General features: G+C 41.6%; 3 protein-coding genes across 4 annotated transcripts; 2 read left to right on the forward strand and 1 right to left on the reverse strand.

Moving 5' to 3' along the window:
- Positions 1 to 1,560: 1,560 nt before the first annotated feature.
- Positions 1,561 to 7,868, reverse strand: LOC306779721 (uncharacterized protein). Its single transcript, XM_079271703.1, has 2 exons — positions 7,671 to 7,868; positions 1,561 to 2,668 (listed from the first exon to the last, which is right to left on the reverse strand). The coding sequence occupies exons 1-2, from the start codon at positions 7,861 to 7,863 to the stop codon at positions 2,253 to 2,255; spliced, it is 609 nt and encodes a 202-aa protein (XP_079127829.1). The 5' UTR covers positions 7,864 to 7,868; the 3' UTR covers positions 1,561 to 2,252.
- Positions 7,869 to 10,017: 2,149 nt separating this feature from the next.
- wdr95 (WD40 repeat domain 95) lies at positions 10,018 to 30,300 on the forward strand (the record flags this gene model as incomplete). The annotated part of the gene is given in 30 exon segments (XM_079271665.1): positions 10,018 to 10,085; positions 10,513 to 10,768; positions 11,912 to 11,965; positions 12,054 to 12,137; positions 12,255 to 12,320; positions 13,310 to 13,540; positions 14,109 to 14,194; positions 14,307 to 14,399; positions 14,495 to 14,540; positions 14,632 to 14,678; positions 15,769 to 15,886; positions 16,059 to 16,128; positions 16,557 to 16,797; positions 16,887 to 16,992; positions 20,353 to 20,504; positions 20,784 to 20,886; positions 21,005 to 21,111; positions 21,199 to 21,278; positions 21,387 to 21,441; positions 21,529 to 21,574; positions 21,962 to 22,021; positions 26,638 to 26,800; positions 26,898 to 26,993; positions 27,089 to 27,147; positions 27,735 to 27,867; positions 28,006 to 28,045; positions 28,446 to 28,534; positions 29,839 to 30,023; positions 30,147 to 30,208; positions 30,210 to 30,300. Coding segments are annotated over 30 exon segments (3,087 nt in total).
- Positions 30,301 to 34,285: 3,985 nt separating this feature from the next.
- Positions 34,286 to 88,323, forward strand: b3glcta (beta 3-glucosyltransferase a). Of its 2 annotated transcripts, XM_079271992.1 has the most exons (15): positions 34,286 to 34,491; positions 41,928 to 41,971; positions 53,493 to 53,532; positions 62,960 to 63,069; positions 68,451 to 68,527; positions 69,205 to 69,316; positions 74,241 to 74,377; positions 74,493 to 74,556; positions 74,694 to 74,825; positions 76,966 to 77,035; positions 79,073 to 79,186; positions 84,442 to 84,541; positions 85,008 to 85,127; positions 86,007 to 86,151; positions 87,809 to 88,323. In XM_079271992.1, the coding sequence occupies exons 1-15, from the start codon at positions 34,428 to 34,430 to the stop codon at positions 87,974 to 87,976; spliced, it is 1,497 nt and encodes a 498-aa protein (XP_079128118.1). In that variant the 5' UTR covers positions 34,286 to 34,427; the 3' UTR covers positions 87,977 to 88,323. The 2 variants fall into 2 exon arrangements, with proteins under 2 accessions (XP_079128118.1, XP_079128119.1); XM_079271993.1 differs by lacking the exons at positions 34,286 to 34,491; positions 41,928 to 41,971; positions 53,493 to 53,532 and adding an exon at positions 59,042 to 59,175.
- The last annotated feature ends 22,018 nt before the right edge of the window (positions 88,324 to 110,341 follow it).

Genomic DNA, 110,341 nt, shown 5'->3' on the forward strand with positions numbered 1-110,341 from the left:
CCAGTAATGGAAGATTCACAAACACATGTAAACATCATTGGTGCGGTTTCCCAAGACATTAAAATGTCATTTTTCAGGAAAGTGTGAGAGGAAGGCCAAGACTATTGGATCAACTAGATCAGCGGTTCCCAAAATTTTTAGGCCGCGCACCCCCTTCTACATCCCGACCTGGTTCGCGCACCCCCCCGCCCCCCCTTAATAAAAAAAAAAGAAGCAACAGAGCCTTTTAAGGCTTTATAGCCGCATAAGAATCGGACCAGTTTGATCAGTTTGATCGCGCGTGGCATTTGGTTACAATATTTAGTCCGCTGTTAAATGTTGCAGTGTGAACACAAACCGAACAAAGGGGCAACTGCAACATTGTATCATATTAATCCCTGAATCAGAACAAAGCAAACGAACTGAAGGTGTGAAAACGCCCTGAAACACTGCAACAAAGTTTCAATAACTTTCAGTTACACAAGGCGTCACTTTTAAAGAGCAATAAGGATGGCGAGCACACACGCACAGGCTCAGAGGCAGATTGCGTCACATTTAATTTACAATTAATGAGCGACTAATGTAGCCAGGATGTCTTCGGACAAAGCATCGATGCGGCGCGACACAGTGTTGTTGGACACCGGGATCATGTCCAACTGTTTTGCGTCTTTCTCCCCAATCATACATTCCACCATCTCTCTGGCAGCTGGCAAGCTCACGTCTTCGGCGATTGTGTGCGGTAGCCCCTTTCTCGCTATTCTGTAACCAGATATGAAGCCCGTAGTGCGTCATTTATAGACCCAACACATGAATGAGACTGCAGTTGTTTTTGGCTGTTTTGTAACTCCTCCAATTTCGATATAAACAATGTAAGGGGCTTTTGACTTGCACTGGCATGCTTGGTGTTCAGGTGGCGACGTAAATAAGAGCTTCAGACTGTTAGCCAGAACCTCACTGCACACCACGCACTGTGGCTTTGGGGAATCTGCGTTGCCAATCCAAGTGAAGCCCAGACACAGATACTTCTCATAATTTTCAATCTTTTTTTTTCCAGTCTGTGCAATCCCTTCCTCCTTTTCGGTCTCCTCCGTCTCATCTTCCTCTGACTCTGGCTCGATTTCTTCTCCCGGTCTCTCCCCAACGCACCTCTCCGATTCCTCTCTCTCTCTCTGTCCCGCTCCTCTTTTACGACTGATAGCTTCAGATGTCCCACCTGACAGTTTCCCCGATTTCAGCCAGTTTAGCATATTTAAATTAATGTTGCTGAATGCATGAAGTTCGCTGTTAGCTGACGTTAGCTGCACAAGCTAGGCTGGCTAGTGTGTACGACTGGCGGCAGGCGGAAAGACTGCCGGAAGGAGCTCAAGTGCATTTATTAAATTGTACGTTTTTAATTTTAAATCTTACAAAGGGAATTTTTATAATTCATGTTTTTATTTTGTGAAAAATACCACTTTTTAAATTAAAATTACATTTTTTTTAAATATTTTATATTATTACACCATCAGACCGCCATTACACTTTTCCTCTCGCGCACCCCCTAGAGGCAGCTCGTGCACCCCCAGGGGTGCGCGCACCACACTTTGGGAATCCCTGGTCTAGATGATATATATACATATACACACGTTTAAATTCATGATTAATCTTTGATTTCTTCCAATTCATTAATTCAAATTTTTCAATTAAATCATGTAAAAACATTGTTTCATGCAGCTTGTAGGCTCACAGTATCATATGAGTTATTCAAATATGACATAACGTAAAGAAAGACTGTCCTTACAGAAAGATGTATTACCATATATATTTATATTATAACGTGTTTTAAGGTTTAATCTATAGCCCCATGTGTCAGTTTGAAGTGCAGGCTGCACTAGTTCCCCATTAGGGGCTGGTGACATCAGAGGGTGAAGTGAATAATCAGACAACCTACTTTTATGATAAGATGACAGTCTTTGGTATCAATGACTTTCTTTTGTGATCAGTATCAGTCTCCTTACTATGATAATGTGGAGAAACATGGCTTTTGGATTTTTAGTTTCCTATTCACTTTCCACTTCTAGTTAATGTTTGTTTAACTGTACATTTCAAAAATGAACAAAGGTGTTGATGAAACATTTGCTTTATTTAATGCAATAACTGGCTCTGAACATCCAGTTCAAATTTGTTGACATTCTGATCATTATTTCCAGAGCTACATATCACTCTTCACAGGAGTGAATGAGAACTTGACATCCTCCAGCCCTTGGAGCTCCTGACTGGTGCAGAGTTCCACTTTAACATGTGGGGGCTGGATCCTCATGTTCCACTTTAATGTGTGGGGGTTGGGTCCTCCTGTTCTCCTTTAACGTGTGGGGGCTCTGGGTCCTCCTGTTCTCCTGTAACGTGTGGGGGCTCTGGGTCCTCCTGTTCTCCTGTAACGTGTGGGGGCTCTGGGTCCTCCTGTTCTCCTGTAACGTGGGGGCTCTGGGTCCTCCTGTTCTCCTGTAACGTGTGGGCTCTGGGTCCTCCTGTTCTCCTTTAACGTGTGGGGGCTCTGGGTCCTCCTGTTCTCCTTTAACGTGTGGGGGCTCTGGGTCCTCCTGTTCTCCTTTAACGTGTGGGGGCTCTGGGTCCTCCTGTTTCAGACTGGAGCTCCACTGCTGCTGCTGAGGGGGAACCGCTTCTTTAACGACCAACAGCTGATGGACGTCTGCAGGAAAACAGTAAACACACACAGAGACGTTACAAAGACATTTTAGTATTGAGCAAATAGTCTCCTTTACATCCTTTTTTTCCTGCCATCATTCCCTCTTACATGTGCACAGTTACCAAACAGATATGCCGACACAACGCACCAGCAGCAATGAGGTCATCAATAGTTTACACGGCAAAAAAGTGTGGCACTATCCAACATTGTTAAGAAGTATTCCTCCATAAAGTCCGGCTGAGATTTGATCATGTGGGCAGTTATAGTTGACTAATGTACATAAACCTGCCACTGTAGAAACTGTGGATATAACCTTCAGAAACAGCCACAACGTAACTGCGGACGTGCAAAACCACCAACTCCTTAATCTCAGCAAGAAGAACGAGAGTCTCTCACAGAAGCTCAAAACCTGCTCATCACCAAAGAAGCTGAACTTGTCCAGAACGATGAGGCCTGGAAGGAAGTCTACGACTAATCAGGTAGCCTTGAGAGACCTTAGTCTGCAAGTATTTCTTTATGAAAATATGTACGAAGATATATTATATTCGCTAATGCTAATCGCGGTTAGCATTTCCCCATTGGCGGTAATGTTAAAATGAGCTTAGAAGCTAGCGAGTCGGAGCTGTTGCATGATGTTGTGCCCTAAAAGATGGAGCAAATGCCCTAAAGAATTGATAGAGGGTGAAGATGATGTCCCTGTTTTTTCTGCTGCATGACCCAGCTTATCCCCTGATGCCGTATCTCATGAAGAAATACCCCAATGGCGGAGCTAACGTTACATTCATCAGCCCCCACGGCAACAACAGACAACAACACAGAGGAAGCGAGTGATCGACGTGTGTTGACCACATTTACACACAGAGAGAGAGAGAGAGAGAGAGAGAGAGAGAGAGAGAGAGAGAGAGAGAGAGAGAGAGAGAGAGAGAGAGAGAGAGAGAGAGAGAGAGAGAGAGAGAGAGAGAGAGAGAGAGAGAGAGAGAGAGAGAGAGAGAGAGAGAGCAGACATGTCCAAAGTCCGGCCCGCGGGCCAATCACGGCCCGAGGTCAGATTTTATACGGCCCGCGCCTTCTGTCTTAAAATGCATTATTTATGGCCCGCCAGCACAGTCAAAACGGAATGAATAAATCATACAAATTCAACATGCAATTCCTATTTTTACCTCATGTGGCAGCACCACTCTGTAACTGGCTGGCTGTTTGAAATTGGCTCTGACCCTTGAACTGTCATGGCTACGGCAAGTAAAAAAAGGAAAGTCGATAATGAGGGCCGCCGCTTCCAGGAGAGGTGGAGATCGCAATATTTTTTTCACCGAAAACCGAAACAACTGTGTCTCCCTAATTTGTCATGAGACTGTTGCCTTGTTTAAGGAATATAATGTAAAGAGACACTACGAGACCAAACGTGCTAATGCTACAACAAGCTATCAGAGAGCGTCCGTGCTAGAAAAGTGAAGCAACTCCAAGATAACTTGGCCACACAGCAGCGGTCCCTTTCACATGAAAACATCATCAAAGTAAGCTGCGGAGTGGCCGTGGTAATTGCTAAACATGACAAACCTTTTACGGAATGTGAGGTTATCAAAGACTGTGTTATGAAAATAGCAGAAAACATATTTGCCCCGAGAAGAAGACAGAGTTTGCTAATGTTTGCCTGGCTCGTAACACTGAAGAGCTATCATCAGATACGAAGAGACAACTTGATTTTTTTCGTGAGCCTGTTTCATGTGTGTTGAATTTAAATGTTAGACAACTTTTCATCACCCTCACTAAGTCATATTTAAGATTGTCTTGAGGTGAGAATATTGATCGGTTCCTATGTAATTCGCTTTTAGATGGCTTGATCTTTGTTATCTGACTTTCAAGATGTGAAAGAAAGGCAGAATAGTTGTTGAGATGTGTTCACACATGAATGCTTACATTTGGTTACATTGCTATTTGCTGTCATTGAAAATAAAATGATATAACAATGTATGTATAGGCTACTTGTATTGTTTAAAATAATGTCAGCAGGGACTGTTGGCCCTTGGGCATTTTCACATTATCAAATTTGGCCCTCTTTGAAAAAAGTTTGGACACCCCTGATATAGACAGACAGACCCGCAGCGCTGTAACTACGTCTGAAAAATAAAACTTCTAAAACTTTCCACCAACTGTCTGTTTGAGTTTATACAGGAAGATCTTAAGTATCAAATACGACCTTTCATTATTAAAGACTACTTTATTACTCTGTCATATATTTTTTGAACTAAGCATGCAATCCACTTCCTGTTTACACCATCACGCGCATGCCCAGTGTACGTTAATGGTCACGTGCTGTCCGCCTTGAAGGCTGCCGTGTGGATGCTCCAATAATGCTGAAAACTCCCGCGTGGACGGAGATCGGTTCTATTTGAGAACTCTGCATACAACGAGACACGGCCTAGTGTGGATATGGCCTTACCCTCACTCGTGAACAAGACCCCGAGATACTTTAACTCCTTCGCTTGCAGTAGGCAGTCCGTCCCCACCTGGACGGAGCAATCCACCGGTTTCCGGCGGAGCACCATGGCCTCAGATTTGGAGGTGCTAACTCTCATCCCCGCTGCTTCACACTCGGCTGCAAACCGCCCCATGCTGGAGGTCACGATCCGAGGCCAACAGGACCACGCCATCTGCAAACAGCAGAGGCGATCCCGAGACCTTATTACAAACTTTATTATTTAAAAGGATTTAAAGGAAGAGCAACATGCTCTCTTCCTGTTTCAACAGCTGCTACGACAACAGACGCATTCGACTGAAGGTCGCCAGTTAACAGGTACCTGGTTAAACCGTAACACCGGCCCTCCAACTGCTCTCAGGAACCTATAGAGTGGTCTCGTGTGACGTCACAGTTTTAGCTGTCGGCCATGTTGGAGTACACACAAAGCCACTGGCATGCACGACTGAGTCGCATAACCGATCATGGTGAACTTTTGTGCTGTCTTTGGTTGTGGCAGCAGAGCTGATAGAGACAAGAAATCATTCTTTCGTTTGCCAGCGGTCATTACACATCAAGGAAATGACACGAAGGAGCTATCAAAGCGACGTCGCGAGAAATGGCTGTCACGCATCTCTCGAGATATAAAGGAATGGAATTTGGCGTACACTAGAGTATGTGCGGATCACTTTATAAGTGGTAAGTCATTTTATTTACAAATTTGTTTGTGAACAGTATTTAATAAAGGAAATATAAATGAATCCGATAAGACTACTTCGGTAAACTTGTATTTCAATGATTATTACAAACTGTTTCAGGTAAACCCTCTACTCTCCAAAATGCCGATAATCCAGACTGGTCTCCGTCTCTAAAACTTGGACATGAGAAGGTTACCGAAGCTTCATCGGCCCGTGACAGCAGTCGGTACCAGAGACGTGTCGAGCGTGTACAACAGGCGAAACACAGAGATGCAGCCTCAGCATTGCTTGATATGAGTTTAACGTCGGATCATGCATATGACAGCCCACCAGCAGCAGAGGATGAGGACGAGGATAAGAATAACCAAGCCAACCAGACAGACCTCGGTGGGGCCACGATTGCAGCAATGCAAGCTGAGATACAGCGCCTACTCTCGGAAAATCAGAATTTGAAAAAGGAACTTTCCGATGAATGATCCATGTTTGATTCAGAAGTTTTCGAAAATAATGATGAAAAAGTGAGATATTATACTGGACTGTCGGACTTCTCAACCCTGCAAATTCTATACCATTTTATAGAACCACACATCCCATATTCTAACGTAACGATGGCCTGCCTCGGTCGGCGCTAGCTGCTCTTGGCCTGTCTCGAACGATTCCGTCGTGACGCCCTTTCCGGTCATTACGCTGTCATTTTCTTCGGCGATCGCCAACCAAACGTAAATAATATTAATTCATACATATCAAATAATCTGTGTGTCAAATTTCATGAACATATATATGGACGTTTATATGTCTAAATACTATAGGAAAGTGACTTTGATGAGAGAAAGCAGAAAGAACGCTCGGGCGACGCTTAAACAGCTCGAACGGAAATTAAGGAGCTTTTATTGCATCATTTGGAGTTGTTGAAGCGTGATATCTTATTGTGAAGGACAGAACTACGGTCCCGGATGTGTTGACAGCATTGATGGTCATTTTTGCGACCCTGGAACAAGCGAATATCCCCGAAAAACCAGCAGCAGCCAGTGTTTACAACGAGGATAGAAGTCCGTACGGATTAGGCCAAGAGCAGTGCACGGCTAATTCACCCGTGTTAGCATCGTTTTAACGACTCTGGTAAAGGCAAAGCTAACTGTAATAATTACAACAATATTTCGTTTGAAAGGTACGAAGTTTAACTTCAGTTTAACACCATTAAATCAACTGAAAACATTACACGATCATTTTTATCAACATTGTAAGTGAATTGTATTGAAACATTAGCTAAAAACTGTCCGGTTTGGGGTACAATTCCGTTACTTGTGTAAGGACTGGGGGTGTTCACGAGATACGTGTAGATGTTGACGTAGTTTACCGATGGAAGATAAGTAGGATCGGCACTGAAACGATCTGCACTCATCGTATAGGGATCCAAATTACCAATAACCTTCAATTTGGCCAGGTAGCGAACCTTTGATGCACTATCCAGTGATTCAAAGTATGGTATTTTCGCCGCACTTCCTTGTTTACTCGCCGCCATGTAGGATCTGTATGTACTCCAACATGGCGGACAGACCTCGTATCTAAGGAGATCGTGACGTCGGTGAGACCACTCTATAGGTCAAGGTTGACTTATGTCCATGAACATATGAACCTTTTTAGAATTCAATAAGCTGCTAAATCCACGTGGTGTTATCAAAGAGAACAAACTACTTAAGTTCAACTATTATCAGTCATATAGAAGCTGAGAGAACAGGTCGGAAGAAGAAGATTGATTGCAACCGAATCTCACTCCAACCTACATTAAAAAGTTAGCAGCTGGAGCATTAACAGTGTTTGAAAACTGAGAGACGAAACATAGTGAACCAACCTAATCTTTGTATCCGGACTTCAGGCTTGAAAACAGCGTCCAGTAGTTTCCGTTGTCGCGCGTGTACCTCTTTAGTACGAGAAAGTTCCTCTTCGAGCTCTGCTATCTTTCCTTCAAACATACCAAATACGTCTTCACCAGCCGCAGTTAGTCGCTGGCCGACTACAGATCTCAGTATTTGGTCTTTAGACATTTTTACTAAACCACAGAATTGATCCAGATAAACTCCGTTAAAAACGTTTTGCTCACTCTGACCTGCGCTGTGTTGCTAAGTCACGTTCGGGTACATCTACTTCCTGTTAGCATGCTAACTTCATTAGCTCCATAGGACAACTGCGGTCACGTGAACCGTCACCCGCAGATTAGTTCCACGTGTAGATACAGAAAATATCTGGTAACCGTAACAGTTGTACTACTTGTATAATATAATTGATAAATATATACTATTATAACGAAGCATAAGAACTATTTAAAAATGAACATACCGTTTGTCTTTTCCAGATATTCTGATTGTATGTGTATTTAATGTTCAACACCATGATATTAAACTGTATATCACAGACAATTGTATTATTTGCACAGAAGACAAGCTATATTTTTTCTTTCCAAGTATAAATTAACTGAAACTAAATGTCATCTTTATAAGAGCCAGTGTAAAACAAACAAAACTCCAACACATCTCTCTACAGTAAATTGCACTTTCACTTGGATGTACTGTATTTTTGTTTATGTTTATGTTTATTAAGGGTTGTTGACACCGGCGTCTGTTTTTTCCCCCACTACTTTTTTTTCATTTTGGCTATATATATTTTATATTAATTTAATTAAAAACTGTTGCCTGACAGTTTAGAATCATTGTTTATAGAAGACTCCAACTCGGAGACTAGATGTTTACAAATGGTCACTGTTAATGTAGAGGTCAGAACAGCACAGACAAAGGGGAGCACACAGACTAAATAATTCAGGGAGGAGGAGGAGGAGGGTGATTGGGACAGGTGAAGCTGATCAGGGTGGGGAAAGGTGATCACACTGGCTGGAAACACACAAGGTTCACAAGTGAAGATATCTGAAACAAGAGGGAGAGGTGAGGGACCAAATAAAACAGGGAACCTGAGAAAGATATGAATTCAAACTGACTCTTTAATATAACATATCAAAATAAACACCATAAAACAGATAACAAATATCCACAATCAGAAAAAAAGCTGCCTCTACGAACAACTCATGAAGGGCAGCAGATTGTCTGAACTTCAAACTGCATAATAGATAGAAAGATAAGTCAATATATTGTGAACATAAATTAACATATTGTCAGCAGAAGATAGAATATCTCAGCACATTCATGAAAATGTATGTGTGTTGAATGGAAGATGAGAGATCCTGATTCTGATGCTACAACTAACGGGTATCTACCGTATCCTTCCTCGTGCTGTATCTCTCCCCCTCACTCTCCACGTCGAGGCCTGTAAAGCAGCACCAGATACAGGACCACAGTCCAACCTGGACTATATCATTAGAAAAGTAAAATTGTTAAAAGGGTTTTAGATTGAGCACAGCAGTGTGTAACTGGTTCAAACACAATCAGATCGTATGAATCATGTGTGTGCCATATGGTGACAAAAATGTGTTTTAGTGTTTCTAATTTTGCAAAATATCTGAGGTGTTCTGCTGCTGGTGCGTGGGGTTGTGTGAATTGTGTGTAGTGTCTTGACAAAATGAGCCCTTTTTTTAAATGGTGCCAAAGCAGTCAAGATACAAAAGGCTTTATGTTTCCTTGTCCCCATAGTCTGCTATCTGATGTTATGCAGTCTGTTTGCGGCCTGATAACGAGACAGAATCAAAATGTGTTGCGTTGATCAAATGTGTTGATCCATCGCCACAGAATATCACAAGCCCTGTTTGATTCTTCTGTTTTGCATTGTGAAACACTGTTTTATGAGTCTTTCCAGAATAAATTTCACTATTTCTTTTTATTTAATTCATTCTTTCCCTTGGTAGTTGCATTGAAAATGTAAAAAAAACCTGTGCCTGGACCTGAAATTACATAACAGCTGACTGATTACAATAACAAAATAAATTGCAATATATAGTTTGTAAACTAGATTTATCAAAGCAGTTTCTCTCCCTGTGAGTGTGCAGCTTCTTGTGTTTAGTTTTTGCAGTCTCAGTTGTCACTCTTGGTTTCTTAGTTACCGTGGGGCCACCTGCTCTGCTCAGGTGTAATGTTAGAGTGAGTGTCAGGTAGACTAATGTCAGATCTGTCCGATCAACATCTGTTTGGAGTTCTGACTGTGGAAATGTGCTGCAAGCAAGTCTACTTTTTACATTGCGTCACCATCTAACAAGGATGCCATTGGGGAAAAAGGTCCGCTCTTCTTCTGCTTCAGGAAGATTAGAAACCCAGCATGTGACCAGGTAATCTGCTGTCCTGTTCTCCTCCTCACCACCATTGTACATCACATGAATTTGATAAGTTGTGTTCCTATTTCATTTTATCTTCATATGAGGAGTATTATGTCGGGTACCAACGGTTTAGGCCTTGCCTTGTCTATCTGTCATCTTCAGGAAATGTTTACTGTTGTCATGGTGCATGAGTTGCCATGTGTGGCACCCCTGAGCAGTTACCATGTAATACAGGAAGTCTGGTCACCTGGCACCTACAATCACTCTCCTCCGATTAAATAGATCTATGAGCACTTGCACTTAAGTAAAAGTCAAGTAAAAGATACAACACTGACCTTTCTGATATGCTTCTAATGAGTGCCCAAGCAATATCTTTACATAATAGCAATGTAATGTTTAGGGCATGCAATTACTCAAAACTATATCTCAAATCCTCCAGCATGCTCTCTGAACTGGGGAGTACAGGGAACAGGGCGACGGGACCAAGTTGTCGGGGTGAGAAAGTCACAGATAACTTCTCAGCACCAAGACAAAGGGACGTCGGCGAGGACAGACAAGAGCAGCCGCACTGGTTGGTTCGACAGCTGCTGAGACAGAACGGCCGAAGGCACTCTGTCACACTGGGAGATGAGGCTGAAATCATGAGACGACAACACCGCAGTATTGATTCAACTCGCAGCCTCTGCAGCCTCAAGGTGTAGTTTTCAAAACCTCTAACAAAGTGAAATCGGATGAGTAAATGGGATCAATGCACATCTGAAAAGTAAATCTAGATTGCTTTAGTGCCATGATAGATTTTCACCCTCTCCCAGTCTGACTGCTTTGTTAGAGTTACTGCTTATAGCCTCAAGGTGTCACTATAGTGTTACATTGTTACACTGGCCAGTTTGCAGACTCTTTCTGGAGTGCTTCAACTCAACTACAGCAGCAGCAGCATATCTCACTCACAAGGTGAGCAGCAGGATGAATGTGAGGTAATACCAAAAGGGCCACATTCAATCAAGATGATGATCAATTTGTACTCGCAGCATGACAGCACATCGGGCAGGACGATCTGTCCCAGAGCCAGGGATGGACATTTTTCAGGCCAAAGTAAAACAAACATAGTTACCGAGCCAACTGCTTAAAAGGTCCCAAGTAGATTCAAATTCTAGCTTTCAAGCCGACAGGAATGATGGACTGATGTAGAAAGTTGCATTCGCAGATGTCAGTCCCACTCTCCTGCTTAATGTTGTGAGCAATGTGCCGTGACGGATTAGACGGAATAGGCTCAGGAGTTCAACGTTATACAGCTCTAATAAAGGGGTTTGGAAAGCAGTCCAGGTTGCGTGAACACTTTCAGCACTTTCCATCACGCTGACTGATAAAAACAATTATCTCTGCAGTTGAGGAGATACCGTAGGGGAAACCTCGACTCTAGTTACATCCTTGAGGAATTAAGCTGTTTATCCCTTTTTATTTATTAATGATGGATCAAAGAGGTTGATGGATCAAGGACCAGTTGCTAGGAAACCGTGGCCAATTAGCGGGGAGCATGACCTGTCATCTGGCCTTCTGCAAGCATCTTAGAGACGATTGTAGCCGGTGATGGCCTGTGGTGGCCTTTACAGATAGTCATTAATACTCAGAGGTGGAGCCCTAAACATGTGTGTTGATAATTACATGGTGTCAATATCTCCTCCTCTCTAGCACGCACACTTTATGAATTGGCGCGTTTTTGCCAATCAAACTCTATTATTGTGCATTGTGCTCTTTTCGTAGAGTATTCATAATCAACCTGTGTTCATAATTGGCTCATTTCATCGTACAATGTTACAGTTTGTCCTCTCTCCGATAAGATTGATGAGACGATATCCCTCGACAACCTCCAGAAATTGAGACTATCATTTGAGGTACTGTATAAACTGCATGTTTTTAAAAACACACGGACAGCCTGGTGATTCATTTCTGGAATATTTGACTGTATTTTCTCTTGTAAAGGAATTTGAAACGGGTGGCTTGAGATCCATTGATGCGAATAATTTTGGACGTATCGTGAAGAAGTGTCTGGGTTTGCCTGAGACGGTAAGACAGTGTGACATTTCTCTTTATATACTCTCTCTCAGATTCTCTCATCTCTGTGTTCTCCATGTCTAATTCACAACAGCTGTTCCTTATTCTTTTGTGCTTTGAATTTCACAGAGCAACGCGCAGATTCAAGGGTTATTTAAGAAGATTGATTATTCAGGCCAAGGAAGGATTTCATGGGTGAGATGACATTCATAGTTGTTTCTTAGAGCATGCAGCTTTTTTATTTTGGAGATTTGCCTTAGTTATGACACTTCTCACTTCTCATGCATGCTAATACCAGGAATTTGCATTAAAAAAAAGTTAGGCAACTATGAAATGTGACAGGGTTATTTTGGCAATTGTAATCCAGTTAGGATTACAGGAGCACGTGTAACTGTAACTCACCTGAACACGAGCATACATCAGCTCTCCTAAAGCCAAGCTGACTGTGCAATAACACATGGAACAAAGCTCATTGTTTCCCAACATTGCTATTGACTCTAGACACTTGACTTAATCATCTTGACAGTGTTGTTTCCTTCAGCTGGATATGATTGTGAGAGGCTGTATGGATTGTATGTTGTCCTGGTTTGCCAATTTTAAAGAAATGATTCGAAGATATTTCCAGATGTTTGGTGTAACACTGGCGTATGGATTGATTTTTTTATTCCAAGAGACAAAACAATTTTTTTACAATTGTACTCGTATAAATGGGTGTAATTTCCACCGGCGATGGGGGAGACACGTCCGCCTCACTTTTCAAAATCCTACTTTCATGCAATAATTGAACATCAATCAAGTATTAAATATCAGAGAAGACAGTAGAACACTTTTCTCTTTTTAGTGAAGACATATAATATTGATCTGCAACAAAGAATGAGGTGTCAATCAACACAAGGTTTGTGTGTCAATAATACAGCAATTACAAAAAATTCAAATTTTTTATTTGACTGTTAATTTGGAAAACAGGATCTAACAAATGTCATAATTTCTACATTGATATCAGGAATAGCATTCATAATCGAAACACTTCATTTATTTTTGCTTGAAGAACTTCTGCCTTTTTGTTCCCCACCTACCTCTGAAACCAAACCTACGGCCCTACTCACGTAATCACGACAACAGTTTAATAACTATCAACATGCGGGCTAGACAACTTGAAGCTAACACCAGGTAATGTGATGCAGGCTAAGTTCTGCACACACATGCTGCAGAAACACAAGGAGAAGGAGGAAACTGAAAGACGCAGTAAGCAGGTGGCCTTCACTCTGCCAGCCACCATGAAGGCGTTGTGTCACGGCATCCCCATCGTCAACATCCACTCCACCCATGACGGCACCATGGTATCAGTGCGAGAGGACGGGCTTGTTTGCTACTGGAGCCCTGAACTTAAACCACTTAAGACCAAACACATGTTTGTATGTTTTACCTGTTTTACATTTATCTCAACACTTTAGGGATACGTTTGGTGTCATTCTATAGTTTTTATTGTCAACAACAACAGAGTAATGCAGGGATGACGTATTTATGGAGGCCAACAAACTCAAGTTTACCATACGTATACACGTTTTCTTCAGAAAGATAATCTTCACAAATGAACACAACTTTCATGAGTTTTGAAGTGTGAATGCAATGGGCAGCTTAAGTTAGTTGTGATGACGTTTTGTAGTTTCTATTGTAGTCGGAGAACCAACGTCAAAATCTCTAAAGCTTGTGTTAACCACAGACCTTATTTCAGGAATCTAAAGAAAAAAAACATGAAAAAACCATTAACTTTGAGACAATGGAACAGTTCCAGGTTTAGTCTCCTTCCTGCACCACTTTATGGAGGTCTATAGACCAAGCCTTTAATATTGTCCAAATGTATAGAAGGTGTTTTCCCTCTATGCTTTTTAATACTTATTCAAGACTGCCTTGATTGCCTCAAATTATACATCTGAGAAACGTGGAACATTTTCAACACATCATTTTTTTAATTTCTGTCAGAATGATGGACCTGCAAACAGGAAGTCAAAGTGGGCAAGTGATTTTACTCTGATGACAGAGTTCAACAAGCTGATGATCGGAACAGGGTACGTTTTAACACAATGAATTAAAGAGCACATCATTTATTGAGCACATAGATACTCTCACTGCAGGTTCCAGACTATTCTAGCTTTGTGTGGTGTCATCGTTATCTTGCAGGGACAGAGAGATCCAACTGTACGAGCTTTCCACTCTGGAGCCTTATTGCCAGATCAATGCACTAGACACAGTGCCTTTGACATTAGACTATAGGTGAGCAACAGAACTGCAACAGAACTGCATGTTAACATATCTTCCAAATGTCACAATAAGTCACAATCATGGTTTGTTTCCCCCCCCCCCCATAGCTACACTGGCCCTGATAAATGTTGTATCCTGTATGGAGACACAGACGTAAACCTGATCCAATTTTAAAACTAAAAAATTTTGTTCCACTTGATTAATGAAATGCTGGCAGAGATTCATGTTGGTGTTTGTGTTCCAGGGATGTGTCACAATCATTTTGATATCGTCTGTTGGAGATACCCTCAGGTAAATTTGCTTTTCTAAAGACTCAATACACGATCAATCCTCTTTCACTGCACATTGTACAATCTGGCTGGATGGTAATCACTTGCTATGCGCAGGATGCAGCGTTGGTGTAATGTACAAGACCATTGTTGGCAGGTCACTCATGCATAGATTAGAAATGCACGGATCCAACATCAAGCTTGATTTAAACATTGCTTTTCTAACTTTGCAAAACAAAATGTAACAATTAAATACATAGATATACATTTTTTTAATTATTGTTTAAAAAAATAATGGTATAAAGAAGCAGCCCATTGTCACTTATGCCTGATCCACCTATTCGAGTCAGTATCAGACAAATATCCAATATCAGTATCGGTGCATCTGTAGCACATATGATGATTGATATGATTGGATTTGATCTGGCTTAAATAAGTCAAATGTTAGTTAGTCACAGTACACACTGTTATTCAGTATTATTCAAACAGGAAAGGAAACCATGACAAGATATCATAAACACATCATGAAGGTATTACTAGTATACGTATACAGTATAGACTACCTGTAAATATTATCAGAACAAAATGATGTCAACTTTTAAGCAATATTCTGCCAGATACTCAAAGTCAGTGATTAGACTATTTTCCTGCACAGCAGAGTGACCAAAGAAAACATAGCTGAGCCTATAAGGGAGACGTCAATCATTAACAGACAATTAGATGTGTGTACCTTCTTGTTTCCCTCTCACGTTCTTGACTGATCAAAAGGAATTTGTCAGTGAAAAACAGGAATCTTTCTTATGAGTGAGATACATTTGCAGCCGTTTTTGGTGTTTCCCGAGCAAATTAACGTTTTGTGCTGATAAGTAACAAATGTGAGACTCTCTGCTGAATAAAGTGATCGATTGTAGCCATGGCATGATTTAATGTATCTTCTTTTATTTGGATGTGTCGTTTGGTAAATTATACCCTTGCTTCCTATCTCTTCTTCCCCGACAATCAAATAAATGATATGCAGGTTATGTGAGTTAGGAAGTGTCTCGGAAAATGTGACCTGTTTCAGGCCTGCTTCTTCATTTAAATTTCATTTTTTTTCTTCTTTTTTTTTATAGAATATGGAATAAATTACCGAAGATTGAAAATATGCCCAACATAGCGGTTGACAATGCAGTGCTATCTCCCAATGTGACATTTGTCAGATGGAAGGTTCATCACGACTGGGTGACACAGGTGACATTTTACCTTTCCATGTACACTTCCCTTCCAAAGGAATGAATTTAAGTTCAGCTCGGTGACAATTTACAATATCTGCAGCAGCTGTGTAACCGTACATTTTTAACTTGCATTATGAGCAGATAACCCTGAAATAGACAGAGCAACTAACTCTTCTCTCTAACTTTAGGCAAAATATTTTCATCGTTTTCAAGCTGTTGTCTCCTCGTCGAATGAAGAATCTTCTTCCCTCGTTATAGGTAATTCTGTTTTTCTTTGTCTTTTTCTGGGCACATGTTCAGCACCATCAGGACAATATCAAACAATCCGAGACTTTCATTATCGTGACTTGGCTGTGATTTGAGATCCAGATTAGAAATGACGAATGCTGATGGAACAAAGTATCGAGCACTTTCGCAGCAATTAAGCTTGGTGTTGAACATGAGGCAGCCTGGTAGGAGAGCTGTGAGGGATGACGCATGATGACTCGTCCTTCTCAAATTCACCAATCAATGCCAGCGTGTGTGTGTGTGTGTATATGTTGTGTGTGCGTGGTCGGCCATGTCCGCTTGCCAGCTTGCTCATTCATTCTGATGATGGCCTACCCTTGATCCAGAAAACATGTTTGAGCAATGCTTACACACGGGCCGTGTAATGAAACACTTCTTTTCTTCTTTTTCTTCTTGAGGCTGCGCGCTGCCTTTAACCGACGCTGAGCAGCAGTTGAGTGAGATCAGAGAGGCCTGCTACGAAGGTAAGACCAAGAAGGTCCAACTGAGCTGGATTCCACTGCACCGGGCATTGGGTGACCAGACAGTTTTCACCATCTACAAAGGTGTCAAGACCTTTGACCTGTGTCACAAGCACAGCTTGCTGGTCACTGGAGGCATGGACAGACTTGTACGCATGTGGAACCCACATTTTTCTGGGTAAGCAGCCAGAATTCTGAGGGCTTTCTTGGAGAAAAGCAACACCAAATAAAAAAACCAACTCCTCTTTGTTCTGTTTTTCTTGTTAGGAAACCAACCGGTATTTTGAGAGGTCACTCTGCTCCCATCGTCTACCTCCACATCGTGTCAGAGGACAGTCAGGTCTTCTCTGTCTCCACAGACAACACAGTGAAAGTAATTATTATTTCATTTGTTTATGTTTTGCTGACTTTACTACGGTCTAAACGGTTCCCTGTCTATATGTGTGTGGTACACGTGTTTAGCCAGATTATGTCTGAAAAAAGTGTTTATATCTGTGAGTACATTTGATTCCAGGGCCAGCTCACTTTGTTTTTTGCCATCAGCTTTGTTCGCATGCAAACATTCTATAGTGGCTGAGACACCAGCAAATAACCAGCATGATGCAACCATGAACAAAATCACTGCACATTATCTGACTAAAGAGGCTGTCTCGGCTCTGTGCATCACATGGCCAGAGCTTGAACCAAATACAAAAGAGCTTTTATCAAGAGACCTTTTGTACTTTTTAAAGGATTATCAATTGAAGGGCTTTTCGCTCTACTGTACTATAAAAAATGAGGGATGGATTTCAACATTGCAACACTGCAACACATTTATTTAGTCAGTGATGACACATATAGATAGACAAGCATTCGTATTAACACATACCGGTAGTTAGAGCCTAAATGGACTGTACTTGTAAGTACTTGACTGTACTTGTTTGACACATTCATACACCATTCATACTATTCACACCCATTCATTGCACTGACAGCAGGAGCATCAACTAACTAACATTCACACAACACTCATACACCGTATTGGCACAGCTTCGGGAGCAATTGAAGGACGACCCTGCTTTCCACTGAGCCACAGTCGCCCAGAGAGACTGATTCGTGGGTGGTATTTCTGAAGGATCTTCTTCAGGACACTGTGGATGCTGGTCACAAATATTCAAATTCCTTCTTTGGTAAAGTGCACTCCATCTGCCACAAATATTTTCCTGTTGGGATGTTCAATCACTCCACCGTCACAGTTGCCAACGGCCTTTCTGATGCAATTGTTTACGATCTTCCTGTCAAAATTCACCTTCCGTGGCTGTCCATATCTCCACGCTTGACGCTCGTTGATGCAGGAATATGCAATTGTCATTCGAGGAAACTTTGCATGGAGCTGCATCAGGTTCTATGTCATTCTGGATGTATGTCAACAACCCCAAATCGTTGCCACCAGCGTGGATCACCAAAATGTCAGGGAGACTTTGAGTTTTCAACTCTGCATAAAAACTGGTTAGGATGCCACTTCAGCACAGGCCTCCTTTGCCAAACCAATCAACTTTGGCATTGAGTCCATAGTTCTCCCCGAAGTTCTGACACGCTCCTTCCTCCTCTCGTCGAACGTAACGAGACCCGATGATCCATATCTTTGCTCTTGTGTCCTTCATGTCCTCCTTAGTTTTAGAGGAGTTCTCAGGGGAGAGAGCTAGGGAGCAGATCCTTGGGATTCTTTTTCTGCCTTGGGAAAATTCACCAAAATACCTTTCTATCAGAGGTGTACCTTCCAAGATCCTTGTCTTTATCCTCACAGGGGAGGGGATCGCTGGGATTTGTTTGCTGTCTTGCAAGATTTCTCCATAAGTCCTTTTTAACAGAGGTGTATCTTCCAAGATCTTCCTCATCTTCCGCACAGGGGAGGATATCTCTGGGATTTCTCCATGAGGTTTATTTTACTGCAGGTGTACCTCTAGACATCTTCCTCTTCTTCCTTTCGGGGAAAGTGTTGTCTGGGCTGTCGTTGCATCTTTGTGAAATTTCTGCATAAGCCCACTTTAATTTTTTGCCAGAGGCTTGATCTAGACCAGGGATTCCCAAAGTGGGGTGCGCGCACCCCTGGGGGTGCGCGAGCTGCCTCTAGGGGGTGCGCGAGAGGAAACGTGTAATGGCGGTCTGATGGTGTAATAATATTAAATATAAAAAAAAATGTAATTTTAATTTAAAAACTGTCAGGCGGGACATCTGAAGCTATCAGTCGTAAAAGAGGAGAGGGACAGAGAGAGAGAGAGGAATCGGAGGCGAGGGGAACGGAGAGGTGCGTGGGGAGAGACCGGGAGAAGAAATCGAGTCAGAGGAAGATGAGACGGAGGAAGGAGGAAGGGATTGCACAGACAAATGGGGAGCACATCGGCCCATCGCGGAGTCAAGGTGAAAAAAGAGGAAACGAGAGTGAGCATCAGACTGGGAAAAAAAGAGGAAATATGATGAAAAGTATGTGTGTCTGGGCTTCACTTGGATTGGCAACGCAGATTCCCCAAAGCCACAGTGCGTGGTGTGCAGCGAGGTTCTGGCTAACAGTCTGAAGCTCTTATTTACGTCGCCACCTGAACACCAAGCATGCCAGTGCAAGTCAAAAGCCCCTTACATATTTTAATATCGAAATTGCTGGAGTCTCATTCATGTGTTGGGTCTATAAATGACGCACTACGGGCTTCATATCTGGTCACAGAATAGCGAGAAAGGGGCTACCGCACACAATCGCCGAAGACGTGAGCTTGCCAGCTGCCAGAGAGATGGTGGAATGTATGATTGGGGAGAAAGAAGCAAAAAAGTTGGACATGATCCCGGTGTCCAACAACACTGTGTCGCGCCGCATCGATGCTTTGTCCGAAGACATCCTGGCTGCATTAGTCGCTCATTAATTGTAAATTAAATGTGATAATCTGCCTCTGAGCCTGTGCGTGTGTGCACAGTATTGCTGATGTCCCATCAGTATTGCTCTTTAAAAGTGACGCCTTGTGTAACTGAAAGTTATTGAAACTTTGTTGCAGTGTTTCAGGGCGTTTTCACACCTTCAGTTCGTTTGCTTTGTTCTGATTCAGGGATTAATATGATACAATGTTGCAGTTTGTGTTCACACTGCAACATTTAACAGCGGACTAAATATTGTAAACTAACAACACGCGCGAGCAAACTGTTCTCTCATTGGTCCGATTCTTATGCGCTATGAAGGCTTAAAAGGCTCTGTTGCTTCTTTTTTTTTTTTTTTTTTTATTAACGGGGGGGGGGGGGGGGGGGTGCGCGAACCCGGTCGGGATGTAGAAGGGGGTGCGCGGCCTAAAAAGTTTGGGAACCGCTGATCTAGACAATGCTAGATCTATCGTCCTCCGAAAATGAGTTTCCAAATGAGTCTTAAAAAATATTTTTACTTTTTAGTCGACTACATTTATTTTTATACTTTTACTTTGTACGCACAAACGTATAATCAGTTTATCAAACAGATTAAACTATACAGCAGTAAAACATTAGCTGCACCTCAACAGTGTTTAAGTGCTGCTTACGTACATTAATAGTAATGATCCAGTAGTCTAATATAACACAAACAGGAGCTAGTCTGCAATATAAGTATGTTATATAGTATTGCAATACTTACTTCTACTTGAATGGAAGTTTCATATACAGGTATTCTTCAGTGTGGTATTGCTTTTACTTTATTTATATGAATTATTCTTTGATCGCTGTTCACCTGTTCCCATTTCAGATTTGGGATATTCAAGATCAGCATTGCCTGTTTACAGCTAACCCCAAAGCCAGCGGGATTCACGGCGACATGTCTGCATGCTCGTACTCCTCTGCCATGAAATGCGTCTACATTGCGGCAGACTGTATGGCTGTGCTCTCCCTGAAGATAAGGTTGGCTGTCGTGCCTTTGTTCTTTTTTTCCTCATGGAATCCAATGTACTCTGAAGATGCTTTTGAAAATATTCCTCAACTGAACTCGTTTAAGGACGATAGTTTTTGGAATTCTATGAAATAAATAAGACAGCTGATGCTTTTGAAGATTTGCTTTGGAGGGATTAAACATCTCACTTTCACCCAACAGCTTTTAAAGATTTCTTTTTTCAGAGATGACTGCAGCACCTTAATATTCATCCCCCTGTTATTCATTTTATTATCTTCTGCCTCTGTAAGGCCACAGCTTCACAGCCGTCTGACTGTTTCACATAATGAGATTGTAATGTGCTGCGGCTACAGTGAGGAGTTTCGTCAAGTTGTCAGCTGCACTGAGGGATCTGTGAGTACATCAGTACTTTACAACATTACATTTCCACTGTCGGGTCTGTCTTAAACATGATCATTTTTATTCAATGTATATTATCTGTGAAATTACCTCAACATGTAACTGGTTTCAGGTGGTGAAAGTCTGGGATTTTGACACCGGGCATCAGGTTTTTGAGTTTGGTGGCACAAATGATCTGTCTGCCACCACATGCATGACGTTTGACCCCAAAGGGAGGAGGTACAGCACACGAAGCAGCTTGTGAAATGTTTCACTTTTCATAAAAACCATATAGCATCACACCACAGCATGTTCTTGTGTTTGCAGACTCATCACAGGTGGAAGAGATGGTTGTTTAAAGATCTGGAACTTCAACAATGGACAGTGCCTAAAGACACTGAAGAAGGGTAAGTACTGCACATTGTCATACTTCCTCAGACCAAAAACAAGAAAGAGAAAAATAAATACTGTAGTATCCAGGAATTGTGAAAAATCCCCTCCAATCTTTCCTGTAGCGGGTGAATGTCACGAAGTGTGCGACTGCATCTTTCTGCAAGTTCACAAGAACTTGTGAGTAATGATGTGATATTTGGCAAGTGTTCTTGGCTCAGTATGAATTTGAATCCATGCTGAGCTTGTGTCATTTTACGTTTGAAGCTATGTGATGTCTGTCGGCCGGGACCGGAAGATAGACATTTACCCAGTGAGTACAAAAGACATGAATTCTAGATATTATTTGCCAGTTGTGTTTCAGATATCCCAGTCCAATTATTTCTCCAATCCCTCCATCCTTCCATCGTATTGCACCATTTGCATTTGTTTACATTGTCATTACTAGCTGAACTCTAAAACAGCAAAAACAAAAACAAATCAAAGACTGATAGATCATGCTGCTTGTATTGCCTGTTTTGAATTTCATTATAACGAACATGTTTTGCTCCAGGGCGGATGACACTTCTTATCATTGTCTGGTTAATAAGAATTTTAAAGCGCGAATAGAATGTTCTTTCAGCTATTTTTATGATCCATTACAAAGTGTGTTTTGATTTGAAATGCCCTGTTTGCTGACTGTGCGTCTGCATTGTGTCAGGACACACCCGAGGACCTTCATCATGTCCAGAGACCACAGCCTTCGTGGCAAGATGATCTGGTGATTAATGAACAGAAAATTGTCTTGACAATAACTGGCAGAAAAGATGTTCAGGCAGACAAAAATGATAACAATAGGCTCCGACTGACAGTTAGTATTCCCTCATGACATTCATTTCAGGCAGACTAGATGACAGAAACATTGGATGGATCCATCCATTATTCTTCCATTTCTAAAAAGTACAGCTATCTGTGCTGAAAGTGACAAAAAGACAAATTGGGTGTTTTTGTTGTGAACTGAATGCTTGATCAAAAACACATTAAGCAAGAGCACATTGTGTGCCAGCTAATCATCAAGGCATCATCTAGCTGCTACGGTATATTTTCATTTATAAAAACAATTTCTGGAAAATCTTCCAGTGAAAAAGTATGTTTTCCTCAAGTACTGCATTTAAATACAACATTAAGGTATTTAAAATACTTCAAAGTCTTACCATTTAATGTCATTTTATTCTCGTACTGTAGTTTCTACTCCGTTGCATTGATTTGACAGCCATGGTTACAAGGAATCGGATTATGATTTTACATACAAAACATAAAATATGATGCACTGTATATATTTAAATAGCCAGTAGTATATAAAAGAGATAAATTAGCTCCACATTGACTGCACCATACCCATAAAATGCTGTTTACACACTAAATCAGTGTGTTATATAGAGTAGGGATGCTTGGCCAGTGCTGTTCATGCTCTGCCTCATGCACCTTCACAACTGGAAAGATAAAGCCTCCCTGCTGGTTATTTGTTCATATACCCCCCCACACCCGCACACCTACACACACACACACACACACACACACACACACACACACACACACACACACACACACACACACACACACACTCACTCACACACACACACACTCACACACACACACACACACTCTCACACACACACACACACACGACTCTGCAGTCTTTGGTCCTACGAGTCATTTTTGCTGACTGGCTGGAAAGTTCCGAGAGACATGAGCAACAAAGCCTCCTTGATCTCTGCCCTTTGTGCAGCATCACCTGCAGAATATTTTTTTAATGCAGAAAGTTACCCCATCCCCCCCGTGTCTCGCTTTTATTCTTCCTCATTCCTTGTTCGATTTCTCTCAGCTTTGAGAATTTCTATTACATATTTTGAAATGTTTTAGTCTCTTGCCACCCCCTGTACCCATATGTATACAGTATATATATATATATGTAATTATATAGTGTTTTCTCCCTCGCACATCATTGGTGATGTCCTCACATCATGCAGCTTTTGTTTGTGTCTAAGTCCCAGTGCAGCCAAGCTTTGACCTGTCAGTATACCTGTCGTTTATAAGAGGCTCTGCTGAATACCCGATCTCTCACTGAAATGTGAGAATGCCTTTATCACTGACTCAGTTCAGAGCTAAAGGTGTGCACCACATGCCCCATGCACTCCTGCCAGTGTCTTACAGGGTTAGATATTGTGTACCCTGTAGTTGTTTGCATATAAAATGGTATCAGGATTAGCTTCTTTATTATTGTCTGTCCCAAAAGCAATACATGTATCTCAATAGAAATCACCAATGCAGATGATTGGCCCCCTAAAGTGTCTTTCTTATCATTGAGAATTTATATTTAGTGAAAGAAACTCTTAACCTTTAGACTATATATAATATCCGGTAAAACCGGGCAAACAATACTGCTGTATCAATAAGCAAGACTCTAAAGCCGGGGTCTCAAACTCCCGGCCCGCGGGCCGAATCCGGGCCACATTATGTGGCCCGTGAATCCGCCAGCAAAAAAAAAATAAAGTAAAAAAACAAAATATATATATATATATTTCTTTTTTTTTTTAATTTAGACTTGACAATAAAAATATCCCCATGGTCGAAATTATGAGACAGAAAGTCATAATTATGAGATAGAAAGTCATAATTATGAGATAGAAAGTCAAAATTATGAGATACTTAAACACACAGTCATAGAAGCAGCTCTTTGGCTGGTTACTGTATATTTGACATGGAAATGTATTGTGAGTACATTGAAGACTACTTTAAACTGTGAATGCAGAGAGTTATTTAACAATATGTTACGAGTAGTGACATTCATAACCGGCCCTTTGTGGGCGACCATGATGCTGATGTGGCCCGGAGTGAAAATGAGTTTGAGACTCCTGCTCTAAAGCAATCCTAGGGCACAGTGGTGCTGTGAGTCAAATGCTAACGACAGCATGCTAACATGCTGATGTTTCGCTAGTCTATTTAAAATACTCACCATCTTAGTTTAGCGTGTTAGCATGCAACATTTGAAAATTAGCACTGAACACAGGGTTCAGATGTATCATTAGTTTTGTAGGTAGTTGGTCACAAACTAATATGAGACAAATTAACGTTTTGGCATTGATGGTGGCGCTAGAGACAAATACTTGCAGGAATCACCATAAAGCATTTGCATTCATCATCTGAGCATTATTAAGGATGTTTGTACCAGCTTTCATGGCAATCAAGAAAACATTTGTTCGTATATTTTACTGAATTCATTTTTAAATATTTCTGCAATTTTAAACATTTGATGACTGATGATGAAGTATGGGACAATTGATTCTCATTCACGCTGTGATCCATTATAGGAGAGAACGCTGATTCCTCTTCCATCTCTTTTATCATGGCTGATGGTTACACTCACCCCCAAAGAAGCCCATTAACAGAGCAGGAAGAATGCATTACAGAGGCCAGTAAGAAAAGTGACCCCTTTGACTATCGACAGAGCCTTCTCTTGAAATTGTTCTTTCATTAATGGCCTGCAAGAGGAAGATCAATGGGTTGGTTTATGTACATTAGTCTCTTTCCATTATCCATTGAGCCTCGGGTTCACTGTGAATTTTCCTGTTCCTCCAGATGGCCAGTGTTGTGTTGCATCTCATTAATATTCTAACTCATGGCCCAGTTGAGCTAAATATTTAGCTTGGCCTAAAAATACAATTTACATTTAGTCCACTAATCAGTGCCTACGTCACAACGTGCCATCTGCTTTTCCTGATGTGTGCACTGTTTCTTGTTGGCAGCATCACTCCAAGCAACATATTCCTGATGAGGCCAGACAAAGAAAGCAAGAAGCATAAGATGAATTGCATTGTATCAGTGTGAAGTACAGTGGCAGGAGTAATGTTTGGCTTTTCGGCTCGCTCAGGGGTTTGACATCAAGCTTCTTACATACAGTCGATAACATTTTTAGACAGTCATTGATCTTAAATGTGTGACATACTTGGCCAGAGTTCTGTAAGTAAAAAAGCAGAACTTTAGTGAAAACTCTGACATTCATGACTTAAAATGAGTCAAAACATTTTTCACTACGATTTATCTCAGGTGTTGAATGTATGGAAGCCCGTTGGGACTCCGTAGGTTGTCAGAGAGACATTTACTTGATTTTGGTGGACAGACAGGTGACCTTTAACCTCGCTTCAATTATTCTGTGTTGTACTTATTCTAAATTGATATGGTTAAGGCAAGGCAAGGCAAGTTTATTTGTATAGCACATTTCAACAACAAGGTAATTCAAAGTGCTTCACATGAAACCATTAAAAGCATAAAGGCAAAAGTAAAGGAGATTTAAAACATACATTGAAACAATAATCGATGTCTCCCTGAGACATTACGCTGCACGCAATCAACCATACACTGCCGCAATTCTGCAATTACTCGCACACAAACCACGTCTGGAAAAGATCTCTGCCGATCTGCGTTTTATAGTGTACGCCTTGCACGAACTCGGTCCCGGAGGAAATGGGGATATGTTGTGCACTTTCTAAATTTGAATCGATGTCTCCCTGAGGTTAAAGGAATAGTTGGAAAAAGCACTTCTTCACTTTCTCACTGTTAAATGGAAAGATTGATAACACTCTCGTGTCTGTATTTTGTAAGATAAATATAAGCTACCACCAGCAGCCAGTTAGCTTAGCTTAGCATAAATACTAGAAAAACGGGAAATAGCTTGCCTGGCATTTTTAAACTTTGCTTTTTGCACAGTCTAAAGAAACAAGATATCCCATTAACCTCATATCCCATTAATTAGTGACCTTTAGAGGTGCTCGTGGGCAGATTTCTTTCTACCTCCTGACAAACAAAGCTGCTTCCGTTCCATTCGTTGTGCTAAGTTTCTCATATAACTCTCTGTGACAGAGAAAATAAGCTTTTTCCCCCTAAACATTCCCAATAACTATTTTTTTCTAAAGATCTGTACCATTTGTTCCAAATCAGGCTTTATCTGTTGGAAAATTCTCTGTAATATTTAAGTTTTACATTTATAAATTCAAAGTGTTTCACGTAATGTTTTAAGTACATATTGAATAAAAAATGAACTTGATGTATATGTTATTTTTAAAATAAATTTCATGTTCTCTGAACTGAAAAATAACATTTCCATTTTCTAATATTTTTATATTTTATTTTATTTCAAAACATTGTACTTCTCTTGCCAATGTAGGAAATCATTTTTGAAGCTTCAACACAAAGGAAATGTAATACACTACGGTATATATACTTTTGTCTGCAAACAAAGACAGGAATCTTTCAAAGGTTGGAGACCATTGGTAATAACGTGCCTGAACCTTTAACCCTGCAGTTGTTTAGAGACACTCACAATTTGTCTTTCCTCAGACAAATGGCCATAAGGAGGACATCCTGTGTGTGGCGCAGTGTCCCCCCTCTCTGCTAGCCACCAGCAGCTATGATGGAGAGATCAGAGTGTGGAACGTGGTTTCTGGACGTATACAGTGTCGGTTTGTCAGCCCTCTTCTTGCTGAAAATCTGAATGTTGAAGGTGATTTTGGAGCAAAGAGAACGTTGGGTATATTCAATAAACACTCTGACGTGATCAGAACATTGCCTTTATTTAATGTATTTTTTCTGTTACACAGGGCTGGATACAAGTGTTCCAAGCATCATTTTCCTGAAGGACTCCAAGTTACAGCACCTTTTCTCGGCTACAGCTTTGCTGTCTTCTGGAGCCATGGGTCGGTGTTATGAACAGCACTAATTACAGCGCATGATTGCATTTCGAAACCTTTCAGTACATCGTTAATTACTGTATTTATTTCCGCATTTAAAGGTTGTGTAAATCTCTGGAACGTGCTCAGTGGAGGAAAATTTGTGGGCAGCTTCAAAGCTGTAAGATATTTAATTTTACAGCATTTCTCGGTTTTACTTTTTTTGTCTCTTACCTTCAGAATTGCTGATTAAACAGTAAGATAATTTGTGATGCACTGTTTCTATGCTTTGGTTCTAGCAGATACCTTCCCTGCAGATGTATAATGGGACCCTATATATTAGAAGGTGGGGGAACATGGGGGCATGCAGCTAAAATAAAACTCATGCCTGTGAAAGCAGAAATTGTGTTTTGAGGCTGTCAAAAATAAAGTGTTGTTATATTTCACAATAGACACAAAATACCATGACAACCTTTTACTTATCATCATACCCCACTTGTGTTTTGTTACGTAGCAACAATGGATCTTAACAATGATGGTGTTTTTAATTCATCTTTGGTTTCTTCATCATTAGTTTCTACAAATTGTTGCTAGACACATTTGGTTTGATATTTTATATCAGATTATCTGGCAGGGCGAATGCATATCTGCAGGGAGGAGAGCAGTTAGCCAGCCATCACCAAGTAATGAACATGAATAGTTGGGATGTCAGTGCTATGACTGAAAAGCAATCATAACCATTGTATTCCTTTTTATATTCATTTGCAGTCTAGATTCCAACAAAAGATCACAAAACTGGCTAAAACAGACAAGGACACGTTGCTGTACGCTGCTGACCGAATTGGTTACATCTACGTGTTCAACATAGAGAAGTTTGCCCCTGAGCGAAAATCACCGAGAGGTCAGCTGCATCTTTTGTTCTTCTTGCAATTAACTTTGACAACACATATAATTAAAATGTGAAGAGAAACTGTCCATCAGAACATGCAGAATCACATTTGTGAGAGTGTTCCTGTTTGTATTGTTGACTTTCACTCAGCTGAAAACTTCTGGCGTGCCCACACCAGCACAATTACTGGGTATGTAAAATACACAACATGTTTTATTATGGTCGGTCACAAATTAATCTTGTCTTCAGTTTAAAATGATCGGGTAACTGCTGTCAAACAGCAATTAGAATTTGCCTTGTGTCGTTAACATTTAGCTGCTTGTTTTTATTTAATATACCCCGTGGCTGCCGTCATTCTCAGTCTGGGGTGTCACAGCCAGCAGGAGCGCCATTACTTCCTTCTGCTGCAGTAGACAAACAAAGTATAGAAGAAACTGTGTGTGGGAAGGTCTAAAACAGACGATCAGTATAGGTGAGAAGCGGCCCGGGGTGCATCTGTCATTAGACGTATCAACAAAGTAGATGATTTAGAGTGCTCTGCCAGAAATGCCTTCTCTCATTTCATCTCATGTCTCTTTATTCTTGTCCAGTCTGCAGATTGTTGACAATGATCAAGTGGTGCTTACCTCATCCACTGACTACACTGTGCGCCTTTGGAGTGCACATGGAGAATTCATAGGTCGGTGTCATTTTGCATCTGTCAATCCCCTCTTTCTAGACATTAGTAATGTCCATGCAAACACCATTAATCATGGCGCAGTGCTGTTATTTGTGCGAAGGTTTATTTCAATGTGATGGTACTGGCTGGGTTAACCCATTGGGGTAAAAACTAGCTGTTGGGTCCTGATGCTACCCACTTCCTTCCACTCACTCTGCATTGTGTATGTGCCCTGTCACCTTCAAGTACCCGTCAAGTACTGTGCCCACAGCAAATTACATGGCAGCTTAATTATATTTTGCCAAGAGAGCTGGTGTACTCCAACGCTACAATACTACCTAGCACCAGGTTTACAGTGTGTCAGTGTGTTACATTTTGGTGAATTCATTTCGCAGCGTAGACCATGTAAGCACAGTATTAGCTTAACAAATAAACATATTAAAACTAGGTTTTGAATACGGTCATTCAGTCAGGTAGAGATGTCGGACCAACCTTAAGGTCATAGCATTGTAAACAAACAAATATACTGCACATTTAAATAATAACCACTCACCAATTGACACACAGTGAACCTGGGGCTTTCAGGAGCTGCTCCCCTGATAGAGATAGTGTCTGTGCTAAGCTAACTGGTTGCTGGCTGTAGCTTCACATGTCATATTTAATGCACAACCCACAGAGAGTGGTGTTACATTTTCTCAGCTGACTCTTGTAATGTATTTCCCAAAATGTCGAACGATTCCTTTAAATGTCTGTCACCAACCTTGTTGGTAGTCCACCCTTGACGTAAACACACGACACCTCTCACTGACTATCTGCAGTGTTTCTCTAAATGCTATTAAACAGCCAAGGGAAGAGTGTGATCCACCTACCGAGACACTGCACTCATAACTATTACAAGAACACTGGACAGAAAGAAGATGCATTTCAATTTGTGCACAACAGAATATTTATTTGTAAGGTCTTCCTAATTATCAGTGTTGTTTTTGTTTGTACTTCAGGCTCTTTAGCTTTTCCCACTGACGGAGAGAAAACAGGAAATTGTAAATTAAATTCACATCTAACTTGATGTTTTTGCATACCGTTTTTGGCAATTCTTGTTCAAACTGATTCATAACACATTGGAGAAAGAAAAGGAAATGTCCCTGTTCTGTGGGTTTGTAGGAATTGTGCCGCACAGTAGGGCACTGCAGAGAAATGATTTCAAATGGATTCCGACATTGTGACATTTTAGAAAGCCACAGTTTTGACTCCATCACATCCCTTCAGCACCATCCCGCACAACTTGGAAAAACACTGAAATGGAACATTTTGGCCTTTGTCCACAGGGACCTTTGGGCAGTCTGAGAGCTGGGGCGTCCACATCTCTTCTTCTTGGAAACATCCTGCTGTCCCCTATGAGGTCCTGATTGATCGTCTGAGTATGCCTGATCATGAAATGCTGAATGCAAACACACGTCCTTCTGATGCCATCAATCCTGAGGAAACTGGGGCTCATAGAGGTGCAGCAAAGGTGAGCTGCATTACTTCAATAATCATTATGCTGTGTAAGCTTGAACTGTGTGTCTCTCTCTGTCTCTCCCTCCGACAAACGTTGAACTAAATTGTGCCTGCTTCTCTTGCGGCATAATTGCAGTCAGAGACACGCAGTAAACTGAGACTTCCCCCAACATCCATTAGTGACACAGACATTGAGGAAGATTAAAAGCACATTTTACCCAGAGGAACACAAGACAACCATTACAGCAGCAAAGACTACTGTATACGTGCTTTGGAAGTCTACACAGTGACAGATTTATATTTAGACTGAGTGTGTCTTCTTTTGCATTTCAGGCTCTGTCATGAAACTGTCAGGCATACTAACAAGCTATCGAACCACGGCTCTCTGAAAGGCTTTGATGCTGTGGAGCCGAACACCAGAGTAAGACCTGACCGCTCATTAGCAGCACTCAGGAGCTGGAGTCAAATGCATAAGATGAAACTAAACAATTGGGTCACAATTGGGAAACCGGATCATCCGAGATTATAAAGACTTTCTTTTAAAATGGAAATAGTGAGAATAAGGGCTTTAGGTAATCATAATAATGGATCGTAATGGATTAATGAATGTGTGAAAACATGTGGATTGCAAAATGAAAAGGCTCTGAACAAAGTGTAAAGTTAGGAAAAATACTAAGAGTGCTTTGAGTAAGTGTTTTTTCTTAAACTGCAGGCTGTCATTTGCATTTTGAAACACACAACTCTCCAGGTCATAGTCTTGGCATGAAGTGAAGTGAAATAAAAAAAGGGTTGGAAAACCATTACCATTAGACTAGAGCAGTAATAACTTTAAGATGCATGACTTCAGACTGTGAGGAAGAGCATATTTTCCTCAGTATTCCTGAGACTTAAGTACACAGAGAAGCCAGTGAATATAGCGTAGTAGAGCATTCGGCAGCTAATAATCCTGATATATTTCCCTCAGGAGTTGGTGGAGACCACAACAGAGTTAAAAGGTCTGTGAATATTGTACCTTCATTCATCAGGTGAACAAAAACATGGAACTGTTGCAACATAAATGTGATGGTATTATCAACAGTAATTGATAATATTTCTGAGCTGTGTTTACATCTTGTTTCAGTGACCCCAAGTGGCAAAAATAATATGTTCTTGCAGATATTAAAACCTTTTTGTTCTGAACTACTGGGATAAAGAGAATATTACGTTACTGAGCCAGTAGTCCAGAAATTATTCTAATCCAAAAATCATATCCTTTCATATAACATCCTTTCTTTTGTACACTTATTTATCTCCGTGATATGATGTATTATCCGTGTTTTAAAGGCATTGTCTAGGATCTGGCATATATTGCATTATTGATAAAAGCTGGCATACTTTCAAATTTGTTATCGGTATATGTTTCAGTTTATGCATGAGAAAAACATTAAAATGCATGTATTGCCCTTGTTGCAGTTGTTTTTTTAAAGGGGGGGGGGCTTATACACACCACAATTATTCTTCTAATACAGCACTAGCACTATACCCTATAACATAATTACCCACATAGGTCTTTATTATTCAGGCATGCTCAGTAAGTGCCTATAGAGGGAGGGCGAGGACAGTCATTTTGAAAGTGGAGGATAGAACTATTGTGGGTGGGAAACATTTTAATTATAGGCCGCAGCTGTCGCATGTGTTTTAGTTACAACCACGCCATAAAAAGAGTGATGTAACTTAAAATATGTTGTTAATTACAATGACAATCATCCAGTTTTCTGCAGATTATCCATTTTTAAGGACATGTGCACCTCTCACAGAACTACAGACCCAAGGCTTTCATCGTATAGACGCTTCAGTGACATTGAACTGCCAAAACACTTTTTTCACGAACCATGAAATCTGAAACCTGTAAAATCAAGTAACCGTCACTGTCCACAAATGTGCCCTTTCATTTACTGTCACAGGAGAAAATATCTTGGGTGGCGCTGCCTTGATTTTCTTGTGGAGAGACTTGTTCAAAGTCCCAAATCTGGACTGTTCTGTCAAAGTGCATTTGAATAAATGCCACTTTTACAGGATGTCGGGTGTGCTGTTTCTACAACTGCACATGACAGAAACTAATTATAAAGCTGTAAATGTGTTCGCCCATGTTGACGAAATGTGGCATTTATGGGGCTCAGAACACAGAGATATTGTCAACAACGAACGTTTTATTGATATATCGTATGCATACATAATAATTTGATGTTCCTTTTCTATCATTTAAAAGCTAAATCAAGCCACCACTGTGGTCAGGGCTGAGACATTTCTCTCATTTCTACAGGATCATTAAGCTCTCAGCTTCTTTATAGCTCTCAGAAAAACACATTCCCTTCAAATTATGCATTTCATAACTGAGCAAATCCGGAAAAGAGACATAACTGAACTTTTATCCTCATTCTTCATACCTTACAAGAAAATCTTCCTGTAACAGGACACGCACAGGGGTAACGAAACATTTTTTCAGTTACACCCATGTGTACCATGGGCCGGCATGCTAAATAGCCCAGCAACACCTAAATGCAATGTAGCTATTATTAATGAATGAATGAATGAATTTTATTTATATCGCGCTTTTCACAGACAGTAGTATCACAAAGTGCTTAACAGAGCAGACATTTAAAAGCATAAAAAATACAATGTGACCCTAGGGTCAATAAATTATCTACACAGAGAAAATAAAAAAATAAAATAAAAAATTATAAAAAATAAAATAAAAATGTAAAACATATTTTAAGAGCAGGTCTAGGACATGGGTTTACGTTTACACAAACGCCAGCCTAAACAGGTGGGTTTTGAGCTGGCTTTTAAAAGTATTCACAGTATCTGCGAGGCGCAGCGTTGCAGGCAGAGCATTCCAGAGCCTCGGGGCCACTGCCTCAAAGGCTCGGTCACCACGGGTCTTAAATCGTGTGCGTGGGACTGACAGAAGACCGAGAGCGTTTGACCTGAGAGTGCGGGCGGGTGAATAGGGGCGAAGTAGATCAGCTACATAAGCCGGAGCCTGACCGTGAAGTGCTCTGTAAGTGATGGTGAGAATTTTAAAGTGTATCCTAGATGCTACAGGGAGCCAGTGGAGAGATCGGAGTACGGGGGTGATGTGAGACCGTCGATTTGTCCTGGTGAGTAATCTGGCGGCAGCATTTTGGATGTAATTTACTGGTAGTTGCACATATATTTGACATGTAAAAATGCCAAACTGGTAACTTATACACATCTTTACAGGCGTAGTTCACCTGCCGCACACATGGGTGTTTTCAGTTATTGTGCTTAGTTATGCCTCTGCTTGGGTTGAATATTATGCTGGGAATAAATGATGTAACCAATTTTTATGTGCTCATAACAATGATGATGGTGCAAGTTGTCAAACTCTAAAATAAATTACAAGCCCTGACTGGCCATTTTCACAACAGCCACTTTGACTCGTCATTGTAAGAAAGCACAGGTGTTATTTCTAATATTAACCCTTAACTCCTCCATCACGGTCTGGTACGCTGCAGCCATTGCCAAGGACAAAGGCAGACAGCAGCACATCATTCGCTATACATGCATACATTACACTTGTTTTAAAGTACTGTTATCTGTTTGTCTGTGCACTATATTTGATATTTTATTGTACAGTTTAATATGTTTCTATTTTTGCACTGTGTTGATCGTTTAATGTTACACACTATCCACCAGGTCAAATTCCTTGTATGTGCAACATACTCTGGCAAAGAAAGGATTTCCGATTCTGATTCTGATGGCGGCTTCCCCTTTAGGTTTTCCAAAAGCAGGGACCACTGGCATGGCTTACTGGGATGCCCAAACGGAATGGAGCCATTGTTAATTACAGCAATTATACACCCGGGCCTTTCCTGCTATGACAAGACAAAAATGTCTGGTGTATCAAAGTTCAGAATATGTAAGTCATTGTCCTTGGTATTGTTCCTCAGAATTGTATATATCTATATATATATTTTACACAGCTAGATGAGGCATTTTCACTCCACATGGTCACACAATGTTAAATGCAGCTGCATTTAATGAATATTAAATATTCCTGACATCAGAATTATTTTTAAAATCCTGGCTACGAGCCTGTTCAAGTTACCTCTGTATGAATTGCATTTCTGCTGAACAAACTCGATGCAGCTTGAAACTGGAGTTTAACGAGAAGCACTTGAAGGCAGCAGCAGTGATCCCGTGTTCTTTTCCCCATCCCGCCAGCAGAGCGCGTGCCTGCGCCTCGTACAGAAAACGGGGATGCCTCTCTGAGCTGAGCACAAACCCATTCCCCGTTTTCCGTGAAACTGTGAGCAGGAAAAGCTCTGTTGCTGTTGTTGTTTTTAAAACATTGTCAGAAAGCCCATGCACTGCGAGCTCTCTCCGCCTCCACTGCTCACAGGACTCTCACAGGATGCTGTCGAACGACCCTCACATCGGGCACAAACTGGCAGGCTGCTTGATTTTCCTCTCCCTCTGTGAGTACTCACTTTACTTTCCAATGTTCATGTCAAGGGGGCCCCTTGGACCACACAGCTGCGAGGGACGCACCGACAACCTCCGCTGTTAACGGTGCGTGCTGTTTCCAAAGGTGAAGCTCGTTTTTTGGAGCGAAGCGACGGCGTAGCGCCGGTTTCAAGCTGCGAGAGCAGACGAGCCGTGAGTGCGTTTCCATAACTGTTTGAGAAGTGCGGAGCCATGATTCAGCCTCAACTTCCTGAGGAGTTGAAAGGCGATTTGTTCACGTACTGGTGTGTCATGTGGGTTCATGCAGACCTTTTAGACTGTTACGCTAAGAGTCAATCGCGTGAAAACATATCTGAAAGTCGACTCATTTGGAATCACGGCATTTGCTGCTGAAATCCGCTCGCAAGCGGCGCAAAGTAGCTTCTTCCTGACACATCGATGTTTGCACGAGCGGGAGTCGAGCCCGAGGATCAATGCACCTCGGGCTATAGCGACTGTAAGCTTCACCAAGTTCTCTCCGTCAGTCTGGATGTGCCACCGTGATTCATTCATTATTTTGTTGCCATATAACGGGGGGAAACCATCCTATTATCTACAGTCTTACCATCTTGAGAGGACTGAGAGTGTTTGTGCACTTTTATTTAAGAAAAACAAAAAAAAGTTGCATTCGCTGCAGGAACACTGGGGGATACATTCAATGTGTAATTACCTTCCATGGAGTTGATTGTTTAATCGGACAGATAGATGGCTTCGTGTCAAATCAACTTGCATGCTATGCCTGTCATCATTACAAAATAGAGATCTCTACGACAAACAGATCAGTTACAGTGTTGATGAATCCTAATGCTGCAAGAAATTGCTTCTGGTCATACTGGTGTTATTAATTGGGGTCGACACACCGTGGGATAATCTGGTGAATTTTTCCGACAGTGAAATTGTTATAGCGAGAGAAAGGACGGTGTGTGTGTGTGTGGGGGTGGTGGTGTAATGGTGCCTTTAGAGTCATAAACACATGCATTAATCATAGATATTGTACCCACTATTATTTACATGCAAATCATTGGTAAAGTGAATTGTTGAAGGGCCTCTGGAGCTTTCTAGTCCCTTCCTCTTTGAATCAAGTCGCTTAGAACATTGGGAAGTGATTTATCAGCGGCTGCCATACATTTATGAAGCTGCTCTCATTTCCTTTTATTTTGGCACTGACTCCATGGATAGTCCTCTGACAAAGTCTTCATACCATTGCGTTACCAGTGGTTTTAGTTTTGGATCCAATTGAATGGTATGCATTCTCTTGCTTAGAGAATAAGTTAATTCAGCAACTTAGATCTTCGAGAGTCTAAGACGCTCTGCTTTGGATGGCAGAACGTATGAGAACTGTCCCGGATCTTTACAGATATTACATTTCAGCATTGTACTCAACTCCTCTCTCATATATGACCAGAGCTTAGCCATTATAGAACTGTCCCAAAAACACTGCATACAAGCTCCAGCTGACACTTTACACATGGTTAACAGAGGCTAGCTGCCGGGGTCATTTGTTCTGTATTGTCTGTGTAGTATCCGATATTGCATTTCGTTAAATCTATTACGTAGAAAAAAGGGAGTGTGGGGCTCAGATACAATCGTCCCGTCCTTTTCATAAACAGTTTGAAGATCCTTTTCCCATCATTTCACCACCGTATCTATAATTTGTTCATTAAAGGTTTCATGGGAATATTTAATACAACCTTTGTGTCTTGTGTCGTGGGTGATAGACGTCTTGATTGGCCCAAGAAAGGTCTTGTCCTGAGTCACCTTGTATCTGTGTTAATAAGGTGGCGAGCATGACGATAAGCAAAATGTAATTTTGACCAATTTAATGCGCATAAGTACATTATATCCTGCCTATTATAAAATAGCACTTTTAATTCCTGCAGGGAAGTTCCTGTTGTTTATGTCACAGTTTAATTTTTTTTGCCATGCCATATAAACTTTGAGAAGTCTCTCTCAATCTCCTTAGCTAGTTTGGATTATGAATTTTTCGCCTACACTTTGTCCCTTTTTCTTTTAGTTGTTCTCTGCTGATCTTTTCACTCTCAATTCTTAACTGGCCCGGGGTCAGTGCTGCATTTCACCGGTACCCCGTGCACGAGCGAAAGCTGTATTAGTGTGTTTGGCACAGAGACAGGCACGTTCAGCTGGGCATCGGACTCTGACGAGGCTGCTGGTCTGCTTCCCCCTGTATGCAATATTCATAGCGCTAACGTCAAGGTGTAGCCAAGGTCTGGAGAGAGTCCAGTTTGGTGACATTAGGGTGCCACCTCTGCTGTTTTTCAATGATGTTCATGAGGCTTCAACAGACCGTCATTTCTGATGTGCACTGGAGCAGTCCGAGTGTGACGGTCTGAGTTACAGAGGCGCTACTTAATTCTGGCTCTTGTGGTAGCTCCACAAAGTCTGCATGTGATTGTTGATGGGGATACCACGATATGATGTCCACAAAGTGTGGATCTGATTTTTAAAGCTGTTTTTTTAATATGCTGTTTTTTTGCGAGTGTGGTGAAACACTGCATATATGTCATATTTATTGCAGCTGGAGATGATCTTCATACGCTCGGTTGGTTGTTCGACGACAGTTTCATAGCACACCGACAAACAACACCTGCTTTGTCATCTTAATTTAAGGTTGAACATCTGGAGAGTTACTGATTGCCATTTTATCTCTCCATCCCCAGATCCTAAGACACCTCTCTTCAGGCGTCTTGGGGTCTCACTCAGAAGTGACCGTAGGGATTGTGAGGTAGATGCGGGCGATGGTGGTGAGGAGAGAGCGATAGAGAGAGAGCGAGCTCAGCCGCGGAGAAAAGATCTCAAGTAAACTCTTCGTTCTGACCACCAGCTGTCACGGGTTTTGGGGAGTGATTGAAGGACTGAGTTCACAGACACGAGCAGCCGCGTTGGGTTCTCTCGGCACGCTGGACCCACTCACTGTGGGTGAGGAGATCTGTGATTCAAGAGGGCTTCAGGGTTGAGCTGCTGCTGTGGCTGCCACACACTGAAAGAGCAGCCGAAGTGGATCAGGCACCGGGTAGAGATGTCCTCCATTGAATGAATGGATGGAGGTCGTAGTCATGTATCCGCATGAATCGTGATTAGATTTAACTGCAGTTACTTATCATATAAGACAAAGCAGAACATCTTCACATGGAGCAAATGGAACCAGAACGTTTTTTTGCCTCAATTATAAAAATGGTTGCATTTAGATTATTTCGATAAATCGACTAATCAATTGATCAGCTTAGCTTTTCATCTCCACCTATTAGCAGGACTGATTCCTGGTCCTAAAACCATGACACATCTGGTTATTTGAACAATGTATTTCCCATAAAAATGTTCACACTATGCAGAGAGATATAAAATGATCAAATGTTTTATGTTATATCAGACAAAATACTCCATGTTTAACAGTTTTTTTGTTTCCCTAAAATATGGCCGATCACTTTGAAAACACCTGAAGGTGTTGCATATTAAGCATCCTAAGCTTCAACTGTATTCAGTTCAAAATTAATGATGACGAGAGAACGCTCCTGCCTGGGTTGCGAGTGCCAGTATGGATTCTAGACGGCTGCTGGCGGCGCTTGAGTGGACATGAAAAGTTGAGATTTAATATGACTCAAGACGCAGATGAATCCGGTGCACCTTGCATGCCGAACATACAGATCAGATGCAGTATTACAGTTGTACGTGCGGAGCAAACTGTGTGCCAGCTGTGCCTGTTCTTTGAGGAGCTATACCTTTATCATGATAGTGTCTGCTGCGTCTGTCGCCGTAAAGTCTTCATCCATGAAATAATTGTAGAAATAAACATTTACCTTTCGTGATTCACTAAACTGTTTTTTCACCAACAGAAACAAAATAGTGTGAAAGCTGCATGAAGTAATCTTTGATCAGGAACATAGACTGGTTTCCCAAAACTCACTGCAACAAACATTCTATATCAACTTATCGTCGTGAAATGTGTTCAGACTGAACACAAAGCTAAATTTCAAAGGGAGACTGAAAGCATGCGACAGAAAGAATCAAACAGACTTAGATCTATGGAGCACAAATTGATGTTAAATCAGGTGTGCAGAGTTTAAAGTGTTTCTCATTGAGCTGTGTGACTCCGCTCCTCGAATGCACAGAGACCAGAATGAAACCGAGAGGGGTCAGAGCAGACAGAATTGGACTTATTGATACGTTTTCAGATCAGTCTGCACCAACCATATCGCCCAACAAGAGCGTCCATCGAGAACCATTCTGCAAAACCCACAAGAGGTTCAGTGACGAGGTCTTTTTGTCATCGAATGCCAATGCTTCAAAGAATTCTCGCGTTCTGCAACATCTGTGCACGGCAGCTATAGGTTTGGTGAATAAACATTTAAAATAGAAAGCAAAACGTAAATGGAACATTGCTACATGTGAACAAACTCTACTTTCCGCCTCGCTACATATTAGGCAAACTGCTTCCTGCATTGGCACTAAACATTGGCGCTGGAATCACAGAATCATCCAATATGGACGTAATTTCGAGGTGGGTTGAAGGAGGCACAGTCTGCACGGTTAACCAACCGCTGCAGCTCACCTCGGTAGTCGGAACTCGTACTGTGGTGATTACAGACGGCAAAAAAACAAAAACAGATGAAAGTGAACTTTGTGTTAAATTTTAACACACCTTAATGGCAGAAACAGGCGACATGAGAATCCCATTTGAGTCTACTTTGTCACCACGGGTAGAAGTCCAATATTCCTTCAGCTCTTACCTCTTTGATCTGCCAGCTGTAGAGGAAACATCTGAGTCTCTTTTGCTTGCTGAATGTTTTTACTGTCCTCACCAGCCACTCTACTGCCGTAGAGATAGCGTTTCTGCACACACTCCGTGGCTGGGAGCTGCTGTCTGTGGGTTTAGAAGGGCTGAATCCAGGTTCAGTAGAGTGGCTGGTGAGGACAGTAAAAACATTTTCCATCCGTGCATTGGTCTGCGTGGCAGTTCAGTGCAGTTTGCGCTCTTCACTGTTCGGTCTCTTTGGAGGCCTTCAGTCGTCTCATTTTGCTTTGAACAATGGCACGTGGACGTGGTGATTATCAGAGCCCTTTTAAAGCTGGCACTAACTGCTAATTAGCATTCACGGTAATGTCATACAACCTCCACGTTTGTCCATTTGTATTGTGTAGTGTAAAGTGTGTAGCTACTTCAAAGTACTTTCATGTGGAGTCTCCATTTATTTCGACTCCCCGCTGTCCCAATTAAATCCTGGATGACATGGAAAGTTCAGTCAAACGTCAACCAACTGTCAATCAAGCAAATCATCGCGACGCTTAATCACCCTGAATCCATCAAGATTTTTTTACCTTTCAGACAAATGGTTCGCAAGAAGGACATGGCTGCTGGCACAACCGTTCACCTGGAACAAGAAGGAATTGTAGTCCTGTAAAGTATGTCGCCCCACCCACGATGCCTATTTTCTTCGTACACCCATACCAACCGGATTCCCTTCCATAGTTGTGAGCACAGTGTCCCCCGGCTAATTGCATCGAGCGTCTCATTTTCTTACAAAGACGATGGGAAATTGAGAAGCTTGTTGAAAAGGATTCCGAGCATTCGGCATGTAGAGTGATTTGCAGAGTTTCTAAAAATCAAAGCAGGCGAGTTCCCCCGTCGGCACGGCTCAAATGGAAACACGCGTGGAAACAACAGACTTGATTATGCAGGCTGAAGAGGCAATGAGATGGAGGTGCTCCCGTCAGCACTCCTGACTTCATGTAGGGAGTTACTCCTCTCCTCCGCGTGTCTCTGCCTCGCCCTCACCAGGCTGAGCTATGAAAAGATGGCGAGTTCGTTGTAGAAAGTAACTGTGATCACGTTCCTGTTGGAGGCTTCGTTTCACTGCAACAATGTTGCATTTTTACTGGTGTCCGAAACTGGGTTGCCACATGACAATGTAGTGGTTACTCGCTCTACGGAGCTCGGGATTTGCTGGATCAAATGTTATGTTTGTGAACTTCACATGGCAATTATGATTTGTGGACATTAGATAACACTGTGTTTAGCTTGAATTTGGTTTAGTTGGCTTTTCGTTGCTGATAAATAAAGGACGCAGTGAAATGTAAATTGTTATTACATTTCCCATTAGCTCCTCCTTTTATCAGTCGGCCCAGGCTTTTCTTTACTTTGGGAGCCATAACGATCCGTACAGGAAATTATAGAGGACAATGGTTCTAGTGCAACAGCTGTTGTAAATATGTAGTAGATGTTTAAAGAATTGTGTAGCTCAAGGTCTACTTAGCTTTGGTTTCTAGGGCTTTCAACCATATCATGTGATCATCAGGAGCTACATTACATTACATTACAGTCATTTAGCAGACACTTTTATCCAAAGCGACTTACAATAAGTGTATTCAACAGCAAACAAAACAAAAGTTGTAAAAAGTGTGAAAATCTGATCTTCTCCCTTTTTGTCTTTCTGTGAAAATCACTGTTTTCTGCTCTTTTGAAGACATTTGAGAGGAACATGCACAAATAATATTCCTTTGGCCTGGTTCGCACATTTGGACTGTGTGAAAACTGGCTTGCATCAATTGTTGTATTTTGGCGCCTTAATGACTAAAATAATTTGGTTCATTACACTGTTCGTTTGTTGTGAACTGGTGGCTTTACTCGAGGCTTTAGACACTGAAGTGTTTTGAAGTTAAATCAGCTCTGTGAATAATTCAAGAAGAGGCTTCCCTTGCAAAGGGAAATTGTATCTGATCAATTTACTGCAGAATGAGTCGCAAAAACAAAGTCACAGAGATGGTATCTATCTTATATGTACCTTTGTTTGTATCTGTCACAGTAAAGCTGGAGTTCCTAGAAATCGTCTCTGCTTTTAGGTTTTAATCAACACTCTCAGTTTCCCTCTACTCGCTGCTGCTGCGACTCAGGAGGAGGAAATTTAACTCTTTCTCAGTTCTATCACCTAATTAAAGTCAGATTTAAAGCCAACTGATGTTGGAGCGCCGGCAGCCTGATTTAATTTGAACAGCTGTATAAATGCATTGTTGGAGACGCGTCTGTTTTTTTTGACGTATTGATTTGAAATCCTGGGAATCTTTCTGAGAAGATTTTCTCATCTCAGAATCGATGGCAATTTAATTGGCTAGAAGCTCTCACGGCTCTAATTACAAACTTGAATCGACGAATGGAGCTCTCAGAGTTCCAACATAGACTCAGCAGGAAAGGAATTACCGGTAGGCTCTGAGTTATCTCCTTAATAAGTCTTTTTATTTTTTAAATACAATAACTTAAAGCAGGTTGTTCTGTTTAGCCCTGCCTGCGTACGCCGGCTTTAAGATAGCCTGAGGTTTAACGTTCATTTTAAAATAATTGATTGCTGTTTGTGTCATTGCCTAAAAGAATATAATTCTTCTCTTTCTATTCTTACAGTCCATATCAACTTCTCTGCTGGCAGCTCAGGAAAAGGCTCACAGGTAAGGAAAACAGCTGACACGTGAGTCTTTATTTCTTGTGTGATTCGTCTGAAACTTTGCACTTTTGCTTGTTTCTTGATAATTAGCATTAATCATTCATCACCTCTATTAAAGCCTTAATTACCTGACCAGCTGAAATTAACAACAGTCTTTTTTATGGACGGATTATTGTATCCTATACATCCTCCGCGATACAAATCCATGTGCTCTTTCCTTAAGTGCGAGATGATTTTCTGTAGTTGCATTCTCTAAGTCTGCTGCTCGATAAATAATTAACATGTTAAATTGCTCTGCTTCTCATTTGGTGTGAGAGGATGTTGACAGTAAGTCGCTCGGCAGAGGTGCTTAGCATCACCGAAATGGGAAATTACTGTCTTGCTTCTAACTGATGTCGACCGCTTCTCTCCCTGGAGAGGACGTTTCACACTTGCGCTTTGTTGCCTTTTCATTTTTCACATACAGTTGTAAATGATGTTACGCAGTATTTAAACATCCCGTGTAATCTAAGTGAAAATATACAAAAAACATGAAGAAAAGTGAGCTGAAGTCTGTCGTCTTCCCTAAAAAAAGTGAGTCACATTATAAGTTTGCCTTTTAATTAAGTCATAGCTCAGTCTCGCACAATCTCAAGTTTCTTCAGTTTTTCCCCCCTAGAACGATTAGGGGACAGCTGCCTGTCAAGAGTGATAAAGCAAAGATTTAAATGGCATCCATTCCGGAGAAGAAACTCATTAAAGGAAAGAAAAGAGCAGTGCTTTTGCAACAATGGAAATAAGGATTAAAAGTAATGTAATGTTCTGGGGAAAATTAGGCATTATAAAAGCTGAGAAACTGTGTTATGGAGTTAATGTTTGCCTAAACTCTTTTACTTTATATCTAGACATAAATGTCAAAAGCATCAGAAGAGCATCTCTCTCTGTCCTCACCTCCCGTCTTGACCCGGACATGTGACTGCTTCTGTTTTTGTCGAGCTCATGGGTGGTGTTGCCTAGTTACCACGAGACCACGGCGGTAGTTTGTCTCCTTCACTCTCCCAACATGCCCCGTGAATGCATTTTAATACCACTAGTCTGACAGGTGTTTCCAAGACGAAGAGTAGGGCCACAATGTGTTTTACTCCTCCTATCAGACATTTGTTGTATTTAGCAAAACTGGTGCAGAGCCCGTTCCAAAGATGGCCGCTCAGAACGGGCCAAATGCTCGGCCTGTGGCGATGCTGCTCCTCGAGAATCGCTCGTACAAACAATTTCACACTCGACAAGGCGCTTCCTTTGGTCCTCGGCGATACACCTGCCATGACATAGTTGCATCACACACTCGGGAAACACCGGTGAAATAGGTCTGCAGCCTAGTTCACCAGGAAAAAACACCTGGGGCTGACTTTACTGCAACCTGCGTCTGGGGCCCCCAACTAAAAGGGCCCTTAACAGTGTTTATTTCACTTTTCTAACTCATTGTACCCCGAAATAATCTGCAGAATCCCCCCAAAGCACTTAAACTATGCAACTCAGCTGTATGGTAATCTACATTCATGTGTCAGGGAACTGTTACCGGTTACAGATACCATTAAAACATAATGCGTTATTATTCCTTAAACTAGCGAAAGAGCAGTTCTCCAGATATGAACAAACATACAGACAGACCGATTGAGATTCTTTGCTTTATAGTTGCTGTGTTTTTCTCATCAAGCCCACCTGCACAGTGGAAACCAGGTTGTTGCTCCCTTTCTTGGTCTCCTGAGCCAAAGAACAACGTGAACAAATTAGAGAGGAATACAAATTTGTAGGTCATGGAAGCGCTCCACTTAAGTCATGGAAAGTCATGGCGGGAAGCCGAGTATAAAAGTTAACACGCTGGATTTATTATTTCAAAGGTAAACCGGTTGCCCAAGAAACAAATGAATGATTGCTTTTCGGACATAGGATTACTCACTTCCTAACATGTTTTAAGACGTCATGTCGGCCTAAACATAGTATTCCACACATGTTTTAATGATTTACAACAAATCAGTCACTCTTGTATTATTCCCACCATGACGTTTGTTTAGCTGTCTGTTTTGGGTCGTTGGTGGTTACAAACAGGTTCGGTAATTAACGACGCGCTAACATGATGACAGTTTTCAATGTTTTTGTATTTTTAGCTGAGCGATGCCAGAGCAGCGATGCCGTTTTGTCCTCAATGTTCTCTGTGAAGTTTGCTGGCAGTGATGCAACGTCGCCTCAGTGTGCTTTATGTGGAGTGAGCGCTGCGCCAGACTACGTTTAAGAAATAGCCTTTTAATTGCTACATTGTTTGTCAGCAGCCAGCCATGTGGTTACTTTGGAGGCAATTTGGCCGTGTTAATGGCATGCAGTAAACACACCGGTCATCATTTTGTTATATTGAAAACTCAACTCCTGGCATTTGCTCCTGGTGTTCTTCACTACAACAGTTAAACCAGCTTTAAAAGTCTTTTCTTACTATTTAAGTGCTTTGAGGTGGATTTAATTATTGCCGATGTGAAAGGTGGTTCATGTGGATTTTGAAAAGTAACTGATAAACTTTAAAGTGTTACATTTGAGAACAGCATTTGGTGTGGCATTTTGTAACCTTGTAGGGCTGTATATTGTTTTAAATGGGGAAATTGGTTACGCTGTTGAGTAACTTAAAAACCAACATGAATAAGTGTGATGATGAGATTGTGGATCTTAATCCTGCCTGAAAATAGATAGTTATGTTATATTATTGCTGTACCCACATATATTTTCCAAAAGTATAGATGTCTTTAATGCACATTTCGTATCTTTCGGTCAGCCACTTTAAACAACATGAAAAACAACTTGCAGTGACCCGACAGTTTCGCCAGTCTTGCATATAAACGTCATTACTGTTTAACAGTTGCAAATAGTAGCGGTGGAAGTAATTTGATCGTTGAAATTAACCATTAATAATCATGAAGTGTATCGTTTATCTGACTCCTGAGAAACTGAGATTTTAGTGTGCTTTGGAAAACTGTTAACAAGTTAAGGTACAGTGCATTCATTGCATATTAAACCACCAACGTATGCTTTTAAAGTACTGTTTAGGTTATCAGCTTATTTGAAGTGTTTTTTTGGGCCAATGGTCGGTACATAAGATCTGTCTCTGAGAGGATTCCCCATCTGACTTCAAACAGCCAGGCTCAGCAGGATTAAAAGCCGGCTAAATCAGCAGCGGCTCCTGAAGTGTGTGTGTGATATGGGTAACACTGATCTCAGAATGCAAAGTAGCAACCGGTAGTATTACACTTCCAACTACATGCTCGTAGAACAAATAAAAACACTTCCAGTGTGATTCCGCAACCCGAGGCTTATTATTTGCTCCCTTACCGCGGAGGAAGAGATGCTCATCTGTTTCACTTTGCAGGCAGGATTTGAAAAGTTGCTCTGCTTTCATCCATATACTGTAGTTGCTAAACATCGCTACAAAAGCCTTACGATATGTAAAGCAGGAAACATGGTTGCAGCAGTAAATGTTAAAGTGTAATTTTCAGTGTCTTTGAACACAGTCCATGACTTGCATACAGAACACGTTTTAGCACCCCTCCTCCTCCTTTGAAGACAGCCTGGAGCCTGTGATGAGTGGCATCAGTTTGAACTTAGAATGATTGGAGGAGTTGGCGAAGGCGAGCAAAGGTGCCGTGATTATCTGCCGCTTCAGGGCTTCATAAACGGGCGAAACAACATGCGTACTACAAGTCGGGTAATTTAAGCAGAAGTGCCTTAATCTCATGCACTCAGAGGACTCAGAGCAGTGAGAGGATGCGCAAAGAAATTACTCACGAACCTCCTGCTGAGGGCAAAGCCAATGAACAGCTCTTCAACTTGTTAATGTTCCTGTCACTTTTGCCGACATTCGTGTCTTCGTAAGACACACGAGGACACTTTTGAAAGTAACTGCACGGCCCAAGCAGGAAGCATTATTCTGAAAGGTGCGACTTTGCCTTCAGGCTTGTTCCTAGATGTTTGTAAAAGCCACAACCAGTCATACGACGTACACAAGAACACAAGCAGTACAGCAGAAGTAATCGAAAGTGCTAATCTTTGTGAGTCATTCATTTTTCATGTTTTTTCCAGGCTAAATAGTGGCTTCACAAGCTTACATAACACAAACATTTTCTTAGGTTCTGTGCAGGAAGTCAACAGCACATTTCCTAGAATTCCAAACAATGACAAAATTACACTAAATAGTGTAAACTTGTAACCCACATAGGAGCCGTACGCACTTCTTGTTTGCCACCTTTAGTCTTTTGAAGAGGTCTTCATCTGTCTGTGTAGACTGCACTCGATCTTAAGTGCCATTCAGTTCATGATATGATGACCAACGACCTGTTCAGGGAAACTCATCGGGGCTGATTGGACAGCAACATCTTCTCTGTTATTTGCAGGTTGTTCTGCTTTATTACAAACATCTTTTTGGAAAGATTAACGTTGAAACTGTCATCAGCGGTTTTCGTATCCTCCAGCATCTCCTTACCTCAGGCAGCTGTTGAAAAGAAAAATGAACTCAAGATGTGATGTGTGACTGATGTATGAATCATTGCCTCAACTCCGCTGCAATGACCTTATCTCAGAAGATTTCTTTTTTTTATGATTACAAATCTGCATGAGTACTGCCAATGTGCACCTAGAAATGCCATTGCAACTGGACAAAATCTGTGGTTATCATCAGTTCTTCAGGTTGCACACACACACACCTGCATCCATTAACATCTTTTTATGAAACCATTTTGTTGGGACAAAACCTGTGGTACTGTGATATCAGGAACACCTTCAGCAAATGCCTTCAAATTTGGAACAAATGCCCACTGGCACTGCAGGTCAACCTGATCAGAATTTGTGGTCAAGGGTCACGGTGGCCTCACAAAACACGTTGTTAGGCCATAGTTCAAGAATTCATATGCTAATTATGACAATTTCACACAAATGTCTAAAAGGATACAAATGAAGTGATATGGATGCAAACTGGCATATGACAGGTTGACAGAGTCATACAACCGCGAGGCAGTAATTCTATTTCTCAATATGTTTTGGATTATGAAAAGGAAGAAGGAGTTGTCATCTTGTGTTGTGTAGCAGGCTGCTGTCTGGCTCAGTGTGACCGTCTGCTCTGCCTATGACAGAGCGCTGACGTTAGTGCTTTATCAAAGGTTTGATTGGCTGCATCGCGATAAAGTCTCCCTACGTCGACGGATACCATAACGGTATTCTGTCAAATTAATGCAAAACTAGGAGGAGCCATCATGAAGCAAAATTTTTTATAAATAATAGAAACGTTTCCCTTTAGATTATTTTTCTCTATCACAGGACAAGTTATTTACAGAGCAGCTATGTATGCTATAGCAGACCCCAAAAAAAACAATTTAATTTAAATTGGTACTTCAGCTTAAATGATTTGTTTTTCTACTTTCTTCACTAACAACCCTGAATTTAAAGTTCTTTTAAACGGCTTCTTCTATTACCGTGTTCTATTTATAGAACTGTGCTCACTCATTTTATTTACTTTGAGCGTTAAGTAATGTGGCGACAATACTGAGAAATAGTCCAGCAAGCCGAAGCATCAGAGCTGGAGTAATGTTGTCCTGTGTAACCAAGTGGCTGAAATCAGGTGAAAAATATCATCTCATGTGAGGCCAGGGAGCGTACCGTGACCCTAACTAAGTTACACAGCAGGGCTTGACAGTAACAGTTGCCCCGCTGCCCCAGGCAACCAGATTTGGACCACTGTCAACAATTTTGTGCACGGTCTGGTCGCCTCTGCATGGCAACAGCTTTTTTTTTCTTCTTCTTCCGTGGTTAGAAAAACAAAGCTGAATCCCTCTGTGTGCAGTCGTCTAACTAAGTGAAAGTGCCCTTGTTGGACCATTTTACTGTGTGAGAAATTCTAGAATGATGAGCTTGTGAGGTTATAAACTACTATTTTGTGTGTAAAGAAATATAAAATATATATACAGCAAACTGTGTAGGTTTGCTCATCCAAGTAAACTCAACATTTAGAGTCACAGGGCTGATAAACAAGAGAGGGCAGCTAAAAGATGTGACAGGAGGAAGAGAGCAGTGCAGCAGGTGCATCTAAACAAGAACAAACCAAAACTGTGTCCAGTATGAGCTCAGAAAAAAATCTGGATCTTGGCAAACCTTTGATATTGTCAAGAGCCTTTTTTTCAGATTTGGCTCACGTCTCCAAATTAAAAAACCTGTCTCATGTGACAGAATATGTCAAGCTGTAGATTAAACCAAGTTAAATATGCAGCCGATTGTAATTCATCCTGCTGATTACATTATCTTGCAAATGGGAAATTTAAATGCAGTAACATTAGTTGTTCACTTTCATATTCCAGATTATTAATGAAGCAAAAGCCACTTAATCAAATCCATTTTAATTGTGCGTTACACAAAGGGAGAGAAACAAAGAAGGGCATGTAAAACAAAAAGCGCCATTTAAAGTTGTTTTCAAGGCGACAAAGTTTTTATTCATTTTTCATTTTACAACTCAGGGTTTCACACTGAAATGTAAGTTGTCGCCCTTTCACCCTACAAGCACGGAGCTCACTGTACACACAGACGTTTAACCCGTGGATATGAAATCATTCAGATGGATCATTGCGCCCTACTTCACTGCTACCTACTCTACTGGGGGCAGGGTGATGCTTGTTTCTGTGGATACCATCCAATTATACAAACACAGCATCTTACGCCAGTTAATTAGCCTAAAAAATAAAGATGCCTGAACAGGAAGCACATCAGGACTCTGTCATCTGTTTTGGTTTTGTTACCTGCACAGTAAAAATGAGTAACAGCAGCTGCAGCGATGTAGCCTAGCATTAGCTAACGGTGGCAGTGTTTCCATGTTAGCGACTTTCTCGCTAGATTTGGCGACTTTATTTAACACAGCGCCTAGTGAGAAACCTGGCAACGTTTTGGCCAGATCTTAACTCTTGAACCTCTTGAAATAAATCGCCATTTGCTCTCAGGTGGCTTTGGCTTTGACCAATCAGCCGCCAGAGAGAAATGTCAATGTGTGTGCCTAACGTCCAATCACTGATCCCCAATCTTTTTGCGTTTATTTAATTTGACCATTGTTCGTTTATTCTCACAATGCAGCGTCTTTACAAGAGTGACTTTACTCCACTGTCTCCTTTCATGACACGATACGTCTGTACAATTTAGATGCATCTTGATGAGATGATAGCAGCTTAAAACATCAGAATAGATAATGATAAAGCTTGCTACAGTCGGTGAAGTGTAGCTTGGCCTCATTGGCTTTGGCTACTTTCCATTGAAAACAGTCTGCGCCACTGACCATTAGCCATCTCTCTGTCTTGCTCTGCTTCACGCTGTTCATTTGTCTTCTCAGGCGGATCCAGTGAATCTGTCACAGACGTTTGATTACTTCTTTTGTGTTTCACACCGAGGCAGACAGTCCAATATTTGTGATTTGACCATTCTTGAGATCACTTTTAGAACTTAGAAAGAAGTTTTAATTGACTGTTGGCTAAATCCTTCCCCCCCCCCCCCGAGGATTTATTGTCCAATCACAGCTTAGCAACCGTAACTAGGCACGGCAGGTCTGTGGCTCTTCCGCATGCCGAACTCGTGTGCATCGAGCTCTTTATGAGAGCAATACTCGTGAAGGGTTTTTTTAGCCTTTCCAAAAACACAACAGCATGAGAGTAGGCAATTGATTAAACAGTGTGTTTAAAGTGCTGCAGTCCTCCATATGAGCAGATCATTAACTAAATTATTTTGTGGGTTTCCATGTTACGTGAGAAAAAGTTCATCTACGAGTAGCTTGTTGTCCATTTAGTGTTTCGTAAGTGTGTGTAGGCCGGACCTGGATGCGATCAAAGTTTAGGGTCAGTTCTGTCCTGCTATTTGTAAGTATACTCCAGAAACCTCCGCCAACGTTAGCTGTTAGGTTTGCTTAACACATCGGTTGGTCCTAATTGTACAGGCCTTTTCTCTCATATGTGTATTTTCAACAGTATGTTTTTGCTCATAACAAGTATTTAAGCTAAGCAGGGTTTTGTTGGAAGTTAAAAGAGAGAAAATGATGGAAATGTATACCAGCTGAATGGAAAATGCATTCATGTTTTTAATAGTGCATTAAATGTTGTCCTCACTAATTACACTGTGGACATTGTTGCATGTTTTATAGCATGTCTTCTATATGGTTCATCAACTGGTGAGGATGCTGACATTTTGCCTGATATCATCTGTAGCTATAGAAGACCCCTTTTTACAAGAATCTCGTTTTAAAGCGAGTCCGCTGGACATGAAAACAATCAGGAGACGGCATTCTCAACCAATTCATGAAGCCAGTTAGCTATGTTAGCCAGTACGGCCACGTCTGATCAAATCTAGCATCGTCTACCTGCATCTGAAATCAACGAGGCATTGTTTCAAAAGTAGAGTACGGATTTCAAGAGGCAAATCTGCCCCAGTAATCTTTGTCAACTGCAGGCTTGACTGGCTACTGTCAGCCACGACATCACGGGGGAAATGGTAGTATCATTAAAAGCAAGTTAACAGTTTTACCGAACAGTTTTTCCTGTCTTTATTTGTCTCCTAATATCCAGTTGAAGTCAACTTAATGCAAAAAGAAAGGCTGTGGAAAAAAAAAAGCCTTCTGATGTTTCAATGGAGCAGACGTTCCAAGTCATTAAGTCATCACACATTAAGAGCTTTTGCTGTGAAAAATGACTCTTGAATACAATTTTTCTGACATGGAGTAAGGATACAAAAGGGGTTTTCATTTTTAAACCTGCTCAATAGATCTGAAAGCATCCTCAAAATGAAGCTGAAGAATGTAAAAATCCCTTTATTCCTCATTTAATGTAAACGTAGAAAGGGGAATATTAATAATAACCTTAGGTACGGAAGGTCCTTCGAGACAACTAGCTTCTGTAAACATCCCATATTTTTTTCTCTCACATGTCAGAATTCAGAAAATCCCGTAACCTTGAATCATTCGTGCCGTCAGTGAACAGAAAGCTGATGGGACCTGACGGGTCACTCGCATCAGTGGAGCGCCGGTGCCCTCGGGATTGAGAGATGTAGCACGTGGCAGGAGCTCTGCCGTGCACGTGAAGGGCCTCCACAATCAAAGGCAGGCCTCAAAGGGTTGTCTTTGCGGGTGTCCTTACATAACAATCACAGATTATGTAGGTTGAGCATGCCGAGGAGTTGACGCATGTACACCTCAGCCGCGATGCGCTGCCGATGTTCTGAGGTTAGACTACACGAGGCACAATCTTTCTGTCTGTCTGCATCAGTGCTGAGGTGCCGGAGACCAAAAAGCGCTCAAGGCACGGTGAAGCTAACCCCTTCAGATAGACAGTGTAGACTCATTGCAATTCCTTTTCAACACCTATGGGTGTCTGATTCCTGCTGCAAATGGTTGACAGCCGGCTGTCACATGGGATTAAGGAAAGCGTTACCTGTGTGCAGAAGCATAGAAGGCCAAAAAGAGCTGAGCTCCGTGAGCCGAGAATAATTCATCTTTCGGTAATGGCGAAAATTATGTTAGACCTGATCTGAGTTCACTCTTGTGCAGAATATTGGATCATTTACGATAGAAAGATGTGTGGCACCGGTGTCACTCAACTGCACAGATCTTTTTTTGAAGTATAATCAAGGAGGGGGGGGGGGGGGGGGGGTTTGCCGTAGGCAGCTGCATTGGCAGACCTGCTGTGTCAAAATAGTGTACTAATTGAAATGAATTCGAGGGCTGCCCTTTTTATTCAGACTCAACACAGGCTATAATACTACAGCTCACAACAAAATAACTCCTGATACACATACAGCATCACAAACTGATTTAAGACCGTGTAGGAGTATCTACTGTTTGGCTAGATTTCTAATTAAGACCTCATTAAATCCTGTCATAAAACATTGAGTGTTATCGCATGTAAAAGCATGTACGAAACTCACATGCACACACACACACACACACACACAGTTGCACACTCACGATCGATATAATTGGTAACTTCTCCCCGACCAGTCCGTTCATCACACCGGAGGCCTTGATTTATTTAGTTTGAGAGCGACAGTGCAGTGATTTTCCGTTTCCTCTCTGCCTCAGAGTTGAGTTGTGCTGAAGGAGATGGAGTAAAAAAATCTTTGCACCTGCCACTCTTCTGTCACAACGACCATATTCATCCAGGCAAATTCCTTTAATGATTATTTGCCGTGTATCACATTTATCGAAGTTGAAAAGATTTTACAAGAGTAATTATCTGATAACGAGTCAAATTCTCCCGACCTATGCATTTGTTTTTTTTCCTTTAGGTGCTCTCACTCGTCAGCTGAGGAAATGATTTCAGGGGAGAAGTGTGTGTGTGATAAGATGAGACAGAAACCTTGCGGGCGTGACTAATGCTACTGAGTCCAATTAAGCTGATGTCTTGTACCCGCTGAATTAAATCACCCTGATATGATCTTGTCTGCATGTGCATATATTTCCCTTTTAACTCTGATCACCTGGAAATACGACCAGAGACAGAGAGCCTCGCCTGTGCATGAATCATCGCTGTGTATGTGGAGAACTTTCTATTTTTATCTGTGCATCTGAAAAAGACTCAGAATAAAATAATAATACTAATAGAATATAATAGGAGAGATAGAAAGTGTCTGAATCATGTGCCCTCTGATTTGATGCCATGACAGTTGCAGGAAGCTGTTCATGAGCAGGAAATTGACCCAATTATTTGTTTTCTGTTATGAAATTAGCTCGCCCTCTAAATGTGATGAGATAGCGGGTTACATATAGGCCAGCTCACACGACTGCCACCAAAGTATTGTGATTCCCTGTAACCACTGCAACACACCCACTGAGAGTGAATGTATGACTTCGTTAAGCTCTCCGAAGGCTGCAACAGCTTGCCAGTAAAATGATTGTTAGTCGAGAGGAAGTGATGAATCAAAACAGGCCTGGGTTTGTCATTATCTATTAATACTCTGCCGCTCTCGTTCTGGAGTTCTACAAACAGCCGGAACTCGGTACGTTCTCGACTTCTCCCAAAGACTGAAAGATTTCCTCATGAAGGTGGAGGGGGAAAGACAGCTCTTCAAAGTTTGCTCAGCTCGTGATTGATTCACTCATCCCTCCGTGGTCTGCCGCGTGCGCTGACAGCTCTGGAGGTGGAACAGTGGCGAGCGCCTTAATTGAGCCGAATGCGCGGAGCTTAAACGCTGCAGGCAGAAAACCCACACAATTAGGGATGACTAATGACGCGGGGTACCACCCATTTGTTTCTCCAAATAACCCGCAGGGCTTTCCATATTTAGTATCACTAAGTCTTAATTAGTGATTAGCAAGATGAAATGGAGCAGTGAGCCGAAACTGAGCGTTTTCACACAAGACATGTTTTGACACTTTCTGCATCTTTTGTTAAAAACATAAAAGTGGATTTATATAGGTCATTATTCAGCTATGTGTTTGAAGATCTTTTTTTTGTTGCTGTAATTTTTAATAAAAAAAAAAACATCTGTCTTTTCAGAGCCACGATGATATGCGTGTCATCCACAACAATCAACTGGGTAAGTCTTTTTTTTCTAATTTAAGCAGTAGGTAAGTAAGACACTGAACAGAAGGAAATAATAAACGGGTATTGCTTTAGATTACAGCCCAAACATACAGTGTAAATGTTCTGTGCATATGCGGTGCTAAGGAAATACTTACTGAAGCTCAAGGAATAAGGAATAACGCATTGTTATTGAGCAGGAACCCTCAATTAAAGTACTTTTATAATCACCCAGTACATGATAATAACTGGGTACAGCTGGGAAACCAATGGGCTGAACCTTTGTGTCATTTTAGCAACAGCTATAATAGCTGTCTCATGAAAAGGTGCCAACCTATATTTTTGCCACTTGACAGAAAATATATAAATACGGTAATATTTACTTGACTGAAAGGGAGAACGTCTCTCCACATTATTCTTTATGCCGTGTGTTAAAGTGTTGTATGTTAAAGTTGTATTCAGGTTTAATGTCTTTACTGCTATCAGATTTGATCGCCATGATCATTATTCTAAAGACATACTGTTTTATAGCTACTGCTTTATAGATGCATCTCTCTTCTCGGGCTTTGTCGAATATTTTTCCCCCACTAACAATAATGTAGTCTACACCATGTTAATAACAACAACAAAAAGCTTGTTTACAACATGTGAATTGTTAAGTAGAGTAAATGCTCTCTTTCTCACACAAAGGTGTTATCTCCTCGTTTGGTAAACTGTACCCAGCGAGTATTTCACTGATATCACATATATACAAATTACATTGTGATTTGCTGGCTGTAATATATCAAAAGTATCTGTGAATATTTGTATTTATATCAATGAGATCGCTGCTGTCTTTGATAGTACCTGCGTTCATAGTACGGGTCATGTTTTGGACGCTGTTATTGTGTTTGATGTTTGAATAAGTCTGCATCAGAGGAACCCATTCAAAGGGATGACCTTTTGCGATTACCGAATATTTTCCAGTTGTAACCGTGTGCTCAAAGGATTGAAATACACTATCACTTGATACAATCATGAATAGTAAATCTTGAAATGAAAAATGTTGGACAGGGTGACATTTGAATAGCACATGCTGATGAATGGAATTGTTAAAAGGGCTTTTGTGTGGTGCCTTCCTTGAAAAAGTAATCTTCCGAGTTCCTCAGACTTTTCCATAAAAATAGTCTCCCATCTCTTTTATCGATTTGACAGGAACCTAGAAATTTAATAAGTAGAGCAAATAAAAAGATGTCAGGCATGCCTTTCATGCTCCAGGGGGCTCACACAATCACTGTCGGAGAGTGATTTCCGTGAGCATGCAGAAGAGTTTGGAGCCAGTTTACTGGCCCTCTGCCTGTTGTTCATTCAACTGGGTCACAGCAGACGCAAAAGCACACAAACGCAACTTCATAATGCTCTCATTTGGCACCTCGGCACAGAGAGGAAATACAAACAGACAGCCATCTGAAAAATGGAGCTTCACTATCTGGCACCGCCATAGTAATTCCCTTTGTTACGCCAGGAAAAAAAAAAGAAAGCTCCACTCGCCTGCAGAGAATATTGTTCGTTAGCAGGAATTCAGATCATGTATAAAGGAAAGTCTGGCTTTCTATCGTTGTAACAATACTGCATCAAAAGGAATATCTAGCTTGTTTATTTTGAAAGAACTGGTGGCCTTTCAGAAGGTATTGGAAGTCACGATTCGAACAATGTTACTTGAGAGGGAATGCAAATCTAAATGCTGTTGCAATTATGTCTGAATTAAATCAGGCATTATATTGAAGTTTGTACACAGTACAAATCTACATCATCACGTTACAAGAAGCAGTGCGAGTCCTCTGGGCGTATTGTGCTGCAGTGTTTTTAACAATGTAACATGGTACATCTCAAAGACACGGATAGCTGGAACTTAGGAGATCACCTTCAGAAATGCCTCAGGAAAAGAGGTTGTTCAAATCAGCCGCGATATAAAGATGCATTATCTGCATTGTTAAAATCTGAGGGATATAAAAATGTTCTCCATCGGTGCCGTGGGCCCCGAGTCCCGACTGAATGTAACTTCATTTCACAATCAACAAATGTCTGTTTTCCACACATTGTATTGTAGCTTCACAGTTTGCAGCACAAATGTTAGCTGACAGGAGCATATTTCTTCAATTGGCCATTAGAATTTAGTTCATGAATGTAGAAATATTGCACTAAAATGCTTTCTTCTTCTTCTTCTTCTTCTTCTTCTCTAAATCAATTTATATTAAAGTATCAAAAAAACAACGTTATGTTCTGCTGTATCACGAAAAACAATGGACATCCTAATAACACAAATCTTGTCGGGCCTTCGGCTGTCTAGCCCGATTAATTCACTCAATTCACTTCATTTTCAGACGAAGAAGAAGAAAAATTCCAGCAGATAAAATGCCGTTTTATATGCAGTGGCCCAGCGGAGCAGTCGCAGTAACGAATGATGATGCATGTAAGGAACTTTTTCAATTAAACCTTTTATAGAAGTTAGTTTACGATCATGTCCCGTGTTCTAACTTACTGCTCCTGCACACACGATCAAGCAATGCATTCGGACAGAAGTAGCTGTAAAGAAATTGAGAAAAAGTCTAGTTTTATCCTGATTCAGACATTTTGATGTCTTGTCTGCCAGCTCAGCTGTTTCAGTGAGTAGATGTCAGGCAATGATGTGCTTGTCTCTTATGTGATGTCTAAAGGAGGCCGTTTTGACTGGAATCCAGTTGGCTTTTCACCCAGACCACAGTAATTACTTACTTTACTATTAAGCTGATGTCCTATTCTGTACCTTTCTTAAAATGTTGGCAATTTCCCCTCCACATTTGAGTTAAAAAGTCAGAAAAGCAGATATGCAAGTTTTGATCTGCTATATAACAGTTGGCTGCCTCGTCATGATTTTTCTATTGCAAAAAGAAACGAGAACTGAATACAGAGACAGTGAAGGCGGATTTGATCTCCTTACTTACTGTAAAGCCGCTTGTCTCTTCCGGTCATGGCCAGCAGCCGTGTTTCCTGTGATTGTTGAACGTTGTTGCAGATGTAGAAATATAACTCTTTGCCTTTTAAGGGAATACTACAGCAACGACATCAGATGTTCACCGTTGAAGTTGTAGAAAAATAAACAACCTCAGGGTTTGGTTCTTTTATATGCGAGAGAAAGAAAAATGTTTCGGCATACAGCAGATACAAGGTACAAAAGCTGTGTTTTTTTCTTTTATTTTTAAAGTATGGTGTTTGATAGTTAGAGCACAGGCCTACTCTGTACCACAAACAATGAATGGTATTGTTTGAGAGCAGAGAAAGTGTGCCAGAATTTCAATCAGAGTATCACTGTAACAGTCGTTGAGCCAGGAAAGCAGTGCTCCTGTCCCCTCAGCAGTTGTATTGTATTCAGGAAGTGGCTCGGAGCCAGCTTCTTCAAACCCACGAGATACGCATTGTATCTTTCCAGAAGGTACAATGTCCACAAGGTGTTGACTGAACTCTTCCTGCATGCCAGCTAACACTGCAGGATTTTATTTTGTATTTACTTTGACTTATTTTCTGTCTCCAACCCGCTCATGTTTCCTGGCGACCGGCTGCATGCCACCGCTATTGTTTCTGCTTTTCTTTCTTTTCATTTATTAATTCAGAAAATGTCACAAACGGCGCTGGTGTGTATTGATGTACGGAGTGTGAAATCACGTATCGTTAAAAAAAGCAAGATCTGTTACTGAGGATAAAACAAACTTGTTTTCAAGTGGTGTCTCATCCAATTTCCACTTTTATGGATAATGGGTTTCGTAAGCAAACCTGGAATCTGTTCAGCGTTAATTGCCCCAGCTTCCTGCATTATTGATGCTCAGTGAGGTTTAAGGGTTGAGTTCAGCTCTCATTAGTCTTCGGCAAAGTTGTCCACAGAGTCATGAACTCTGGAGAACCTCTAATGAGTGTGTGATCATCACAGATGGGAGATGCTTTTCTCCAACCTTTACGTGTTGCATCTGCTGCCTCATTGTTTTGTGTGCGTGTTTTTTTTTGCTTTACGACTTGGAGAGAATTGTAATGAGCTTACTTTTACATGAGAGTGTGACTTTTCCCCCTGATGGCTTTCACCCCCATGCATACCTAGCACACACACGCATGCACACACTTCATCTCTTTCTTCTTTTGCAATCTTTGTGCATCTACCTATCTCTTTCTATTGGTTTGCATGCTCGTCCCTTTCTGTCTGCCTCTCTGTTCTACTGAGAGATCTGTATGACACTGACCTTTTCAGCAGTAAGCTGAAAGTTAAATACACCATGTTCTATATCGATCGCGTGCACGGCAATTCAAATTCTGTGTTGATATGAGAAGAAAGCCGATAGCAAATCGTTTCACTTGCTGCAAGACACATAGGTCTCTGCCACACTGGATCATTGCCTATGGGGAAGGTAAATTCATGTTATACGGCTTAATCAAACCACAAACAGCCTAATAAGCTGGTTGTATTGGATTTGGCAGCCTGGTCACCTAACAATTATGTTCCCATACAAACATAAAACTGCACTGTCGATAACATTTCGAGGGAAGCTATTTATCTCCCAAATTTATGTTTGTTTTTGACGCATCACAAATACATTTTATATCCTCGTCCGCGGAACATTGTACAGGGGGAAGGTCAGGGTGCATGGGTCAAACCAACACAGGACTTTTACCCATGCAAAAGCCATGGTTGACTTATTTGACTTAACTTAACTTGAATGACGAAACAAACTATTTTAAGCCAAACAATGATGTTTTACTTAACTTCACCAAGTTGTTTTTATTGTCTTTGTTACATATTTGTTTCGAATTCAATGTGTTTAAAACTGCGGCCCCAATGCGGGAGACAATAAACATCATCGAAAAAGCAGTTTTGTTGTATGGAAACATTTCCGAGGAGACGGGGTAGAATTTGGCCTTCCAGATTGAATATCACCGGATGTCTGTGGATTGGCTATTAAACCCTGGTGCTGTCTGGTGTGACCGTCATGGTTAGTTTGGTCAGGAAACTGCAATCCAATTCCCTTCGGTGTAGTATGTCTCTCGGATGGGCCGGATTGGACGTGAGAAAGAGAGAGATGAAGGGGATTTTTTAGGAGAAAGCATGATTCTTGGCCATCTTGTCACTGGGAGTGCAATAATGTGAGTCACTGGAGTGTAGCAGGTTTTACACCGGCACAGTCAGCTGCTGCTGGGTGAGGAAGCCAGGCCCGTCGACGATGGAAATGAGCTATTGACATCCTCTGTCATCTCTGAATATGTGCTGGCAATGAAGAGCTCTGGATCGGGTCGTGACAGTTTCATTGTTCCCACAACAGCCTAATGGCCCCACTCGCCGAATCTTATCCCTCTCTACTTTTGCAGACGTTTGTCATTGAAATTGCACGATTGATCTGCTGTCCCTCCTCACACTCCTCCCTTTTCTGTTGGAATTCTTAACTCGATTCAAACGCCGCTCTCCCAAACTTACCCACGCATTCATTTCTGCACGCTCACTTCCGGGTTGCCATGCCACGGAGTTGTGTTTTTTGTCTCTACCTACGGGGATGGAGGTACTCCAGGCTGAAAGGAAACATTCCTGTGACGGCCCTGGTGACCAAACACACCTGCTCCGTGATGGAGATGGAGATGGCAGAGGCTCCTGGAGTGCCTAGAGGTCAGTGTCCTCTCAGCTCCTCTGCCACTTGGCAACGTCTGCCATCCCGCTCTAAGGAAGTGTCACTATTGATTTGTGTCAATGGGGTGACAACACTGCGGGGGGCCAAGCCACTGCGAGAGCTGCATTCAAGTGCAGATGTTTACTTCAACCTCCCGTGCGCGTGCACACGCCAAGACTTACAAACACATTTAATTTTATCCTCGGCTCTTTCATCAGCCTGATCCTCTGCCCTCTCATATGCAGAGAGGCCTTCAGATGGAGATGGCCTTTAAAGGGTGTCTCCGTGCGCTGAGAAAATCATCAGATCAGGGAGAGAATGAGGCAGAATTCTCCCGTGTCTCATTTTGTCCCAATATATTTCAAGGCTGATAGAGTCTTTCTTTTCTCCGGAGGGGCCCCTGTGGAATACTGAATGACTGAGGGGAGACAAACGAACACTCGTCTCATGCTTTGTAGTTCCATCAGCCTGGCAAAATAGAATCATCTGTTCCAAGGTGATAGGGGCTTTAGCTTCATCTTCCCAGGAACCTTCAATCTCTTTCGTTCGAAGCATATCATTTTCAGCCAAGAGGCATCCTTGGAAAATTTCACTTAACCACCAAAAAAAACAAAAAAGAGCTTTGTGGCATGTTTGGCACAAGGCTGCTGCTTCACATATTTGCCGTACTATTAAACAGATGCATTAAATGCATACTATTGATAAAACTAGAGTTAATGCTGCTGGTACTAATATCATTAGCTTAATCTAACGAGGCTGCTTTCTGTTTTGATGGCCCTAAACTGTAGATCTTACAACAGCAAACTCCCTTGGCAGTTATAAAAATAAATGAAAGACCCATCTTTTTTATTTGGCTTTTAATTCGGTTTGACTTTAATGGTATCATTGTTTATTTTGTTGTATTGGGATTTTATTGTGATATTGTTATTGCTTTGGGCTTTAATGTGCTGTACAAGTAAAGTTATTAAGCATGCACAAATTCAAAAACACCTTGTCAAGCCCCCAGAGTCACCCTAACAACCATTGCAATGACCACACACAGCTGGAAAACGAGTAACTTTCCTCTATATCTGAATTAAAAAACTCAACTAAACTTTGTGTCTTTATATGTACTTTTTTATGACAGCATTTAGTCCCCCTAACGTGTTGTAAACTTGTTATATAATTGTCGATCAAGTTAGAAAAAGACAGGAGGGAGAGAACACCGTGAAGGAGCAGCTGTTAGGACTCTGGGCTACGGTTGAAAATCCTAAGAAGTATCCAGGAAAAGTTCCTGGAGTGGCTTCTCCAGATAAAAAACTTGGCATTCAGAGGAAGGATTGAAGTAAAAAAATGATCGACGGCGAGGACAAACACTAATCACCGGGGGAAATGCAGCGAGCTCACCTGCAGGCACACGTCATAAACCGGCGTTTGTGTAATTACTCTCAATGCCTGACGGGGAAGACAAAAGTTCTGCACCCCAGCTTCAAACAACGACTAGACAAAGTGTAAAAAAACACAAAATGTCGTGTTTTTTTTAACCATGCTTTTTAAATATGTATGCCAATGTAGCTTCTCTTACACATTGCATGGCACTGTCCCATATAGTCGAGGAGCAAACAGCAAAGTAGTCTCCGGTGTGCTGCCTTGCCCTTGGAACAGTCAGAAATCCCTGTTCTGATGGTGAGAAACACCTCCCATGGGACACATAGCACAACAACAAAGACCTCACAACCTGGCAGTACTCAGAATTAACTACGATGTAGCAATCCACTAGCAACCATCTACCAGCCCACTAGCGACTACGTCAAAAGCCTCAGCCTGGCCACCTCCCAGCACCTTAACGTCCTCCTATAACGCCCTCGCAATGCCGGAAGTTCTCTTCCCAGGCCAAAGGCATCCTTTGATAATCTCACCAATCCACTAAAAAAAGTGTTATGTGGCATCCTTGGCACCAAAGGCGTTGTTTTATCTTTGCTCTATAATTAAATACAGGTAGATGTATTGATGGCACACTGGCGGCCCTGAGTGTCGAGAGGGTGCGTAAAGGGGATTCTGATAGAAGGACGCAGGAATGATGGAGCTGAAGGAAGACGTTGTAACGGGATTTTTTCCTTCTCTCCCCGTTGTTTGAAGATCAATCGAAACCCATTAGTGTGGAGACGAGGCCAGTGAATTCAGTCTTAATTCGTTTCTTTTCTTTCTTTTTTTTTTACCTCCCCCGACTCTCCTTTGCGTTGACATAGGGGATGTGCATTATCTGCACAATGAGGGATTGGAAACCTGCTTATCTGATTTTGCTGTTAGTCTCATGCAGCTGACATTATTGCTGAACTGTGCAGTATCAGGAGGCTGGTACCACACCTGGGGCTTTAAAATGCACTGCACACATGCATAGTCGGTCATTTAGCAAACTCAGCAGAAGGACATTTAGAGGTGGTGTAGTGTGTATTCACTCCCTAAGCTCAGCTCTCGACGGGGGGTTAGATCTGTTGGGAGATGGACATGCTGAGATTTAACAAGTAACCCCACCCCCCCCTCCAGGATCAATGGGATCTTTGTTATGAGCAGGGCTAAGGAGCGACACACCCACCACCACTTAATTAAAAAGATCGGCCACAGATACTGTACTCTGACGCAGCGTCTACCCCCGACCCCGCTGCTAATATCTGAGCCCATGGAATAGGTTCAAGCAGCGTAATCGAGGAGGAGGCAATCCATCTAATCCTGCCATTATCAGCACTCGCCCGTCCCCTCTTCCCTGGCATTGCTTCCACTGGGAAGATTATAGACCTGTCGGCAGTGGCTGTTACTTATTTATGTTTTTGGACCACTAAAATGCACTTAGTCAGCAAAATTTGCAGAGCTTCATGGGAAAAGGTCGCTCTAATCATAATTCATGACATGGTGTGCCCTTAATGACTATATTCTGGATAAAAATTGAAGCAGCTAATTAAAATATCTGAAGCAAGGGCGTATCATTTGGAACAAAGCTCGTTATGTTTGTCACAAAGAATCTCAGCACATCTCATTACCGGGAGGTTTCTGAGCTGCCTGTCACGGCGGGAAAAAAACCTCCGACATCTCCTCTGATTTTCTTCGTACCTCGTATTGGTTCCCACCTCTCTGCTTTAAATTCTTGAAAAGCCTTTTTTGTTGTCACAGTCATTCCAGCCAGGTGCTGCGGACGTTATGTGAGGGACAGCTTACAGGATTTAGCAGTTGTCAAATGTAATTGTACTGAGCCAAAGACGAAATGACAGGATTTTCTTTTTTCATTCTCTCCTCCCCCGGTGCTTTGGGCTAGTTTTGATTGTACTGGTCGCGAGAGCCCCAGGGTTTATGTGGACGTGTTTGTGCAGCCAATGTCATTCTTCACTGAGCTGTGTCACTGGTACATTGTCGGTTTGAAAGTGGCTCCCTGTTAACCTTGGCCTCAACGTGCAGTAACAATGCCGAGTGTTACTGTCGGTGCAGTTGTGACGCACAGCCAGAAGTGGACAGCTGGGCTGTGTCAACCTTTTGGGGCGTTACTGCACCTCAGAGGAAGACTCTTCTGACTGCTAATCTTTTTTTAAGTAACACAGACTCGGCTGTGACATTTATGAACTCTCTCCCGAGCCAATTAAGCTCTTGATGCGCTGGTTATTATCACCAGGCCAATAATGGAGATGAGCGAAACCACCTCAGTTATTCAGACTTGTCCTATCTTGTCTTGCAGTCAGAAGGTCATCGATTGATCGTGATCCTTTTTTTCACAGTATGAGCAGTCTCACATCTCCGTCCTTTGTGTTCCTCCAGACCTGCGGGAGATAGTGTTTGTCATCCAGAGTCAAAGCAACTCCTTCCATGTGAGGCAGGCGGAGAGACGGAGAGCAGACTTACTGAAGCAGGCACGCAGTCTCGCAGAGGTAAGAGTCACATGTGTAGCTAACGATCATCACTACCAGCAAATGTAGCGTCTGAATATGAGTTGTTGTTGCAAGCTGTAGCATTTCTTTGATTGGAAATGTATTTTCATACATTCACTATAACCCAATACTGATCATTTTAAATGTGGAATGATAGTTTGAAGAATTATTCACGATAGCCTCTATATTAAACCTCTTACATCCACAATGTGAAAGTGTAGTTTGTGGAAATATGCATGTATTTAGGAAACCCAGACATCTGTGCAGCTTTGATGTTCAGCTATATCACTCTTCTCAACAAATCAACCTTCCATCCCCGGCCTCTTGATGATTATCCGAAGGCATACTGTCATCTTCATAAATGTTGTAATTCCCAAAAAAGCTGCAGGAAAGAAAACCTTTGTTTTCTCCTGGGACGTCGGCTCAGTATTTGGTGCAATTTGTAAAGACATCAGCATCATGTCAGAGGCAGACACAGAGCGCATTTACAGGTCGAAATGCCAATTCACGTTCGGTTAAGTAGCGAACGCAGCATCCCTAATGACAATGTTACAGTAAATTAGATGAAGGAACTGCTCGCTGTGTTTGCTGGAGCAAGAGACTCGTTTAGATTTGGGTTTATTCTTCTGTGCTCTTGCATTCGTCGTTGTTTTTGTGTTTGTCTCATTATCCACCACTGCTGGATGTCACACACCTTTTATCTTCACCACTGACTCACTGTACCAAACTGAAAGATATATAAATAATCACTTTGAGTCATTATTTCTCTGTTTATTGTTGTTTTTGTTGTTTGAAAAAGACTTAGTATCACACAGCATTTAAATATCTTGCTACAACAACACTGACATCCTTTACAATACAAAGTCCAAAATACATTTATTATTTCAATCTTATCAGTGAAATTTGTTCACAATTTGGAAAGATTGTTTCACGTTCCCTGTAATGAATAGTGGCATCAGTCTGTGCCAGAGGATGGTACGTATCAGGAACGGATTCAGTTCCACTGATGGACTTCACATTCTACAAGAAGAGACAGACTTCATAAATCCCACATCATGTTGTGTTTGCATTCATGATCCCAGAGATGTCTGGTGTTTTAGTTTCTGTTGCAGGCAATTACACAAACTAAGTCCAGGGAGAGAATTGTAATCAGCGACTTCTCAAAGAGGCAGTAAAGGCTTGACAGCTTTTCAAAGAGATATGAGACCCACAGACTTGTGATCAGAATGAGTTACCTTCACAGAAGCAGAGTGAAAATACCTTTCGCCTCAGGTGGACACGCTGTAGAGAGCACTCACACAGCGCATCGCGTACCTCCACCGCGGTCTTCAGAAAAATAACATCTATCTTGTGATGATAGAAAATGTTAAAAATGTGATTTGGATTCAGATCTGGACAGAAGATGATTTTACACAATTTAAATTATATGCAGCTTGAAAAGCTAAATGGAATACCAAGTGGAAAAGAGAAAATACAAAAGAGAGGGATGAAAATGAAAAGCAGAGATTAATCTAATTGACTGATGTGTTTATTTAACTTTTCTATTACACATTACAATTCAAACGCTTGCATTTAAGCTTTAATATTGTTTACTCCTTGTTTATTGATTATCCTGAGTCGTATTTTGTTGTTTTTTCATTTAAAGCTTTAATTTAAAGTCATTTTTTTTGTTTTATAATTTTTGATTCAAATAGGAACAGGAGTTTATGAAAATCATGTCAGAAATAAACAAACAATGTTAAACAATCATGGATCCACATCAAGAGCTGGCTTGTTTCTTAGACCGTGACCCAACTGAACACAATACTTCTGTTTTTAAGATCCATAACTGTCTTTTCAGTTGTAAATATATTTAAAACTGACAGCAAAGTAGCTTTGAAACTAAGATTAGTAAATACCAGCCCTCATGAAAACTGTGTCGGGATTATGGCATACTGTAATGCAAAATGCAGCAAAATATAAAACAAAAGTTAAATATTTTAGTAACATTAGTATACACTGTAGAAAACATGTAAACTCTCCAATTCGCCATCCACCACTTCACTCCCACCTCGGAGGCACAACACACACACACACACGCATGCCTATAGTTCAGCTGTTTAACAATCATAGAGGGTGTTGGTGGGATACTGAAGGAAAAAGATCAAAGCCAACTAATACAAGAGATTAGCTTAGTTTGGAGCCATTAAACATGTTTGATGTACAGTATCGTGTGGTGCATTGCCACGGAAAGCTTTGAGCAAAACCCTTGCCTTGAAAATATCTTGGAATCAGAAAGACAGTGGAGTCTTTGGAGAACTGAAATAACCTTTGATTTCTAGTCCTACACTCTAGACACACACGGTTCAGGTTTTGTTTCAACTCTTATCATCCAGTTGAATTTGAACTTTATTTTCTGTGGGTCAGGGAAAAAACAAAATAAAAAGCACCAGCATTGTGGTGAAAAGCATTGTCGTACAACAATGCTTTCTTTAAAGCTTCTTCAGTGATTAGAGGCTGACTTAGTATCTTAGTATGAATCTCTGCACTTTCTGGCCAACATCAATGATGAATTGAAGATTTATGACCTGATCGCTGCACCGCCGAGACGGGGAAACGCATGTACAATCTGCTTATCTATCTCCGAGCCTTGTTCATCCTCCTCTGACTGTGGAACGTTTCGTGATATCCACAGATTTACTTAGGCAGGAACTTGTGTATTCTATGTGGCGGCTCTCAGCCCATTTTCCTACAGTTTGCCACCGTGTCTCCTGGGAGGAATTCACATTGCATTTATACAGTGTTTGTGTCGTTTAGCCGATGTTCATGTCCACCGAGACGCACACGTACAACAGAATGAGATTAGACTCAGAGACCTTGGACACATGGTGTAGTAAAAACACACCATGTGTCCAAAAGCTTTCTCGTGCATCACCTATTATCTTAACAATGTTTGCATCTAAGGTGCCACTGGGATGAAACTGTTTTAATATGGATCCCTGTTCTGCAGTCTGTGATTTGGCCCTTGTTGACATCAACGATGTCATATTTGACGGCATTTCATCACTGAAGTGGTTTTGACAGTCTCCCCTCCCGCCCCTCCTCGGGATAAAAGCATATTGCTTCCTGTCCCTCCATTACAACCAGGTCTAAGTGACCCCTATCTTCTCCCAAGTCACCAAGCAATCAGTGTTCTCTTCATTGCAAGCATGTCCACATGAGGCCCAGCTCTTATCTGTTTCGGAGTCTGCAGCTTGCACAGAGTTGCCGCCAAAGCTTCCGTCTCCTCTTATTGGACGCTTCCTTCATCACAGGAATGTCAATAGCTCTATGAAGCAAAAGCTTTGTTTTTGTGATTGCATTATTAGCTGAAGATGATGCTTTATTATTACTTTTTGCTCTTTTTATACAACTGAAAGTCAAAGACAGAGCAGTTTAATAAGAGAAGTTCGGCGTTATTGTCCCATTAGCTTTCATATAAAGCTCATATTAGATGAGAGCTAACTGACAAATAGGGTGTAATAAATCAAACAGGCTGGCGTTAGACCGAATGGCTCAGAGGAGACTCTTCCCCCTGACTTCATGCATGATGAGTGGACCACGCAGTAATGAACCACAGGGTCTTACGCTCTGCTGCTTTGTTTTGCTCACAGTGTGAAACATTGGCTCTCTCAGACAACACTCGCACACCTACTCGCCGTCCTCACCACGGAACATTTTGCTGAAACAGATTTCCCTTATGTGGACGTGATTGTGTGCGCTGACCACATCCTGAAATATCCTCTGCATATTTCCGTTAATATCTTATTTCTTACAGTGTATTGCGTGGTGTGAGGGCAAACAAGAGCAGCAACCCTGAAGGCAAAATTGGGTTTTACGGGATAATACCAGTTTGTTTACTCGCTTTATCTCCTTAAAAGATAAGATTGTAATTATTCTACATTTTGTTATTGTCAACCAATGACATGGAAAGATCAAAACAAACAAACCCTAAAGAAAGCCAAGGTCAGACTACACAATGTGAGCCTGATAAAGCCGACCGTACAGACGCTGGGGATGAAAATGAGGTAAATGTGTGATTTGTAATATTTGGCTGTATAAATAAAATGGACTTTATTGTAAATGAGCTCTCGGGTGCAACGATTGCTCATCTTACCATGTGTAGCGTGTCCCAGTGAAAGACAACGGCCGTCCCAACAAAAAGACTGAACGTGTTCTGTGACATCGGCCTGTAGGCAAAGCAAGAATGATTATGCCTGCTGTTGATGGTACTATTATTAGTATGGCACTACTTCATACTAACGTTGTACCTTAAAATCAGACTTTTCAAAATAAGGTAGTACGGGTTATTCTTAATCTTCCCATGAGGCTCACCTCGTCCTTTCTTACTTTAAGAGGCTTAGGTTGTTGACATTTCACAACAGAGCCTCTCAGATCAGGCACATTGGATCGAGCATTGTGTTGTCCCGCAACACCTAAACATATTTCATACAGGTGAGCAATATCTGCAGCTTTTCCACCAAGGGCAGTTCTGTATGTAGTGTGTGCTGTGCTGACTGGAAAGAAAGAAAGAAAGGTAGAGCCCACTATCACTGGCAATGAAAGATGAATTATTGCAGGTTCACTGTCATTCATAAAAGTCTGGTTACATATGTCAACATGTATCGATTAGTTAAGTATAAGTATAATAGTTAAGTCGTTTCCTGGCACGATCTAATGTAGGTTTGCAAGGCGGCCGGCTTCATGGTAATAATGGAACATGTCAATGCACATGTCTGTGGCACATCAGACAATCCATGCTTGTACTACAAATGTATTGTTGGTTTTGGTCTTTTCATGGGATTTGTGGATGACTTGCAATCTTACAGTCTGTGTTCATTTTTGTCAACATCACACAATATTGCTGTGAGGTCAAGCTGCGCAGATTGTTCAAATTGCATTACCATGCAGTGATAATGTCTCATGAACAAAAATAACGGCAGACATGATGTTCGCTGAGATGGATTAAACAACGAAAGTCTGATTTAGCGGTCAAGACTCTGCTAATAGATTTTCATGTCTTAGAGACAGGAATAGAAGACTGCGTAGAGTGGTCGAGAAATATGTTCCACAATGTGAAACAAACCAGCCTGGATTGCAGAACGGTTCGATTTAATGTGGAGTTTAATTATGTCCTTTGCAGTAAATGGGCTAAAACTAAAAGTCTCTTTTAAGTAACAGACGAAAGGTCAATGCTTAAATCTTGACCACGCCTGTCCCCGTTAAGAGGACAGTCTCAACACCAGCGCACCCTCGGGTCCTTTGTTGAAGAAAAGCTGCTTTAACTGTCTTAGGCTCTGTGTAGCTGTTGTTCAGTTAATAAACTAAACTGTATCTCTGTTTTTGTGTGCTGTTTCTTTCAGAAGCCACCGGTGGTTTTGCTCTCTCACACTTTATCAGATAGCGAAGGAGATTGGAGTATCCTTCCTCTGCTGCCTAAGTAAGTATCCCTGAACTCTCGGGACTCAGTGCGCATGTCATCAACCGAAGATTTCAGGGTTCCAAATGAGAACAAAATGTCAGACACATTGTGTCTTACACAGTTGAGATTTTGGAGGTTATATTTTGGTTTCGAGGACAGTTTGTTAGCCACATTGGAAGACTACGAATTGCCGAGAAGCTATTACCGACACAATAACTGTGATCGATTGCCTCGCATTATAAGCCTCTTGCTGCAGTAATCCAGTGGTCTGAACAGCACGATAACGACGTCAGCTACGGTCGTCTCGACGACAACAGGGTCGTCTACATGCTTCTCAAAAACCCAATATGTGTTCCATAATTGTTTTGAGGAGATGTGGAATAACATCTGAATGTGTTTTCTTCCTCCATCATGACGATTTCAGACATAAATCACCAGAAGCACCCCAAATCACGACAGAGCAGCCCTCGCTGAAAGAAGTCTGTGTGCTTTTGAAGTTTTTTTTGTCTGTCTGCCCTCCAGGGAGAACTGTGGCTGCCTTGATCCGACTGGGTCAAGAGCCTCAGATGGTCATAGTTCCCCAGACTGGACTGAAATAACAAAAACTGCTTTGTGTAGTTTTTTGTCTGTGCATGGCAATGTTCCATTTATTCTTGTTTTATTATTTAACTCATCTTTTTTTTTTTTTTCTTCAGCTTATCGTACTCCTTCAGGAAAAACTCATCATGGATTGTATTTCTCGAGGAGGAAACAAACGTGAAGATGACTAAGCTGCTTCAAGTCCTTGCAAAATTTAACAAGAATAAAGTAAGTATACAATATTCTCTCTCTCTCTCTGCCCATCTTTGCAGCTCTGTCTCTCTGTGCCAAATTCATCAGCAAGACCAAAGCCTCCCATTCCGAGCTCCAGCTTAGTTGACCATCGGTTCAATTAAGAGATACAGTATCAGTTTGGCTCCAGCTTTGCTGCAGCTGCTGAGCTGCGCTGAGCTCTGCCAGCTCGCATTGTAGCCTGTCACACATGTCACTCCGTTCTCCACTGTAGAGCTAATCTAAGCTCTGTCTCTCCACTCATGAAATTATTTTTCTTGTATATGTGTCAATGGCACAGGTCGAATATATAAACGCTGGAGTCAGACTGCAGACTGCATTGGGGTTGTAATACAAATTTAGCAAAATTGTTCTGCGTCAATAATTTGTCGGCTTATGAATTTTTTAAATATTCCAAATAACTGACGCATTTTTATGTTTTTTTTTTTTTGGTCCTATTTGTTCTTGTTGACAAGCCTTCACAGCACAAGTGTGAGTTGGCTTTCAAGTGAAACAGGGCCAAAACTGATGTTGATTACACTACGATGTAAAGCCTATAGGGGAAAACAAAGTTGTTTTATCAGCAAATGCTTAGGTTTGCTTTGACCTCTTTCAGTAAAATTCCACACAACAATGAATGGAAACCTTATTCATTGTCATCTCGGACTATTTATATCCTGCATTGGTGTATCACTTCCAAGTCAGAGGTGTAATTAAATAGAGTTCAGGGGGAGGCTGGGGTCATGTGCTATGGTGAGTGCTTAGCTTGTGATGGCAGTGCCAATGGAGGTTGGGAGCAGAGAGAGAACAATGGTTTGAGAGGCATTGTGTGTGATTTTGAGGACGGTGAGCATGGTGAGGTTACATGTGGAAGTGTCAAAAGTGTGAGTTCTAAAGGGCGGACCCAACAGCAGGACCACTGACATCCGTAAACAAAGGCAGACGACCTCACACTGACACAGAGGAACACGCGAGCTAAATACACAACAGGCTAATCAACTACTGACACACAGGTGTGGTGTAAGAGGCAGGGGATTTCAAAATACAACAGGAAATTAACAAAACAAAACCCAAGACCGTGACAGCAGAGGACAATGGGTTCTGTGATGCTCTTGTACACAAGGAGCAGAAGTTGGGACGGAGAGCCTCTGTTGGTAGCGTTTGTGGATGTACAGTGCCTTGCATAAGTATTCACCCCCCTTTCCCCTTTTGTTGTTTTTATACATGAAATCATGGTCAATATAATTTGGCTTTTTTGTCAATAATTTGCAAAAAAAAGCTTCTTTCATGTCAAAGTGATAACAGATTTTTACAAACAAATGTCAATTAATTAAAAATATATAGTGTCAAATCTGTGTTTGTATTCACCCCATTTAAAGTTGATGTGTGTCAAGTGAATTTAGTATAAAACACCTGTCTGGGAGGTCCAGTCTCTGGTTCATCAGTATTCCTGCTACAATTGCAACATGAAGACAAAATAACACTCCAAGCAACTCAGAGAAAAGATCATTGAAAAGTAGAAGTCATGAGATGGCTACACAAATATTTCCAACTCACTGGACATCCCACAGAGTTCAGTTCAGTCCATCATTAAGACATGGAAGGAGGACGGCACTTGTTTAAATCTCCTAGAGCTGGCCGTCCTGAGTGACCGGGCAAGAAGAGGACTGATGAGGGAGGCCACCAAGACACCTAGGACCACTCTGAAGGAGTTCAAAGCTTCAGTGGCTCCGATGGGAGAGACTGTACATACAGCAACTGTTGCCCGGGTTCTTCACCAGTCGAAGCTGTGTGGGAGAGTGGCAAAGAGAAAGCCACTGTAGAAAGAATCCGCCCTAAGGCATGTGGGAGACTCCACGGTCAATTGCAAGAAGGTTCTTTGGTCTGATGAGACAAACATTTTGTTTTTTGGCCATCAGACCAGATGTGTTTGGTGAACACCAAACACTGCACATCACCACAAACACACCATGTCCACTGTGAAGCATGGTGGGGGCAGCATCGTGCTCTGGGGATGCTTCTCAGCAGCAGGCCCTGGAAGGCTTGTAAAGGTAGACGGGAACATGAATGCAGAAAGATATCGCCAAATCCTGGAGGATAATCTGACTCAGTCTGCAAGAGAACTACGACTTGGGAGAAGATTTAGTCTCCAGCAAGACAACGAGCTAGGGCTGGGCGATATGGCCTAAAAAAAAAATCTCCGATTTTTTTACAAAAAATCCGATTCACGATTTAAATCGATTTTTTTCCCCCAAAATTTTTTGCAGATGACAGAAGCTGTTGAAAACAATTTTTTCTTTTATTTTGTGATGATTTTCCCAAGTAGGTTGATAAAAATAAAGTGCAAACAAAACCTGAACATTGTAGAAAGGTGCCTGTAGTATACAAAAAGTATTTGGTCACTCTTTTGTTTGCCTGAATCATTTAAATATAAAATTAAATTAAACATAACATTAAATGGCATTAAATAGTAGCCTTCCATTGTAAACAACTGTGCAAATGTAACTTTTTACAGTAAGCTTTTCTAACTGAATACACTGATACAAACACAGCATGAAATAAAATGTATATGACCCTTTAACATTCACATTTTCAAAAGTGCAACATCTGATCTAACATCAACATAACATATTTTGCACAGTAAATAAGTGCATGTAAACAAAATCAAGTGCATTCACAACATAACCAACAGTATTAAACAGTAGTGCATGTTTTTTCTAAATATTTTTTGCCAGGAAGACAAGCCTGTCTACTACCTCTGGCTTCAGGCATGCACGGTGGCATGTAACAATGCCCCCCCCCCCACACACTGAAAAGCCTCTCAGAGGGGGCACTTGTAGCTGGCACAGAGAGGTATTTCTTTGCTAAAGTACTTAGCCTTGGAAAGTTAAGTTGGTGACGCTTCCACCAGTCAAGTGGATCGGTGTCTGGGTCAACCTGCTGGACCACAGGTCAGTTGTTGCGGAGTAGAATGACATCCCCTCCAGCTCCGCAGAGATCCTTTGGCGTGTACTATTGTACAGCCGAGGCAAGGCAACGTCAGAAAAATGTTTACGGCTTGGTAGCACGTACCTGGGGTCCAAAGCTTTGAGACGGTGAATAAACCCCGGCTTTTCCACGGTGTATATGGGCACCATATCTTTTGCGATATACATCGCGACTGCATCCGTGATGGCTTTCCACCGGGCACTCTTCTTCTCATGCGGAGTACAGTTGGTGAATGTCTCCAAAATGCTGGGTTGTGAAGCTGGGTTGTGAAGCGGCCAGCAGTGAAGCTGCTGGCCGCCATTGTTTTAGTTTGTAAACAATGCGCGCGCACTCTACTACGGGAAAAAGGGGTGGGGGCGATTTTCTCGATTTTCAATAAAACACATCGCCTTAAAGCACACATTCGAATTAATCGATTAAATCGATTTATCGCCCAGCCCTACAACGAGCCCAAGCATACAGCAAAAGCTCCACAGAATGGTCCAAAGACAACAAGGTGAATGTTCTGGAGTGGCCAAGTCAAAGCCCAGACCTCAATCCAATCCAGAATCTGTGGCTGGACTTGAGAAGAGCAGTTCACGCCCGATGCCTGAGTAACCTGACAGAGCTTGAGCTGTTTTGAAGAAGAATAGAGAAACATCTTCGTGTCCAGATGTGCCAGCCTGAGTGAGACACATCCACACACACACACACACTCAGTGCTGTGATTGCAGCCAAAGGTGCATTTACTAAATACTGACCTGAAGGGGGTGAATACTTATGCAATTCACTTTACTTTACCTAAATATATTTTTAATTAATTTACATTGTTTTGTAAAAATCTGTTTTCACTTTGATATTAAAGAGGTTTTTTTTGCAAATTCTTGTCAAAACAATCCAAATTATATTGACCATGATTTCATGTGTAAATGCAACAAAAGGATGAAACATCCAAGGGGGGTGAATACTTATGCAAGGCACTGTAGGTAGTGTGATGATCAAAGGTGAGTTCATTGCCAAAGGACAAGAGTATTCATTATCATGTGATTATCTTCAACCTTATCCTGAGGACAAGGAGACGATGGATACAATGTTTTATGATTTGATTCATTCCAACATGCCCGAAAGCAAAGACTTCTCTCTCAGGTGTTACAGGTCAGTGTGGTCAACCGTGTGCTGGAATAAGCAATACAAAAACACCTCTCAGTATAAAGCTATGAAATTGAACAGCTTCCACAATGACCATGAAGTTGAATGAACACATCTGTAAAACAGTTTCAACAAAAACTGAACTCTCAACCTGTATTAACAGTGCGGCTGTTGTATTAGACTGTTGTTGCTGGATGATTCGAATATGCTGGCAACCTCAGTGTCAGTGTCGTGAATAAAATATTTCAAATGACTTCATGAACTCACGTAACCTCCATCGAAACAATAATGTGACATTCTGGCGGAGAGTTAGATGAGAAGATCGATACAACTCTCATATCTGTGCTGGAAGTTAAAGACAGCAGCTGGTTAGCTTAGCTTAGCACAAAGACTGGAAATGGGGGGAAACTGCTAGCATGGCTCTGTCCAAAGCTAACATAAATTTGCACACTGAGACGTTCCCAACATGTTGAAGTATTCCTTTAAAATGAATCTATTCATGTACGTATTTTCTTTAAATATAAGACATTTGTTTACTCGAGATATGTCATGTATTTTGATTAGAGCCTTTATGGCTACATTACCTGGTATTTCTTGATCTTTTTTCAATCACAAAATCTCGTTATTTTCACTGCCGGTGACAAATTTTTTTGTCAGGAAAGAATTTCAAAGATTTTCTGGCAAGTGAAGCGTGAAAACTCCCAAATTGGGCCAGAAGCTTGATATGTTAATGGTAAAAAAAATAAAAAAAAGTAAAGAGAAGTAACCTGCTCTCATGCTAACATCCAGTCACGTCATTTCTCAGGAGTGGTTTCTTGGTAAGCCCCTCCATGACGAGGAGTCGACCATCATTCATCATTACGCGTTTGCAGAGAATCCCTCCATCTTTAAATATCCAGACTTTGCTGCTGCTTGGGCCGTAAGCACCCCCCTTGTTGTGCGGTGAGTATGTGCAATAAACCAGTTTGTGTCTGTAAAATTGATTCATTCCGTTCTATCACAGCTGTAGTATTTGAGAGGTATATGTGTATCCAAGTTCTGTGATTTGTTATTTTAGGCTTGCGAACAAAGTGAGAGATGAGCCGCTGAAATCTGACTTCACCATTGACCTGAAACATGAGGTGAGGTAGCACACTTCACAAGTCACACTGTTGCCTTCAGACGGAAAACATAAAGCTTATAATGCTCATAATAACGCACTAATGCCTTAAAGATTGCATGTTGTCTTCAGATCAAATATCAATCTGTGTTGTTACAGGTTGCTTTGTATATCTGGGACAATGGGAACGGCCCTCCTCTCACTGCTGTCCCTGAGCTGTGCACTGAGCCGGAGGACTCCCCTCAGACCCGCCACTGTGCCACCGCTCTGAGCACCGAGCCTCCTCTGTGTGTGAGTACTGCATTTGCTCTGTGTGCAGATCAATTCGATTGTCCTCGATTCCCAGGAGATCAGGGAACAGAACAGAATTAAGCAAGATAAAACAGAGGGCGCTTCGCTTGAGGATGCTGGCAGTTCTTGCGTTGATGTACGATATTCGGCCATGCTCACGGCCGCATCGGAGCACCACCAATATTTCACCGTGCAGCACGGCCTTGGATATGATTGCCTTTATCCAACATTCAGCTGAACATTGTGCATTAACCCGAAAAAGACAGGAGTTTTTTGCTCTGCTTGTATGCTAAATTAGATTTATTCATCCGCCAAGAAAGAAACTAAGCCACATCCTTCAGCATCCTCCCATAATCTAGAGTTACATCTGACTTATTTTTGATATCAACATTAGACATAATGATCGGGTCACGAAGTAAGTACGGACGCTCTCAGTGTCGTGCAAAATAACTCATTTAGTCTACGTCAAATCAAAGTGTCTGCGCATTTGCATTTATTGTGAAAAGAAAGAAAATACTGCTACAGTATATTATTGTGGCATGCTTTGCCACATTACACCCAATATATATTGTCAGTATTATGTGTTCTCTAGCTGGGAGCCAATTAGAAGGGTCAGCCATCCGATGCGCCCTAAATGCGCCCTAAAACGATCAATAATGTTCAGAAGAACAGATGTGTGCAGGGATGCGTGCTTGACTGTAGCTTTCTCGGGAGGAGGTGAGGGGAGTGAAACTTGGGATGCTAGAACTACAGCAGAAAGTATCCCAATTCTGAGTTCCCCTCCCTCAGAATTCTGCCCTCTTAGATCTGCCAGAGAAGAAATCCAATCTGATCTTTTCATTTGTGATTCAAATCACATTCTGCATGTGCATGTGCGGTTTAGATGTTGCAGTCTGAACTGTCAGATTTATATTCATGCATTTTTTACGTCCCGGTGGAATCACTATCTCATATATAAAATATGAGGACAGTGAGGATTGCCACCAGCAATAGGAAGACTTATGCAGCCAGTGGAGAATCGTAAAGGTCACAGGTTTAATGAGTATGCAGGCAGAAGTTTCCATTCAGACCAAACAAGAGGGGACGTATCGTAATCGGACAGTTTTCGAAACGCTTGCAAGACAAATTTGCCAAGAAGGGACCACAGCGGCACGCGGCTGCAGCGTCAACAAAGAGTCAAAAGCCTCAAGAGGCAGATTCAAGGAGGCAAAGGACAAAACATGTCCTTTTTATTTCAGGCAATACACTTCTAGTGGTATTGCTGCTCTCTGCATTTCAGCAGTCTTTTTATCAAATGAGTAAAAACAGACAAAAAGAGCCTGCTTACAGTGCACACTGTCCTGTAATACTTGGATGAGAGTGTGTCTGACGGTGCTGTCAGTGTAGCTGGATGTTCTGTGTGATCAACATTTGTAGATTCTCAAAATATGTTGCTCTACAACTGCTGCACGTGTAAGTAAACAACTGTTTCCGAACAGGAAATGAATACAACAAATAGTGACTAGTTGCTGCCCTAATTTGGACTTTATTGTTTTATGTTCCAACTTTAGTTTTTTCCGATGCTCAGGCGTCGTCAGGGCACAAGCGTTACTTTACATCACATCCTTGGAAAAGTGATGGTTTGTGCAGCAGCCGATGGCATTTGAATGCAGCGTACGCTCTGAATGCATTCTGTCTGTTGTTGATTGAGTGAATGTCTCTGCGTGACTGTTTGAGTTTGTGAAACAGTCCAGCCTCTTTCGCTTTGCACTGCATGTGGTAAGAAAGGGCTCTGAGATGCGCACAGATCATCATCTTTCCCAGTCTCACTTGTTGCTCGTCTTTTTACTCCCAAGGCTTACATTTTACAAATGTACCCTGAATTCAGCATAAACTGCTTCATTTTTTTTAAACATGCTGCAGTGTTATCAGCTGCTCTTTCTGTAGTTTCAGAGGGAGAACAAAGACAGATGACCTCAGACAATTTACAGAAATATCCCACAGATCACTTAGACACTGAATATTGCCTGAAAATGTCAATCTCAACCATTTGGCTGAGCTGCATGCACAGTTGCACAGTAAAATATATTCTGTTTTAATCATAAATGATTTATGTTCATGTGAGCGTTTCTCTGATTCATGTCTTCTGTTTTCATCAAAGGGGGAGCCTGTAAATAAAGAAGATATATTTGTTGCTGTGAAAACGTGTGGGAAGTTTCACAGTGAAAGAGGTAAGTCATACTCCCACTCTTACAGAATCCGCCAAAGATGCACAATTTCCTTTTAAAATGGCACATGCTTCTGTCTCGTTGTTCACTCCTAATGGATCGGTTTTACTTTTGACACGTGTGACTATAAAGGAGTTTTAGCTTATCATCATGATAAAGTCTTTTATTTAATCTTTCCACCGTGCTATCTGAATGGATTTGATAATATTAAGGCATAAAAAGAGTGCTAATTGCATCCTGCAGATATTAAGAAATGACTTACTGATTTGAATCGGCTTATTTGTGAGCCTTGCTTGAAGTTACTCTTATCTGTGAATCTGCTTCTCTTTTAACCTGATACAAATGTAGCCGGTTGAGTCAATAGATCAAATTGCAGATTCATTTCAAAGGGATCAGACAAATTCTACACTTCATTCAAAGAGTGTCACTCAAAAGTAATTGCACTAATTACCTTAATTACCATTTCCTCTGGCAAGCTGCCGTCATCTGTTTCAAGATGAAATGAATATCAGATTTATGTATCAACGGTTAGCTTAGATCAAGAAGCAAAAGGCATGAAAGAGCCTCGTATTTCATTCACAATGCCACTAAGTGTTGCTTCTTCTGTATCTCGAGTGATTATACACAGCAGTACAAATACAATGATATGGACATGAAAAGGTGCAGTCATCTATTTAGAAATTAGAGTTGGAAAAAGAAAAAGGTCTGAACAATCTGATGTGGTTGCCGAGTTTTTCTTTTCTCTTTATGGTGGCTCAGAGGTTTGTTGAGTTTTATTGTATCAAAAACAATCCGCACACAACACACTTTTTCAAATATTCTCCCGAACACAAAAACAAAAGACAGAAATGTAATTCCTACTTGGGACAAAACATACTAAATGAAATAAAAGAAACGATAAAAAGCATATAACACAAATGAAGAGTGCTGTGCCTCTGCTTCATTACAGTCCATTAATTTCCAAGTTGTGACATGCATGTTGAATAGTACAGTGTAATAATATAGTACATTCATATGGTACATTTGTACTGAAATACTAATTGTTAAAGGAATTTAAAAAGTATCTTGTGCCTCACTGTAACTCAGTACCAGTAGTAACGTGCAGTAACGTGCAGGTTGTTTAGTTGGAAGATGTGTGGGTTGGCAGCGTGTTTTCAAACTGATCCTTAACATCTATTGATTGTCTGCTACAGTACGGCAGGCAGGAAACATCTGACCTGCATGATGCACTTCAGTATAAATGTGGCGATATGAAAAAGCACTGTGATATTTAGAGCCTAATTGTCCTTACTTTTCCACACGAGTTCAGTTCAGAGCCATAAGAGGAAGCGAAGGCCAGCCAACCCAACTTTTGTTCTTCTTTGGTTCGTTCTTTCGGTGTCCGACATGCCACTCGGATTCACTTTTGTTGATTGATGAGAGTTGAACACAGCCTCGAGCTGCTGCTGTGAATCTCTGGGTATTCTGTGTTTCTCAGCGCCGCGTACACTCTCGCCTCAACAACCCAGAAACTCATCACAAAACCTCCAGATCTCATCAGTCAGCTCCCAATCAAATCTACTGGAAAACTGTCTTTGGGGGAGAAAAAAAACTTCTGCAACTGCAGAGAGTGCCTCTTTTTTTACAGGATGTAAAGGTTTAGTGATTTTAACCATTAATAACACGAATGGAACATTAAGTGGCAAGGACTTAAACGTATTTAAATTTGAATTCCTCAAATGACAAAAGGTTTCGTACATGCCACGCTGTATCTGTGTCATACGCATAATACCTAGGTCTGTTATCGTATCTTAGTTATCTGGAACTTTTAACAAGGTGGGTTGATTAAAGATGCACAATATTTTTTCATATTTTCCTCTTTTATTTTCTATTAAAAGGAATAAATCGACCTCTCTCTTGATTTATTCCTTCAGTCGTCTTTAATAGCATCAGAGAAGCAACGTATGGCCATAAATATGAAATAACCATTTGCACAGAACCAGAGGTCTGCTTGTTGTGAAACTCAGTGAACACCATTCATTTTTCTCCCCTTTGCTTTAGTTCCGGTGATAAAGAAGACTTGGGAACAGGATGCCTTCTTTCTAGAGTACTACAGTGACCACGCTGATCCTTCAATACCAACCATTGATTTAGGAGTCCCAAATACTGAAAGAGGTAAGTGCTCCTTTTGCAGGCTTCTGATGACACAGCTTTGATGAATACTCGATTCTGATTGGTCAATAACGGTCTGCTATTTCTTTCTAGCTTTTTTACTGTCAGACCACTGCGATTTTTGATCTCCCTACTCAGCGAGTGGACTACTTTTCCAAAGGGGATGCCAATAAAATCTTCTTTAAATCAAAAGCTACACGAAATGTCAAACCAAGGTTGAACGTTTATTTGACATTTTTGTCAATTGTGTCGGTATTTTTTAGTGTTTGGTGCTAAAACTATTGCACGCCTTCTTTTATGTTTCTCGGAATAATTCTGAGTTGATAAATGGGTCTGTGCCTGAAGAGCTTCACTCTGACTGAGAGCTATAAACTGCACATTAACTCAGCAGAAGCTTGGCCAACATCCACTGCTGAGTTGCAGGACTGTCAGTATTTAATGAAATGTTTGCTCCAGATATTTGTTTGGTTAAGAGCTGGTGATAATTTGTTTTTGTGGGGCGTTTGGGGCTCAGGAGGGAGAGCGGTTCGTCCACGAATCGGAAGACCGACGCGTCGATCCGCGGCTCCTCTAGCCCGCACGTCAAAGTGTCCTCGGGCAAGATACTGAACCTCAAATTGCACCTGAAGGCTGTGCCATCAGCGTGAGCGTGAATGGCAGCCTCTGCTATCGGTGTATCGATGTGTGTGTGAATGTTGACATGTAGTGTAAAGCACTTCATGTTCAGAAGAACAGAAAGTCACTCGATAAATGCTCATCGCTTTAATTCTCAATTCATTCTTTAAACACACCTTTTAAAGTGTTGTTTTAAAGGAATAGCTTGTCAATTTTGAAAGGCGTTTCTCGAGGGTTGGATGGGCGAGCTGGTTCCCCCTGTTTCCCTTCTCTATGCTTAGTTAGATTAGTTTCTACACATAATGACAGCGGTGCACATATTCTCATTGAACTTTCTTTTATTAAGCCAATGAGAGCATTTCCCATATTGTCAAACTATTCCTTCAAATCCCCATCCATCATTGTTAATTAAGTGTTAATGTCATATCACAGAATAGAAGTTTGAGGAAACATTTTTTTAAACGACGCAAAAGACGTCTTCAATATTTATGTTTCATGTCATGGCGCAGACACAAAAAACATGTTGTCATATGTACAGGCACAAGCAAGTACAGAACATGTATCATGTAGTATTTATTTTACTTGAACTCAAAAGTAATCAAGAAGCAAAGAAAACAAAGCCCACAGTGGATCTTGATATATGAGCACGAGGTCTGGCTGAATGGGAAAACCTGGAACAGAGAAGGAAAACGCAATCGGCAGCTCGGAGAGGCTGGTGACTGCTTCAGCTTCTCCTGAGGGAAATGCTGGACGCGAGAAATCCATAATGAATAATAAAGAGAAACAAGTATGAGAACATCAACCGCTCAAAGCAAAAGGGTAGCTTTTGAAGACGGCGGTAGATCTCTTCTCTTCTGGCTGCCTGTGCCAGAGGCCACTTCAGCCATTTCACAGGACCTTTAGACCTCTTATGTTGCACCTTAATGAGATGATGCATAGGCTGGAGCCGCTTTCAGCCAGCGGGTGGGGGTTGTTGTTCCAAAGAGTCTTGTTTAGTCTCTTCAGGTTCTGTCTGCAGGCAGCTCAGATATTTATCAAGGGCCTCTTTGCATTGAGGCAGCGACTGATGCAAACTACTCGCATGCGGACGAGTCTCTTGCAGAGCCGAGCCTCGTCGAGAATAAAAGTCAACCCTTTCTTGTAAAGCTACTTCGTTATCTGTCCAGTTTGTTGTTGATATGCAACCCCCGTGCTCGAGGGCCGCCTCATCTCCACCTCCCCGTTGTGGACAGTGACAGGTCTCAGCTGCTTCTTGCTCTGTAACAAATCCACCAGCTCCTCTGCCTTCCCGACTCTGAACTACAGGTAGTTTGTGCACCAATTGTCAATGCTCTTGGATTTCAGGCATACTACTGGATCATCACTGAAGTAATCACATTGGATGTTATAAATCAAATGTTCATGGGAAATATCCACACGGACAATCTGATTTAAGAAAGTTTGATCAGATTTCTGAAGATGTGTCTCGGCCCCAGCTGCTCAAATCAGATTTCAAACCTTTACGTCACACCTTAATGTCACATTCAGAACGATGTTACCCCTGTCAGCTAACCGCAAGACTGCAGCGGGGATCAGCAGGGATGGAGGAGTTTCGCTCTGCGACTAGATATTGTTGTTCTGTGAAGAGCAAGACAATCTGTCTTTGGCCCAGCCTGCTGCTCGTTATGTCCCCTCCGGGCCTCCGTATCTGGTGGTGAAATGCCAGTAAATGCAAATGTGTGAGTTGTTTACACCATCGCTGCAACCACTGACCTTACGGACGCATCTCATAAAAGTAGAAGCATGACTGCAGAGCCTCTCGAGATGGCAGACCTATAGTGTAAAGTTGAAGGTGACTGTAAAATCCCAGAGGCCACCACAGTGCCTCTCGTCATTATTTTCATTATTCAAACTGTAAATCTGCTGATTGTTTGCTCAATCTAATCAATTAATCATTTGGTCAATGAGATGTAAGAAAATCAACATGTTTACATGCTTTAATGTTCAAAAACATTCTGTCTGTCTGAATATTCCTGAAACTGTTTTAACGCCTGTCTAGTTAAGCCTCCCTTAACTAACTTTGTGCAAGGTGCACCTTTACAAAGGTAGTTCTCAAGCCCTGGGGGGGTGGTACATTCTAATGAGCCTGTGTGTGACATGGGAAGTGGATCCACATCTGATTGGCTTGTTGAATCACATGTTTTCTGACCCATTGCAGCCCACAAAGAAGCTGACTGGCTTGTCTTATTTCACAGTTTGCGGGGATGCTAGGCACTCCGGCTACCCATATGTCTGTGCACAAGCACTGAAAAAGGTATTTTTCATGATATGTCCCCTTTAGGTTTACTCTGATTTAATATATAGATATAAATAGAATCAAATCCTCATATTTGACAATCAAATGAATCGATTAACTGACTCATAGTTGCTGCTCTAGTGCGTAGATAAACTGGGAACCTATTCAATATGTTCAATGGTCTTCTTTCCCATTAAGCAGAACAACATTAATAATCCAGATGTTTAGTTGATGTTGGTCATGATATTGTGCCCCATGCTACAGATGCTGGGCCAGGACAACAGGTGATGTGTGCTGCCATTCACGGTTTGCTTACTCCCAAGCTGGCAGGCTGACAGCTGGTTATGCTGTGACAGATTAAAAAAGAAATCAAGTGCAAGTTGTCTGGCTTCTCAAACCTGCTCATTTGCATAACTCGACACGTTACCAAGCCCAGACCACTGAGAGTTGCTTGCGAGTTTGATGTCTTACACCAGAGACAGCCGCGGCTCTGCTCTGTTCAACCAATAAATTATGTTTTTACTGAAGTCTTTTCCTCTAATTTTGCCTTCCACTGCATGCCAGGAGTTTTACTCTTCGGGAGGCAACAATTGAGTGTTGAAAGTTTAGCAGCAATCCAAATATGCCATCATCAAGGCAGGGGGACTTTCTCTAGTTTGGTAAGCAGCCAGATACTGAAGCTACTTTCACTTTAGTAACTCATTTTTTCACCTTCCACTGACTTCATTGATTCCACTGACTTGCCAGCGCTTTGACGACAGCACTAATGTCGGCTTGTATAATACAATATTTCTGTATATTTTGAAGAGAATGGTCAGACCTCAGCTAATAGCTATTATTTAGCTCATACATTTTAAATGGATAGATGCATACTATGCATGAAACATAAAGAAAGCAGTCTGAGGTTGCAAGTTGTTTGATATAGTCAAGACAGAGCAAGTGAGGGTGATGCAAGACCTTGAAATGGGAAAATGGCATAGGAATTGAATCAAGTAAATACTCAGCTATTCATGGTCGAGTGTCTGATTCCAGGAGAAGACCCGGTGATGGAAGACACTTCTGAGGAGCTTTATGCTCAAGTAAACGTAGCAGTGGTAGGTCTCTTTGTAATGATAGATACTGCATCTCTCCATGCCCCTGAACGCCGCTCACTAACCTCCTCCAACTAGAAACACGATTACCGGGCTCGTATGGAAATCTGCCTCTAAAAGTGAATTTTTGGATTTTACTCCTGTCAGCGGTTCAAGGTGTCCTTACTTATTCTATATTCAGATACTCTGTAAAAAAAACACGTGGGTGCCTTATAAATAAAACAGTACGGTCTCAGTGTTCTTTGTGATGCTTGCCACCAGGAATTTCCATGTCTCAGCCCCGATGCTGCGCAGATATTGGGATTCTGATGAGAATATCTCTCTTATGGTATGTGTTGTGTACTACCACATCACTATTTTTGGGAGTTGGCAGAACATTTTGTTCCATCTGGCAGTCATGTCAAACATGCCGGAGTAAAAGTTTGATCTGCCTGGCCCATCATGCAAAACATACCTTATTATGTCTCTGAGATGCCAGAATGTAGACAACAGCCTTCTCTCTGCTCACAGAGCTCTAGAGGACACATCCTTGCATTGGAGAGATTTTCTTTCATGCTGTACAATACGAATCTTAACAAGGTGGCAAGGTCATTTTTGCCCCTTTTTAATGTTTGACACTTGTTTTATCACTGCAGTACGGCTGAGGTGTCCGCCTACAGCCCCGAATGCTTTTGAGGTGTCCTTGAGCAGAATGCAGAACCGCTACTTGTTCACACGTTGTAGCTTTAAAGCGTGCAACTGTCAAGTTCATGCTAAAATAGAAGCGAAAGTTGCAAATGTACTGCATCCTTATTAGGTTTGGGCTCCGTAGTCGCGCTCATTTGTATCGCCTCCTCAAAGGCTCCTTTCAAGAGAATGAAAGTCTGATTAACACATTGTTGCAATGGTTTTCATATTGTTTGAAACCCTATCGGCCACATCTAATGGGGGTTTTTTCTCATCAGGCATCGAAGCTGTTGTCTTATGTAATGTCTTCTCCTAAGTATAATGTTGCTGTTTTCTTAGTTACTAACTGTGACAGTTGGTTAGCTTTCAAATCCTTTAGCATTAGCGTAATATACGACGACCGTTTTCTTTTTGTGGCAGAGCTGTTGTCCTCCGTATGTATTTGTGCGTATGCAGGCGTGTGTGTGCGCATGTAAATACCTGCTTATGCCAAGTGTGTTTTTTCTTACCACGACAGGGTGATTTATCTGTGTAAACCAGATTACAGCACATGGTCAATATGTGATTAAGTCGTACAGGCCAGTGTATTGATAGCGTGTCTCTTTTTGCAGGCCACTGCGGGAAAACGTTTGCCATCCTTCAAAGATTTCTAAGCGGCGCTGTCCCGGACACCAAGTGGCTCCTTGTCGTGGACGATGACACACTTATCAGGTATATTTTCATCATCTGGAAATGAGTTTTCAACGTGGTGTTTCTTCACCTATTTTCTTTTCAACTGGGACACAGCGTCTCATTCTTTAAATGCCATGCTTTCATTTTTCTCCGAGTTTGAGTGACATTTACTCATACATTTTGTAACAGATTCTGTCTCACAGCCATGAAAAGGTTTGCACAGTGAACGAGAGAAACGCCCAGAATGAAGTCATTTTGGGAAAATGAGTTCCAGAGATATTACCATCTTGTCGAACATCTAAAAAGCTCAGTCCATAAATTGAAGTCCGGCTGGCTTCACTATATATATCTGTGAGGTTGCCCCCTCATGTGGAAGCCCCTGGATCTGTAATGGTGCATGAGGGACAGCAGTTCTTTCACCTTCTCAATGGACGGTTTCATATGTGTGTGTACGGCGCGGGCATTTGTGTATAATGATTATGAGTTTGATCTGTGCTTCCTTTAGCCTCTCCCGACTACAAGTCTTGCTGAGCTGTTACAACCCCTCTGAACCAGTGTGTCTCGGGGAGCGGTACGGCTACGGCCTGAGCCAAGGCGGCTACAGCTACATCACGGGAGGTGGAGGGTGAGTATCTCCGCTCAGGTGCTCGGGGGGAATGGTGATGAAAGATACAGAGGCAGCGGCGGGACTGTAAAATATGTAATGGAAAACCTGTAATCTGTAATTTACTGATAAACTAGTTCAGTTTAAAAGTGTGTTGCTCCCTTAAGGGACATCGTGGTTTGCAGGCTGCATAAAAGATACTCAATAAAAATATGGAATGAATCACCGCAGAATAAAGCAAACGGTTGATAAGACAAGACAGGGAGTCGATGCTTAATATTCACACTACATGATACAAACGGTTGGTTGCTGCAAGACAACATATAAGACTAAAATAACAATTCCAAAGGGCTGATATTTTGTTATTGCCTGTAAGAAGAAGTGGGCAATAAGCACAAATTACATGTCAGCAGTCAGTGCTGGAGGGAAGCTGTGCAACCGACACATCTTGGGCCGTGAGCGAGAAACTATTTACGGACGCGTCAGTCTCTGTGACACTTTACAGCACTGCAAGTGCCAGTTTTTCTCAAAAGTGATATCTTCCAATAACTGTTATGAGCGGAGATGAGTGATATTTTTTTGGCAGCCCAAGATTTGTTTTTTCAAGTGTAATTGCGTCTCTTTCCAAAGACATGTCGCATCATTGTTGTGCAGAGCCGATTCACAGGAAAAAAACATCTCTCCCTCTCAGCTCGATTTTCAGTTTCACTCACTTACACTGTCGCCCTCTGTGACTGCATGAAATAAACATGCTGAACACGATGACAGCTGAAAGATATACTTGTTATTTTGTGGTCATTTCCAATATTTGCTGCCAAAGTGATCATTCACAGTGCAGCTAACAATCATCAGTCCCATGTATCTAGTTTAACATTGGTGGTGTCCGTCTCTGTGCTGCAGTATGGTGTTCAGCAGGGAGGCTGTGGTCCGACTTCTTGACAGCGGCTGCAAGTGCTACAGCAATGACGCGCCGGATGACATGGTGCTGGGAATGTGTCTCAATGCCGTCGGACTTCCCGTCACACACAGTCCACTCTTCCACCAGGTTGTCGTCACACTCTTACAACACTTTCTTCGTGTCTCCGTCTGTGTGTATTTGTACCACTGTTGGTGGGATTGATGTGGCTTATTTTCTTTGGAATGAAATACAATCCAAATATTGACTTGAAATAATTTTCTTTAGCTCGGTGACAAATCATCTTCCCTTCAGTGCCTGTTCGGTTGAAGGGGAAATTTTGCAGTGGGATTCGAGCTGCCTTTAAACAAATATACTGCAGAGAAAGTCAGATTTCATCACAGACACCTCTATCTTATTGGTAGTCGACAACAAAACTGGCTGGTGTCTGATATTCAGGAGCCCTCACAGGTGTTTTCAGTTTTTCCAGCTGATTCGACCCCTGCTTATGCAGCGTTTAAGTCGTATCTTAGACCGCTTTACCTTGGCGATATCGTGAATTCCTGACAGTCACCGTATCTCCCATCTGGCAAACAGAATAAAAAATGACTGCAAAGCTTGCAGGGTACGTGAGGATTTGCCAGCTCTAACCCTTCTGCTGACACAATGTAATTGCAGCATCATGTCACATTCACGTCACACGGGATGGATGGTAAAGATGGGAAAGATTCCCGAGGGTATAACTTGCTACTATGCACATCATTGGACGACTCAAGATGGTTGCAGGATTGGTTTTGTGAAGGTTAAACACGCTGTGCGATGATATCATAGCACTATATCAATTAATATGGTTGTAATTACTTTGAACGATGGATCTGAATGGGCATCCATATGTTAACCCTTTCAGGACGCGTTGTTAAGTTGGATGTATCTGAGCTTTTTAGAAAAATAAAAGCAGACATTCTGACTTCATCACAGCAGGAAAAGCACACGTGTTACTCATAACATTAACAGCGGCTCTGCTCTATTCAAGTGTCCCAGTTTGCCATGGCAGTGTCACAATCAACCAGCATGCACAAAACCAAGACCCTGAAACTGAAGCAGCTCAAAGGAAATCATCCATCATTCATTTTATTATTAACCACACTCGAGCGTTTCCTTCTATTACGGGTCAACATGAGTTCTGTAAGAAAGTTGATTGAAATACACACTCACACGGTCTGGCTCGGAGTGCTAATAAGCAGAGATGAGAGAAATCACCTGCGTGAGTGCACTGTGAGTGTGAAGGGCTTATATTAAGATGCCAGATTTCTAATATGTTGACAAATCAATACATTGAATTTTAGTCTATTGTGACAGATACTCAGCCAATAAAATCAACAAATAGGCCCTTTTCACAGCGGCCATTTTAACATGTCATAGCAGGGTAAACTCAGGTGTAATTGATCAAATTGAATTATGGTCCCCTTCTAATTTGTGTGTCACCGCCATTCCAGTGAGCCAACGTGCATACAAACCCGAGCCGAAATGGAAGAGGGCCATAATTAACGTTATTGATTACACCTGTGTTCACCCTGCAGTGACACGTCAAACTGGCTGCCGTGAAAAGGGCCGATTGTTACAACTTATTAATACGGTTACTCGTGCATGGTTGAATTTCATCTCCAAACACACGATAGTTTCAGTTGCTCAGTTTTCAACATAAACGTATACCTTCACGCCTTCACCGTTGCTCTCTGCAGCACTTGCACGCAGTCTCTTGTGTGCTGCTTCCAAATAAATGACTGTACTGCATCTTACCTTTCAGGCACGCCCAGAGGACTATGCCAGGGACTTCTTGGCACACCAGGTGCCCATCTCTTTCCATAAACACTGGAACATCGACCCCATTGCTGTTTACAACAAATGGCTTAAGGATGACGTGAGGGCAAAAGCTTCGGATGGACTTAATGACAACGCTAAGACGGAGTTATAATCATTTTAAGCACACAACTTGCCTATATGAGTGTGTGTGTGTGTGTGTGTATTATGGAGTCATGGAACTGAAACCTTGTCCTTCACAGATATAATTGTTTTTGTATTGTTGATGTGGAACTGTTAAGAGGGACCGTGCGAGCGTGTGCCTACGACTTCATCTGTGAGTGTCTTCATGGCTGAGATGCATGTTGAGGTTAAAGTTATTTTGGAAACATGGATATAATATGTGGATATTTATATCATATGAATAATCTGAACCTTGCAAAGGAGAAGCTGCTTCTCTGGGAGATACTGTGTCTTTAAAAAAAAGGGTCACTAATGCTGTACAATGTGCTCTATTTTGGCATAAAAGTATAGAATTGAGATTGAATTGTTTTCTGCTTTTCTATTTCATTGGAGGCTTATTATAGGATTTGGTTGAAACCAGTAATGTGTGAATATAAAGGTTCATTGAGGCTACGACTAAGATGGCGAAACACAGACTGTTTAGTGCAGCTAAAAGGCATTAGAGCGCTCTAAAGTGTGCTGAAGGTTTGTAATTACTCCCAACATGTAGCCTTTAAATGGGTCCAACTGCTGCTCGGGCAGATAAACGTCTTACCTTCACTTTAGACTCCCCCTAACACCCTCATTACATTTGTTTGGCCTTAGACCATCTGTTTCTTTCGGCGCTCTTTGAAAGTTGCAGGAACTAAAAAGGAGCATCATTTCAAAGACATAATTGCTCGTTAAACATTAGCTGATATCCTGAGGTAGGAGGTTGAAATTAGTTTTATCAACATCACAATTTCACAATTTCTTTTTCACAAGATGAATTGTCTTAGATAATTATTTGGCAGACCCAATGAGGTGCTAAACATTATGAAAGGTCTTTCAGAGACCTTGAGCTTGGGTTGAAGAACAGAACCTGTTTGCCATCTTAATACAAGGAATTTGCAGCTATAATGCTTCATTCTCACTACAATAAAAGCAGGTGGCTGCTTTCTCATGGTGGCAAACGCTTCAGAAGACTTGAGGATCAGAATCACAAATACTACATTGATCCCCGGGTCATGTTACAGTTGGTCCATGTTCCCTGGATTATGAAAGCCTTGATATTAATTACACTGAACTAATGGAAATTTGAAATGTTAATGTGGAAAAAAACGCCTTACTGTCAGCTTGTGAAAGACACAGTGATTCAGAGGACGTTTCTCTAGTACTCCTACGGTGAGAACTGTGATGCTAAATTTACACTGTCCTAATGGCACAGTGGGCCGGCTCGAGTTCATGCAAAGTCTATTAGCCTCGGGCATTTGAAGCTGTGTAATAAGGCAAGCAGACATCTCCTCACACACCTATGAATTGTAACCTATTTGCTGGAAACCAGTTAAAGTCCTAGTGGGACTCGAGTGATGAGTGGTGGTAAGACTTTGCACTGAGGGAAATCATCTGTGTAATTCTAAGTAGGTCCACACAACATGCTTGCTCTGCCGATATTTATAGCATGTCAGCAACAACATCCCAGTCGGGTTAGGCTTTGTCTGGTGTTGAATCGTATGCTTTAATCCTTGTCCAAAACAGTGAAACAGTAAGATGAGTGGAGCACTGTATTCCCTCCAAAACAACATTTTTATTTCCTGTTCAGCTAAGAGGTTTTTTTTTAGAAATGCTGAGGTTATGCACTCCACCCCCTCAGAAGAAAAATGAAAAGTCATTAAAAGAAACAAATGTATTTATTATTTTAACCTGCTTGATTCAATTTCCCTACTTAAAGGCCTCTCCACACTACCAGGTATACAGCTCTGAAGGGGAAGTAGTATATATATATATATATATATTTTTTTTTTTGGCCTAAAGAAATAGAAATATTTTTTTTAAAAACCACCGTCTGTAACTTTCAACTATAAACTCTCCTGCAGAAAAAATTCAATTATTCACAGAAAGAAAGACATGAGTTGGGCGTCCTCAGTAGTGAAGAGCACTACAGTCTGCAGAGCGACGTCCTGACCTTGCATAAAAACATCAGCTGTGCGGCTGTGAATGTGGCTTTGATGATGGTTTTAGTTACTGCAGGGATTTTGCATCATATGCTTAAAGAAACACCAGGCTTGCATTACCTTATTCATTTGTGCCACAGTTCTCTGCGAGCTGTTTTTTGTAAATATGTTTTTTGCCTTTTGTCCTCTTTGGTATCATCATACTTCACACATTGCATCCAGTTGGGGTTGTGTGCTTTATGTATAATTTACTCATGATAATAGTAATGGGCGAAAATCTGTCCAATTGTGTGAAAGAAGCAACATCTGGGATGGGTCTGTACGGCTTAATTTAACAATATTCGTCCTCAGTTTTACAGTGTTTATTCACTTAATGTGCAAACAAAGCATCCTCACTTACTTCTAGGTGTCATGCAGACAGTGTTGTTGTCCAGGTGTTAAGATTCTGCATCTGAGATTACTTCTATCAAAGCAAAAGTGCTTATTAAAACTGGAATGCGTGTTTCGTAATTTGTGCGAACTAGCCTTTTATGATTTCTGTGGATTCAGTTGGGAACAGCAGCACGGAGGTGGCGCTCTGCAGACACTCACCTTTATTCCTCCCTTTGAAGCAGTTAACTCGATTGGAAATTAACCGTACGGAAAGTTCAGGTTCTCACCATTTTTCAACGTATGCCTTCGTCTTCGTAACTATAGATTTGTGGCTCACATGGGCGGATTAACATTCATTAAGCTTTATTTGAATAAAAGCATGTGTGAGTCGTGGAGATACCCGGCCTGGAGAGCAGTTGGGAGATATAGAATTTCCAGTTTGAACATAAGTGCTTTTTCCTCAGAGGGTTCACTGTGACCAGCGGGGCCCTCCAAAATGGAGCAGATGAGAAGAGCTGCCGCAGTCAGTGCCATCTCCACTCTCTGTTACAGCCGGCTCAGCTGCGGCTTTTATCATCACTCAGTGATCTCACTTGTTGCCAATCTGTTTTTCCATCCCTCCAGGGGAACAGCAGTGACTGCAAAGAGCTCTTTAACAAAACAATTATGAGACACGAGCGAAGAAACTGAATTCTCTGCAGTTTACCGTAAGTGATCTGATTTGGTAAAAGTGAAGCCTGGTGAACTATACGCTACGCAATATCACTTCTGTTGTAGCATTCTAGTGTCACTTGGCTGGAGGGATGTAAAATGATTGGTCTGTTAGTTGGTCCACAACAACTCATGTTATTGGATGAATGTGAAATGTTGTATAAACGACTTTGACAATGCCCTGATATTGATCAATACCTGCAAAAAATGACATTCCACACCAAACTCACGATAAACACATCCGCTAAATCAACAGTTAGCATGCTGAAGTTAGCATTTAGCTCAAAGCACTGAAGCCTTGTAAATGGTAGAATCCAAGAGGTGGATTGTTTTTGTATGAGTCGATACATTGTTTTTATATCAGTTTGATATTGATGGCCAATTTCACTGACACTCTCCAATCAAATTAAGCACTGATTTTGAAATATTCATTCAAAAGGTGTTCCTCAACAGGAGTCATCACTTTGCTTGTCTATTTGGAATATGAAAATCATGATAATGAATGTTGGCAGGGCTGTTGAATTAATTATTTTCATGGATATGTATAATTCAGTGGTGTCCTGTAAGGGTAATATGATTGCTGGCACAATTTAGCCTCACAGAATAAACCCGGTGTCGGATTATAATACTGATCTCCAGAGGGGTGAGTGGATAAAACACAGGGTGTTAAAATGGCGCAGATGTGCCGGTAAATGGGCGGTTGCAGTTAAAGCCATGCAGCCAAGGACAAGTGGTGAAAGTCAAAACGCCATCAGCTCTTAACCACCGGTTACACAAGATTGGGTTTTATAGCGAGTTCATAGGAAAATAAATGTGCTGTCATAGTGTCAGGCTACTGATCGCGATGAAAGATATTTCTGAATACTCGCCCTCCACCAGCTTGCTTGTTCCCGAGAAAAAGATGAGATTAGATCAAATAAACTTTATTGTCCTTGAAGAGAAATTTGTCTTGAACATGGAAGTCACAGCAGCAAGGACATGAAAACAGTAGTGCAGGATGAGAACAAATATATCGTACAAAAATTGCAATTTATGCCACACACCATGGGGAATATAAATCTTTTTAAACCAATTACTGTACACTGTTTGCCTTTGTTGTAATTTATTACCACAAAATGCTCAATAAACCTCAACATCTTTACAGTTCGTGTAATTTGCATTGCATTATGGTTGTTGTGCAGATGTATGTAATTTATTTGCAAATGCAAATTATGCAGATCAGATTCAGGTTTATTGCCAAGTAGGTTTTCACAGACAAGGAATTTGCTCTTGTGATTTGGTACATTTTTAATGCAATTATTATAATTTTTTTATTGAAGTTGAGCAATTAAATTCAAAAAATGATTCAAATTCAGTCACAAGTAACACATATTTCTACTTCATATTTTACCTGCAAGTACAGTTTCAAATGAGCACTTGCAGGCGGGTGATGACCAGACTTTAAAATGATGTTGGAATTCATGCACATCAGTACCATGGGCCTCATAAATCTATCATGTTTTAACTTGTGGCTTGTTTACATATATTATAGGTAATAAACCTATATGTATCTCATTATAGGGCCGCGGAATATGGTGTTAACGAGAGAACGTGAGCGGAGCTGTCTGAAAGCTGCTAATAAAAAAAGCACTTGTTTTATGTTCGGTAAAGTTTCTGTTTATTCATTCAGTTAAACGCCTGACGTTTTAATTTGTACACATTTTTGCATATGAATACCTGTCTAATATACCATACATACTAATACCTCTTCTATGAAATTACATTTTTTACTGTAAACTATTAAATATTAAACAGTAACTAGTGTTTCCATCTATAGTAAATAATTAATCCTGTATAGTATAGGCTATATTTAGTGATTTACAGTTGTGGCGACCCGTGCCCGTCCCTTTAAATCTGTCATGTTTTCCAGATACCTGGTGGCAGGGGATCCTTAAGGCCAACCGGGAACACCTGGTGTCAATAAAGCCCTGATTGTGACGAGTCTCTTTCTGCCTGCTTTGCTGCTGCTAACGCAGCTCTCCTCTGGTCCTTTCAGGCACCCGTCGTTTGGTTTGGTTTTTGATTATTTTGTTGCCTAACTTCATATTTAGTCTTGCTCCTTTGTAACACTCGAACACACACTCATGCAGCACACACACAACCAACACCAGTGATCCAAACAGTCCTCACCGTAAACATTCAGTTCACTTTTTATTTGGTCCAATTTGGGTTCAATGAGTTAAATAAAACATCTTTTGTGGAAACTTCATCATAGTGTGTCTCCTAATTGTTTGGGCTGGGTCATAACAAATATTGTACTGAAAAACATATTCACAGTACCGTACTGCAGAGCATAGCAGTTACAGTATCATTCTGCCACAGTGCTGCCTGTAAGTTACCGCAAAAATACAACAGTGATAACAACGCGCCATAAATAAATAATAGGAACTAAGGAAAGGAGAGGATGGAATAGGAATGTGAGGCAGTGTGTGTTTGCGCAGTGGAGACCCAGACATTCATTCTGAGTTCATCAGTTTTATTGACAGGGGAACCACAGACTCCTTGTATCTATTCAGGCAGCAGCACGGGACACTGTATCATCCGCCTCATGGGAAGAGATGGTTTTAGCTGTCCAAGATGTGAGTCTGCTGACATATACACTCATATAGGCTGTATGTATTTTCTCTTGTGTGATCAAATTTATATATATGTGACAATATATCGATACAGTTAAGATGAGACGGGGAAAAAAACTCAACAAACCTACATAAATCACTAAAATACAGCATTTACAGTTCAAAGAATAACATTTTCTCAGTGTCCTCGTTTCTTGTTGAACTACAACTGTACTTTTTGGTTCCTTTTCACAGCTGTACGTTGATGGCAGTACAAACTGACCTTGAATAGTTACGTGTTGATTGTTGGTACTCTTCATGACGAGTAAAAAGTGTGGGTCTTTACTGTTCAGTTGAAATAAAATTGAAATTGTAATCACACCCCTGAGTCACACATGTATATAACCTGAGGCTTTATTTTGGGAATGTGTTGTTTTTGTTACAGCCGTTGGTGTAAAAAGTAACACGGATTGGGTCGAGGCTGACAGCAGCTATGTTGATATCCGTGGGCTCAGGGAAAGTATTAACTTTAACAAGCCTACATTTGTGAGAAAGGAGTGGGAGCACTTGATTCCGTGAGCTTTCACCTCCGGCTTCCAACACTGTATGAGCTACACGTATGCAGGTGTGACATAGCTGCAGGATTAGAGGCGAGTTCAGTACTGTCACAGAGGAAGGTGACACAGAGGACACTGTGATTTTACTTCAGCAGTATAATGTCTTCTCTTCCTGCAGACTATAATGTGTGTGTTGTCGGGTACATTAATGTACACAGCACAGCCATTGCACATGAATTAATGTATGGCGTGCCTCTGAGAGATCCTGTGGACAATTTGGCCTCCGAATTTGACCCAACACAACTATTTAGAAGCAGTATAGGCCGCCGCACTGCTGCACCCGGGGAGCAGCTCCAATTCTGAGGCCACTATCCTTGACCGAGGCACATATATTCAAGAGGTGTCTTTTAGAATAATACTGCTCATCGCTGGTCTGCATTCAAATGGTTGGAAGCAAGAATACCTCGTTATTCAACAAGCAGGAAATAAAGAGTGCAAAGCAGCCCGGTGTGCAGGTGTCCCGATACTGTAACTGTGTAATGCAAACAACATGGTGTGATGGAACCAGTCGGAATGCCTCCCACACATGTTAACCCTCATTTATTTTTGGGACACAGAAAGCCACCTGTTCATTTTTTCTTCCCAGCATGGAATGGAATTATTTTGTGGTGTGGGTATAAGTCGGAGAAGCGTAAGCTCCATAAATCGCAGCTATGGACTCTGGTATGTGAAGAAATACTGCACCAGTTCATTCTGTTTCTTTGGATTCAAAAACGTGAGGCCTCTGTTTGAACTTCTCTCTTGAAGTGTTTCATTGCCGACGATGTAACGTGGAGCACACTGAACCAAGCTGTGAGCCCAGCTTTCACTGAGAACTCATTCAGTGTGTCTAATGGGTGCTTTGTGTTTCTCCCACAAGGTTGGATGCAGCACTTCTTGTGTACTTGGGTGACCTCACCTAATGCCAGAATTATTTTTTTGCTTTTTTTTTTGCTAAATAGAACAAACAAAATAGTATCGATTGGCTTGTAAAAATATATTGTTCGGCACTAATCTGTGCCATAATATTTTCAAAGTGATGTTTCATTTTTAACATCAAAGTTTCTCGCTTTTGATGTTGGAGGTGAGAAATAAAATTGGAATAAATTCATAAAAGCTCATAATCCTCTTATGACATGTTGTTGGTGCAGTTTTATGATATGCAGAGTGAAATCAGTCAGCGCAAGAGAACAGGTTAACATGGAATAGAGTAACTAAAAACCTCTGCCTTACTGTTGGTGATACCTGAGCAACAAAAGCAATGGAAAATCATCAGCTCATTAGCTTTGCTTTTCCAACAATCAGTCCGTCTGACCCTGTAAATCCTTGAGCACTTATTGATGACCTTTTGACCCAACCAAAGTTACTTATTACCATTAGTGAGGATGTTTGGAGTGAAAATGGAGGATTATATGAATAATAATACTTTGAACGTATGACCTGTAGCCCTTTAGCAAGAATAAAATGGTGCGGTGGAGCAGCTTTGAAAAGAGCAGCATTTTAATGAAGAGCAGAATTAAATATGAGCACAGTCCAAACACTGTTCCTGATGTTCTGAGTGTGACCAGCATCTGGTATGGGTTTGTTGTTGATGTTGGTTCATTCTCTTTCTTGCGCATTTAGTTTTTTCACAAAGCTCGCCAGGCTACGCTCTTTTGAAAAATTGTTAATTTGTGGATCTGCGCTGCGATGGCGGCACCATACAGAGGAACAGAGGATGCAAACCTCATGAACACTCCCTCCCCTGCTCTGTACGTTGACAACGGTTGGCAAATATCAAGCAGCATGTGGCTACAAGTGATTAGCAATTTCTTTCATGCACACTTGATAGATTTCCTGGCTGGTCTGGTCTTCAGTATCATCTTATTGTAAATGATGTAGCCTACTTGTTGGAAGATTGTTTTCTGTTCATTCTGCGTCTCCAAGTTAAATCTCTGGAGAGGTGCAATAAGATGTGGTGAAGCAAAGTTTGAGTTTTCGAGGCGAGATAAATATATGCTTTTATGCATTTTAAGCATCATTAGCGTTGGTGTGAATTAAACCCCTAAATCTTGTACGAGTAACATCATTCTCGGCCACAAAGAGCCTGTATAGGACCCGATCCTGTAAAATAACAGCAGCAAACAAACATGTGAATAACTTGGCATAACAAAGGGAAAACAGTCACTGCTGGATCCATTAGTGCCCACTCAGCCAAACTAAAATAGCAGAGAATACACAGCAAATTGCACATGGAGGGGGTCAGGGGTCTATTAAATAGTCTCCTTCTGATGACTACTAAAATATGCAACTGCCGTTATGACTCTCATTTCCTCACCATGTAGTGAGACCACTGTAGATGTAAGAGGTGTATTTGTGCTCCTCGAGTATGTTGGCAACCAGATGGCGCTCCTTTTCGAGTTTCTTTTCAAAGGAGTTTGCCCTTCAGCAGCTGTGGCATGAAACTATAAAGACAGAGACACTGGTCCTGTTCTAGTTTTTTGAGACCAGGTTTTAGCCTCTCTGCATTTTGATAACTAATAACTTTGGGTGCTCAGGGATACATTTATTCTGTCATCTGGTATAAATCTACATACATCAGAGACAGGGACAACCACCGAGAGAAAGGCTGTTGAGATATTACTTGAGCCACGTCTCATGGCGAAATATCTTCTTCTATTGTCGATTGAACGCCTTACTTTTGTTTTGCTGAACTAACTCACTTCAACGTTCTCACAGAACAGTTGAAGGCAAACAAAGTTCCGATGCAAGCAAGCTCTTATTGCTCGCGTTAACCTTCGCACCCAGACATGATTGCTCGGCCAGAAATGTGATGGATTTTTATTGTAGTGCATTCAATGCTTAATGGCTTCCTGGTCTGCCGAGCGTTTACTCATCGAAAGCATGATTTAAAAAAGCATCACAGATGTAATTAGTAATGCATTTAATCGTGTTAATAGGAGAGGATATTGCAGTGTTGGGAATATGAGAAAGCTAATTACGCAAGATATGTGAAGATTAAAAGTGTTGTTCGGCTCTCTTTGGCTTAGTGGAATAGAATTACACATCATGTTCATGAGTAATAGCTGCATCACCAGCACTGTAAGAACATTGAGAGTACATCGTCTGTGATACAGTGGGATTTGTCCGCATTTGCTTCCCTACAAGTGTACTCTGTGTGGGTGAACGTCTCTCTTAATATTATTAGTTTCAACTTGCCATCTGTTCGAGATGTATAGCCCCTGATAGAGGCTCTGATTGAAGCTGTCCAATCCGGTTATGTGAGGCAAATTGGTGTAAAACACAAAAGGGTGATACATATTCCTGCAGATAATGACGATCTCTACCCTTCCTCCTTTAGATCCGTACGCTGCAATCAAATTAGGAGACGACCGGAGGACAAATTCTACGCCTTGGACACACACAAAAACAATAAAGCAGAGAGCAGCTTAAAATGCATAGATTCTGAGACAGATGTTTGTGCTCTCTTAGTAGCATGTCAATAAATGGAGTAGGAATAGAGGTTCATTTTAATATTATCAGAGGCCTCTCCATGACTATTTACAAATAGATAATTGTGACTGTTTAATTTTTTGTTCTTGTCTGTGATGCTTTTCCAACTGTGAGTCCGATATCATCTTGAGAGGAATATATGTGTCTCCAGGCAGATTTGATCACACATTTCCATCTCAGATACTGTGAGTTATACCCAATAATAGTCTCCAACTAAAATGATTTGATCAATCCATCTCAGCACCCTCTTCTTTTCTTTTTGGATCTTTTAATGTTGAGTGTTGGAACCAGACAGAGAGGGGATGATGAATTCAAGCATCATTTCCAGGAAAATCATACACAGTACCTCACCTCCGTCTCACAGTGAGACTGATGCTGCTCCTACGAACGCACAGATGTTCCAGCTGTTTTTCATCTGGAACTCATATCCATTTAATATAGTTTGATCATTTTTGCTGCCTCAATCAAATGTGGAGCAGTCGATAAGAATTACAGAGGCATCGTTATGACAAGAAGGAACATCAAGGTCAAAAAGAGATCAGATGCAACAATCACAGATTCTGCAAATTGGACACAGAGATGTACAGGCCATCGTATTTATTACCAGCAGTGATAAGATCCCAACAGCAGTGAGGCGGCAACACTCAATCATCTTTCAAGTGATTTCTTTTCACGGTGTTTGTCATCACTCACCTTAATTACATTACGTCAACAGTTTGACAACCAAGCCTAAAACATTCCGAATAAAAAAATGACAATGTGCAAAGTAGCCACCGCTGGACAACGTGCAAATTGAACAGATCGATCAGGTGTTTGCAGATATGAGAGGGATGCATTCATCTCTGGAAGACTACTCGGGGACACTACCTCTTTTGTTTTGGAATGCTGGCACAATTCGCCCCTTAACTATATATATGCACTTAAAGTTATGAACCTATCTTCTTTTCGTGTCCTTTTACGCCTTGACCACAAGTGTCTGCGACAGGTAGATAAATCGCTGCCCCCTGAAAGCGAACGATCAGGGTGTAAAGTTCCTCACAAGTCACCTCAAGGCCTCACTGTTGTGTGTCAAATGCTGACCACGCAAAATGCACTCAAACGAGACAAGTGTGACTCCACCGATGTCCTGACCAGCAAGCGGCCGTAGGGTTTGCTGCTAAATCTGAAGTGGAAAGAAAAACCCATTAAAGTCCTCTTAGCAGTGCAGCGCATGGGGGCTGCAGTGTGCCGTGCACGGTGTGCCAAGTGGCTAGCTGTGCCTAAAAGGAAATCATTGCCGTGGCAGAACATGCCAGCTCCTAATTTGCACTTCAGTCAATTGTTGCTGGTTTATTTGAACATTATGATGTAATGTCTTTTAATTGCATCCCGTCCCTTGTCCTTCCTTGGCCTCGCGATGTAAATTGCAGGCCCTTCACTGAAGGTGAATCCTCCTCTGACCACTGGTGTGAAGGAGACTGCTTTAATGTGGGGGATAATTATCACTGGCTTTCAGGTTTGGTTGCACAAAGAGATGTAGATTCTTAATTCCACTTTGAGAATGTATTATCCTCTTTACTATTTTTTGCGTTGATCGTCTCTGCTCATGTACAAATAGTCTTGATGTGCACATTAAACCCACCTTTGCTGTGGTGGCATTAGAGCCCGTAATGAGGGTGGCAGAATAGCTTTATTGCCACACTAGGCAAGATATTTATGGGAAGGACACCTGTTTTAGCAGCCTGTGTAGATTACAGGGCTGCAGAGGATAGAGTGCCACGCCCCTGCTACAGTACGTGAGACTCTGAACACTTGTCAGCTCACAGAAAAGTAAATAGAAACAACAAATTGCACTCTTTCCATCTGTCTGAGCTCCATTATTTGCATTGACCTGTAGTTACAGTTACGACCACACATTAATCTCCAGCTTTCCCAAGTAGCCTTGAAGTTCTTGCTTCGTCTTTATACATATCCTCTCACATCATTTCTTATTTTCCTCCTCTCCAGTACACAACATCACTTTTCTCCAAGAAACCACTGCTAATTCTGCCAAGTTCCTCTTTGAACAACGTTAATCCTATTTTTTGATGCTCACTTTTGGATATTTTTGATGGGACTTCAAATTACAATGCCAAGCTCTATGCTACTGGTCTAAACTAACTAATGCACAAAAGGTATTGCAGGACTGTGGCACCAAAACGTCACAGTGTCAAATAATTTGCAGAGCTGGCTGAAGAGGCACAGCACATCTGTTGCCTCATCAATACTGTTTGTGGGATGGTGCAGCACGGCCCGATCCGTGCGGTGAAAGCATCCCTGCAAGACACGAGAGCTCTGATCCACACTGCTGACCTGCCGCTTCAGGGCCTTCTCCCTCTGTAGCCGCCTCTCAGTGGGGGACTGATCTCTTGTGCCATGACTCAAAGGTTTCAAAGGAACTCGTCTTGTTCATTAGAAGAGGCAATGCATGAATCGAGGGGTCATCAGGCCTCCGATTCTCAGCTGTGAGGTGGGTGCCGTGCGGAAAACTTTCATATTATAGCAAGAAATCCCATGTGGCGGTGCTGCAGGAGTATCAGCAGGCACGGAATAACCCTGAAAAAATGTCAAGTATGCATTGACTGTACGCTTTCTCCAAGTGGAAAGTAAAACATGGCTTACTTTGAAGAAGATGTGGCTCATGTGATTTTATGTGTGTGTGTGTGGGTCATGGCTTTCACAGCTGGTTTATGGAATCTCTTTTAATTGGTTTGCAGAATGTCATCTGAGCTGAAAGGTACCTGTCTCAAGGCCCAGTGTTGCACTGTGACAATCATCCACATCCTCCTTTACCCTGCATTTTCTCTCTACTCCCCGAAGAAACCAGAAAGGGGCACATGACTCGGGTCAAAGCCGCGGGGCATGCTGCTTTGAATCGTGTCCTACTTTTGTGTTGTGCCACTGATGTGTTATTTCATTGATGGGCAGCCGCAGCCAATATGTTGCAGCCAAGAACACCTGGCTCAGTTTGGAGGACACACAGGAAAACATTTTCCAAGACTTGATTGCAAATTGCATCAGTGCTGCTTTACATTCAAGCTGAATGAATACATGCTGGTTTTATCAGAGCACCACAGTTATCTCCATGCACATGTCTGTTCATTTCTCCGTGATTTGAAAAGAAACTGATGTTGTTCTTTTTTATTCATTTATTTGTCTTGTTGTGCACCTGGTGCTTTTTAACTCCCTGGCACTGCGGAGCTCTGCTGTCATCGTGACAACTGACATGTGCTGGTGTGTGTGCATGCAGTCGACAAAGCAATTTTGTTGTCCTGGGCTGGACGGAGCTCTTGGGCATGCTATCATCTTGAATCAGTAGCATGCTCTCCCTGAGTGCTAAAACAGTGATGTCTGAGAGGTTGATGGCCATTGAACAGCGTAGCAGCCGTGTCAGGGTATCTGCTCTCATCTACAACAGCTGTGTCTCTCTGAGGCTTTGAGTTCACACATTACAAATATCTTCTTTCTTTTTATAAAGCAGCACAGACCTTCATTTTTTTTAGTTTTGACACAACTGTTTGAGAGATATTTGTGGATAGAATTTTTCAAGAAGAGTGGATGTCTGAAGTGCGATTGTAAACTAAAGAAAACACCGAGCTGTAGAATCATGTGCACATTTATTTCCTAATCCTATTTTCCTAAAATCCTTTTTTGATAATCATTCTCTCCTACACTTCTCAGGCTTATTATTTTCCAAACATGCGTGTCAGTGGCGTAGCTCTTCACCCCTTTTTTTTCAAAGCTATTTCTGCTTTTGTCGTGTTCTTTGACGCCATCTGCTGGATCCTCATTTGATGAATTTCACTGAAAGTTCAAAGCGGCGGTCCCACTCACTGTACACATCAATACAATTATCACCCCACTGTGTTCATCACATTTGCGGCTAATATATAACTCCTCCACATAATATTGTTTGAGGCAAAGGTTTGGTGGCACACATTTCCTGAATTTTGTCACTGAGATTGTTTTCCTATTTCATAATCCTTTCTTATTGATTTGTTGCGCAACCGTAAACTAATTTGTTCAAGGAAAACAAAGGGTGGAGTTGAAATGGCAGACAAGACAGGAAACTCAGTCTATTAGCAAAACTCTCAACATGCACCAGTTCTGTGTATATGCAGTAGTGCTGCAGCAGGATACAACTAATAATATGTGTAAAAACTTTTTAACCCATTTTTAAAGAGCTATCATTCATAGTCCTTTTTCTGGTTATATGGTATCTAAATTATAACATTGTTGTTCTTTGTAATAACTTTAAGTTTTCCTGTTTTTTCCTGTGGAGTTGTGTATTTGTGCAAAGGCCCATCCATCCATAATGGTCCAACTATTAAAAACAAACAATAAATGCAGTGGTATATAGCACTGGTCCGCACATGTCCCCACAACATTAAACATCAAATAGGTAACTATATTGTCAAATGCATTACAATAAAGATAAATGGGCTGTTTTCATGAAAATAAGAATCACTTGAAAAGGGTTTACCATAGATTCTACATGCAGAGATGCACGTGGAGTAAATTTGCAAGAATATTCATTTTAATTCGATTTTTTTGCGCCATATGAATATATATATATTAGGTTTCTAGTGACTGCTGAACACCATAGTGGAATTTAACATTCTTCGTGATTCTATTGCATGTGTATACATCACTGTGAGCAGGCCTCCCTGTGAAACGAAGCACAGGGCCGCAGATGTGCGTGAGCGCGGCTGACATGGCCCTGAGCCAGGCCGTCGTGCAGACTGCAGAAAGCCAACGCTGTTGCATGTTCTTCATTATTCAGGAGGACCAGAGCAGGGTGGCTGCTGGGGGCGGAGTCTGTCTCTGCAGAGCTGATGGAGGGAGACCGACGCGCAGAAGTGCGTCTCAGCAAGTGGATCGCCTGAAGGGACGCGGAGTGTCAAACTCGGAACCACTTCTCAAGTGGAGATGGAGTAAGCAAAACAAACGCACCTGCTCGAGTGGAAGGTATTTATCTTCTTTCCAAATGTTGACAAGTCTGTCGAAGTTTATGCTTTTTGTTTTGTTTTTTACTGCCGTTCATCTTCTGGCGCAGCCACTGTTGTTTTCAAGCGAAGTTTCTTTTTGTCTCTGCAGGTTTTTTTTCAGTAACATGAGGTCTTTCTTGCCCTTGAAATTATAGTCTGGTTCCTCTAATTGGCCTAAATTGGAGTCGGATTCTTATTAAATTGCATTTTAAAGATGAGATAAGAAGTCTTCAATGGAGATTAGTTGTAACACAAAATGTCGCCAAATTTAGTTTTAGACATTTTTTTTCTAAAAGAAACCCGATCTTAAAGGGAAACACCACCTAAATTAAGAACTCCAACATGTTATTTCCACGGCATAGGAAAGTTCAATCAACAACTGTGAACACGAGCTACTCTCTCGCTCTCAAAGCCAGGAAACAGAGAAGAAGTCTCTAAGTTGTGCTGTCATCAAGTACAAAGTCTGGAGCTGCTACAGAGACAGTGAGTGGGAGAATGATGTGAATCCACAGATGTTTGTTTTCCTTTTTAACCCACATGAGCTTCCCTCTATTGTGGTGAAACAGACATGTACCCACTCAGAACATTTCTCTCAGTGTCTTCTGTAACATATCTCACCAATGTATTGTCTATGGAGCAGTTCCACACTTTACACTTGAGCACTCTCGTTTTTAAATTTGGGAGAGAGTTTTTTTATTTTGGGATTGTATTAGACCATAGGAATAACATGGGAATTTTGAAAATGGGCGTAGTTCCCCTTTAAAGCACTGCACGCCGTACTGAATAAACTTTGAGCTGAAGTTCCTTAAAAGTAATTACCCGAAGAGGGCGGTGTCTTTCATTGGGAAAATAACATTCCAATGAAAATAATGTTTTGGTGAGTTTGAACAGTTTCTTTCACAAACATCAAGTGGGTCTCTTTATTGCCTGCAAATGTAGCTAATGGCCTTAAAATGCAATTTTCCCTCTCAGCAGCCTCCTAAATGATCAAAGCCTGATTCCTTCAGCTTGAAAAGTAAAGGAAACTGTACAGTTATCAATATGTGTTCCTGTAGCCGTGACCTGCCCCGGATGTCCCCGCTCCAGCCTCATGCATGGGCTGGACTGCAGCCCCCTGGTTGACCCTTGACGGGTGTTTGAATGGTGCTTGGTTTTCTTATAGTATTTCCGTTGTCGTTGAGCAGTCGTGGACTTTTTGAGCAGAGGTCCTCAGTGTTCTTTCTCAAAGTCATCATTTAAAATTCTCTCTCACAAAAACTTTCAAGCTGTCAAACTTTGCTTCAAAATGATTTCCCTACTGTCAACATGATTCAATTGTAAATTGAGGCAGAACATTATTATTTAGAATTCAGTGCAGCAATTCCTCTTTCGTTCAATAGGATTGAAGATTTTTTTAAGTCGTGTAATCAATAAAAACACAGGTGAGAAATACATTTTTCAAAACAGTTTCAAATTGATCTTTTTTTACCACAGAAGAAGAGTGATTTTAAAGATTTCCAGTCCATCTCTCCCTCTCTCTTAGTCAGAGTTTGTGCATGCCTGTAGGCAGTGATAAAATGAAGGCTTTAACAACTCAATTTAACATGTCTTTCCTTTTTGATATTTACGATCCCTTCTGAGTTACACGGATAAACCCCCGAGCTATCCACCTGCCGAAAAAAGACTGAATCGATGGTGAACACGTTAGTCAGCGTACCATGCTGGGCAAATGCTCAAATATCCATCAGGGGCAATAGAGAAGTGATTTTACCCCAAAAAAGCAAGGCAATCCTGTTGATGCACACAAACGCACGAACATAATCGCCTCACAGTAACTGATCCGCGCTGCGCTCGCCTCACCTGGTCTCTTGTTTTCAGAGGCCTCAGTGTGAAGCCCCTCCTCCCTCCCCAGGTTGATAATAGGCCGGCAGAGCAGGGAACAGGTGCAGATTGTGGGCTTGTTTGCAGCCCTTGAATAGTCTTTTTGTGTGTTGACCCAGCACAGACCCAGAGAACCGACCATTTAATGCTGTGCTGGCTCCTTGTGTTTCCCTTTACCTGTTATGGGAAGTTATGTACGTCAAATGTAAGGATGGATCAAATGTCCGAGACTACGAGGCATGTCTGACAAATACAATTTGGAAAAGGTTGATCCCATGTGGTATTAGGTTGTTATTATGCAAATCCCTTAAACACCCAATGCTGCTTCTTCTCCGAGTGTCGATTGTAGAGGAAAAACATCGAAGTGAAATGCACTTCGGTGGCACATTTCATGCGCACCAACATTCGATCACTTAAAGCCGCTAAGTGTGTTACGCAACAGTCGTCTGGAGGCTGCAGCAGTTCCCACACTGTGCTGCCTGGGTTTGTCTACTTGTTGCACGAGTGTGCGACTCAAGAGACCACCAGCACATAGCTGTAAATCAACCTTCCGCTGCTTTGTGCTAGCATTAGCCGCCTGATATCTATCAATTATTCATCATGTTCGGCTCTGCCTGTGCAAAGCTAAATGTGTCTCATCACTCACCATGGAAACAGCCTTCTGTCTCAGCCGGAGGGTGTTTCAGCGGCCGCGGCGACGCCGACCTCGTTTCTCAGTATCAGGCCGTCCTGGTCTGCTCCACATTCTGACACGTGCGATGAGACAAACATGGGCCTGACTTCACAGTTTGTAGTGGGTTTTATGGGTCAACTTGTAATTAGTTCAGTTTGTTTCCAGACTTGACAGATGTGAGTGTATATAGGTAAGTACTACGAGCTTATGAAGGCTTATTTCTTAGTGCATTGTTGTTTTCCACATTGTTGTTGGTTGATTTTTCTCCTGGATGCGTAAAGTACAGTCGTGGTTTTATATTCACTCTCATTTATAAAGTGCATATTAGATCTAGTGGGTGTTTTGTTGCTGACATTTACAGATCGTAATAAAGTAGTAAGCTACGGTGATATAATAACCATTGTTATTATAACGTCCTGCTGATAAAGCTCAAACAATTCACAATTAGTCAGAACATTCCACACAAAAGCGAGGCCGTTCCCTCACAAATGAAAGTTGTTGTTTTTATTGTTGACATATCCAAATTTTGCAACATATTTCATTGGATTGAGAAGGTTGCATCAGCTCCAGTTGTATCTGTCAATAGACGGAAAGGCCAATTATTATCGGTAAAGAGGAATAACAGTAAGAAACAGTACTGAACGATGACTGGGACTGCTGGTGTCATGGTGACGCATTGCAACTTTTATTTAGCCGAATTCTGGTTAATAATAGACTCAGCAAGAGAGTAACTGCACATTGTGTGTGTGTGTGTGTGTGTGTGCGTGTGTGTGTGTGTGTGTGTGTGTGTGTGTGTGTGTGTGTGTGTGCAAGAATGCTTCCATTAATTATGGTATTACTTGTCAGTGTATTTTTGTTCAACACTAGAGGGTGCACTGTTACTGCAACATCCTTTGCTAGCTCCTGTTGTTTACAGTAATACTACATTACAATACTACACAGTGGCATGTGCCTCGGATACTGAGCATCGGTTCATGTTTAGGGTTTCTCATTTCATAATATTTTATCGAAGGGGATAAAAAAAATAGTAGAAATATGAATAAAGTCTTCAAAATGTAAATCAAACAAAGTAAAAACACTTTAATATACATATGTGTATGACATTAAGGATTCCTACTGTCGGTCTGCTGACTGGGGATCGTGTCCTTTAACCCCAAACAAAGCGTGTCCTCACATGTTGTCTATTCTCTGCTTGTTATTTACCATAACAACATGCTGGTTCTTGTCCTGAAGGACGTTTTGACGCAGGTCAGGACCAGGACTCATCGACCCTTATCATTCAGACTCTGCAGGTGTGGTGGAAACATGATGAATGCACTTTGTTGTTTCTGACAGTTTTCTCAAGCGTGCTGCTGCAGAAGCATTCCGTTGGAACTGTTTTCTTGAGGCTACATTTCTCTTTGACAGGTGGGCAAAAAGTGAAATTACTGCCGGACTCATTAGACTGAAGGAGGACTTGTTGCCAGGCGCTCCCTGTTGTGCAGCTATTTGACATAGTTCAGCTCTGTGTGTTCAGTCACTTGAGAAGTTGATGATACTTTGGTGCGATGTTTGACGTTTTCATTGTGGCCACATGGCTCTGTTTCATTCAGCGGCGCAAATTCTTGAAAAACACATCAGTGAAAAAAAGAAAGAAAGAGTGTGTTGGCTGGTTGTTCCATGTTCTAACTGTGGCTTGTTCCTAAAACAGAAAACGCCTTCTCTTCACGTACATACACAGGGTGTTTGTATTGCCGATGTAGGTCAGACTTGGAAAAACTGGTTCATGTTGTAGGTGTGTCCAATTTGACTTAGTGTTTGCTTCAGCGGTTGAAAAAGACTGAATAGAGCACAGGCAAGCAAGCTGTGTGAATGTTTCTCTGGATCTACAGTCTTACCTGTTACTTGATGGTTCCACACCTTCCACTCATTTCCTCAGTGACGCCAGCCATAAACAGCAGGAAATACGGCAGTGGGAGCACAGCAGCATGGTTCTCAGCACAGAAGACTGGATTTAGCAGAAAGTGCCGGCAACGTGCTGAACTGATGGAACCAGTGGGGACTTTTTTCCGGAGAGAGTGTAATTCTCTGTCAGTTATTGTGCAGCTTTTAGATCTTCTCATTTATGCTGGTAATGAGTTTGCGCCTCATTAACGCTGCCAGAGGCAAGACATGAGTGACATTGATGTGTGGGCTCCAAAACAAATAAAGGATATTTATTCAGGAATGCCTCGTGGGCATGCAGTAGGCGGGGATGTTGTAGCTGTCACAGCGGCCTCTCTTTCCCTCTCCCACCCTATTTAGTTATGACTTTGCCCCTCTCTTGTCTGCTTCTTGGCTTTTTGCTGAAAAGAGGAGGGGCCGTTTAAGTAATCCAAGAGCTGCCCAATTCATGAATGTGACTGTTAACTCGCTGAACTGCCCTGACAAGTGCAGGGGTTAAAACACACCAGCAGACCGAAGCTGACAGCTCTGCCCGAGAGGTTTGCAAGGACGGAAAAGGAAGAGAAAAAATAGACACGACACTCCAAAAAAAAAGAGGGGGAAACCTGGCACAGCTTCAAATGACTTCTTTGGAAGAATGATAGAAGTAGATGTGGGCTCCCTGCCATCCGACATGTCTTTAGAGGAGAGTGCTGTGAGAGACATGGCTGAGAGTGAGACGGATGAGGTTGTCCTGGGGCGCATTGCCAGCTCACCTCTGGATCCATTCCCACTCAGGGACTTCAGAGGGAAGTTTAAAAAGATGCGCCAAAAGAAGAGGCCCACCATTCTTGAAAGTAGGTACCGACTTTGACTCTGTGAATCTGTGTTATTCGAATTCAAGTTTTTCATCTGGGAGCAATGTGTCTTTTGAAAAATCTGATGCGAAAGGCAATACCGGCAGTTCAGCTACTACCATCGGCACCTTGTGAAATACCTCACCTCCCCACTGTATTTGTCATGCTCACCTAGGAATGTGATTGCTTGTTAATAATGGAGTCAGACGGTGCAAGACACTATTATTGAGCTCACATTCACAAATTAGCTTTCTGTCTGACCTCACTTTCCAAAACGTCTGTGCTACTTTGTGTATTTAGAAAAGTGTGCGTCCATGAAACAGTAAAGACTTGGAGAAAGTGGGGACTTTGAGGAACATGTGACCCAAAAAAAAGAGAATAAGATGAAGAAACAACGGGCACCAAGGGCCAGAGAGTAAGAGTGAGAGGGAGTCAAGTGTTAGAGCTTGATAACCACAAAGATGGCTGAACTGGACAGACATACCTCACATTCCTGACCTCCATCAGAGCCTGATAATGCTTTTAATAAGTGCTTAATGTGTCAGAGCCATCGCCCACCTAAAGCCTAATTAAGCAAAAAAAAATCTTTTTTTGTGGCCAGCAATGCGTTTCTGATTTATTCATCTGGCAAACATGTTGCTTCGAGACTGAACGCGGACGCGGCTGAAGCTGCCTATAAACAAACCTGGTAATTATGGAAGTATTACTGAAGTCGGTTTTTTTCACGAAGTTACACTGATCCCATCCGGTGTGCCGGCAAACTGTTAGTGCTTTTCTAAATGCGTGGCAGCAGTTGTGCCGACAAGTTTAGAGATTTACCGATAAGGCGCTCTGGCATAAACATGGTATTTAAGCTTCTTCAGAGTGACGCTAGGTCTGATATTTTCATGGTATCCACTCCTGGCTGTTCTGATGTGGTACGATAAAAACAGTGCGTTGTCTTCTCTGGCATATTCATTACATATACTTTTTTTTTTTTTAGATATCTGTGGAAGCGTACAGTCTGAGTCATGGCTGTCTCGTTCAGTCACCTTGAATCTCTCTGAGAGACAAGTCTCCTGAAGTTATTACTGCTTCTCAAACAACAGGAAGCTGGGGAGATATCTCCATCGGTACTTTTTCCTGTTTAGCAGCCTTGTTGTAAAACGTCTACAATTATTCTACGAGGGAATTACATAACCGTCTGCCCTACAGAGGCCCTCTTCATGGACAAGTCAGGCTGACCAGATTATTACTGATGAGTCAAGTGGTATTATGCTGTGACCATAAAAGGACAAGCAAATTGCCCATAATAAGTCAAATTTAGTCTGACTGGACTAGATTTGTTATCGGTGTTTGTGTTGATTTTGGTACAGACATAAACATACAGTACATGTAAGAAGTGAAAGATGTGAATACGCCCTGATCATATCTATAACAGAGCTGCTTTGCAGAATTCTCAACTTTGTCGTGATCAGATTACGTGTTTACAGAGAGAGATGATGATTGTAGAGTTTGTCCTCTAACTGTCAGAATGATTCTGTATCAACTAGTTAAAATGCTAATATTGGCTCATTGTAATAGTGGGGAGATGTTTGCTGATAGGGCAAAAACCCTGGTAACATCTGAAGATTTGCTTATTTTAGAAGAAGCTGTAATGTTCACCAGGATACATGTGGAGCTTTTTACTCTCTTCATTTTATCAAGGCATAAGCACATTAATAGACACCACAGACGAACTAAGCCAAAAAATAGCCAGGACAATAGTCAATAGTATGAATATGAGTGTGCAATTTTCACCAAAAAAATTCATATCATGTGAATTGTGTTAGCGTCAGCACCAGTTCAGGTAAGATGTGAGTTACAGTATCTGTAGCAGCCCCGAAGCTGAAGACACATCGTACTTTTTCAGTGTCCACATACTGTCCCACCTAAGGTGTCTGTTCTTTCATGTATGATTCAATACCCTGTTTAACTTAGAAGTGATGACAAGTTGCAGTATTTCACCTTTCATGCCGATTTCACACAAACTTCATTCGCACAACCAGCAGAACTGCTCCGCAAAGTGTACACTTTGTCACCAGTCCGGTTCTTCACATCTTCAAAAAACAAAGCTCTCTGACTCCGTGTCCCTTTGTAATGTTAATCGTTTACGCCGTGACGAAATGAACGAGTGTCTCAGGAAGCGCAAGAGGTTGCAAACACAATCCTCATGAACTCACAACAGCACTTTCGCACAAGGCGGTTTATTATGTGGTGGCAAAAAGAAAACATCGTCACCGCTGTGGGAGGGAGGGACATCCTGTACTTGGGTAGAGTCAGGACACCTGAGGCCCTCAAAT

This window comes from Melanostigma gelatinosum (genome assembly GCF_949748355.1).
Source record: "Melanostigma gelatinosum genome assembly, chromosome: 7".
Lineage (NCBI taxonomy): Eukaryota > Metazoa > Chordata > Actinopteri > Perciformes > Zoarcidae > Melanostigma > Melanostigma gelatinosum.

Coding starts and splice junctions, on each gene's coding strand:
- LOC306779721 (XM_079271703.1), bottom strand. CDS start 7,863: ATGTCTAAAGACCAAATACTGAGATCTGTAGTCGGCCAGCGACTAACT. Junction 2,669..7,670: donor AGTCCGGATACAAAGATTAG/GTTGGTTCACTA, acceptor GTTTTCCTGCAG/ACGTCCATCAGCTGTTGGTC.
- b3glcta (XM_079271992.1), top strand. CDS start 34,428: ATGCTGTCGAACGACCCTCACATCGGGCACAAACTGGCAGGCTGCTTG. Junction 79,187..84,441: donor AGTCCCAAATACTGAAAGAG/GTAAGTGCTCCT, acceptor CTCTTTTTGCAG/GCCACTGCGGGAAAACGTTT. Junction 84,542..85,007: donor GACGATGACACACTTATCAG/GTATATTTTCAT, acceptor TGCTTCCTTTAG/CCTCTCCCGACTACAAGTCT.